Below are 121,896 nucleotides of genomic sequence, written 5' to 3'. Positions count from 1 at the left end.
TTTTTTTTGGGGGGGGGAGGGAGGGGTTATCCGTGGCACAGCACGGCAGCAGTTAATGCCCTGCCAGGGAGCAGGAACGCGGTGCTGGCTCTGGCACAAAGTGACCTGGGCTGACTATGTCCCCAAGAGCAGGAGGCGATGCAGGGGTTTGGCCAGGGCAGGGCGGCAGAGGGGCCGTCTGTCAGCCCTGCCCCCGAGGAGTGCGGGGAGGACAAAAGGCGACATTATTCGGTCCTGCAGGAGGGATGAATGGAGTATTGAGAAGCTCCACCTCAGGGAGGAGATTGATTTTCAGCCCCCAGCACCGAGCTTCTGTCTGCTTGTCCCCAGGTTTGGGCAGGAGGAGTGATGGAGCTGTGGGGACTCCATCCTGCACTTCCAGTCCTAACTCCATCCTGCACTTCCAGTCCTGACTCCATTCTGCACTTCCAGTCCTCCCTTACTGGTGTACACTGGTCCATCGTCCTCTCTTGATGGGGCAGGCAGCAAAACCAAAGGCTTGGCCTGGAGCCCACCCAACCTTGTGGTTGCACATGGGAGCTCTTCCTACCCTGTGCCTCAATGCCAGGAAATCGGGAGCAGCAAGAGGCTGGAGGAGGGATTTCCACAGGCAGGGTGGTTAATCACTATGGGTACACTTCCACATCCTTTCTCAAGTCTCTGCTCATCAGTAGATGCCTCCAGGAGCAGCAGTTTGGTGCCCATCATCCCTTCAGGAGATGCTGTGCCTGCTGGAGGGTCTGGTTGTAGGGCTGAGCCTCACAGCCTGGCTGTCGAGCTGCCATGTCAAAGCATCTTCATGGTGGCACCCCTAAACCAACACACTCCATGTCCCACTGCTGCTGTCCCCAGCTGCTGGGACCTCAGGGAGTTTAGCCTGGCTTCCCAGAGGAGTAACTGTGAGCAGGATCAGCCCCCACTGTGCTCCTCAAAGACCCCAGGTGAGAGCTCTGAGGCTCAGAGCTTCATGATCCTGCTGGGTCTGAGGTTCATCCCTCTGTCTGTACAGCCCCCTGAAGCTTTCCCTGCTTCCAGTTTTGTCTCCTGGGTGGGATGTGGCCCTGCAGCTTCACCTCACCACTCCAAAAAAATCTCCTGTCCTCAGTAAAACCAACCTGTGGTTCCTGACCTTGGCTCCTGCAGATGCAGAGGAGGGGCCTGTTGCAGGTCCTGCATGACCCTTGGTGGGAAAAAAGCTCTCGTGGGCATCACCACTAACCCTGCTGTCTGCATTTTTCAGGGAGAAAACCCTCTGGACACCCATCTGCAGAAGGACCAGGGCACAGCCATGAGACTTGGTCCTGGTCCAGCCCACCAGGATGGTGTAGGGAGGCTGAGCACCAGGCTGCTGCCTCTCTCCCTGCTGCCAGCTCTTCTCCTCCTCCTCCTCAGCCCCACTGGTGAGCTCCTGCATGGTGTGGTGGGACAAGGTAATTACCCACCCACGATCTCCCTCGTGGCCTCAGATTTGTGGGCAAGAGATTTTCTTCATGGAGTGCTCAGATCATGATGTCCCCAGTGGTGCTGGGTGCCCACAGGGGTGGAGGGAGCAAGTTGAGCTCTTCTCTCCTACCAGGACTTGGGTGTGAGCATAAAATCCTCAAATATTTTGATGGAAAAGGACCTTTTAAGGCCATCCAATCCAGCCATTAACTCAGCACTGTCAAGGTCACCATGGTGGCACTTCCTTGGTGTCATTACAGCCAGGGGTTGGTTCCCTCCAAGGCAAAGCCAGGCAGAAAGCAGCAATTAAAGTGCAATCAGACACTGGCATTTAATGAGTTTTTGCAGTTCCCATCCTCTCTGGGATGGAGCTTCCCCTCTGCCCCCCCCCAGAGCTGCTGGGTGGTTCCTGGTTCTCCTCATTAACAGGCAGAGCTAATGAAGGGCAGCTTGTCCTCCTGTTGGGTGGTTGTATTTATCCCTCTGCTTGGAGAGGGATGGGCTTTCCTCTTTTCTTTTGGCTTTGTGAATCTGGATCAGAGAGAGGTGGAAAGCTCCATCTCTCCTCTCAAAATCTCCCTCTTGTTCCTCCTTAACTAAGATAAACCAGGCATATTTTTTTTTCAGGTCTCTCTTGACTTTTCTAGAGGATGCTCCCAAATGAATATTTCAGAGCTTTGATTTGGACTTAAAGGGAGATGAATATTGAATATTTAACAATGCTCTTTTTTATCCACTGCTTTTTTTGGCACTGGAGTAGACCAGGTATTTAAAATCACTACAAACCCAGATCAAACTCTCTGCCTGAAGAGCCTCAAGTCCCCTCAGTTTTAGTGATGTCAATCACCCCCCTCCTGTCACCCAGCCCACAGGGCAGCAATGCCCTTCCCTGTCTTTCCTTTGGTGAGCTGCTGATGCTTGTTTCCCCCCTGTAGGGTGGCTGCACCCCCTCAATGGGTGCTTGATCCATGTGCATCAATACAGAGCTTGCAAAAACTGGATTTTTCTGGGGGAAAAACAAAAGCAAGAAAAAAAAATTAATTAAAATGCCAAGTGCAATGTCTGCCCCTGTGCTCAGCCCTGGTGAGGCCACAGCTCGAGTCCTGTGTCCAGTTCTGGGCCCCTCAGTTTAGGAAGGATATCGAGGTCCTGGAGCAGGTCCAAAGGAGGCAACCAGGCTGGTGAAGGGACTCGAGCACAGATCCTATGAGGAGAGGCTGAGGGAGCTGGGGGTGTTGAGGCTGGAGAAGAGGAGGCTCAGGGGAGACCTCATCACTCTCTCCAACTCCCTGAAAGGAGGTTGGAGCCAGGGGGGGGTTGGGCTCTTTTCCCAGGCAACTCTCAGCAAGACAAGAGGGCAGGGTCTCAAGTTGTGCCAGGGGAGGTTTAGGTTGGAGATGAGAAAGAATTTCTTTCTGGAGAGGGTGATCAGGCATTGGAATGGGCTGCCCAGGGAAGTAGTGGATTCTCCGTGTCTGGAGATATTTCCAAAGAGCCTGGATGTGGCACTGAGTGCCATGGGCTGGGAACTGCAGTGGGAGTGGATCAAGGGTTGGACTTGATGAGCTCTGAGGTCCCTTCCAACCCAGCCAGTTCTATGATTCTGTGATCTCCAGAGGTTTCCCATGCCAGGCAGTTTTCCTCATTTCCATCTCATACCTCAATTTTTCCATGGGTTAGGAGGAGGTGGGAGCTGCTTGGGACCCACAGCAAGCCAGGAAGGTCCCCAGGACCTGGCCATGGCCACCTGCAACCCTGCTACCACCATCCCTGCCATCATCCCTCTGCTCTCTGTGGGGATACTGGTGAGATCTGAGCCTTTTTCTTCTCCCTTGCAGGTGACACCTCTGAGCCTGCGCTGTCACCAGAGCACATCCCAGGTGGGGTTCTTCTCTTAAAGACACTTTTTTTCCTAGGAAGTTTTGTAGTTGAAAAATGTAAATTTTTTTTGTAGTTAAAAACAGGGTTTGGAGAATTTCAAAATGGTTTGGGAAAAAAAAAAAGTAGCAACAAAAAGCTGAACTTCTTTTACAGAAAGGAAACAGATTTTTTTGTTCCCATTCTGCTTATTATCCTGAGAGGGGAATTTTGCCACCTCCTGCTGAGTCCCTGTGCCATTTGTCACACCCCAGCAAATAATTCCCTTGATATGACAGGCCAAGGGCCCTCACATTCCTGCTCCTCACAGCCAGCAGCCTGGGAGAGCATCTCCATCCCAAAATCTCCCACCTGGAAACATCTCCAGACGCGTTCATGGACACTAGCATGAATTTCTTGTCCCCTGTGCCAGGTGTCTGCTTTCCTCTTCTTCAGCTGGCTTATTGCCCATCACTAGGAGGCAAGATGCTGCAAATAATTCCCTTGATGTGACAAGCCCTCACATTCCTGTTCCTCACAGCCAGCAGCCTGGGAGAGCATCTCCATCCCAAAAGCTCCCACCTGGAACCTATGCCAGGTTCTCTGGTGTCTGCTTTCCTCTTCTCTTGCTGGCTTATTGCCCACCATTAGGAGGCAAGATGCTGGGATACTGGTGCATCTCACTGGTGTGCTGGGATTTGTGTGAGCCTCTGCTTCCAGCAGGTGCCAAGAAGCCCATGGAGCGGGTTGGCACCAAGCCAGCTGTGCTGCCAAAGGTCACCATTGTCATTAAGGAGCAGACAGGGCTCACACCCGCTCAGTGTTTGCCACCTCTCCTGACTTGCTGCCTGCTGAGGGACCTCCCTGTCACCTTTCCAGAGCTCCGTCTCACCAATGGTCCCAGCCGCTGCCAGGGCCGAGTGGAAATCCTCTACAATGGCTCCTGGGGGACAGTCTGTGACGATGACTGGGACATCGTGGATGCCAACGTGGTGTGTCGCCAGCTGGGCTGTGGCCGTGCCATTGCCCTCCCAGCTGCCATGACCTTCGGCCAAGGGACTGGACCCATCTTCCTGGACAACGTGGATTGCAAAGGCTGGGAAGCAGCCTTGAGCGAGTGTTGGAGCCACGGCTGGGGCATCCACAACTGCTACCACTATGAGGATGTGGCTGTGGTGTGCCATGGTAAGGGAGGTTGGGGTCCTCGGGGGTGAGAGGAGCAGTGCTGCAAGCTCCAGAGCACAGAATGGTTTGGGTTGGAAGGGAAACTAAAGAGCATCTGGTCCCAAAACCTTTCATAGGCAGAGACACCTCCCACCCACCAGCCCAGGTTTCTCCAAGCCCCATCCAGCCTGGGCTGGGACACTGCCAGGGATGGAGCAGCCACAGCTTCTCTGGGTAACAGGGGGGCAAACAGGAGATCTTCTAGACAGCTCTTCCTCTTGTCTGTCCTCTGCCTGATTCTCTGAGTCCAGGGCCTCATCTCTGTTCTCTAAGGGCACCTGGGGAGATGGTGGGGGTTGGGAGGGGATTCTTTTGCCTCTCCGATGAGGGACCTGTTTCCATTCCCTCCCATCCACCTGGTTTGCTCCAACTGCCTGATGGCAGGAGGGGCAGGGCTTCACCATCTCCTTCTGGACTTCTTTTGGGTTAGAAAGGGGTTAGAAAGGGTGTGACTCCACCAGTCAATTTCCCTTTCACTATCCCTAACACTTCTTAGTCTCTCTACCTCCTCCTTGACCTCTGCCACCAGGCACAGCAAGTCCTTCCCCTGCTGGCATCGCACACAGACCCCCCTCACACCATCCTCTGGTGCTAACACCAGGCTCAGACACTCCACACAGCCAGAGGCCTGAGCAGCTACATGCCTCTTGCTGTCCCTCTTCAGGGGTTCCATCTGTGTGGACACACCCTGCGTCTCAACAGCAACAGGTTTTGCTTTTTTGGAGACCATTGCTCCTTCAAGAGAGCTGGGAGGTGGCTGTGCCCCTCCTGCTTGCCCTGCCTGCGCGAACTGCCTCGCCAGCTGCCGGGCCCCGATCCTGTTTGCCTGCGCCTGTTCACCTGTGCCTGTTCACTGCCATGGCCTGTTCCTGTCTGCCTGTTCCTCTTTGCCTGCTCCTGTTAACTGCGCCTGTTACTACCATGGCCTGTTCCTGTTTGCGTGTTCCTGTTTGCCTGTTCCTGTTTGCCTGTGCCTGTTTGCCTGTGCCTGTTGCCTGCGCCTGTTTGTTAACTGCGCCTGTTACTGCCATGCCCCGTTCCTGTTTGCCTGTTCCTGTTCGCCGCACTCCGGGTCCCTGATGCTCCTCACAGCCCTTTCTATCCCTCTGGGCAGTGCTGGTTGTGGTCCCCTTCTCACCTGATTCATTGGCCTCACCTGAGACCATCAGCAGAAGGTTGAAGGCTGAAGGAGGAGGTGTAGGGATGGGTCTGAGGGTGGAGGATGTCTTGCTGTGTGCCCTGATGGATTCCAGCTCTCCTCTTCCCTTTTCAGAGTTCTCTCCCACACAAGGCAGTGAAGGACCGACCAGCAGGACCCTCACGGCCTCGGTACAGGATGGGGAAAGTAAGCAGGGACCTTGCTGAGAGCTGATAGAGAATGGCATCTCCCCCACCCACCCTCCCACCCACCCTCTTTGAGACTCCACGATGCCCTGGCTCTGAGGCAGAGCCCCAGCATTGTGCCAAACCCATCCCAGAGGAGCACCAGAGCTCCCACTAAAGAATCTCAGACTGGTTAAAGCTCATCCAGTCCCAACCCCTGCCATGATCAGGGACACCTCCCACCAGCCCAAGTTGCTCCAAGCCCCATTCAACCTGGCCTGGAACACTTCCAGGGATGGAGCAGCCACAGCTTTTCTGGGCAACCTGGGTCTTGCCACCCTCACAGTGAAGAATTTCTTCCTTCTATCTGACCTAAATCTCCGCTCTGCCATTTTAAAGCCATCACCCCTTGTCTCATCACACCATGCCCTTAGATAAAGCCCATCCTCAGCTTTTCTGGAGCCCCATCAGGCACTGAAAGGTGCTCTAAGGTCACCCTGCAGCCTTCTCTTCTCCAGGCTGCAAAAAAACCCCAGAGCAGAGGGACTCCAACCCTTGGAACATCTTCATGGCCTCCTCTGCACTCACTCAGCTAGGCTGCCCTAAAGCTTCTCCCTTTCCCTGCAACTCCCCCCTCCAGTTTCTTTGCCATCACTGCCAGCTCCAGCCCTTCTCACCAGGTGCTGCCACCCCCCCAGGTGATGGCACCATCCGGCTGGTGAGTGGGGCAGACACCTGCCAGGGCCGGGTGGAAATCTTCTACCGTGGGAGCTGGGGCACAGTCTGTGATGATGATTGGGGGCTGAGTGATGCCAGCGTGGTGTGCAAGCAAGTGGGCTGTGGCCAGGCCCTGGACTACAAGAGCAATGCCTACTTTGGCTATGGCACGGGACGTATCCTCCTGGATAATGTCAACTGTGATGGCACTGAGCCTTTCCTCTCTGCCTGCTACAGCCTGGGCTGGGGAATCCATAACTGTGGCCACCACGAGGATGCTGGGGTCATCTGCACAGGTAAGATCATTCTCCTTCATCCTATTGCCCTGGAGAGAAAAAAAAACAACAAAAAAGCCTTCTCCAGCTTTCTTTTTATTATTTATGATGTTAATAATCCCCCCTGAATTCCCTCTCCGGGGTGGAGGAGCAGCAGCTCCAGCATGTGGGAAGCAGGGATGTGGAGGATGGATGGATGGATGGATGGATGGATGGATGTGGTCCAACTCCAACCCCATTGTCCTGGAGCATCCACTCTGGGTCTGCCTCCCACAGCCAGCAAGTTCAGAGCTTTGTAGCTTCTCCCTGCCTTTCACTTCTGTCCCTCTGTGTCACCACAGGGCTGGACACATCCACCAGCACGTCCTTCACCACCTCGGTGACCCTGGACTACCCAGAGACACTGACTGCCACGGCCACAGGTAGGAGGTCAGCAGCCACCTTGTGCCACAGCCAGGGTTGGGGGCTCACTGGGTGGGACTGTGCCTTCTGTGTCCTCCTGTGACCCCCTCGTGTCCCACTAGGTGAGCCTCGGGGTGTGACACTGCCCACGGCAGGAGGTTGCCAAGGGGCTACCCCAGGGCTAGAGGTCCCTGGCACCAGCTGGAGTGGGGGCAGGGGGTGCTGGAGCTGTTCCCCTCAATGCCCGTGTGTCCCCATGCTTGTCTCAGCAGTGACAGATGGTGGGGACCAGCCCTCCCAGGCCACCGAGGTGGTCACCACCACGCTCCTCACCATCGAGCAGGAAAGTAAGTGTGGGACCACTGCTAGGCCAGGGCAGAGCCCCCCAGTTCCATCCCCGTGTCCTTGGGGCTCCCCCCACATTCCCAGTGCTCACCCCACACCACTGGGAGGTTGCTCCATGTCCCCAGGATGTTCCTTACCTCCCTATGTCCCCAGGGTCCCCTTCTGTCCCCCCACAGTCCCAGGAGCTCCCTCCTTGTTCCCAAGGGCTCATCTCATGTCCCCAAGGCTCACCCCACGCTCCCTGGGGGTTGGTCCCATGTCCCCAGGGGTCACATAATTTCCCAGGGGCTCACCCCACATCCCCAGGCCTCACTCCATGTCCTCATGGCCTCACACAGCATTCCCAAGGCTCACCCCATGCCCTCAGGAGGTTGTTCCTATGTCCCCAGACGCAACACCCAACATCCCCAGGGATTACCCCTGTACCCTTAGGACTGACCCCATGTCCCCAGGGCATTGCTCCCACATCCCCAAGGCTCACCCCACATCCCCAGAGTCCAACCCCACATCCCCAGAGTCCAACCCCATGTCCCCAGGGCTCACCCCACATCCCCAGAGTCCAACCCCATATCCCCAGGGCTCACCCCACATCCCCAGGGTCCAACCCCACATCCTCAGGAGTCACCCCACATCCCCAGGGTCCAACCCCACATCTCCAGGGTCCAACCCAACATCCTCAGGAGTCACCCTATACCCCCAGGGTCCAACCCCACATCCCCAGGGTCCAACCCCACATCCCCAAGCCTCACCCATACCCCCAGAACATTGCTCCCACATCCCCAGGGCTCACCCCACACCCACCCACATCTCGGAAGGGTCAGCGGGGCCCATGGGACCCCCTTCCCCCCCGGTTTCCCCCCTCACTCCCCCCGCAGGTGCCGGTGTGCGTTTGGCGAACGGGAACGGGAGCTGCCGCGGGCGGGTTGAGGTTCGGCACGGCGGGCTCTGGGGCACCGTTTGCGACGACGATTGGGACTTCCTCGACGCCCAGGTGGTGTGTCGGCAGCTGGGCTGCGGCCAAGCCTTGGCTGCCACCGTCCTGGGATCCTTCGGCTACGGCAGCGGCCCCGTCCTGCTGGATAACGTGGGCTGCGGAGGGGGGGAGGCTCGGCTGGAAGATTGCTTCCACCTGGGCTGGGGACAGCACAACTGCGGCCACCACGAGGATGCCGGGGTCATCTGTCGAGGTGAGAAGGGGGGGTCAGCCCTCTGGATCCCACCCCAGGGTTTCCTTTTGCTTGCTGGGAGGGAAAAAGGGGGATGGAGGGGATTGTCTGACGCTCCCCAGGGCTCGTCTGCAGCCTGGGAATCTGTGGGATCTCAGGATCACGGAGTTGTTGAGGCTGGAAAAGATTTCTGAGACTGTCACCTACGGGTTGTGACCACATGGGCTGGAGCATGGCACTGAGTGCCTTGCCTCAAACACCTCCAGGGATGGTTGGTGACTCCACCACTTCCCTGGGCACTCCATCCCAATGCCTGATCACCCTCTCCATGAGGAAGTGCTTCCTGATATCCAACCTAAACCTAAGTCAGCCACTGGAATAGGTTGCCTAGGGAGGTTGTTGATGCCCCCTCCCTGGAAGTGTTCAAGACCAGGACCTCGTGCAACCTGGGCTGGTGGGAGGTGTCCCTGCTCATGCCAGGGGGTTGGATCTTGATGATCTTTAAGGTCCTTTCCAACCCAAACCATTTTATGATTTTATGATTCTATCCAACCCCTACCCATGAGCAAGGAGGGCCCCAAAATGGGATGGTGGGTGAATGCCAACTCCAAGGCCCTGGGGTTCCTCCTGCCCACAGGGGGACAGCAGTGATGGTCTGGTGGCCACGGTGATGGCCAGAGCATGGTTACCACCACTGGTCCCTGCTTGGGGCTTTCCTGGAAGCTGCACATCCCACCCCACACCCCCCTGAATCCAGCTCCTGGGGGGTTCTGACATGGTTCTGAAGGGCCCAGTGGTCCCCTGAGTCACTTTTCCCACCCCTTCCCCACTGCACCAGGCACTGAGGATGCTGAAGAGCATTTCCAAGAAGCCACTGCTAAAACCACCACGTCAGCCCTGACCCGACCCAAGGATGGTAGGTCTTGAGGTATCACTGGGGACAGTGCCAGCCAGCCCTGGGGACACTCTGCACTGGCACAGGGAGGAAATGCAGGCAGCTGGGACAGAGGCTTTGGCACTGCCAGAAGCTGGGGAAGCTCATGGGAGGGGGAAAAAGCTGTGCTGGTGGCACCATTAAACTGTGACCTCTCTTGGTATCCCCAAAGCTGGTCCAGGCAGAGTCGGAGATGGAACTGGAGTGAGGAGAGAGAGGAGAGGAGAGGAGAGGAGAGGAGAGGAGAGGAGAGGAGAGGAGAGGAGAGGAGAGGAGAGGAGAGGAGAGGAGAGGAGAGGAGAGGAGAGGAGAGGAGAGGAGAGGAGAGGAGAGGAGAGGAGAGGAGAGGAGAGGAGAGGAGAGGAGAGGAGAGGAGAGGAGAGGAGAGGAGGAGAGGAGAGGAGAGGAGAGGAGAGGAGAGGATGGATCTCAGTGGGGAGAGAAGGGGATGATCCTTGGTGTGCAGATGAGGTGCTGGACCAAAGGTGCTGAGCAGCAGTCATTGCTGAACAGCAGTCTGTCTTCAAGCTGAACATCTGCAATGCTTGGGGGGTCAGACCCAAGCTCAGACCCCAGCCCCTGGGTATCCCCTTGTGCTCCTGCCTGCACAGAGGCAGCAGTGGAGGTGGGGACACAGCAAGCATCTGCCAGACTGGGGAGAGCCCTGCAGCCACCAGGCCCTTTCTCCCCTTCACCCCAAAGGTTCTGGGGTGGCCAGGGGCTGCCTCACCCCATCCCCTCCACAGGGTCCCTGCGGCTGGTGAACGGCAGCCACCGGTGCGAGGGGCGGGTGGAGATTTTCTTCCTGTCCCAGTGGGGGACAGTGTGTGACGATGCCTGGGACCTGAGGGACGCCAAGGTGGTGTGCAGGCAGCTGGGCTGTGGGCACGCAGTGGCAGCCTGGGGGGAAGCACACTACGGCCAGGGGACAGGCTACATCTTCCTTGACAACCTCAAGTGCAAGGGCCATGAACCCTCGCTCCTGCGCTGCTCCCACATCCGCTGGGACGTCCACAACTGTGACCACTCCGAGGATGCTGGGGCCACCTGCCTCATCCTATGACCACTGGGACCCTCGCAGGTATGGGGGGAACGGGGGGATGAGGGAGGAGCTGGTGGGAATGCCTGTGGAGAGAGGCTGGGATGCTAACTCCCTGCCTCAGTTTCCCCATTCACCCTCCAGGGGTGCTGGCTGGGTCTCCCCGTGGGTGTTTGGGCTCTGAGGATGGGAAGAGCTCTGAAAATACTTGCTGAAGCCCCCCCCTCCACCCCCAAAATTGCCCCTTGGAAAAACAAAACCATTTCTAGTGTTGGTTTCAGCCATTTCATTGAAGAGGTGAGGAGCGAAAAATGGGTTTTCAGCTGTGAAAATGATGCCAGATTATACTCAGAAAATGTAAAAAGGGGCTGAAATCACCCCAGAATATTCCAGTGGTTCTGCAGTGAGTTGCTGCTGTTCTGCAATTTGCTTTGCAACCCTCGCCCCCCCAGCAATCCCAATATCAGAATTTTCTTCCCATTTTGGCAGAAGAAACACCAAGTCCTCACCCATCTCCATGCCTCAGGGATGCAGAGGTGTTGGAGCTCACACCACCTGCATCCCCATCCCACTCCATGGCTCCCAGTATTTCTTCCTCATGCTCATTTCTCCTCTTGTTCCTTTTGGGTTGGTGAAGAGCTCAGCCAAGATTTCCCTTTCCTTGGGGAAATCCCTGCCCAAAAATCCCTTGGGAAGAGAGGAAGGACCAAGCTCCCTACAGCTTCCTGTCCTCCACCCTCTGTAGTCCAGACCAGCTCTGGCTGCTCTTTCCCAGAAGCTCCATGATGCTCCAAGGTATCCGGGGCAGTCCCAGAGCTGGCAGACAGGGCAGGAGAAAATGGAAAACCATCCTAAATCCCAGCCCAGTGTGGTGCTGAACCCAGGATCCCAGTCCCTTACCAGTGCCATGCCTTTGTTGTCAGTGCTGTTTCCCTCCCAGCTCAGATGGAAGGACCCAACCTGCAGCACCCACCACCTTTGCCATCAACTATTTCTGATTCATGGGACACGGGGAAAAGGATCTTTGTGTCCCCAGGGAAGGGGGTGCAAGGGTGGGGAAGGGTTTGGTGCAGGGGGGCAGAGCCAGTCCTGGCTGCTGCCTCCTCCTCTCCCTCCTGTCTTTGTGCAATTCTTTTGTTGATAATAGATTGTGCATATTCCTGGGCTGTGTTGTATGTGTCCGTCCCACCCACCCCAACAACCCCTCCTCCTCCCCCCCATTTTTCTGATACGTGTTTGGGTTTGTTTTGTGAATAAATAAAAGCCCTTTGGAAGTGTGCTGAGAACTCACTTGCTCCCCTGCCACCCCCTGGAAGTTTGGGCAGGAGAAAACACTTAGGGAAGAGGTGAGGGCTCAGTTTTTGCTGCCAAAAATCAGGTCAAATCCCACAGCATCCCAGAATTGTTTGGGTTGGGAAAGCCCCTTTAAGATCGTTAAGTCCTTTCCCATCACTCCCACCCCCTTCCCTCTCTCTTCCTTCGATTCCCACCCAGTTGGGACCCAAGCCTGGACCCTTCCCCAGCCCAGCTCCGGGGGTGCAGCCCCAATCCCTGCCAGGTTTGGAAGGAGAAGGTTGGATCCAGCTCTGGGTTTGTTCCCGGTGGGATTTTGGCTGCGGGTTCGGCGCTGCTGTGCGGCTGCACCACGGGCTCTGCAGTGCTGACAGCAGCGATTCCCGGCTCTTCGCTAATTCCCGGCTCTTTGCTAATTCCAAAGGAGCAGATGGGAAGAGAAAGTGTCCTGCCTGCTGCTGCCTGCAAGGAGAGGCTGTGCCCAGGGGTTGGGGACAGAGAGAAAGTTGCCCAGTTTGGGGAGACTTCTCTGCACCCTGATGGCTGATGGTGGTGGCCCTGTGAGATGGCACGACCTGCCCTCTGTGGACATCAGGGATGTGTACCCAAGTAGCTCCCAGGATGTTGGGGGGGTCCCTTCAGGTGTCCTTGGCCTCATGCTCTGGCAGCCAGCTGACGTTTGACACCTCTCCCAGGGCTTTCCCTGCACTTTGCTCCCAGTCAGATTTCCACCAGTGGGGAAACTGAGGCACCTTCCAAGCAGGTCATGACAGACGTGGGCTCTGGAGGTCTTGGTGGGACCCTGGGAGAGGGCAAGGAGTCAGTGTGGGAATAAACCCTCTCCTTTCACTGGGGTCCCAAGTACTGTCTGCTTGGCTGCCTATCCCCTGCCTCCTTGCTTTTCCTGGAGCAGGGTATGGACACGGGGATGCTCTGGAGCAAGGTTTGAACACGGGGATGCTCTGGAGGAGTGTGTGAGCACAGGGATGCTCTGGAGCAGGGCATGGACACGGGGATGCTCTGGAGCAGGGTATGAACATGGGGATGCTCTGGAGCTGGGTGTGAGCACAGGGATGCTCTGGAGCAGGGCATGGACACGGGGATGCTCTGGAGCAGGGTATGAACATGGGGTTGCTCTGGAGCTGGGTGTGAGCACAGGGATGCTCTGGAGCAGGGCACCAGCAGGGGCATGCTGGTGGCACAGGATCATCTTGCTGTGGGAGCAGAGCCACGCTGTGGTGGTTGTGTGGGAGCTGGGAGAAGCCACGATGCCCACCCAGCTCTTCTCCTCCTCCCCACGTCAGCTGTTTTCTGTGTCAGAGCAGCTGCAGCTCCACGCTGGTCGATGTTATTGATTAGTTTCTCTCGCCACCCCTGGAGAGGGGATGGTGCTGGGGGCAGCAGGGGAGTGAGAATAAATATTTCAGCAGGCTCGGGCAAAAGCTGGAGTTATTTTGGGGCTGGGATTTATGGGCTATTAGGAATAAGGAATGAGTCTGTGCTGGGGAGAGGAGACCCATTAATCCAGGCTGAAGGAGCACAAACGAGCAAGGGGAAATGGAGGAGGCTTTAATTATTTCTCTGTGTTCCAGAATAATAAACCAGCTCCAGGGCCGAGCACTGGCACGGGGTTTGGGAGCTCTGCTGGGACGGACGGGAGAGGGGACAATCGCAGCTAAACCCCCCCAGCTAGGTGGGCAGTACTGGGAGGGCATGGGGGGTCCCATTCTAGGACCAGTATGGGACCAGTAGCAGCAGCATTTCTAGCTGGGAGGTTGCATGGAGGAGGTGCTGCTGGTGGGGGGAGGCTGCAGAGCGTGGGGATGGCTTGGAGGGGTGTGACTTGGGTGCCCCCGGTCCCAGGGGTGCCCTTCCCGGGCTGGCCACCCCTGCTTTGCCCCGTTAAGGCAATGCTGTCAGTGCCTGTAACCGGAGGAGCTGGGCACAGCACAGGGTGAGTCAATGCTGGAGGCAGCCCTGGCCCGGAGAGCATCCCTGGCTCTGCTGTGCTCAGCACCACCTGGGTGCCCTTGGTCTTCTGCTTCATTCCCAGTGCATCCCGGCTCTCCCCCGCTGCCTCTGCATTCCCCCTCTGCGTGCCTCAGTTTCCCCAGAAGAACGGGGAACAGCGGCCCCGCCTCACCCCTTGGCATCCCTCATCTCCCTTGGCATCCTTGGGGAGCTGCAGGGATCTTGACCCCTTTGGTTGGGAGCAGCAGGGTAAAGGTCTCCCCACGGGGGACAGATTTGCCCGCCGTGGGTCCGCCAGCCTCATTCCCCGTGGCTGGAGCTCTCAGGGATGCGGGCACCCGCATGTCAGGGATGAAGAACAGGGATTGCATCCTCCTCCCGGGGGGGGATGGATGTGAGGATCAGGCACCCCGGCAGCATCCCTGGGGCGCAGCACCCTGGAGAGCCTGTCCAGGGGTGCCAAGGTGACCCGGTGGGACCCCGGTGGGGTGGCGGGGAGGTTCGCTGCACCCCCACACCACACCCGCATCCTCCTCCTCCTCCTTCCCCGCTCCTTCCGCGGCTCCCGCTGACGTCACCCCGCAGCTATTTTGGGATCTGCAAAGTCACTGGCGCAATCAGTCCATCGGCAAAGGGAAAATGGGGTGCTGGGAGAGCCGGGGAAGGGGGGGGATGCACTCCCCATGGTCTCTGAACACCACCAGGTCCGTTCCACACCCCCACACACACACACTTCCACCCGGGGTGAACGGCCACGGTTGTGACCCCTCCCCATCCATCATCTCCTCCTCTCGCCCCTGGGGGGGGGGGGGGGGGTGTTTATTTATTTATTTATCTATCTAGATATTCGTTTTATATTTATAATTTTATTTCTTTCCCCTGGAGGAGCCCGCCCCTCGTGGGCTGGCGAAGGCTGGGGAAAAAAATAAAATTAATAATAATAATTAAAAAAAAAAAAGCTGCCACCGAGGCAGGAGAGCAATCAGCTGGCAACGATGCTTCCCGCGGTGATGGCACCGGAGAACCCGGCGGGCCAGGGGTGGGAATGGGGCTCTGGCTGTGCCTGGGTGCTCTCCCTCCAGCCCTGCCTTTGGTTTAATCCAGCTGCACATCAGGGTGCTGCTGGGTGCATGGCCCTGGCAGCCCCCCTGTCCCCCACCCTGGGGCTGGGGATGTGCCATGTGCTGCTGTCACAGCAGAGGGGTCCCTGTCCCCCCCAGAGGCAGACAGTGGGGACCCTGCAGGTGTCTTCATGCCTGGGGATGAGGGAACAGTCAGGGTGCTCAGTCAGGGTGCTCAGCCCTCCTCCTTTCTCTGTCCACTCTCCTCAAAAAGTCACCTGCAGGTCAGGTCTAGAGGGATCATGCACAGAAATGCTGTGAGAAGCAGATCCTGGCAGACTCCAAACACCCCAAAAGAGGGGTTCAGAGCATCCTTTAACAAATCCCAAGACTCTCCGGGCATCTCTCAGCCCCATCCCCCTGGAAAACTCCCAAATCCTTTCTCCCAGGTTGAAGCAAGAGTCGGTGCTCAGCTTCCAAATTCGGTCAGGAAGACCCAGGGGGCTGGATCCGACCCCTGCCAAGGGCCCCACAAAGATATTTGGGTGCAGGGGGCTGACACCCACAGTCCCCATCACTTGGAGCCCCACTTCAGCCCTGGGAGAGGGGTGGGGGGTCCCTGTCTGCCCCGGGGCTGGAGGAGCAGCCGGGGGTCCTGGGGTAGAGATAGAGGGGAGTGGGTGGGGAGGGGAGTCCAGGGGGTGATTTTGGGGTCACTTGGGATGTTGGGAGGGGAGCAGCAAAAGTGGGGAGCGTGTGTGTGTGTCCTGGGGCTGGGGAAAGGGGCTGGGAGGTGGGTGAGGCTGTGCTGAGTCACGCTGCAGAGCCAGCCAGAAGGACTGCAGCAAGCGGCTGCCTGCCACCCGCCTGCAATGGGGACGATGTGACAGCCCCGTCAGCAGTCTCCGGGCCCCCAGCTGCTCCTCAGGGTCGAGGCTGAGGATGGGGGTGGGGGGAGAGGGGTCCCGCTGCACCCCCAGGTTTCGGAGGCTTCTGGATCTTCTCCATTCCCGGCCCCTTCCCCTTTGGGACAGGTGGGGTGGCTTTGGGATGGGGTTTTTGGGGAGCCTGGTTAGGAAAGGGGGAGGACTGAGATGTCCTTGGAGGATGTGTCCCCAAGCTCGGTGCTTGGGGTGTCCCCCGGGTAGTTGTGAGCAGGGGTAGAGCAGGGCTGTGGGGCCAGCACAGACACAGAGAGAGGCACTTGCAGCTTTGTCCTTTGTCCCTGGCACTGCAGGGGGGGTTGGCAGGGACCCCTCAGCCCCCACCCAGTGCCACCAACCCAGGGCAGGGGGCTGAGCATCCAGCCCTCCCCTGGGTCCCCTGTCACCACATGGGAAAAAGGGCCGAGCCAGCTCCTTGCTGAAGAGGGAAACTGAGGCAGGAGTGGGTGTCAGGATTGTCCCCAGACCCTGCCACCTCTCTCACTCTGAACTCTTTCCTGCAGGATGCTGGTGACCACCCTGCCTGGTCTTGTCCCCCGGCACCACAGAGCTTGGAGCTGGTTCTGGAGGGCCCAAGAGGAGTCAGAGCTTTTTTTAGGTGCTCCACAAGCGCCGTCTGGGAGGTATTTATATCAGCTCCTTAAATAAGAGCTGCCACCTGAGCCCGACTCTCCTGCTTAATTATTAATGCCCTGTGGGGAGGTGGGCTGCCCTGGCCCCCCCCTTCCACACCCCACATCCCCCCAGCTCCCTGACAGCACCCTGGGGTGAGGGCTGATATCCCAGACCCCCCAGTACCCCTCCCAGTTTGCTCTGGGCACACAGGCTGGGTGGAAATATCTTCCCCAGGGCTGGGAGGCAAGCTGGGGGGGGGGATTTTTGGAGCTGCAGAGGATGCTGCAGGGTGGGCACTCCTGGAGTTTTCAGTGCCACGGAGCTTGTGTGGGAATTAAGGATAAAGGGAGAGGAGGGATGCTCTCCCATATTGGGCTTCCCAGGAAAAAAACACCTCTGGGGGGTACCCAAGGGGGTTTCCTGGGATGAATCAGGGAGAAGGAGGGGATTGTCCCCCTCTGCTCTGCTCTGGTGCTGGGGTCCCCAACATAAAAAGGACATGGGGCTGCTGGAGTGAGGCCAAAGGAGGCCAGGAAGATGTTCCCAGGGCTGGAGCAGCTCTGCCAGGAGCCAGGATGAGAGAGTTGGGGATGTGCAGCCTGGAAAAGAAAATGCTGCAATGGGGAGACCTTAGAGCACCTTCCAGTGCCTGGAGGGGCTGCAGAAAGCTGGGAGGGTTTTTGGAAAAGGGCCTGGAGGGATGGGATGAGAAAGAATGGCTTGAAAGTGGAAGAGGGGAGATTTAGGTCAGACATTAGGAAAAAATTCTTCCCTGTGAGAGTGGTGAGACCCTGGCCCAGGTTGCCCAGAGAAGCTGTGGCTGCCCCATCCCTGGCTGTATTCCATTCCCTGGAAGCCCCAGTTCCTGGCAGGGCTGATGTAGTGGCTGCAGCAGGATTTATTTGGGCTTGGAAAGTGCTTTGGAAGCCTGAGATAAAAGGCTGGAGCTGAATCCAAAGTACTGCAGCTCCACAGACAGGGAGAAGGGAGCTTCCTCCCCATAGCACTGGTGTGGGGTCTGGGGAGCTCATGGCCCTTCTGTCACCCAGCAAGGGGCTGAGCAGGGAAGGACACAAGGACACTGCTCTCCTGAAGGCAAGGAGACAAAAAACCCAGGGAATTCCTTAGCTTCTTCTTCACCAGCCCAACTCCAAAAGCTGGAAATGGCTCCCCTGGGCATGGCAACAGCATCCTCAGAGGTGGGGGGTAAGCACCCAGGGGGGCAGGATGAGCACCCAGGGCTGTGCAGGAGCCAGAGCAGCATCCCAGGGATGGCACCCTGGCACCTTCCCTAGGGAATGCCACCCCGTGTCCTCTGCCCTGGTGGGGCTTTGTCACCCTCCAGCTGAAATCACTGCTTGCTGTTGCTGTAGGGTGTTGGGGGGCACCCCTCTAAGGTGACCTCAGCATCCCAGAAAAGAAAAATCAAGGTGGGAAGGAAGGGGCACATGGAAGTTGTTCTCCTGCTGCAAGCAGGGGATGTGGATTCCTGGATCCTTTTGGGAGCTGTTGGCAGCTGACCCGAGCAAACCTCTGAGTCAAAGTGAATTTATTGCCTTCCCTGGTGGTGTCACAAGGCATTGAGGAGATGTCATGGGCAAGGCAAGAAAATGGGAAGGGAAGGACTCATCTTCCAAGCTGCAAGAAGGAACCAAGTGGCACATCTGAACACCTCAGAGTATTTTTAATACCGTAGGAGGAATCGGGGTTATTAAGGCTTTTCTGGGACATCTGCAGAACAGTTCCCCATCCCTTGGGGCTTTGCTATTTCCCAGCAAAGCAGCTGACTGGAGGCCTGCTGAGGGGGGTCTGTAGGTACCAGGTAGAGGGATGAGGTGACATTTAGTGACAAACAGCCAGCTAACACCTCCAGCTGCCTGGGCTGCCCACCAGAACCTTCTCACTTTGGCCATTCACCACTTAATTTTTCTCCCACCATTGCCCAGTCTGGGAAACAGAAGAATGAAGGGATGAGAGGGATGCTATTTATCCATCAGAGCCCAGAAAAGGGAGTTGGATACACTGCAGGGAAATATTACAGGCTGTTTGCTATTCCAGAGAATTTACAGCATGATGCATAGCATGTTCTGACTTGTGATGGGGAAGAAAATAATCTGTGTTGTGAAATGTATTTATCACTATGGTGCTTTGACTGGAATAAATCAGGATTTACTCACTCTGGGGTTGGTCACCATAAATCGGTGGAGCTCTGGTGATTCAAACATGCTGAGACCCACCTTATTTATATAAATGAATAAATAAGGGTCACAGGGTCTATCTGGAGAAGCAATCTTTTTTATTAGGCCAGCTGATATATCTGGAGAAACCAGACAAGCTTCTAGGCACACAGCTGCTTCTTCAGGTCCAGGCCTGTGGTCAATATCATCCATGGGAACCCAAGAGTTGTACCCAAGTGCTAATATTTTTTTTCCAAGGTCCAGGAACCATGATCCAACTCAAAAGTAGGAGCATCACTCAGAAGGGGATCCCATACTAGGATCCCATAGCCCAGCTTGCCTTGGGTGATGCCCAGTGGCAATTCTCCACATTATTTATAAGAAATAGCAGCAACCAATTTGGGACACACCACCTACTTTAATATCCTCTTGCATTCTGTGCTTTTTTTTTATTATTTTTTTGACTCAAATTCTCTCCCCAAAGCTGGCATCATGCAGAAAACAACGCAACAACCCCCAAGCTGAGCTCTCCAGAGTTGAGGGCCAGCCTCCTCGGGAGGATGAATGTGTCATTATCAGACCAGAGGAATAAACTGCCCTTGTCCAAGGGCTCTCCTCGGGTGAGCACTGGTGGTAAACAAAAGTTGGGCACAAAGGCTGTTGTCACCCCAAAACCACGGGGTGTGAAGCTGGGGATGAGAGCAAAGGGGGACAGCATTTGATTTTTATAGGGAGGATCTGGGTATATTTCTAGTTTCATTTATAAGCAGGAGTAATTTCTGCTCCTGGAAGCTGTAAACAAAGAACCACTCTGTGTGGAACAAATCCATTCAATACAATTCTCTGTTCTTTGTCAAGCAGTGCTAAAACCCCAACAAAGATGGAGACCTCACCCCCCCCCCCCCCCCCCCCCCCAAAAAAAAAAAAAAAAAAAAGGTGTTGCTTGCTCTCATCCAGCACTATCAGCAATTCCAAACCAATTTGTCCCCTCCCATGAGGGTGACACAAGCTTCCAACAGGCTGTGGCCATGGTATTGCCCTGTGGAAAGCCACACATCCCAGTGCCACCAAGGTGTCCTGGTGCTGCAGGAGAAAACCATGGTGGACAGTGACCAGCAACCAGGGTGGCCGTGTCCTCCCAAAGCCCCCTGTCCCCTGGGGACACTGAAGAGCTGTCAGTGGGATCTCTGGTGGCTCCTAATGGAGCTCTTCATGTGCAGTGTGGCTTTTAGGCCAGGTGTTACTGCTGAGAGACCCAAGCTGCCCACTCATAAATTATCCAGCGTGGCTCGTGGGTGGGGTTGGTGTGCTCTGGGGGTGGGTTGGGAGGATGAGGGGCAGAAGGGCAGAAGGGCTTGGTTGTTGTTTGAGCCGAGCTGAATCACAGATTGAAGAGGTGTTTGGGTTGGAAGAGGCCTTTCAGATCATTAGGTCCAACCATTAACCCAAGGCCACCACTGATCCGTGTCCTGCAGCATCACATCCACCCAGCTTTGGAATCCCTCCAGGGATGAGGACACCACCACTGCCCTGGACAGCCTGGGCCAGGCTCTGGCAACCCTTTCCATGAAGAAATGCTTCCCAATCTCCAATCTCAACCTCCCCTGCTACAACTTGAGGCCATTTTCTCACTCTCCATCATTTGTTACTGGGGAGACCAATCCCCCCCCCCCCAGCTCCCAGCTCCTTACAGGGAGTGGTAGAGAGGGAGTTCTCCCCTCAGCCTCTTTTTCTCCAGGCTGAACACCTCACCCACTCCTCCTAAATTCTCCACACCCTTCTCCTTGCGCTCCAGACCCTTCCCGATCTCCTTTGGACACCCTCCAACCCCTCTTGTCACCAGACGAGCCGCCCCCACACCCTGACCCAGCGCCATCACAGGGGGTTGCCTGTGGGCCGGGATTTGTGAGGGTGCTGAACAGGGGGGGCTGAGGGGGCTCCCCGCCGGCTGATCCCTTCCCGGGGGAGGGCACCCCCCGTGAATCAGCACGGGCAGGCGGCGGGACCCCGCGGGCGGGGAGAGGCGGGAAGGCGGCGGGCCCGGGATGGGGGGGGTTGAGGGGGAGCGGTGTGGCGCTGAAGCGCGGGGCACGATGGGAAATGTAGTCCTCAAGGAGAGGGTGGCTTAGACACTCTTTATAGACACCCTCCCCCTTGAGGACTACATCTCCCATCGTGCCCCGCGTCGGCGGGCGGAGGGGCGGGAGCGGGGCGGGCGCAAGGGGGGTTGTGGTGGCCCGCGGCGCGCGCACAGCAGCGGGTGCAGCCGCCGCCGCCGTTCGCCTCAGCCGCAGCAGCGCTCGGAGCCGCCGCCCGCCCGCTCGCCCTCCTCCTCCTTTTTTCTCCTTCTCCTCCCATCGCCGCCCTTCCTCCTCCTCCTCATCCTCCTCCCGCAGCCTCCTCGCCCTTCCCCCGGCCCTCGCGAAGATGGTGGACCGCGAGCAGCTGGTGCAGAAGGCCCGGCTGGCCGAGCAAGCTGAGCGATACGACGACATGGCGGCCGCCATGAAGAACGTGAGTCCCGTACCGTCTCCGCTGTCTTTTTTCCTCCACACATTTCCATCACACCAGGGGGACCGCGGCCCCGCTCCCTTTGCCCTTACCCTGCTTCTCCCCTCAGTAGCTGCGGGGGGCTCGGCCGGGACGGGGCCAGGCTGAGGAAGGCGAGGGGGAGGGGGGACCGGCCCCTCGTTTTTACCGCCCTGTTTGTGCGGCCCCGGTCCTTGTCCTGCCTCCTTCCTTCCCCTTGGGTCCCTCGCCCTTCGCCTTTCCCCACCTAGGGGGCACCCCCCTCTTTCCAGAACCCCATCCCTGTCCTAAAGCCCCCCACGCCCCTTCTCCCCTGTTTTGAAGCCCTCACACCCCCCCCTTCTCAGCCTTAGAGCCTCCCCCCTACCTCGCCTCATGCCTCCTAGAGCCCCCCACGCATCCTCTGCCCCGCACCTCCTCATCCCCTGCCCTCCAGCCCCCACCCTGCCCCACACATCACTCCCCAGCCCCATCTCTTCCTTCCCCTCACTCCAGGCCCCCCAGTCATGCCCTATCCTCACCGCCTCTCCCTGCCCCGGTGTGGGGGGCAGAGGAGCCATCCCAGGGGTGCGGTGCTCCCGACAGGGGGAGGGGGGGGGGGGGGTTTCACGCTGAGAAAGAGGGGGGGGGGATTGCGGGAAACCCATTGGGTGGGGGGCTGCATGGACATCTCACTGCTGAGATGAAATCCCCCCCTCCCATCTCTCCCGTGCATCCTTTCCCACGCGTGGTCGGGGAGGCTGGTGTGTGCTGGTGACCCCAAAGATCTAGAGCCCTTTGGCTGCCAAAGCTCATATTTTTACAGCACTTGGTTGGAGATTTATGAATTGAGTCATGTTGTATTCATTTCATGCTCTTAAAATAAAGACTCTGCATATAGCAGGCTGATCTGATTTGTGACACTGAACGCTCCCCTTCAATACTGACATTTTGACAATATAAGAAGGGGAAAAAAAAAACCGTATCTCTGATCTGATCTTGCAAACAAAGCAATCGTGGGAGGCAGGATCAAGTCATTCCAGAAGATTCTGCATTTGTCATATTGCAGAGAGGCTAGACTGGGTGGAGGGAGGGAGGGGGTGCTTTAAAGGGGAAAACTGTTCTTTATGTTTGTCTTCTTAGTCAGGTCTGAACCTTTGCGAGGAGCTGGGGTGGCCTCCCTGGCTGATGAAAAGTGAATGCTGATCTAGGAATGTCGCAGTCTGCCGTGGGTGCAGCTCTGTTTGCCCATATTGCACCATTTTGTCAATAACCTTGCATTTATCAAACAGACAAAACTGTCACAGCCCCAGAGAGCTGGGAGGGAGGAGATGTCTTATCAAGAAATGAAATACAGATAATCAGAACGAGATAATTATCATATTAAACCAACTGGGCTATTCCTCTGCTGCACTATGGCTTTTATATACCTTTTTTTTTTTTTTTTCCCTGATAACAACAGCTATTCATTTTCAAGCACAGCCTGCTGTGTGAGCAGATCCTACAGCTCATTTCCTACGGATAATACAGCCGCTGTGACAAAGCCAACAGGGATATGCCCGGGACACACAGCCGTGTTGCAGCATTCCTGCCAGGCACATTTCCTTAGCCTGCTTACCCGGGGTCTGTGTTTAAACCAAAGGTGTTGTTAGAGATTATATATGTGGTTTTGGTTTGTGGTTTGGGTTTTTTTGTTGTTGTTGTTGCCTTTTAGTCCTTTCTGGCCCTGGTGAAACAGTAACCCGGGCTAATGCCTCTTAACAGTTGCGGTGTAGTTTGGCCGTAAGAAAATGATTCCCAGCGGGGGTGCTGCTGCCTGCAGCGACGGCAAACAAAAGGCAGAGCTTTTGTTCTTCGTTTTCTGCACCACCCTGCCCAAAACTCCGGCGCGGTCGGTCCGGCAGTGATGGGCATGTCACGCTCGGTTCTCCCTGTCACCCTCCTCTGTGCCGCCCATCCCCCAGCTCCGGTTGTGCGGGAGGCTGATGACCTCGCACTCATTTCCGTAGCAACGCCTAGTGATGTCATACGCCATGGTCCAAGCTGCAATGCACCCAGGTGGTAGCAGAGAGCATGCAGGCTGCGTCTAGAGAAGGTGATGCAGAAGCATTCCCGTGGTCAAGCTCTGTTTTGTCTCCTGCCTTCCAAAGCTAGCTGGCCACTTGCTTCCTTAACACCGTGCTCAGAAATGCCAGGTGTTTTTCATAAAAAAGGTATTGAAGTGCATAAAAAGAGGTTTATTTTCCTGCAGCTTGATCTCACTTGAGGTTTTTTTTGGTGGTCACCTCATGGCTGGTGAGCTTCAACCTTGCCTCCTGGGGAGCCAGTGCTGAGCTGAGTGGTTTAAAATGGCCATGGTGTGCTGGGGCTCTTGCTGGCTGCTGGATCCCAAGTATTTCTTCCAAATAATTTTATATACACAGTTCTAGCTCTTTCCTCACAGCAGGTGCCAGCTGCCAGTGTCCCCGATGGGTACGTGCAGTTGCATTGCTGCTGCAGGAGCAGGACTGCTCCCTTGGCTCCCAAATGCAACTGGGGTGTCTTGGGAAGGCAGAACAGGTGGTTCCCTCACCTGCTGGAGGGAGCAGAAGGTGACAGAGCACCTGGGAAGGGTGGCACCCTTTAAGCCCAGAGTACAGCTGCGTGACCTTGGTCATGTCCCTTGTCATGTCAGCCCTGAAATGTGTTGGAGAGCAGGAGGGGTCTCCACTGGTTCCAAGCCCCTCTGGCCATCTCATAGGCATGGGCCTTGCCCCTCCTAGAAGCACTAGGAGTGTCCTCCCTAGCTCCTTGCTGTGCCTGAGGGTTTTTTGCTGCCTTTTTGGCTGGTTCAGCTCCACGAAGCTGTCCCACCCAGCACCAGGGCTGTGGATCGATAGCCATTAGGCAGGGAGCAGCCATGCTGGTGGAGGCTTTCTGGAGATGGAGCCCTGCCAAGCACCTGGTGGGTGCTGCCTGGGGAACAGAACACGTGTCTTCCCCTAGACCTTTATGGTGGGGGGATGCACAGGTGAACAAGCAAGCTGATTGCAATAAGGTTTCTAGGAAATAAATTATCTAAAAAAAGGTGGGGAAGCATTATTGCATTGCACCTCCATACTGTGTAGGTGTGGGGCTGTACAGCAGAGTCCTTGAGGCCACCTGAAAGTCCCCTGTGAGGGGAACACCTTACTGCTTGACTTTGGGCACCCAAGCCTGCAGCAGGGTTGGGGCTGTGCTGTACAGCAGGACCATCAGTTGAGGTGGGGGTGGAGGAGTGAACATTGGAGCTGCTGCAAAGCTCCAGTGCAGTAAATGCCCATTGTGGGTGGAGGAGGAGAACACGTGTGAGGCACTGCAGGTCTGCTCTGCCACGGGGTATATGGGCTTCTGCTGCATTGCTGGCCAGCCTGGTGGGCTGTCATCCTCAATGTCCCCTCACCAGATTAGCACAGGTAGCAGGGCTTGCCCTTGGGAAGGGAGGGAGTAACCCGCAAAATAAATCCCTCCCATCCAGGGTGTCCCAGGGGAGCAGAGCAAGGATGATTGTTTGCTTGCTGCTTCACAGCGTAGAGGAGACAAAAGGGTGAGGAGGAAAGTGTTCTCCTGGAGGAGTGCTGGGCAGGCCATCTGTGATGTTAAGAAGGGAGCAAAGAATGTGAGCTGGTGTAGTAGCACTTCCCAGGGGGGCTGGGAAGAGCTTTGGAGGAACCATTTCCAGTGGAGAGGATATGTTGGCATCTACTGACCACAGGCACTGCCAGGGCTGGTGCCTCCTGAGCCGCTACAGCGTGGTTGCTGCTGTGCTTCCTGACCTGCTCTTACACACAAAGGAGAGGTCACCTCACCCTTTGGCAGACCTGAGGGGTGTGGGGGGGTCTGAAACAGAGTGAGTCATGAGCAGGGAGCAGGGCTTCCTTCCTGGAGGTGCACGGGGTCAGGGCAGGGTGGCTGCTGTCACGAGCTCCTGTCCTGCCGTGCTTCCGACCTCGTAACGGTTCACAGCGTGGGTTGTCTGCAAAAATTCAGCCTCAGGATCTGGGCTGAGCCACACATCTGCACTTCAGCCACGGACAGGTAGCAACAGGCCTTCTGCAGCAGTACAATGGGCTCTGCACACATTAACTATATTAACTGGTGAAGCTGCAGCAGCTCAGGCTCTTAGAAATTCCCTTTTTAAGCTCCTTGTCTTTATCTGTGAGCTTCAAGAAAAGCCAGCGTCTTGTGAGACCATGCTGGGCTTCTTTCAGTTGGCCAAGTGTAACAGCTGGGTGTGGATTTGATTAGAAATAGCTCTTTTTGAACTCAATGGAAGTGATATTGAGGCAGTGATGGAGAATACAGCTGTTGAATCCTCTGGGGCAGATGGAAACAGCAAAGCTCTTGGGCAAAGGCTCTCCAGGAGCACTAAAATGTTATGGGCTTAACCAGCAGATCTTTTGGCTGGTGGCTAGCCCTGGAAGTGCAGAAAGGCTGGTGGGAGTTGTGTTGCTTTTTTCCTTTCCTTTGTTCTTGTGCTGCTTCTTGTGGTTAAAGATGGAGACTCCTACTGTGTATTTATTTATTTATTTGGCACACCAAATAAGCTTCATAATATGTATGAACAAGCCCTATCTGCCCAAGCTTTGTTCAGCAGCTGATCCCAAAACTGCTCTCTGGAACAGACTTTTTGGGTACTGGTGCTGTGAAGTCAGGCTTGCTGGAAGCTACAGCAACAGCCATTTTAGGGCAGCCACAGCAGTTCAGCTACAAAAGCATTTTCAGAATTGAAAACTCATGCATCTCTGGAGTGTATGCACTCTGTTCTTGGCTCATCTCATCTGAACTGGATGATCTGGTTGGGCATCTCTGGAGCAGTTTTGTGAGTGTGCTGGATGGGTGCTGAAGAGAGAAGTGAGGGCTGTCAGCTAACTGGTGTATCCCTCTGCTTCCTGCCCTTGGGTGACAGCTGGCATTCCCCATGGGCATTCTCTGGGATCTGGACTGTGGCCAGGGGAAATGGGGAACATGCTTCTTCCTTGCCTCTCTTGCTGATAGCAGGAAGATTTTCCATAATTTGAGGATCCCCTTCATCTTTCTTGTTCCTCTCTTCCATCCCTTCTGCACTGCTTGCTGGAGCACTTCACTTGGTTTTATTCTTGTGTGTGAACCAACTGTGCTAGAGCTGGTCAGGAGCCTGATCCACTTGGCTTTGTGAGCAGGAAATCAAAGTTTGATGTTTCACTGCATTCCTCTGAACTGGGGCATCACATCCTTGGTAGAAGCAAAGTTAGGGCTTAGTTGGAGAACATCATCAGTGTAGATGGGATGGTGCATACATGGAGGGAACTCCAGCTGGACCAACAAGCTGCTCATCTGCCTCCTGCTGAAATGGGAGGATGGGATGGATATGTGTGGGTGTTGTGGAACTGCAGCTATAGGCAGGGTGGGCACTGATGATGCAGATCTTCATGTCAGGAGGCATCACCTTTACCATTCTGATTGGTGCAGTTAGGAACTGATCTCCTACCAGCTGAGATGCTGAAGGATGCAAGAAGAAAAACGTCTCGGGGTGCAGCTGATGGAGCAGGGCCTGGGAGAGGAGAGTGGTAACCATGATCTACACCTGGAGAAGCCTCCATAGACAGGGACACATCTGGCAAGGTGTGATGGACAAACTCTACAACCAAGCTCTTCAGCTTCTATTCTGAGCAGCTTCATGCCAAGTAAACCATGTGCAAACAAATGCACAGAAAATTGTGTGATAGGGTACATCTTTAGGAAAAATAATCCAAGCTTTTGTGTGTCCTACTGCCAATGCTGGAGTCACCAACTGCTTCTTAGAAGCTTTGTCTGAGCTCAGGTGTGTCTCCCTCAGCAGAGGTGAGCAGAGTGTTGGGAGCACGTCCTGGCAGGGAGGAGCAAAAAGGATTCTTGGAGTGGTTTGGGCTGCTCTGTGTACCCCAGGCAGACACCAGGCTGGTCAGAGGCAGGTGCAGAGGAAGAGGGGGGTGGAAAGTGCTGACAGAATTGACTCCTGAGTGGTGATTGACAGTGGAACAGGAGTGCAGACTGGAATAACTGCAGTACAAAGCATGGTGGCAAGGGATTTGCCTGGCTTTCCTCCATTGATAATCTTCATAGGATCCACACATCATCTTCCTCTTCATGGCAGAGCTGTGATGAAGGCCTTTGGTTGCCTCTGGATTGCTGATGCACCCTTGATGCTCTGCAGCTTAAGGTAGCTTTTCCCAAAACTAATGCTGTTCCAAGTGTTTTTGTGCTAACTGGTTTGGAGCCATCTTACACATTCTTTCCTTTGTTGTCCAGGCCTTCCTTATTTCTTTCTGGGAGGCTCAAAGAAGGTAACTCACCTAAATTGTCATTGGCTGAAGTGTCCCTCTCTGCTCTTATATTCATGTGACTGCAGACAAATGGCAACCTAATGTCTGGAAAGCAGAAATTCCCTGAAAACTAGCAATTATTTAATTCATATGGTTCTGCCAGCAGTAGCTTGGAAGCCTGTTTTATCACCTGCTAAAAGGAAGGGGAAATACCTGTGAATTTGTACTGGTGAAAATATGGTGGGTTTGTTTTTTGACTTCTGAAACCTTCATCTTGACTCCAGGGTGCTCTTCAGATCCATGGCCCTGGCTGGTTTCATGCTGGTGGTACTCAGATGAAATGTTCTGGCTGTGGCTGCTGGCTGCCAGGCTCTGCCTCTGCTCCTGTCTGGAAACTCCCAGAAATTGTAAATTCTGGCAAAATGGAGCTGAACTGATGAGGCAGCAATCCTCTGGCTGCAGGAAACACTGGTGAGGCTGTCTCTGAAAAGCAATGCCCTTGTGTAGCTGGTGAAACAAAAGCCTTTGTCTGCCTAAGTACAAACTTCCCCCAGACCCAGGTTTTTCTGTGCTCAACCAGATTGAGTCACATCTCAGGAATGACCCAGCACATGCTCTGTTAGGTATTAAACAAACCTGGTTTTGGGTCCAAAACTAGTGATCTAGTGCCTAAGGGCAGTGCATTAGTTAATGGCAGTAGGAGAGTAACTAGAGAACATGTCACTGATGATGGCATGAGATTCCCTTAAAGTGATCCCCAGATTAAGGATTAGAGGATTTAATGTTTTGCTTCTATAAAGGAGATGTCAGAGTTGAGTCAGGCCATGAGTGTTAGAGGCAGCTGCTCTTGGACCAGTGCAAGGAACTCAAAAGCACAAAACATTCCTTAATTGTTTGCAAATTCCCTCTGATCTTACTGGATGGCTTGGCTCTGCTTCTGTACCAGGCAAAGCCACTTGGGGTGTCAGTCTGTGTCTGATTCCTCTCTAAGATGGTTTCAGCAAGGCTCTAGAAAAATACCAGCAAGAAGCCTCAGCTTCAGTGTTAATGAGGCTGCTGATGGACACGTTGTTTGGACAGTCCTGCTCTGCAGCACTGAGTTTATTAATAGTAGTTGGAGAAGCTGTTGCTGTGCTGTGTGCTAACAGATCCACTCAGGAGCTGCTGCAGGAGATCTCTGCCTGGATGCTGATGCTTAATATTCAGCAGTGAATGAGAATTTAGGGAAGATTAACAGCCTTTGATTTACACCCAGCTGAGGAAGGCATTGGAGCTTTGCCTGTTTATGCTGTTGGGCTTTGTTAGGTGGGATGAATATTTCATTACCTTGAAGTTGGGAGCTTGGCTTCTTGCATTTGCTGGTGTCAAGACATCAGTGCCTGAGGGGCTCTGTCATTTTTGATGAGCCAAGATGAAATCTCTGGGAGCAGTCCCTTGGGCTTCAAAAAGAGGGCTGGGAGGAGATAGCTGGAGCCAGGCAAGGGTAGTGAAATCTCCAGTCAGATCTAGAATGGCAAAGTGACCCTCCTCATCACTGAAAATTGGCTGCAGTGCTCCAGAAAGCTGCCAGAGTAAAAATTTGAGGTTCTGTTCTCTGAGTTCATTTAAGAAATCAAAGAAAATTGCTTTTGCTGGAGCTGTGTGAGACCAAACCTGAAGTCCCTGAAGCAGCAGGAGGGTAAGATACCTCTGGAGGGATAATCCCCTTACTCACTGCTCTGGAAATGAAACTTGAGATGGAGCTGGCATGCTGGAGTCCACCTGGGTATTCTGGAAAGTCTCTTCCTTCATCTAGTAAAACATTTTTCAGACACTGCTGGGCCTGCATTTCAGAAGACTTAGAGCAAAAATCTTGCCTTTTGTTGTTTCTTTTTCCAGACCCTCTCCTTGTTGTGTGCCAAGCAGACTTTCCCATTACATTTGGGGTAATGTGTCAAGCAGTTACAACCTTCACTCTAGCTGCAGGGACCAGCTCACATGGCTGCAGCTTTTCCCATTTCATCCTGCCAGGAGCAATGGCTCTTCCATGCAGGAGAAAACCATGCAAGGAGCCAGGAGTTGCCCAGCTCACCCTGCTCTGGCAAACCCAGGAGGAGGCTTTGCTCAGCAGCCAGAGCTTGCTCCCAGTCTGTGGCACATTGTCTCTCCTCTTCGCTCAGTGCAACTGAACTCAGGGTCAGGGGTGCAGCAGAACACTGTTGCTTTTTAAATCCCTTTGAATAAAATTTGCTTGTCTGGCACTTTTGTTGCCCTGGCTCATGTTGGCTTTGGTGCTTGAAGCTCCAGGGAGGATTTGATGATCAGGGTGCCTGGCATTGGGGCTGGAGGTGAGCAGGGAGGCACTAATGTCCCAGTCAGATTAGCACTCTCAGAAGCTGTGAGGTCAGTCTGTAAGCAGCTAATGCTCCCAGCAGCAATAAACACCCTCCTGTGAAATGCAGTTCCTTTATCTACCCTGTTTCTGTTTATGTGCTGGAGTCCTTGAAGTCTAGTTTGGTTTTATTTTGCCACAGATTGAAGAGGAAAACCAAACCAAACCAAAGAAATCAAGACTTCCCCTATGTTGCCCAAGTCTTAAGACTAGAAATGCCCAGTGGTCATCCCATGGATGGCTGCTTCAGCTATAAAAAGCCTGGCAGTGGGTGAACTTTTCTGAAGGAGAATAAATGAGAGGGGAAAAAGAAAACAAGAAGTCTTTAAACTTGTACAGAAATGCTGTGGAGGAAAAAGCTGCAGTTGCTCTTCAAGAGCTTTTCATCTTGCATCTGGAGAAGCTTAATGCAGCCCAGAAGAGCTTATAGAAATCACTGCCTTGTCATTGTCCTTTCAGATGGATCTGCTCTGAGTTCCAGAAACTTTCAGCATGCTCCAGGAGCACATCTGAGCTCCCATGGCAGTGCCACGTTGGCTCTGGTCTTCCCTGTGCTTTGCAGGAAGCTGGATCAGGCAAGGCTGGAGAGCTTCCCTGGCTGCTGGGCAATGGAGCAGGGTGGTGATCTTGGGCTGCTGCTGAGGAGGTTGCAGAAACATGAGAGTGGGCAGAGGATGCTTGCCAGCCTGCCATCTCTTGAGGAGGGAAGAGCTTGGCATCCCTTCTGTTGCTTTGCAGTGAGCAGGCAAAGGTGCTGGTATCCCATCTGGTGGAGATGGTGTGATGAGCCCTGAGTGACAGTCCTCTTAAATGCTGGGGCTGATGGGGTTCAACTTGCTGCTTTCTCCATCTGGTGGCAGGAAGGCACTAAACCAAGGGAGATTGATGCTTTTTCCCAAGAGGTTTTTAACAGATAGGAGGCAGCTGTGCCAGCAAGACAGCAGAACAAATTGTCCTACCCCCATTTTTCCTCTTGTTTACTAGCCTGTCTTTTGGTGAGGCTAATAAGGATCAAGGTGTTGATAAGAGAGACAAGAACAACTTGGGATTTAATTCCTGAATGGATCAGAAAGCAGATCCCAGCTGCAGGAGCAGCTCCCTGTGCAGTGTGAATTCAGGAATAGTTGGTAGCTCTGCACTGATGCTCTTGAAGAGCACACACCATGCTCATGCTGGGGTTGTTCCTTCCAGCTGGTTAGTGCCAAGCCTCTGGGTTGTTTGCAAGGTGTAGTAACGTGCCTGGAAACCACATCTGGAAGGCAGGCAGATATTCCCTGTGCCCACTTTATCTCCAAAGCTGCAGGAGAAGCTGGGGAGGCAAATCAATGGCAGCCAGCAGGAGGGACTGAGCCGTTAGACCAGAGCTGGGACTGCAGTGCCACAGATAAGGGCTGGGAGATGAAATGTTGTTACCAGATGCAGAAGAGGAACAGTTCTGTTGTCACTGCTTTTCTTCTCTCTGTTCCCTTATGACCTTTTACATGCAGGAATAATAGGAGTTGAAACTTGCTTTTCCTTTAGCTGAACTCCTAGACCCAGACCTCAACTGAAGTAGATTTGCATGCTTCAAGGACAGATCAGACCTGTGTTGTAGTGGGATGAAATTCTCTTTGGCTTGAGTTGTTGAGGAGGCCAAGGAAATAAATGAGCTCTTGGCTTTCACATCTCTCAGTCTGAAGACTTTGGGTGATTCAAAGTTGCCCTAAATAATAAAGGCTTCAGAGTGAGATGAAAACTGCTGTTAACTGTGGGAGCATGCAGGAATCCTGATTGGTGTCTGGAGTGCCCAGGGAGGCTCTGGGATGCAGTTGTGAGCAGTGAGGAGTCTGTGCAGCCACTGCTTCTTGATGCACTCTGAGCAGTTTGAGAGGTAATGGCAGAACCATCCCATGTGTGCTGCCAGCCCTGGCTGCTGAAAAACAGGAACCAGCACATGGTTATTCATACTGAAACAGTCAAAGGAGACAGCAGTGGGGAAGTTCTGCCCACAGCCTGCTTGTGCTTTTCTGCTCTTGTCTGAGATGAGAGGAAGGGCTTAACCTGCAGCCAAAAATCCCCCCTGGCCACCCTGACACAAGCAGAGGGGGTGAGCAAGGAGAGAAGTAGTTAGGTTGTGACTTCCACTTTGGAAGTATGCCATGGGGAGAAGGCTAGAGAGTACAGGAGGGAAAAAGCTTCTAAGCAATGAAACCCTGCAAAGGTTTTAGATTTAGGTTGAGTTTAGATTGAGGTTGTGTCAAAGTAGGACAGTGCTTAAGAACATCATCCTACCAAGTGCTGCAGTGGTGTCAGAGGACAGCTTGCTCTGGAGCACACAAGGAGAAGGTGTTCTTGACTGGAGTGTGTGACATTAAGTTGTGACTGCAATCAAGCCACAGGGATAATGGGGACAATTCAGGGTGGTTAGGGGCAGTCATTTCCTCAGAGCTTGATAGAGAGTGAGGAGGGGACAGAAAAACCAGGCAGTCCCTCAGGCATGTCCCTTCCAAAGCAACACTGAAGGTGCTTGCAGGAGGTGGTCCTTGAAGGGAGGTTGTGGGGTCCCCCCAGGAGACAGCAGCTGGAGGAAAGGCTTCACATTGCCATGAACATTCATCAGCTGCTTGAGCCTGAAGTGGCTGCATGTTGGTGGTTCCTCTTGGTGGTGGCTCCAGACCAAGTAAAAATTTCAGTGGTGGAACTGGGGGTCAGAACGTTTTTCAAAAGTACATTTGCCTGAAACAGAAAAGGGGACCTTCAGGCCAGACCTCAATATTCTTAACGAGCTGCAGATGAAGGAAAACAAGGCTTGGGGTTCTGCTGAGAGATAATGGGCTTCATTCCATGGTGCAGAGGCTGCAGATAGAACAGAGGACACACAAGTGCTGGGGATGAGATGGCTGCTGGGCATCCTGGTGCCAGGGGCACTCCAGTGATGTTCACAAGCTGTTCTCAGTGGACAATTTGAGGGTCTCAGGGTTGTCTCTCTCTCTTCAGGATAGCTTGGCTTCTTTGTAAATGTTTATTGTCTTCAGGGGGTTGGGATCTCTTCTAGGTGATCAAAAAAGCAGAAGTATGGATTGATCTGTCAGGTGTTGATGGTATTCCCCAGGGAGGAATCTCTGGGTCTGCCCAGCTTGTTCTGCTGATGCTTGAAGATAAGACATTAAAGCTAGATAGATAGGAGCCATAAATAAATGGCCACTTAGTTGAAAAAAAAAATAAAATTCCTGTGGAGGACCTCCAGTGCAGCTGCTGAAGGGTCCTCAGAAATGATTATTTCATGAGGTACTCAAATAGGATTGTTTCAGACCTGCTGAAGTGGAGGTTGAGAGTCCTGGAATAAGCCTCATAAGTAAACTAACCTGCTGCTGGCTGTCAGCAAACCTCCCCAGAAGGTCTCAACAAAGCCTGCTAATTAGGATGCTTCTGGAAAGAGGGTGCAGGAGAACCAACCCTTGGGTTTTTGGAGAGCACAAACCTTGATATTAGGGGCAGATAAAGGTTTATATGTTCCCTGGCTGCAGTGCAATCCTTGGGCATGCCTGGAGCCTGCCAGGTTTTGGGCAGAGTGCTGAGTCAGAGCTTGCAGCTGGAGCAGAGAAATCAGGAGAACCTTCTCCAAGATCCTGCTGCCTCTGCAGAGCTTTTTTGCAAGTCAGAGGGCTCAGATTTGTACAAACCTCCAGACCCTCAAGGTGCAGACATCCCAAACTTCCAGTAGTTTTTGTCCAACTGGAATTGTTGCCTTATTCCCCTGGCCTTGGGGCCCTGGAGTCTCAGTGGTGCAGACACTGCACCCTCAAAGGCTGCAGGAACTGGTAGGGCTGGAAGTTGGCAGTGTCCCCAAGCTCAGTGACAGAGCAGACCATGCCTTCAAGCCAGAGCCTGTCAGTGTGGAGGGCTCCCTGCCAAGCCTGCTGTAGACCTGCACTCCCTGCCTAAAGTGTCTTCTCTGCTTCTGCCCTTGGGCACAGCTCCTGCCCAGCATGGGGCCACCTGGAGTGTGCCAGGGACTCTGCCTCCTGGCAGGTGTCTGTGTCACATATGTGATGTGACACGGGGAGCACGTGGGGAGCTGCTCCTGCAGCTCAGACCACTGCTGCAGAGTGGCAGGGAAGTGAGAAGCACTGCAGCTGAGGTCTCCTGCTGCTCTGCATCAGTCAAGAGCCAGTCTTGTGGCTGTTTGGGGGGAGGAAGCAGAAATGAAGGTGGAAAAAAAGCCTTTTTTTTTTTTCTCTAGACTCTCATCTGTCACGTTTCCTGCTCTCTGAGGGTGTGGAGCTGCTCTTTGTGCTCAGCTCTTTATGCCACACGTGAGGCTTGACTCTATTTCAGCTGCATCCACCTCCTGGTCCTCTCCCTGGTTATCTGCAGGGACACCAGGGTGACACCAGCCCTGACAAGTTACTGAGATTTGCAGTGCAGGTTCTGCTTTTCTCTGCTGTCAAACCAGAGAAGTGAAACTCCAACTGATTGAGCTTCCCAGAGAGCAGGCAGACATCCAGCCAGGGGCTGGTGGCTTTATGTTTTCTGCAGAGTGCTCTTAATGCCAAATTGAGATTTTTCTTGGGATATTTGATGTCTTTAACTCCACAGAACAGTGCTGGGAATGGTGTCAACTGTTGTAATCCTCACAGGGTTGGTCTGTAGGTGAGGGTGCTGCCCTTAAGGGAGGAGAGACCCCTCCAAGGTCTGGGTTAAGAAAGGGGGGAGAGTTCTGGATGCTGGAAACAAACATTAGCAACAATTTTTTGGAAAGGGCTTGTAACATGACTGCTGCAGTCTGCTCCAGGCCTGCTGCAGGATATTGCCTTATTGATGTTTCATCTGAGATATTCAATTCCATGCTATAAATTGTTGGAGCTTGCTGTTTAGCCTCTGGCTTGATTGAACTGGCTTTCTGTTGGCATCCTGTGGTGTCAGGAAAAATCAGCATGGGGTTGGCTAGCAGGGGCTTGCAGTGGAGGCACAGACCTGCATCCACAAGGACAAGTTGCTGCAGAGCTTTCTGGGTGGTCTTCTGCTGGAGATGTGCACCCAGACAGCACTGGGGACAAAGGAGCATGATGGTGACTCTGTGCTGGAGTGCAGGGTGACAAAAGACATGTCCTTGCATTTTCTTCCTGCTGGGAATGCAAGTGCCAGCTGATTTGCATTTCTTTCAGCTCAGGTACAAACTGAAATGTGTATGGGACTGCAGCTTCTTCTCTCCCTGTCTCCATCTGTGTTGCATCTTTGCATTTTTCTGCATTGCTCAACCTTACTGGGAGCCCTGGTACTGCTAAGAAGCAGTTACATGGTGAACAAGGTTCCTTTTCTGCTTTGCTAAGTTCTCCTCAGCTCCCTGGAGGTTTCTGCTTTCTCCACAGGTGTACCTGCTGTCAGCAAGTTTGTTGAAAGGATTTTGACAGGCAACTTTCTTCCATAATCCTTAATAGCTTTGAATGTAAAATGTTTATGGCAAAGCTAATCCTACGAAACTCCCTGTAGTTTTAATAAATCTCTCCTCCAGACTCTTGTGGTGAGAGGAGGTAAAGCTGCCTCTTTCTGCAGTGATAAGGATCTGCAGGCTCAGCTCTGGGGAAGCTTTAGAATCACCTGCTCAGTCCACACTTAGAACTGGTGGAGCTGCTCAGAGAGTTTCTTGCTAAAAGCAACATCTCCTGTGGTTGTCAGTCCTCATAATCAGTGTCAGGAGAGCCACTTGGGGCCACTCTTGTAGTATGGCTGTCCATGGTGGGACATTCCATTTACAGCTGGAAGGTAAGAGAATAAATCAGGCTGGGATTTCTGGATGTTTCCAGCCTTTATTCCCTTAAAGCAGGGCAACATAGATGGGACAAGGCCTCCAGTTACCTGATCAAATTTTTGGTATCTCCAAGGATAGACAACCCAAAAGCTCTAGGGCAGGGGGAGACCTTTATTGTGCCCCAGTATCTTGCAAAGATGGCTTTAACCTCCCAGTATCTTCCATTTTTATTTGTGCAGGTGTCAGTCAGAGGGAAGAATGGATGGAGTAATCTCTAAGGTGCCAAGCTGTGAAAATACAGGCAGCTAGAGACCTCTGAACTTAAGGGAATGAGGCAGCATGGGAGCAGCACACAAAGGGCTTGCCAGGGGTATTTTAGCACGTTGCAGCTGAGCATGAGCCCTCTGTGGGAAGCAGCATTTCCCCCAAATCCCAGGATTCATCAGCTGCCATTAGTCTGGCTGGGAGAGGTGGGCCCTGGGGTGTGCTGCTGGCTCATTGCACACCCTGCTTGCTTGGGATGTGAAAACTGGGAGCTGCCTTGGCACACTGCCCCATGCACCTTGTCCTCTCTTGGTGGCAGCTGCTGATTGTCACTGTATGCTCAGCCCTCTGTAGCCTTTCCCTGGTCCCTCAGCCCCTTTTTACCCTGGACACAAAGGCAGCTGTGCCTGGTTTACACTGGAAGACCCTTTTCTGCCTGGAAGTGTGTGCTGCTTCCCTTGCCCAGCTGTAGAGCACCTCATGGGTCAGCACAGGGCCACACAGCAGCAGGGATGGGAGCGGAGGCTCCTCTTGCTGCCTCTGCCTCCAGGAAAGGAGTCAAGGGGGGGCTGGAGCAGAGCACCAGAGTTTTTGGGGCAGACATGAGCTGAACAGCTGGAAGGAGAGCTGCAGGCAGGAGTGGATGTTGCTGGAATGAGTCTGTCAATACGATAGGAGTGATGGGTGAGTCATTCCAGGCCACTCAAATGAGATCCTGGGCTGGACCATCCTATACCTTCCAGCATGAGCCCTTGGCCTCCTGATCCCCACCATAAATGTGGTTATCTAAGCCCAGAACAAACCTTGTCCTTGCAAACCCTTGTGCAAATGACTCAGTATTTGCAGAAGCTTTTCACGTCCAAACCATGACCTAATCCTGTGAAAAGTGACTGCTGAGAGGAGGCTCACAGGTTCCTGCTCTGCTGGCTGGTTTCCCGCGTGGCTGTACCCAGGGTGTGTGTGTTTGTGTGTGTGTGTGTGCAGCAGGGCAGTGAGCACTGGAGGAAGGGGACAGCAGCCTCAAAGTGCCACTTGACAGCTGTGACAACCCCAGAGTGTCTCTGCTGAACATCCTGAGCTGCTGCACCTTTGGAGATCCATACACAGGGCATGGAAACAAGGCAGGTGGGAGCCCTTCCTGAGCCCCTCATTGCCCCTGACTCAGTTGTCCAGATGCCTCACCATCACCAGAGCCTTCAGCTAACTGGTGATGGGGTTGTGGGAGCTGCAGTGGGATTCTGGCAGCATCCAGTGTGAGCTTTCCCAGGAAATGGAGCAGCTGAGGCTCTGTGCCTCGTCACCTCCATCCCTCTCTTGCAGGGCCAGGTAGAAGTGATGCTGTGCCATTGTGTACCATCCACAAAGAAAATCCTGTCTGGGAAGAGCACACTGACCATGTGAGCTTTTAGGTCCTTATCTCTGCAGATGCTTTAGGCAGCTGTAAATTTAACATCCAACCAACTCATCAGGCATCTCAGAAACGTGCCCCGTGCTCCTGGGAAACGGAAAAGATGAGCACCCTGTGGCTGTGGTGGTGTGAATCCACGTGGCTGCCTGGTAACCCTAGAACACCTCTTGCTTTGACTGTCCCTCATGCATCACAAACTCCAACAACATCATCATGAAGGGGGTCTCTTTATCCTAGAGGATTTTTCTCACTCTGAACCCCAACCAGTCCCTCAGCAAAGGAGCAGGACCACGGGCGAGGTCCTTCTTGGACGGAGGGATCCTGGTTGATGGAGCAGAACTTTGCGAGCCTTCTCCTGTGTCTGCCTGGAGATGAGCAGGAGCACCTGTGATGGGAACGTGAAGTGACTGTGGCTCATCCCAAATGTCTCTTTTTTTTTTTTTTTTCTTTTTCTCTCTCCCTCTCTCCATGCAGGTGACAGAGCTGAACGAGCCTCTGTCCAACGAAGAGCGGAACCTCCTGTCCGTCGCCTACAAGAACGTGGTGGGGGCGCGGCGCTCCTCCTGGCGAGTGATCAGCAGCATCGAGCAGAAAACCTCTGCTGATGGCAATGAGAAGAAGATTGAAATGGTCCGTGCCTACCGTGAGAAGATCGAGAAGGAGCTGGAAGCCGTTTGCCAGGATGTGCTGAGCCTGCTGGACAACTACCTGATCAAGAACTGCAGCGAGACGCAGTACGAGAGCAAAGTCTTCTACCTGAAGATGAAAGGGGACTATTACCGCTACCTGGCTGAAGTGGCCACGGGTGAGAAGAGAGCCACCGTGGTGGAGTCTTCAGAGAAAGCTTATAGTGAAGCCCACGAGATCAGCAAGGAGCACATGCAGCCTACCCACCCCATCAGGCTCGGGCTGGCCCTTAACTACTCCGTTTTCTACTACGAGATCCAGAACGCCCCCGAGCAGGCCTGTCACCTGGCCAAGACGGCTTTCGACGACGCCATCGCCGAGCTGGACACCCTCAACGAGGACTCCTACAAGGACTCCACTCTCATCATGCAGCTCCTCCGTGACAACCTAACGCTCTGGACGAGCGATCAGCAAGACGACGACGGCGGTGAAGGCAACAACTAAAAACAAACCCCCCCTCGGATGGACTGGCAGCCGCACGCTGATGCTAACTACTGCAGTCTTTTTTTTTTCCCACGAGTTGGGGTTTGGGGGGGGGGGTCAGGGGTGGGGGAGGGGAAATGGGGAGGGGTCACCTTCCCCCAGGGAGGCCCCCCACAACCTGTCTTTGATTGCCTCGTTGACATTTTTGCCAAAACACCACTAGTGGAAGTCAGGCTGGCTGTGCTGGTATGGAATAGCAGCCTCACTGGCATATGGACTGTTCTGTAGATTATTAATACAAGTGGAGCTGTCTTTAATTTAACTTTATCGCTAGAAATAAAAGGGTTTTAAGACGAATTTGCGTGGATGGAATGGCCCTCGTTTTTAAGGAAAGCAATGCAAAACAGAAAAAAAAGGAAAAAAAAAAAAAGAAAAAAAGAAAAAAAAAAAAAAAGGGAGTTCTGTGGTTCCAGTAAGGCTTTGTGTGTCTGTTCCCTCAGTCCAAGTGCTGTGTGTCCCTCACAACAGCACAGGGCACCTCTCTCTGCAGCGCTCTGCCCGCCAGGGCGTAGCTTCCAATCCCCCCAAATTGAGAAGGAATTAAAAAGGAAAACAATCTTAAAGAATTTGGGGCTTGCAAAGCCCCAGGATTTAGGCCATCCAATCTCTTGGGGTTTTGTTTTTTTTAGGTTTGGGGTTTTTTCTTTTTTGTTTTCTTTTTGTGAAGATCTTTCTTAGGGTCACTTACAGTATTAACACTAAATTGCAGTTTACAGTATTTCTACATTACAGCCATATGACATCAAGCCTTTGATTGTCTGTTTTTTCTTTTTCTTTTTTCTTTTTTTTGGTGTTTTTTTTTTTTTTTTTGGCTTGCCTTCCTGATCAGTCCTTGCCTGTGGACTGGCTTTAGCTATTCTGTGTGGCCCAAGGCAAGAAGACTGCCCGCCCAAAGAACATCAAAGCTGCTCTAGTTTTTTGGTCAACAGCTTAACAGGTGCTTGGCTAGCGGCTGTTTCAACTATTTTAAGTCCACAGCAAAAAGGTTTAAGAACTTAATTAGACAAGGGGGAAGTGTTTCGACTTCAAAATGCCACTGAAATAAATAATAATAATAATAATAAAAAAAAATTAAAAAAAAAAATTTAAAAAAAAAAAAAAAAAGAGCATTCAGGTCTGTATGTCATGTACTGTGTTTGGTATTTCAAAAGACCATCCTGATTTAAGGTGCCACAGCTGCTTCCTCAGGGATTGCACTGCCATTTCACTCTGCCTGACTTTCTCCCACTGTACCATGAGGTTTGTCAGCAGATCTCTGGCACCCGGGCTCCCTTGTTTGTCACCAGGGAAGCCAGGTGCCTTTTCCTTTCTCCTGGGGAAGCTTGTGGTGTAATGAGTGAACTTCAGGAGCTTAGAAACTAAGTTGGTAGAGAAATCCTCAAGGGAAGAGCTACAATCATAGACATTTTTTTTTTTTTTATCAACCATCAGGAGCCCAGGAACTTAGTTCTCTTCTTAGCAAAATCTTTCTGTCTGATCCAGCTGGGGGTGGGAGATGGGGCACCCGAGTTGCTTCACAGGTAATATTTACCCCGTTTTTGAGTAAACTTAGCTTTCTTTTTTTTTGGTTGGTTGGTTTTTTTCCCCCTTCTTTTTGCATCCTTGTTGGAAGTTCACTGCAGTTCTCTGGCTCGCGGGGTGCTCTGCCCGTGGGGCTTTTCCCCTCCAGGCTGCGGAGTTCAGGAGAACCCACCTTGTGCATTGCTCTTCAGTTTGGAAACCAGGCTTTCCCTCTTCCTTCCTCGTGCATTGCTTTTTATTTCAGTTTGGAAACCAGGCTTTTCCCTCTCCCTCCTGGAGCCAGCAGCCTCCCTGCACACCCAGAACCCCGCTGCACACCCAGAACCCCTCCTGCTGCCGCCTTTGCCTTGGGGAGACGCAGCTCCGCTTCCCACACCCACACCGAGCTGCACCCCGACTCCTCGGGGAGCCAGCAGAGCCCAGCTTGGTGTCCAGCCTCCAGGTATGGCCCTGACAACGTTGGCAAAGCTTTTTATTTTCCCCCTGGGATGATGATGCCTTGGCACCCGGAGCCATGCCCAGCCAGGTGTGCAGCAACCACAGTCCCGGTGCTGGTGGTGCCGGTGCCATGGACTGGAAAATTGCTTTAGGCTTCTTCCCTTTGATTGACCCTCGTGTCCCGTGAGCAGTGTTGTCCCAGCTGTACCATTTGGAAGTGATTTACTGGAATTACAAAACCAATCTTTTTTTTTTTTTCTTTCTTTCTTCCTTTTTTTTTTTTTTTTTTTTTTTTTGTCTTCGTTTCTTTTCAGCTTTTGCTCTGGCTGCTTTAGGAAACAATGCAGGAGAGATGGCACAAGAGGGCTAAAAACAGAGTGGGGGTCAGGGACTTGATTTTTAAGCAGCTTGAATGGTTTCTTTCATTTTTTTAAGAGATGCACTTGCCTATGATACTGTCTCTCCAGTGAAATGATTACTGCTCCATTACTCTATTGATACAATATTGTGCATGCTAGTGTCGTATTTCTATACAGTAGCTTGAGATTTATTAACTTATACTGTAGATGTTATGTATTCCTATGACAAAATAGTCTTCAAAAATTTTTTAAAGTTTTTAATTTATTTTTTTTTTTTCTTTTTTGGGGGTTCAAGTTTGCTCTACCAAATAGTGATCGTAACAAACTGATCTGTTAATGGATGTTGCTATAGTGACATGCAATTATATATGATTTTTTTTTTGTTTTGTTTTTAAAAAGAAAAAAAAAAAAAAAAAAAAAAAAAAAAAAGCAAAAGAAAACACCAGTGTTAGCTTAATCTTAATGTCTGGTGTTCGTCATGGTGAAATTATAACTATTACAGTGTAGGAGAACAATGACTGTGTTCTTTGAATGAGCCTTTGTTTGTGCTTTTTGTCATGTTATGCAGTGAACTATTTTTAAGGTCTAATCAGTGATTATTTTTCCAACTCCGTGTTTCTGTAAGGAATTATTTCACACACGGAACCATTCTTAGCAGTTTTTCCTCAGTGATGGAATATCATGAATGTGAGTCATTATGTAGCCGTCGTACATTGAGCAAATAAACTTACAGATCTGACGTCAGTGCTGCTTCAGTGTTATCACCTTGGCTCCAGTCAGGGGGGGCTGGGGGGGCTCCCCTTTATTGTTGGGCAGCCAAGCAGTCTTGTTTCTATTCCTTCTTCCAGCCCCAAATCCTGTGATCCTCACCCCCACCAAAGGGGAAGGTCCCTGGGCTGGGGTAGCCCTAGGGGTGGTCCCATGGGAGTACGGGGTGGGTGGGTGGGTGGGTGGGTGGGTGCCTCCTCTCCTGGTCTCCCTCCCCCCTCCCCTGATGGTTTTGGGTTTTCTTTTCACTCGAAGCTGCTGCCAGTGACTCACTCTGCAAGAATATTCCCCTCCCTTGGAAACCATAAACCCAACCCCTGCACCCTGCCAAGGGGGGTGTGGGGCAGACACCCCGGGAAAGGGGGTGGGAATGACCCCCCCAGGGGTTGCTCAGCACTCACACCCCAACCACAGCCTCCCTGCTAAGGCTTGGGTGATCCTTCAGGTGGCAAGAAGCCCCCCCCATGGGCTCAGCACCCTGTGGCACCCAAGCCCACCCACCCTGGCCTGGCCCCAGAGGAGGGGAAGGGGCTGGGGGTGTCCTTTGAGTTGGGGGGAGGGATTCTTCCTTTAGAGACCTCCTTGTGCTGATGAGTCTGCCCAGAAACCTCTGAGCTGCCCAGGGGGGGCACAGGGACCTCTTGTTCCCCCTCTCCCTGCTGCTGGACTGGATGGGTGGATGATGGAGGGGTGAGTGGATGGATGGATGGATGGATGGATGGATGGATGGATGGATGGATGGATGGATGGGTGGATGCCTTCCCAGGAATCCTAAGACCTCCCAAACTCACTGCATCACCCCCCCCCCCAGGTGCTGCAGGGCCAGGCTGGGGGGCTTGGTGTTATCCCCCCCCTCTGCCCCCAGACTGGGCTGCCAGCAGCTGCTGTTCACCATGGCAACCACCTCCATCCCTCTGGTTGCCGTGGCCACCCCCCCATCCCCAAAATGCCAGCACACAAGTGGGGGAGGTCCCAAGCATCCCCCCCCCCCCACTCCCCAGCAACAAACAACCCCAAGCATCATATCTGAAATCTGCCAAACTCATTGCAGGCTGCTGGTTTAGGGCAGAGAGTTGGGGCTCAGGAAAAGGGGTTCAGGGGGGCACCCAGAGCCTCTCCCCAGGCTGCCAAAGGGGCCTCACAGCTGTGGGATTCCTCCCCAGGTCACTGTCTGCCTCTGGGATGGCTCAGGGGGGATAGTGGGATTTGTTGGAGCGGGGACATTGCAGCCTCAGGCCCAGACTCAGCCATGTAGGGCCCGTCCTGCCCTGAGGGCACGGGGCCAGCTGGGGCCAAAAGGGGCCACCTGATGGGGACGGGGCCAGGGATGGGTGTTTGCTGACCAGAGCTTCTGCTTGTGAAGCCCCTGGTTGTCCTCAGGCTCCCCTGAAAACTGGTGAAGTGTGGAGGGGGTGAGTGCTTGTTTTTGACCCAGGATGGTGCCACTGGGGTGTTGAGACCCAAAATGTCCTGATCTGGGATGTGAACCCAGAGTTCTGGAGGTGCAGGGTGGTGAGACCCCAAGGAGTTGAGACATGGGATGTGGGAAACCCAGATTTTTTTGATATCAGGCACATCAGAATCCTAGGACGTGGGACATGTGGGATGTGGGTGACCTGGGATGTTGAAATCTGAGATGTAGGAGATCTGAGGTGTTGAGACTCCGAATTTTGGAGACCTGGGTTATTAGAGATCCAAGACGTGGAAAACTGGGATGTTGGAGACCTGAGAGTGTGGAAACCAGAGATTTTTGGAGACCTGAGATGTAAAGACACAGAGTGCTGGAGGCCAGGATGTGCAGGCTGGGCTGTGGGAAAACCTGGGATGTGGATACCCACAGCAGGGACACGGGATGTGAAACCCGGGGTGCTTGAGCCCAGGTTGTCAAGCAGGGCTTGGTGGCCACCCTGCTGACCAGCCTGGCCCTGAGTAGCCCCATCCCAGTGCTCTGGCCCTGCCCTGCTGGAGCAGGGAACTGGTGCCTGCGGTGCCCCAGTGCCACCAGGGCTCTGGGTGGGACAGACACAGGGGACAGGGACAGATTTCTTTCACCACTTTGTTTATTCCATCTGGAGTCTCTCGGTTCCTTCCCGTTGACTCAAGGCACTCGGTGACTGGGTGAGTACAAAATGGACAAATAAAAATGGGAGGGGGGGGTGAAGGGGTGGGTGGTGGGCATGAGGAACACGGGGGGGCAGTGGCAGCTTCTCCTCCTCCTCTTCTTCCTCACTGCCACCTACTTCTTGGCTGGCTCCTTGGGCTTGGCTCTCCACGGTGACAGGGATGGTGATTTCAGCAGACTGGATGGCTGGCTTGGGCAGGGGGGCTTCCACTGTCAGCATCCCATCAGGGGACAGCGAGGACCTTCACGGCCGTGGCTCTCCACACCAGGGGGAGGCTGTGGGGGGGGCAGGGGAGAGGGAAGGGGGCATCAGGGCTGCAGCACCCCACTCACCCACCCTGCACTCCACGGGTGCAATGCTGTGAGCGGATGCTCAGCCCCAACCCCAGTCACTCCCAGTTTGGGGTCAGCAGCACCTCCAGTTCACCCAGTGGGTGGCTGGTGGTCCCTGAAGACATCAAGGGGGGGCTGCCAGGGTCCCCATCTCCCCCTCCCCCCTGGTACTCACGTATATTTTCGGGTGAAGCAGCGGGAGATGAAGCCGTGTTCACCTGCTTCTCCTCGTGTTTCCCTGGAAGGGGAAAAAAAAAAAATACCCCAGGGTTTGGTTGGAAGGGGGGAGGTGGGGCTGCTGGGTGGGCAGGGAGCCTTGGGGGGGAGTCTCTGCCCCTGGGATAATCTCGCCCACGCTTCCCAGATCCTGGACCCAGATCCATGGTCCAGCCCTGGGAGGGGCTGATCCTGCCTCTCCTGCTTTCTTCACCCTCATTTCAACAACTGAGGGGGGGACTGGGGGCAGCAGGGGCCCCTCAGGGAACTTCCCCCCAAATTTAAGGGGAACAAAGTACCAGGAGCCAGTGGTGGCCAAGGATGGGGCCCCCTTGGCTCCCCAGCCCCCCAAGGGCTGCACTCCCACATCATGCTGCCTGGGGAATTGCCCCCAGCCCATGCAGACCCACCCTGGCTGGGTACAAGGCACATGCTGGCCCTGGGCCACCAGGTCTGGGCTTCATCACAGGGCTCTGCAGGGGAGCACAGGGGGCTGCAGGGGAGGTGACTCCCCAGTGTCACCCCGAGACTCCTCCGTGGCTCACAGACAGAGGGTCCCTCTCCATATCCTGCCTGGGAGAGCAGCGAGGGGTCAATAAGTGGAGCTGGGGGAGTCTGCACCCTCTGCAACTCCTGCAGTGTGAACACACCCCAAGAGGGAGCTTGTAGTGCTGGGCCTTCCTCTTTGTCTTGATTTTCCCCTTCTCTTTTACCTCTCCACCCTTTTCCTTTCCCTTTCCCTTCCCCTTCTTCCCCTTCCCTTTCCCTTTCCCTTTCCCTTCCCCTTTTTCCTCTCATGTCCCCTCCCTCTCCTTTTGCTTTTCCTTCCCTTCCCTCCCATCATTTATCCCCACTCTATACTTTTCCTTCCCAACTTTTTTTTTCCTTTTTTCTTTCATCCCACCAGCAAGCTCCAGGAGAAACCACCCCATCCATCCCAAGCACCCCGAAGGCAGCAAGTGAACCCTTTCCCTCCCCCAAAAAAAACAACCCAAAACCCCCAAACCAACCAACAAACCAACCCCATCCCCATCACCCACCGGTTATCTCCACGACATTATCCTTGGTCTTGACCACCAGCTCCTCGGGGGCGAAGTGGTTGACATCCAGGGTGACCTTCCAGCTGTCTGCCGTCTGCCGGATCTCGGAGATGCCGCCGCTCAGCTGCCGGCTCAGCGCTTGTCCGAAGGGAGACCCGGGAGGTGCGGGAATCAGGGCGCTTTCCCGAGGGAAAAGACGGAAATATCCCGGCCAGGCGCTCCCGCTGGGCCACTTGTACCAATCCTCGGGGATGTGGGGCATCCCGAAGGCTTGGTCGAAGAGGCGGCTGCCCATGGTACCAGTCCCGGAAAAGGCTCCCCAGCTGGGGCTGCGCAGGAAGGTGAAGGGGACGCGGCGCTCGGCCATGCTTGCACGGGGCTGCCGGAGGGGGTGTCCGGCAGACACTTATGAAGGGGGGGCCGTGGTTATTTTTAGCCGGGCAGCTCAGCTGGCTATTAATGGAAATTGCGGCAGGGCCCGGGGAAGGGACGAGAAACTTTCCCTTAGGAGGGGGGGGGGATAGGGAAGGGGGAGGGGGGTGTTGGAGCAGCCGCACGCAGCCGCGTTTGGGTTGATAGCACCCAACACTCCCCTTCCACCTTGATCCCCCCCCCTCCTCCTCCCTGCCTCGCCAGGGAAACGTCCGACTGCCTTTCACCGCGGGAAGTTTGCCTGGTTGGGAATGATGGATGGCGCTTGGAGCTGCTCCCGGCCTCACCCCGGCCTCAAGGCATTTTCTTGCCCGGAAAACCATCCCAGGGATGCGCGGTGGTGTGGGGAGGGGGCTGGGGCAGGGCCAGAACCTCACGGGGGAGGGGGATGAGTCAGTGGAGGAGCCCATGCGTGGCCCTGAGCCCACCCGCTGCGTCACCCACCAGACAGAAGGTTCTGGAGCCCCCACCACCCCCACTGTGGCCCTGAGGGTGGAGGAATCCCCAGCACCAAGATGGGGGAGGCTGCTCCAGTCCTCGGGGCTGGGGGTCTCTGGGGCCCACTGGGGCTCCCAGTAAGGGCTGGTGGGAATTGGTAGGGGCCAGTGAGTCTTACTGGGGGCCAGTGGGACCAGGAGGGTCTGATGAGGCTCAAGGGGGGGCAATGGGACCAGTAAGGATTGCTGGAGAGTGGTATGGGCTGATGGGTCTTCCTGAGGCCAGTGGGACAAATAGGGCTGGTGGGTCTTACTGGGGACCAGTGGGACCAGTAGGGATTGATGGGGGCTTGCAGGACCAAATGGGGTCCTGTGGGGCATTGACAGAGGGTGATGGGGCCTGGGGAGGTGTCTCTGGAGGGGGTCAGGGGGGCTGGAGGGGGCAGCCCCCTCTGGGGTTGGGGAGGGGTCTCCTTCCCTTTGCCCACACATCCACCGTAAGGGGAAGGGGGGGCGATGCTGCAGGAGGAGTTGATGGGGTGCCAGCACCTGCCTCAGCCCTTTGTCAGGGGGAAGGGGCTGAGCCCTGCGTGGCCGGGGGCGTGGGCTGCATCCTGCGGGGGCTGGAAGCCGGGGGGGAGGAGGGGGAGGGTGATGGAGGAGACCGGGGGCGAAGGTGCTGCAAAGACTGCGGAGGTGTGGGGGGTGGGAGGGAGTGGAGAAACGGGAGAGATGCGGGAGGGGTGGGGGGAAGGGTGGATGCAGGGAAATGGGGCGGAGGATGCGGGGAAAGGGGACGAAGGCAGGGAGGGGTGGGAGGGCTGCAGAGAAGGATGCAGGGAGGGATGGGAGGGCTGCAGGAAGAGGTGGGAGGGTGAGAGGATTGCGGGCAAAATGGGAGGACTGCAGGGAGCCGGGAAGGATGCGGGAGATCCCAGCCCCACCAAAGGGGCCTTCCCGGAGGGACCCCCTCCCCCTAGATGCTCCAGGGTGGGGTCAGATACCCAAGGGGTGCCCAGAGCTGCTCCGAACAGAGCCGGAGGGTGGGGCCTGGAGCCAGAGGGGCAGGGGGAGGAGGAGAAGGAGCAGGAAGCTGGGCAGGATCAAGGCTGCACGGAGAGAGAAGGTGAACCCTTTGTCTTTGTCCCCCCCCCCAAGAAGAAAAAGCTTCCGTGCCCGGCAGAGTCATTTACAATATATACTGTGTATTTTATTATAATTGAACCAGCTCACTGAATCTACAGCTGTACTCACAACCCAGAAAAAAAAAAAAAAAGGAAAAAAAGAAAAAAAAAAAAAAAAAGATTAAAATTAATAGACAAAAGGAAAAAAAAAAATAAAAGAGAGGCGCACGCGCGAGAGGGAAAAATACTGAAGTATTTCTACAGAGTGTTTGTTCCAGTTTGCTCCCTCCGCGGCAGGAGACAGAGGACTTGTAAAAGAGGAAGACTGGAATTTTTCCCTGATGTGCTGGCTTCGTCCGCGCCGGCGCTGCAGTCGGGGGCTGGGGATTTCGGGGCATTTTCAGGAGCTGCAGCACTCGGGGGGAAAGGGGGGGGGGGTAGTTTGTGGTGAAATACCCCCAACAGTGGCTTGAATTTGGATTGTTTCCAGGGGCACGCCCCTCCCCCAGCAGGGTTTTAGGGCTCCCAAAGGTGGTCTGAGCTTCCCCTGGGAGGATTGGGGAGGGGGGGAAAGGGGCCGGGGCTGCTGTGGCTGGAGAAGGGTGGGATGGGTTTTAGAGCTCATGGCTCAGGGGTTTTGTAGGGATGCTGGGGGTACTCCTGCCCTTTATCTCCCCCAGGCTCGGGGGCACAGAACCCTTCATCTCCTCCTCTTGCCATGGTCACATCCAGAGCTGCCTCTCCCACCCCACCCCCCCCTAAGGGAGGGTAAATGGGGACGACCTGAGCCACTGAGAAGCATGGGGTGCACGTCCCCCTCCTTACCGTGTTTATCACCATTTCTAACCTCTCCAACTTCTCTGGGCACCCATGGAGAGCCAGGGGCTGGCACCTGGCACATCTCAAGCTCCTGGAGATGTTTCCCCAAGTCTGGTGGATGCTCAGCCAGGACTGAGCCCTGTCCTGAACTCAGGAGACAACCCCAAAACGCCCTTCCTGGGACCTCCAGTTCATCAAGCCACCAGCTAAAGAGGCCATCTCACTACCAGGATTCCCCCCCCCCCCCCCCGATCCCAGCTGGCTGGAACCAGCATCAGGCTGGCCTGCCAAAGCCTGGCTTTTCACCCAGGGGGCAAAGGGTTATCCCCAGCAGCTGCTCTCCCACCCAGGGAGGTTCATCCCCACCATCCTCCTCCTCCAGCCAGCTGGAAAACACGGGGCCCGAGTGGATTAAACACCAACAGCCCCGAGGCCAGAACCGTCCTGGTGCCTGGGGTGGGCTTTTGGTTTTTGGGTTTGTTGTTTTTTTTTTTTTTTTCAGGAAAATCAGCAAAGTCCTGCACAAAGCTGGGCCCCTCCTGCCTTTCTTCATCTAGGTCCCAGGGCAGGAGGTGGCAGGGGGCTACAAGCCCAAAGGTGGGGTACAGCCTGCTGAAGCTGGAGAAAGTGGCTCTGGGGGGGTAGAAAATCCCCAGCTCAGTCCTTGTCCTTGCAGCATCCCTCCTCCTGGGGGGTGTCAGGTGGGTCCTCCCCAAAGTTGGGTGAGATGGAAGGGTGCAGGATCAAGCAGGGCTAACCTGCAGGGGTGATCATCCCCTCCCACCCCCCACCAGACTCCTGGCTCAGGGACTTTTGGGGTGCTGCTGGGTGATGGGTTTTGTTCATCCATGGCTCGGTGCGTGCTTGGGCTGGGAGTGGCCCAAAAATGGTTCAAAGTGCCCCAGGACACCATGGGGACAAGGTGACCCCTCTGCCAAGGCTCACTTCTGGCTGGCATCACACCCTCCACCCCCTTCTCCCCCCCAAAGATACACTTGTGCTAAAAAAGTCAATCAACCCCCAAAAAATCCCGGGTGGGGGGCCCTGGGCTGCCCCCACCCATCCCAAGGTCTCTGCTGAGCAATTTGTTCCCTCGCTCTGTGCTCTCCCCACCCCATCCCTTGCAGAAATAAGAAAATCCTCCCTCCCCACCCCATCCTGACCCCCAAAAACACCCCGGGGGGGTGGGGTGGGGAGAGTAGGGTGTGTGTGTGTGTGTATCACCCCCTCCTTGGGCAACGCAAAGCCCCTTTGGAGCTTTTAGCCCCCCATTTCCCCCCCCACTGCCAGGTCCATCCTTTAGCAGCCTCCGGTTCTTTTCCACCTCCTCGGTGATCTCCTTTTCCCCTCCCCCCCGGGATACAGGTGGGCATGAAGGGGGGGGGGAGGCTGTGTCTTTGGGGGGGGGTGGCTCAGAAGCCGGCGCTCTCGGAGCTGCTGCGGCTGTTGTAGCTCGGGCTGCGGCTGGGGCTGCGGGAGCGGCTCGGGGGGCTGCGAGTCCGGCTGCGGGAGCGGCTGCTGCTGTAACTGTCGTAGCTGCGGCTGCGGCTGCGGCTGTAGGAGTAGGTGCTCAGCGAGCTGAGGAGGAGGGGCTGGGGCGGTAGTAAGGGATGGGACGCTTGCGAGCGCTGGAAATGGAAAAGGGAAACTGAGTCACCAACCCGCCGCCAAGCTCGGAGTAAGGGAGACGGGCACCGGCTCCCCAAAGTGGTTTGAGCATCCCCGCGGGGAGGTGCTGAGAAGCCCGCAGGGGGTGTCTGAGCATCCTGCAGGGTGCTCTCAGCATCCCCCCAGGGGTTCTGAGCATCCCGTAGGGTGACCAGGCTCAGCCCCACTGCATGATATCCGGATGGGGCCGCCCGGCATCATCCCTCCCCACCTCCATCCCTTTCCTCCTCCCCACATCCCCGCCTCCCCCCTCCCCTTCCCCACCCGGGGTGTTAGTCCTGGATTAGGCAGCGGCGAGGGCAGAAAGTGAGCAGGTTAATGTGGCTTTTGTGTTTCCCAGACACCAAAGAGTGAAAGCTGCTGAAAAAGAGACGTTAGGGATTAGCAGGAGGCGAGCTGCGGCCCGCCGGCGCCTGAGGATGTGGGGAGCAGGGGAGGAGCAGGGATCGGGGGGGCGGGGGGCAGAGATGTCTGGAGCCGGTGCAGGAGCCGGCCCCTTGGCCCCTTCTCCCAGCCCGGTGTTAGTGGGACCGGAGAGAGCCCCAGGCCCAGCCCGGAGGGGGTTGGGTACTTGAGGGCATCCTGAGGGGTGAGGATACAAAGAGAGGTCTGGGAGGAAGAGGAGGAGGAGGAGGAGGAGGAAGGGGGGAGGTTACCCTGGGAGCCAGGCTGGCGGCGGTGCTCTCCGAGAGGGACCTTGGGATGAAATGGAAAAGGAGAAGTTGGCATCACTGAGGCAGGACCACATGGTGATGGACCCCCGGGGTGGTGAGGGGTGACAGGGACAGGGCAGGGAGGGCAAGGAAAGGCCCCTGAGGCTTCTGACTGGGCTACCGGGCTTGCCCGGGGCAGGCTGGGATGTGTCCTGGGTGCCTCTTCCTCACAGCATCCTCCAAAAGCTTTGAGCCTCCCAGAAACAGCTCAGCTGCTCTTCACCTACCAGCACAGCTGGGGCTGCTGTCCCCATCCATCCCAGGACTGGGTGACAGGGCTGGGGGGGGGGGACATTCTCTGCAGGGACCATGGGTTGTGTCCTCCACCCAGGCCCTACCACCTTTCCTGGGGACATCCTGGCAACATCCATCTCGAGGACAGAACGGGAGAGATGTCACCAGGGTGGGAAACCATTCTCTAGACTGGGAGACCTTCCTGTGGGCTGGAAAAACTTCCTGTGGGCTGGAAAACCTTCCTCTGGGCTGGGAGACCATTCTCTGGGCTGGAAAACCTTTCATTGGGCTCGCAGTATCTTTCCCAGCCCAAGCTCTTCACAGAGCATCCATGGGGATGGACGCAGGGGGCTCTCACCCACCAGGGAGCTCTGTCCTCCCTCCTTTCAGTTTCGGTCCAGCCCAGTTGCCATGATTCTCCTCCCACTGCGAGCCAGAGCTGTTTGCTGACAGCCCAGCCCCTCCACCCCGAGCTCCCAGCGATAGCAGGAGAGACAAATAGGTCAGGAACGAGGTAATCTCAGCTCGCCGGCGGTGCCGCCGCCAGCCCTGCATGCTAACGAGGTGCTATATATGCACACAGCGTTTCGGCTGCCTCTCAATATTCCCTGCCTTCCAGCCCAGGATCCTGAGGCAAGAGGATCTCAAGGAGGAGAAAACAGCTTTTGGAGGGCAGGGGAGAGGCGCTGGCAGCCCCGCACGGCTTGCTGGAATATGCACAGGGGGGATTGAACTGAATTCCTCTTTTCGTGCCTCGAAATGGGAAGAGATGAGGAGGCTGGAGGCAGTTTGGTTATCCGTTTGTCTGGGCCAGCTGATTTACCCAGCTGATCATCCTTAGGGTTATCTACCCAGCCATAGGGCTGCTCATCTGTTTATCCATCCATCCATCCATCCATCCATCCATCCATCCATCCATCCACTCACCCAATTATCCATTCATCCACCCATCCAATAACAACCCACCCACCCACTCGTCCTGTAGGGCTGGCCGTGTCCATGGCAGAGGCTTTTCCACACGCCGTGACCCACCTGGTGATCCTCCTGGGCTCCATGAAGCTGGGGGAATCACGTCTCCTCTTCCTGATGGGGGAATAGCTCCGGGAGCGGCGCCGGGCACGGGCGGGATCGGGCTCCCCGTGGCGTGTTCTGGGCTCACTGTCTTTCTCTCTGCACCCCGAGGAGAAGGAGAAACAGCATCAGGATGAGGCACAGCAGCCCCCCGTGGGGTGACACCCCCCGACCCACCCACCCAGGGTTGGTGCTGCCAGTGCCACCGGGGGCAGCAGTGATCCCTGAGTCCTGGGGCAGCCGGGACCACCCTGAGCTGCAGGCACCCTCCGAGCCCATTCCCGGTGCCCCAACCCCGCCGTGCTGAAGGCTCTGACCTGCTGGCGGGTTTTTTGGGTGAGGGAGAGCGGGACCGGCTGCGTCCTGCTCTCTTCTCCCGGGAGCGGGAGCGGGACTTGGAAAGGGAACCGCTGGAGCTCCAGGAGGTGCTGCGCTGGCCGGGGCTGGGCGAGGGGCTCTTCCTGCGCTCCGAGGCGTGCCGGGAGTGCTTGGCCGATGATTCCGAGCTGCTATTGGGCCGGCCCCGGTGGTGCCTCTCCTTCACCCTGCGAGGACAAAATCCAGCGCCTGTCACATCTTGTGTCACCGTGGGTGGCTGGGTGCTGTCCACACCGGGGCTCACAACTCCGGGTTCTCAGGGGGGAAAGTATCTGCACCCACATGACCCCAGTTTTTGGCTGCCTCCATCCCCGGTGGTAAAGCCCCTGCACCCCGTGGGGTGCTGCAATCCAGCACTGCCCTGCACACTGGGATAATCCCTTGTGGGGATGGCCCTTCCCACAGCACGCTGGCACTGACCTGCTGGGGCTTTTCCCTATTCCCAGCCCCATCCCCACTCCTGATCCCCTCATCATTGCCATTCCCATCCCCAAACCCTTTCCCATCCCTACCCCCATCCTTGTCCCCATCTCTGTCCCTGTTCCCATCCTCATCATCCCCATCATCCCCATCCCAATTTTCCATCCCTAAGTTCATCCCCGTCCTTGTTTCTGTCCCCTTTCCCAGCCCCATCTCTGTCTCCATCCCCACCCCTGGTCCCCTCATCATTGCTATTCCCATCCCCAAACCCTTTCCCATCCCCAAACCCCATCCTTGTTCCCATCTGTCCCTGTTCCTATCCCCATCTCCACCATCTCCATCATTCCCATCCCAATTTCCAACCCTATATTCATCCCTCTCCTTGTTTCTGTCCCCTTTCCCAGCCCCATCCCTGTCTCCACCTCCACCCCTGATCCATCATCACTATTCCCATCCCCATCTCCAAACCTTTTCCCATCCCTACCCCCATATCCTTTTCCCCATCCCCATCATCCCATCCCAATTTCCATCCTACATTCACCCCTCTCCTTGTTTCTATCCCTTTTCCCAGCCCCAGCCCTGTCTCCATCCCCATCCCCACCCTCCCCCTCAGCTCCCCATGCCATACTCTGATGGAACAGAGCTGCCCACACCTGGCTGCACCCCAAATCCCAAAGACCACCCCTCCCCAAACCCAGCTTTGCTAGCACCCCACGTGTCCCCAAGGTCCCCCCGTGTCCCCAGCACCCCCCGTGTCCCCAGCACCCCCTTACTTCTTGCCGTGGGCGCCGTGGTTCCTATCGGGGCCGGGCGGTGGGTGATGGGAGCCCCCTGAGCCCTCCTCCGAATCACTGCTGTAGCCGGGGGGGCTGAGGGGAGTGGCGGGGGTCTCCCGGGGGGCCGAGGGTCTCCCCTTGCTCTGGCCTCGGTGGCGGGGGGCCGGCGAGACGCTGCGGGAGCGATGCCGGTGGCCGTGCTTGGCCCGGTCCGGCGTGGGCGAGCGGGGGCTGCGGGCACCGTGTCGGCCCCCCCGGGGACGGGGGGAGGAAGGGTCCGTCCTGGAGTGAGCCCGCGGAGAAGGGGACGCCGAGGCTGGCCTCTGGCAAGGGAGGGGGGGGAGAGAGAAAGAGAAAAAGAGGGGAAAAAGTGGAGAAGATTGGGGAGGGAAGGGGGGTGGGAAAGAAAGGAGAAAAGGGGACGTTAACGGGGGGGGGCAGGGGGCCGGCGGCGCGGTTCACAACGTCAACGCACATCGCATAAGGCAGGCTACACAGAGGCTACCCTGCACCTTCCTCTCGCCCTCAACAACGTGGGTCATGCAAACCTCCGCATGCAAAACGCCAAAATTAATTAAAATTAAGTTTTTTAAAAAAAAACGCAAAAAAATCAAAACAAACCGAAACAAAATTAAAAAAAAACAAAACCAAAAGAAACAAATAAAAGCAAAACAAAACAAAGGAAGGGATGGGAGCGAAAAAAAAAAAAAAGAAAAAGAAAAGAAAAAAAATCCAAGAAACTCCCAAGTCGTCGGAGAGGGAGAGCTTGAAGGGAAAGAAACACACACACCCCCATTAAAAAAACAAAACAAAACAAAAACCAACACACCTCGAGCGGGGATAAAGCAAACTGCGGCCCCAACCCTACCCTGACCGAGGGAGGGGAAGGGAAAAGAGGAGAAAACCCAAACAAAGGCAGAAAAATGAGGGGGGAAAGATGGGAAGTGGGGGAGAGAAAATCAGACGTAGCCGAGGGGAAGGGGTCGAACCAAAGAGGGGTGGGGGTGAGGGGGGTCTGCTCACACAGAGGCATGCACAGAGAGAGAGATATATATGTCGAGGGCTATATGTCGAGGGCTGTGCTGTGTTCAGAGGCAGAACAGCTTTCGGCTTCAAACAAACGAAGAAACGAGGAGGAGGGCAGAGGGTGACAATGGAGGGCAAGGCAGGGAGGTGGGGCTGGGGCGAGAAAGCCAAAAGAAACCAAAATTAAAAATAAATAAATAAATAAAAAATAAAAAAAAAAAAAAAGAAAGAAACCCCATCCAAATAAATAATAAAAATTAAAAGAAAAATAAAGCAAAACTCCACAAATGTCCTCGTTACTGAGATAAACGAATGGCTCTGAGCTCTTCCTGGGACACGCATTGAGCTGTTAGCTGTGACTCTGCAGGAACTGCTAAGTCCTCATCAGCACTCAACACAGACTTTGCTTTCTGCTTCTTTTTTTTTTTTTTTTTAATTTTTTTTTCCATTATATGCTTTTTTTTTTTTTTTAAGTCCCTCTTGGTTAACATCCACTTACCAAAAAGTGGCATTCCTCCTTTAGTAGGTAAGGTATGAAGAGAAGGGAAAAGCGGGGCAATATAAGTGCATCATTAGATTCACAAAAATGCAAGAGAGAAAGAAAGAGCGAGAGAAGGAGGAGAGACAGAGACAGAGCCAGAAAGAGGAGAAATAAAACAAACCACTCACTTCTCCTACCGAAAGAGGGGAGGGGGAAGGGAAAACCCTGGACCAAGGCCCTGTGCTGGGCTCTTGAGGGTTTTGCCCTGCCCTAGGGTTCCAGCACGCAGTGGTTCCCAAATATCTGAGCTCCTCAGAGCTGCCTTGGGGTTTCCCCCATCCTTGCCAACATCATAAAGAGGGATGGAAACAGCTCCTGCACCACCAGCCACCACCAAGCTGGCCAAGCCCAGCTCAGGGGGCTTTGGGGGTCTCCTTTGCCCAGTCACAGCCCTGCCCCAGGTTTCTGAGCATCCCTGGAGGGGGAAATCCAGCTGAGGGATCTAACGGGGACCAGGGGGATCAAGGTGACCCCAATCCCCACCAGCTACTCAACCCCAAACACACCCAGCTGGTCAGTCCCTGAGGATGAGGTTCTCTCTGCCAACTCCTAAATGCCACTCTTCTCCCCACAAAAAGCAGGGGAGGACTCAGGGTGGGAGCCTGGGGACATCACCAAGATGGTGCCAAAGGGACTCAAGGCCATCACAACCCCAAGCACCCCAAGGCAGAGGGGGGAATGTCCCACAAGCTGCTCTCCACCCCATGGGTGGCATGTCCCCTGTCACCTCCTTGTCCCCATGGATCAGCCAACCCCTCCAGATGCAGACCTGACCTAATGTTTTTTTTTTAACAATCTGTTTGTGTTCCAATGGCTTCCAGCAACAGGGGGGTGGCACTGACCAGCCCTGCCCTGAGTGTCCTACAAGTCCTGGGGGACACAGGCCCCTGCAAGTGGGGATCAGCTGAGTCTGTGCCCAGCCCTGCATCCAGGCAGGGAAAAACAATCAGAGATGAAGAAGAAGAAGAAGAGGAAGAAGAAGAGGAGAGAAAGAGGGGGGGTTCCTCTTTCCTAAGGTGGCATTTTGGGCACACCACGAGGTTCCCACCCAAACCCTGGGTTGCAGGGCAGAGGGTTCTCCTGCCTAGACCTGTGGGAAGGCACCAAAAGCAGAAGCATCCCAAATAAATCCTCATCAGCAAAGGTTCAGCCCTGAAAGGCAAAACACACACTGGGGGCTTGAGGGGGTGGCCAGGAGTGGGACCTTGTCCCCTGCCCCTGGGGACTGTCATGCCCCAGACCTGCCTCTCTCCACAGAGAAAGGTTTCAACCTTTCCCCATTGCAGCTCTCCCCTGGATTGTGGTTTTTTGTGTGTTTTTGGGGTTTTTTTATGTCCACTGTGTTGCAAGCAAGGGCCAAACCCATGCATCTCCCCATCCATCCACCCCAAACCCCCCTGTGCCCAGGCCCTGCCCTTATTTCTCACTAATGACATTGGCCTCTGTCACCCAGCCCCTAACTGGGGACTGAAAGGGAACAGCCCTACTTGGCCCCTGGATGGAAACAAACAGAAATTTGGAGGGCTGAAAGACACAGAAATGCATTCTACCAACGGCATGAGGAGATGGGGAAGAGAAAAAGGAGGGGAAGAAAGAAATAAATATTTACGTGGACAGGGCAAAAAAAAAAAAAAATTATATAAATAAAGAACAGAAGAAAAGAGCATGGCTTTGCAGCTAACTGGGGAAAACCATCCAAATTAAAGAAAAAAAAAATCATATATAGCCACCAAAAAGAGACAAAACAAAAGAGAGACAGAGAAGGAGAGCGAGAAAGAAAGAGAAAGTCAGAAAGAAAGAAAATAACATTAAATCAAGCTACGGTGCTTTTCAACAGGCTCATCTGCAGAAGTGAACGTGCAGAGGTGGACAAAATACCTACCTTTGCATTTGGCAGTGACAGGAATGCGATAATAAAAAAAAGAAAACAATAATCTCCACATTTGGAGGGCAGAATGGGAAAAAGACAAGGACTCTTTAGTACGGCGATCCAGACCCCTCGGCTAAGCCCGTTTTGCTCTTAGAATTTTTAGGATTTAATATTTTGAACCTGGTCTCATGAGTCAGGTGTGGTTTGGGGGGTTTTGGGTTGGTTTTGATTTTTTTTTTTCTCTCTCTTTTTTTTTTTTTTTTTTTTTTAATGGGAAGGCTGTGGCCACCAAGCAGGGAGGTGGCAGGGGCAAGGGGAGGTTGGTTTGCTGTTGTTGGGGGTGGGGATTGGAACCCAGCTGAGTTTAGGATCTTAAAAAGTGGCTATTTACCATGAGAAAGTCCCAGATAACATGCAGGGAAGGTGACAGATGAAGATGGGACACGGAGATGGGTGTTGGGCTGTGCTGGCCCAAAGAAAACCAGAGACAAAGAGGGGCCAGAGGGTGTGTGTGGGCAAGGAGGAGGAGGAGAGACCTGGGAAGAAGGAGGGATGGATGGAGATGGGACCAGGGATTTAAAAGGGAAGGTAACACTCTGCAGCACCCTGGGGTACCCCAGCAGTTCTGGGGGTGCTGGGGGGGCATGGGCTGAGTCTCTTCTGGGGGTTCTGGAGGAGGTGGGAGGGGGCAGCTGGGTGCCGAGGATGCTCAGAGCATCCTACCAGGAGGAGGGATGCAGGATGGGTGGCTTGGGTGGGGGTGGATAACCCAGCACCCAACAGCCTCATCCTGCCCCTGAGGAGGAAGAGCAACCCCAGGGCAGCAGGGTCTGGCCACCAGCTGAGGCTATGGGCCAGTAGCCAACTGGAGGAGGGAATTTGCTCCATGCTATTGAAGAAAGCCCCCTCCCTTTGAGGTGCAGAGCTGCCTGGTTCTCTTCCCTTTTAAATTCCTCATTCAAAATATAGAAAAATGGGAATACAATGTTCAGAGAGGCCGTAAATATTTAGAAAACACATCTGCTTTTTTTCTTTTTCTTGTTTTTTTTTTTTTTCTTCTCCACATCAACACACACAAAAGCAAAAAATTCTAGAACAACACGACGACGACAGGGGGGGAAAAATAAGAGAGAAATATATATTGTTTGCATTTCTGTACATAACAAGGGAAAAGAAAAGAAATCATGAGGAAGGAAACTAAAACAAAAGGAGGGGGGGAAAAAAAAAAGCACGTTTCATTGCCCTTCCCTCCCCCTTGTCCCTGCTTCTGCTGAGCAAGAAATGGAAGTGTATATTACCGTTTGGGTTTTTTTCAAATGGGAGGCTAAAGAAAAACACAGATGGGATTAAAAAGAAAAAAATAATAAGAAAAAAATAGAAACCAGAGAGAGAAAGAAGAGAGAAAGAAGAGAGAGAGAGAGAGAGAGAGAGAAAGAAAGAAAGAAAGAGAGAGGAAGTTGTTGGAGAAAAGTCCCGCTAGTGCCGGGGAGCTGTGGGAGCTCAGCGGCCTGGGTGATGCTGGGGGTGGTGGGCAGGGGGGAGCAGAGCAAGGTGGGTGCCTGGGTGGGTGCTGGGCACCCCAACCCCCCCACACCCCAGCTGAAACGACAGGAAAGAAGAAAGCAGAGAGGTGCCCCAAGAGGCAGGCAGGGTGCTGGGTGCTGCTGGGGGGGTGGTGGGGATGGGGAGGGTGATGGTGATGTGAGGAGAGGGTGGGGGGCTCTTGGCCCCCCCATTCCTGGGGTGTCCCCAGCCCCTCAGGTGCTGGGGTGGCAGTGATGGGTCCCTGTAATACCTTGGCCATGGGATTAAAGTCTTCTGGGGTTGTGTGGCCCTTATCACTGGGGTCTCTCCAGTGCTGCCTTTGTTCAGTGCCCGGCTAGCCACAGCGGGCTCCTTACTGGTCAAACTGGGGCTAGCTCCCTAGTCTTCACTCAGTGTGGCAGCAGCCCCTCAAGCTTCAGTGGGATCCCCAGGGTGCTGAGGCAGAGCTGGGGACACCCAGCTCCAATGTGACCTGCTGCAGAGACCCTGAGCTCCTAAAAGCTGAGCACCCAGCATCAAATCCCTCCAAACCCCAGCCTGGTCTAATCTCAGTCCCCAGACTGGTACAAACTGGGTATTGAGGTCCTGAGCACCTTTGTTCTGGGCAGGACTGGGGCTTAGGGGAGAGAATTTTGAGTTGTACTCATTTCTTGCCTGTTTGGGCTCAATCCTGGGAGCTGCTGAGCCTGGCAGTGACCCTGCCTTCCTGAGCCCTTGTCCTTGGGTGGGAGGGTGACATCTGCAGAGTGATGCGTGGCTTTGGGAGGGGGTGTGACCTGCTGGCTGCCCCAATCCTGTCCCTGAGCTGATGGGCTTGGCTCCTCTCGGGAGCATCCAGCCGAAGGGAGCAGAGGTGCATCCTGGACCCCACATCCCCCTCCTCCTTTTGAGTGGGTGAGGGAGGAGCCGAGCCAGAGGTGAAAGAGGGGACAAGGACAGGCGGGGGGTGGGGTGGGTGGGATGGGGGAGGTCCTGCAGAGGAGGAGGAAGGGGAGGGAAGCGAAGGGTGATCCAAGAAAAGCCTACGTACATCCGCGGGTTCCGGCAGGGGGGCCCCGTGGCTGTGGCGACCGTTCTGGGCGCTGCCCTTGTGCCCGTTGCGGGGCGGAGAGGAGGAGCGGCGGGGCGAGGGGGAGGAGGGGCTGCGGCTGGAGCGGGCGCTGCTGCCCTTGGGGGGGTCCTGCCGGCGCTTGGGGCTAGGCCTGCTGCTCAGCCAGAGGGAGAAAGGGGAGGGGAAAGCCAGGGTTGGTGCACGCTCTGTGTGAAAAGCTGAAATCCCACTCGGGAACCGCGGTCCCGAGGACCCCAGGGAGGTTGCGGCACCCCCACTGCTCCCCTCCATCCCCCCCTGAGGGGCTGCATCATGGGGACACCTCTGTCACCCTGTCCTCCATCCCCAAAGGTCCATACCATGGAGACACCTCTGCCACTCACCTTTTTACACCCCATCCTCATATATCCTCGTCCTAGGGACACCTCTGCCACCCACCTCTATACCCTCTCTCCTCAAGTATCCCCATCCTAGGGACACCATTGTCACCCATCTCTTTACCCCCCAACCTCAAATATCCTCACCCTAGGGACACCTCAATACCTTCCCTCCTCAAGTATCCCTATCCTAGGGACACCTCTGTCACCCATCTCCCTGCCCTCCATCCCCAAAGGTCCCCACCGTGGAGACACCTCTGCTACTCACCTCTATACCTTCCCTCCTTAAGTATTCCCATCCTAGGGACACCTCTGTCACCCATCTCCCTGCCCTCCATCCCCAAAGGTCCATACCATGGAGACACCTCTGTCACTCACCTCTTTACCCCCCATCCTCAAATATCCCCATCCTAGGGACACCTCTGTCACCCACCTCTTCACCCTCTATCCCCAAAGGTCCCCACCGTGGAGACACCTCTGCTACTCACCTCTATACCCCCCCTCCTTAAGTATTCCCATCCTAGGGACACCTCTGTCACCCATCTTCCTGTCCTCCATCCCCAAAGGTCCCCATTACAGGGACACCTCTGCCACCCACCTCTATATCCCCCCTCCTTAAGTATCCCTATCCTAGGGACACCTCTGCCACCCACCTCTTTATCCTCAAACCCCAAGGGTCCCCACCACAGGGACACCTCTGCCACCCACCTCTACACCCTCCCTCCTTCAGTAGGTGTCCTATCCTAGGGACACCTCTGTCACCCACCTCTTTGTCTTCCAACCCCAAGGGTCCCCACCACAGGGACACCTCTGTCACCCACCCTGTCACCCTCCATCCCCAAATGTCCATGGAGACACCTCTGCCACTCACCTCCCTGCCTTCCAACCTCAATTTTCCCCATCATAGGTTCACCTCTGCCCCACCCCAACCTCCCTGCCTGCTACCCCACAAGGGTCCCCAAATCACGGGTGGGTGTGTCCCGGGTTGTCCCTACCTGCCGGGGGATTTGGAGCCGCTGTCGGAGGAGGAGAGGGAGGCGCTGTGGGAGCTGCAGGAGCTGCGCCGGTGCGAGCGCCAGACCGGGGATTCGCTGCGGGACCTGCGGAGAGGATGGCCGGGGGGGCCAGGGACAGGCTGAGCCACCATGGGGGGACAGGCAGAGGGCCCCCCTCCCCGCCATCCCAACCCCTCACCTCTTGCGCTCTTTGTTTTTCTCTTTCCGTTTGTTCTTGGGACTTCGGGACCTGTGGGAAGAGCCCAAAACTGCAGACACAGGAGGAGGGGCGGCATCCCCCGGGAGGCTTTCCCGCCCGTCCCTCCTCACCCTCTCCCATCCCTCCCCACCCTCTCCCATCCCTCCCCACCCTCTCTCTCCCATCCCTTCCCCCCTTCCCAGAGCCACCCAGGCTGCGGGAGGATTGATGGGAAGGACCTGCGCTTCCCTGAGCTTCAAAAGGCAGTGGGGGAGCCCAAATGCTTTTGGGGGGATCGTGGGGACCCCATGTGCCAGGCAGAAGGGGGTGGCAGTGAGAAGGGGGTATGGCTCTGCTTGGGCTTGGGGCTGTTGTCACTTCCCCACTTGCCTTGCCCCACGTCAGACCCCTCTTCTGCTCACCTAGGCACCCTTTGCCTGTTTTTGACTTCTTTCACCCTAAAATAGCAGCGATGGCAGAGGGCACCCAGAGTGCAGAGCAACAGCCAGTGTTTGTCCTGGCCACAGCTGCTTGGTGTCACCCCTTCACCCCTGGGGGACACTGAGGGCCATATGGGACCCCATGGTCACCCAGAGTAGCCCAGTGCCACCTCAAAAGATGGGGACAGAGCAGAGCCTGGGTATAGGGGACAGTCATGGGGTGAGGGACAGACAGACAGCAGGTGGTGGCCACTGGTCTGGCCCTACAGGCAGAGGGGATGGGGACAGGGGGTCCTTAATGGGGAAGGGGCTGGCAGCCAGTGGTGGTGGCAGTGGGGGTGGTGCCAGCAGCTGCCACTCTCACCTGTGTCTTCTCTTCTTTCGTGATCCTGACTCAGACCTGAGGGATGAAGAGGAGGCAGAGATGAAGGAGATTGTGCCAGGCTGGCCCTGGCGGGGCCAGGCAGCCCCAGGGGGTGGGGAAAAGGGCAGGGAGGTGGCTCTAAGTTGGGCTGATGGATGGGGCAGGTGACAGTGATCAAGAATCACCAGCATCCAGCCCTGTCCATGCCTCCATATCACCTCAGCCTAAGGGCCTGGGCAGCCACCACCCATCCCTACTATCCCCAACCATCCCCAGTGTCCTCCAGCCAGCCCCCCTGTCCCCAGCCTGATGCAGTGTCCACCCTACCTGTCACGTCTGTGTTTCTTTCCAGTCTTCTTTTTCTTCTCCTTGCGGATGGGTGACGAGCTGTCGCAGCTGGAGGTGGGGAAGGGGCAGAAAGTGGGTCCCCTTGAGCAGGGAGCAAGGGACTCCCAATCCCCATCACCCCAGGAGATCCCCACCCAGCTGCCCTCCAGCATCTTGCTTCTCCAGAATCCCATAGAAGTTTTTTTGGGGGGAGGATGGGGGCTTCATGCAGAAGGGCTCTGGCTGCTTTTGGTGCTGGAGCCCTTGAACCCTGCTGTGTCCCATTGCCACCTCGTGGGCTCCACAGCTTCCAGCAGGAGATAGGGTGCTGAGTTCCCACTGGGATTTCAGAGGGGGACAAGGGGGGGGTGGAAGCCAGCTGGGTGGCCTTGCATGCCTGGTGTGGCCCTCCCAGCTCCCCCCAGCCCGGCGGGCACTCACCTGCGCTCTGAGCCAGGTTTCCTCTTTTTGCTGCCATGAGGAGGGCAGAAAAGAAAGGGACATTAGGGACATCATCCTGCCAGGAAGCCAGTGCTAACTGGGGAAGGGACCAGTGGCTCCTTCAGGGAGCCAAGTCCTGCTCAGTGCTGGTCCCCCCAGTGCCTGTTGCACCATCGCTGCACACAGGTGCATTGCACCTCTTGAGGGTGCAAGGTTGGGGGTGCATTGCCCCCCACAAAACGGGGGGAACTGCCCCACTGGAACCTGGGGAAGAGCTGATCTAGGGGGAGAGCTGCCCTCTGGGAAGAGGGGACAGCCCAGGGACAGCTGGGGACTCACCGGCTCCGGCGGTGACCCGATTTCTTTTTCTTTTTCTTCTTGGGTGGGGGAGAGGTGGAGCTGCTCGAGCGCCTTTTCAACCTGAAGGAGAAAGCAGACAGGGTTGGGGGGGGCTGCAGGGACATCCCCAGGACCTCTGCGTGCCCCGAAGGGGATCCCAAAACCCGGGTGGGGTCGGACCTGTACTCGCGGTGGCCGCTGTCCTGGCGGTAGCACTCGGCCGAGCAGTCGCACTGCAGCAGGCAGCCCTCCCCGTACTCAGGGTACTCCACCTCGTACTCCTCCTCCTCCTCCTCCCTGTCTGCCCCGTGGTGGTTTTCTATCACACTGCCGAGAGAGGAAGCACAGGATTCATTCCCACCCCATCTCCCACCCCAGCAGCTGGGGGGGAAGCCTGGGGGACAGGCCAGGTGCAGCTGGGGGGGGACACGTCCCCTCTGCCACAGAATCCCCAGGTTGGGGGATGTGTGTGACCCCTTGAGATCCTGCAAAACACAACGGTGAGGGGTGTTCTGGGGGTTTTCCCAAGCTCCTGTCCCCCCCCCAAAGTCCCTACCAGGCTGCCACAAGGACACTGTGGGGCTTGGTCCACCACCTCCCCTCAGGGTGCAGCCTCAGCATCACTGGAGACCCTTCTGGTGTTGCCCAAGTGCCAGGGCTGAGCAGGGGGCTGGGATCAGCCTGGGGCAGGTGTCAGGGCTGGATTAAGGTAAGAGGAGCTGCAGGAATCTTCAGGGATCCAGGAGATGCTCACCAGGAGGAGCTGTCTGGGATGAGGCCAGTGCCCCAGAGCTGCAGGCAGGTGACGGGGGATGTCCCCTCCAGGCCAGGTGAGACCAGGTGGGAGGACATCCTGCCTGGAGCCATCAGGGTCTCCTCTCCCTCCTGAGTGACTTTGTCAGCATTCCTTTTTCCCGTTGCCATGGAAACCAACAGGAGGTTGCCATTGACTACCGGAGCTGCTGGCAGAGACCTGACAGCTGGATCAGGCTGGCAGGAGGGACCCAGGGGACCCTGCCACCCTTCACCTCCCCAGTCCTCCTTTGCCATTGGGATCACCAGCATCCAACCCCACTGGGAGCCTCTCATTTGCTCTTGAGGGATGTTGGACATCTCACCCCAGGAGGAACATGGAGAAAACCAATGGATGAGGCTGTGCCTGGACAGTGCCCACTGTCCCATCAAGATGATTGGCACATTTGCCCTTGGAATGACAGAATCTTTCTGGTCGGAAAAGACCTTTAAGATCATCAAATCCAACCATAACCTAATTTTACCAACCATTAATCTATCTCTACCCAGACCAGTGTTTAAACCCTGTCCCTCAGCACCACATCTAAACATCCTCTGAACACCTCCAGGGATGGCAATTCCACCACCTCCCTGGGCACCTCATTCCAGTGTTTAATTACCCTTCCAGTGAAAAACTTTCTTCTAACCTCCAATCTAAACCTCCCCTGGGGCAATTTGAGGCCATTGCAGGTCCTGCTGCTTGCTTTTTAGCAGAGAGAAATGACCAACCCCTCCTCTCTCCAACCTCCCTTCAGGCACTTGGAAAGAACTCCAGGGAGTTTTAGAGAGAAAAAACCCAAAGTGGGCTCCTCATTCTTCCCAACCCAGGGGTGTTGATGGAAAAGCTCAGTCCCTGTGGTGCTGGTCCCTTAGCAGCCCCACCAGCACCTCCAGGAAACCCAGGGATGTCCCAAGCCTGGACAGCAGATCTGAGAGTGGCACTATTGGCACCCCAGCCACTGGCAGGCCCTGGGCTCTTTCACCCAGTTAAAACCAGTATGGACTAAAGCTCCAAGTGAGGCATCCTCCTCCTGACCACAGATGCTCAAGTGGGTCTCAGCCTCCCTTCTGGGCCCAGTGGGCCTTCTCCAAGTGAATCCCAAGGGCAGGAATGAGCCCTTCAACCACCCACTCAGCTGGGGGAAAGGGGAGAAAAAGAGAAAAACAAGCCAGGATCATTCCCTGCTGGACTCTTTGCTCCATGAGTGGGCAGAGCTCCACTCCAGAGCTGGCTGCCAGCATCTCCTCCATCACCTGGGCTCACCTCAGCCTCCTGCTGCCCCTGTTATCTCTCCCCACCCAGCACATGCTCCTGTTTTTTTTTTTTTTTAAATCCCACCAGCCTGCCCATCAAACAGTTATTCCTTGGGGACCAGTGTGCATGCAGAGAGATGGGAGCTGGGAGAGGGCAGAGAGCAAAGCAGGGACTCAGGTGGACATGGCTCTGCTCCGTGCCTCAGTTTCCCCTGGGGAGTTTTGCAGCTTTTACATCTGCTCTGGTTCAGCCTCAGAGCCCTGGCAGCCACAGCCCAAGCTGTAAAAGTCCAAGGAGATCCTGGAGCAGGCCCAGCCCACAAGATGGTTTGCTGACTCCTCTTCCAGCCACAGCAAGGACTGAGGTTCTTTAAATAAAGTTTATTTAACTCCCTTGCCCAGCCTCCCCAACCAGTGTGAGCCTTCTACACTCAGGATATCTTTTGGCAGGGACTTCAGCAACTCAAGTCTCCACTTTCTTTGGATCCAGCTCCCACCAGCCTCTTCCAAGCACCTCTCAAGCTTTGCTCTCTTCTGAGCAATCCTTTGCTCTGAGACTGCTCCTTCCAGCTCAGCACTATTATTTATAGCCCCTGGGCTAATCTTTAATGATTACCCTTCATCTGCAAAAGCAAGCCTGCAGAGGTGGCAGCTCTGGATGTCTGGTAACCTCCTGGCACCTTCAGCTTCCTTCTGTGCTCATTAAAGCTCCAGCCCTAACGAGCTTGCCCAAGAAGATGCCCTGGAGATGCCTCATGGCCCTGCAGGCAAAGGCCACTTGTTAACACCTCCGACTCAGGGCTTGGTGACCTGGGCAGCTTGGTTTCCCCTGTGCTTTAGTTTTTTTCCTGCCTGAAGGAGGACTCTGGATGTTTTGTGCTGCCCTAGAGCCATGTGGCCCATTCAGGACTGGGCATAACCAAGGTGTTTCCCTCCCTGGCTGAAAGAAGGTTCAACCCCCAAGCGTGCCATGGCTTCTCTGCCTCCCCCCTTGCCCTGATTTCCTGCCCCTAATGAAGCATTAATATTCAGTGAATCTGCAGCAGCTATTCCTGTCCCCAGTGACCTGGTTTCCAGGCTGATGGATGGTGAGTGCTGGGCTGGCCAAGCTGCCTGTGCCATGAGGCATCACGTAGATAAATCAGCACTGAGCTGGGGCAGACCCTCAGAGGCCAGGGACAGCCCTGTATGGGGACAGGAGGAGCAAGTGACACATCCCCAGCAGGAGCTGAGCTGCTTTGGACACCCAGCCTCAGCCCTAAGTCCCCCAGAGGGCCCCAAGGGGTGATTACAAAAGCACAGGGCAGGATTTCCTTGGAGAAGCTGCTTCCCTGGGGCTCCTCGAGGTCACTCCAGCCTGATGGAGACACCAGATCTGTGTTTACCCAGGTGAGGAGCAGGCTCCAGCCCTGCCTACCCAGCCTGGACCCCTGGCAACAGGAATTATTACTTTTATTAATGGTTATTATTACTAATATCAATATTTCTAGGGTTCTAGAGCAGCAGCCAGCCTGCCAAACCATCACGGGGGAGGTGAGTGAGGTTCACACCCTGAGACAGGAGTTAAAGGGCAGGATTGAAGATGGTGCCCTCAGCTGGCCAGAGGCAGAAGCTGTGATTTCAGCCCTGGGCAGAGCCACAAAGCTGACCTGAGGGGACAGGGACAGGCAGAGCTGAGGTGAATCCACAGCTGGATCTCTGCCACTGGCTGGTGAGGTGACCTCTCCACCTCTCCAGAAGCCTCAGAAAGGCCAACCCTGCCTCTAAGCAACCAACCAACCATCAAATCAACCAACCATGCAACCAGCCAAGCAATGATCCATCCATGCATCTCTTCATCCATCCCTCTAGACCCTCTCCATGCCCATTCTTCCATACAACCATCCCTATATCCACCCTCTCCTTATCAACCCACTCCCCCACCACTTCCCAGAGGCCCCCTGGGACGTGTCCTCTCTGGGATGGGAGGTGGGCACAGGCCACGTGGAGAGGCTGATTTGGAGGTGCCTCACTTACATCTGGCGCCCATGCTGGTCCTCCCTGGTGAGCACCCCTTCCTTCTCCATCAGCATCTGACGGAAGGTCCCCACTTTCTGCCGGATCTCCTCTTCGGAGTACCTGGATGGGTAAAAGGACATGGGCAGGGCTGTCATGGGCTAACCAGGGACCTCTCGAGGAGCTCCATACTTTCCAGAGCCACATGTGACCCCTAGGGACCTGAGAGAAGAGGTGGCATGGTGAGAAAGCAGCCTGGAGGAGAGCAGGTCCCTCTGCTTGGTCCTCACCACCAGACTCCGTGCCCTCCTCCTTCCTCCACGCCCCTCCCAGCAGATGTAAAGACATCAGGAAAAGGTAAAAAGAAGAAGATGTCCAGGAGGCTGCCATTCCCCATCCCTGCCCAAGTGCCAGCATTTGGTGGGGATTGCTCCTGGTGTCTCTGTCCCATCATGAGCCTTTGTCACTTGTCCCCATGCTGTACTGGCAGCAGAGCCAGCTCTGTGCTGATGCTGACTCAGGGCTCTGCAGGGTTATTAACCAGAGACACTAATCACTTTGTCCCTGGCACTGGAGAACAGCTGCAGCAACCATGGCACTCCAGACATCCTCAGGGAGGGACAGGTGACAGCCCTGGGTGATCAGTCCTGTGCTGCACCCAAGCATCCCCAGGACAAAAGGAGAGGGACCCCATGTCCCCCTGGGAAGGAAGGGAGGGATCCTCACTGTCACATCCCACCAGCATCTCCACTAATGAGCCCAGAAATCTGGGTGTCACCTGACTTCAGGCTGCCACCTCAACAGAGTTCATCCTGGGTGATGACCCTTCCAGCACCCTGGGTGCCCCAGGGTGCCCTTGGGTGCCCCGGGTGATGAGGGGCGCCCAGCAGCACCCTCCCCTCCCTGTGATGCCCGTGAAAGGGAATTAATATTAATGAGCTCATTAGCACTGGAAGCCTCACATTAATCCCCCAGCCAGCCAGGACAACTGAGCAGGAGGAGGGCAGCACTCCCAAATTCTGCTGTACCCCCCATGGTGGGTTCAGCCCAGGCCACCCCCCAGGCAGCAGGAGCAGAGGGATGTCTGCCCCAGGAGATGAGCATTTGCTGCAGTGTCTTACAAACGTGACTGATGTTCTCAGAGAGGGGACAGGAGGCCAAACAGGAGGTGACAGATGGGCCACTGCAGGCTGGGCCATCAGCAAACCTGCAGGGAGCAAGGCCAAGGTGAGGGACACCCCCCCCTCCTCCTGCAACCCTGTGACTGAGACAGGAGCATCCCACCAGCCCCTTCCCTCCTGGCCCTGCTTCTAACCCCCCTTTGGAGGGATTTGGGGTTTGCATTTCACACACAGAATGGGTTTGGGAAAGAAAGAAAGGCAGAAAAACTGCTGACATTTCTTTTCTAGAGAAGCAATTCATCCTGCAGGCAGGGAACAGAACAGCACAGGCAGCCTGGAGAGAGCGGATACAGCGTGGGCAGGAGGAAGCATCCATGTTTAGGGAAACAAGGGACCACTTAAACCCCCCCTAAAACCTCCTCTGCTCTCACCCCCCCCACCCCATGGCCCTGCCCTGGGCTCTATAACTCCCCTGAGGCCACGGCCAGGATGCAAAAGCAGAAAGCTGAGGGCTTGCAAAGCTCTTCCCTCCTTTCCCCCCTGCAGAGCCCTGCTCAGGGAGGGGGGAGGATTAACCAGGTTGACCAAGATGATTCCTGTAATTATATTATCATTTCAGTGTATCACATCCTCATTGTTATTAATAGCCTTAATAACAGCAGAGGCAATTACAGCAATAACAACAACACTGACTGCTCTATTGCTATTACCCATGGCAGGAATGTTACTACTAGTAGTAAGATCCCTCGTAGGGTGCAGGAACCCCACAGGAAGCTCCCCAAGGCCCCAGGTCAGCCTTATTTATTTCCATAATGACAAATTAGGCACAATCATTATTCCAGTCTGTGTGAGAGAATTTAATTCTAGGTCAGGTTCCTGCTCTTAATGACAGCCTTGGCAAAGCCTTCCCTCAATCCATTTGCCTTCTCCCTGACTGATCCCAGCCCCCCACGTGTGCCAAAGAATTTCCTCCATCCCATGGGCTGTCAGGAGGCTCAGGGGGAGCAGGAATTGTGGGGTAACCCAGCCACAGGTCCACAGGGATGGGGGTGACCCCCCTGCCCACCACGGGGAGCAGCTCCTGGGGTATGGCAGGATGAAGGGGATCTGCTCATCCCAAAACTGGGAGGGGGGGGGAGGGGGGAATGAGGCAGGAAAACTGAAGCACTAAACCAGCTTTGCTTGGTTCTAACCCTCAGCTCTGCATGAGAGACAAGAGATGGATCATCTCCCACCTCACTGAGGGTGTGCATGGCCATGGGTATCTTGGATTCTTCTCCTCCTTGCCTCAGTTTCCCTGGCACCACAGATTTCCAAGTGGGGGGGCCAGAGGAAGCCACCAAAATGTGTGTGGATGAACTCCTAGCTCTGCACTTCTTGGAGGCATTGAGTTTCACAGATCAACCCAACAGTTTGGGTTCTGCTTCACCCCAAACTGGATTTACTTCAACATCTGCCACATCGAGGTGCATTGACAGAGAGGAATCATAGCATCACAGAATATTTTGGCTTGGAAGGAACCTTTAAAGATCATCTAATCATCTCTAAAGGCAGGCTCAACTTCCACCAGACCAGGATTCTCAAAGCCCCATCCACCCCAGCCTTGAAAAAAGTAAAAGGAGGAGAAGATGCTGCTGGTCACAAGGATCCAAAGCCACAAGATCCACCTCCAGCCCATCCCCAACCCCCAAGCACTCACCCCTGCTCCTCCATCATCTCCTGCAGCTCCATGCACTTCAGCTCCACCCTCCTCTTGCGTTCATGGTCCAGGATTTCCCTGTGAGCCTTCTTCACCAGGCTGGGCTCCACCATCCTCACCTCCTCCTCCCCCTTGTGCCATGTCCCCGAGGCACTGGGCTGGGAGAAGCCATTGGAGGCTTCCTGGGGTGAGGGCACATCAGCCCCATTGTTGTAGAGAGCCATGGTGGGGTGGGCTGGGTGACCTCAGCACCACTGGAACCTCCTGGAGGGGAGAGAAAGAACCAGGGGTCAGTCCCTGCCATGGGGTCCCTCTGCCTCAGTGACAGCGAGGGGACCCCAGCAGGACAGGAAAGCAAAATTCAGCTCAAAAAGAGGAGTGAGCTCACAGGTTGATGGGATGGCAACTGAGAGAGAGCTGGGTCTTCTGCCAGTGCCCTTACTGTCCCTTGCCTGTTTTCCCCCCTCTGGCTGGCTCATGGGAAAGGGAGAAGGATGCAGCCTTGTACCAGGGGATGGGGCACCTGGAGCCCTATGGTGGCAGCAGGATGGGCAGGCAGGGGCCCTTTGGCACTGGTCTGGCACCCTCTGGCACTGGTCTGGTGCCTTGTGGTACTGGTCTGACACCCTCTGGCACTGGTCTGGTGCCCTGTGGTACTGGTCTGGCACCCTCTGGCACTGGTGTCTCCAAGGGGAGGTGAAGCTCCCCACTGCCTGATGCCCCTCAGCCTTCTCCCTGCTCTTCCCCCTTCCCATGTCCCTTCCTTCCTTCCTCCACCAGCAGAGCCAACATCTCCTCACTTGGCTCCAAAACCAACCCCTGAAGGAAAACTGAGGAACTGCTGAGCTGAGGCTCCAGCTGCTGCTCCCTGAACCTCCAGGAGAAGTCGTTCCCAAATCTCCTGGATCAACCAGACAGACACAACCCCACCCCAACCAACCCAGGCCTTGCTTAAGCACCCATTCCTCAGTCTCCCTGTCCTGGCATGACTATCCCAAAGCATCAGCCCTCTCCCTGGATATCCTCAGGCTTCACCTGCAGCTCCCACAAATCTTTCTCCTGCCAAATCCTACAGAAAGAGGAATGCTCAGGGGCAAAGGCAGAGAACCCTTCCTTGCTCTCCGAGGTGGTTTTGGGCTCAGAGACACCATTTTCCTCAGCTGACACTTCCCTGGGGTGTTTTCTTTGTAGGAATCCTGCCCAAGAGGCTTTTCCATGCTGCCTGCACCTTGGGCTCTGGCAGGGAGCAGCTTTCCTCATGGGAGAAGCACCCAAACCCTGCCTGCTCTGCTTGGGGTGTCCCCCACAGCACCCAAGGCTCCCACCGTGTTATTCCAGGTGGTTCAGAGCTTTTTTCATGGCCATGCCAGGCAGGATAGAGCTAAGGTGGGAACACAGATCACCCACAAAAGACCTGGAGGACATTTCTCCACTGTTTGAGCAGAGAAAAACCCTCAAAGCCCTCCCTGGGGGTCCCAGCCCAGCACAAAGGCATCTCCTACCCACCCCATGGCATTCCCAAGGGCCATCCCTGGATTTCCCCCTGCTCCAAGCATTCATTTCTCTCCTGATGAGCCTGCCCAGGAGGACAGCAGCTGACTGCTTAATTACAGACATTTTTTTTCCCTTTTTTCCCCCTATTATTACCATGCAGAGAGGAGCCAGCAGCTTTAATTTCCAGAGAGGCAGAGAGGAGCAGGCAGCAGGAGATGCTCCCAGAGGATGTGTGGCTCCCTTGGAGCAACCAGAGGATCCCTGGGTCCCCCCCTCGCCTGCAGCAGGCAGGGCAGCACCCACATTTTGGGCCCCTTGACACCCTCACCCAGGGGGCAACCCTGGTCCCAGCTCCACCACCATATCCCAGGGTGAGAGATGAGAGAGATGCTGCAGTTAAAATTAAAAAAAAAAAACCTGGCTTGGAGGAGAGGCTCCTGTTCCTTTTCTTCCCATCAGGGCATGAAGCAAAAAAAAAATGGGAAAGAAACTGGGAATAAGAGAAATTCCCCCAGTGGGAAACCTTCACCCATTGAGGGGCTTGGGGAAGGAGAGGGGGAAGGAGAGGATGCTTTCCAACACAGTCTCTCCTTGTTTTCCCAAGTGGGAAGGAATCTTATCCTGAGCCTGGCAGAGGGAAAATTCATTGCTGGGAAACCTGGAGAGTGTCCCAAGGAGCCTGGGAGAGCAGCTGGACAGGAAAGGGCTGGGAGGTGAGTGGGGGAGGCACAGAAATCCTGCTGGGAAATGTTCCCCTTCTCCATCAAATGGACGTGGTTGGAGACACCCCCCTTGCAGAGGGGTGGAAGGGATGGAAAAAGTGCTGTGTGTCCCTCTGTACCCTCAGCCACCTCCCCTCAACCCCAGCACGGGCAGGAAAACAATGGAAAAGGAAAAAGAATCCTGCAAACCTTCTGCAGCCAGAGAGAGCAAAGCCCTGGGTGGGAAATGGAGCTCGTGCTACACCTCTGGTGACAACAGGGACAAAATGTGATGGCAGAAACAGCCCCTGTCCCCCTCTGCATCCTCCCTGTCCCCCTCTGCACCCTCCTTGTCCCCCTCTGCACCCCCCCTGTCCCCCTCTGCATCCTCCCTGTCCCCCTCTGCACCCTCCTGTCCCCCTCTGCACCCCCCCTGTCCCCCTCTGCATCCTCCCTGTCCCCCCTGTCACCCCCCTGTCCCCTCTGCACCCTTCCTGTCCCCCTCTGCACCCTCCCTGTCCCCCTCTGCACCCCCCCTGTCCCCCTCTGCATCCTCCCTGTCCCCCTCTGCATCCTCCCTGTCCCCCCCTGCACCCCCCCTGTCCCCCTCTGCACCCTCCCTGTCCCCCTCTGCACCCTCCCTGTCCCCCTCTGCATCCTCCCCTCTGGGCTGGGGTCTGTCCCTGCCTGGATGCTCTCCCAGCATCTCCCCCTCAGCAAGAAAAGGTGCCCCACCATCTTTCCCCCCCCCCTTTCCCCCTCCCCACCCCTGCCTGGGTGCTAATTAAAGCTGCCTCAATTAATTCTCAGCCACCTCCAGCTGCACCAGCCAAGGCTCCCCAGGCCACTCCTGCACTGAGTGTGCCAGAGCTCAGCCCCAACAAGCCCAGGACAACCCCACAGGGGAAATGGGGTGACCCCCAGGGTGTCCCCATCACCTCCTGAAATCAGAGCCCTGTCTGGGGACAGCCCCAGCCCCAGCCCAAGGGGGGTGATGGGGAGAGAGGGTTTGTTTTTTTTCTTTGTTTGTTTTAATCCCCAGCACAAAAAATGCCAGAAGAGCCTCCTGGGTCCTTTAAACCCAGGATTACAAGGAGGAACCATCCAGGGTTGGTGCTGTTCATTGGGCCGACCTTCTGGGGAGCTGCTTTCCACCAGCCCCTGAGTGCCAAAAACCCATGAGTCAGACCAAAAAAAAACCCAAAAAAAACCCAACAAAATTGGCTTTAAAAGTGCAGCCAGTGCTGCCTCCCAGCCCTGAGCCAGCAGGGATCCTGCCCAGGGGAAGGGGGCAGCAGGAAGGGGTTGGATACCCCCAGCCCAACCCCTCCAGCTGGATTTTCCCTCCCCCAAACCCAGAGCATCCTTTGCTGTCCGACCAAAATTTGACTTAATTAAGTAATTAATTAAAAAATAGATGGGCACTGGGGGGTGAGCTCGTGCATACCTATGTCTGTGAATATAAATATATAGATTTCATTTTTTTTTAATAGATAAGCAGGCTGGTGGAGAAGCTAAACAGTTGCTAAGCAACCGGGCTCCTTCCCAGCTTGGGGATGTAGGGATGGGGGAGCTGGGAAGGGGGGGATTGGTTGTGTGTGTGTGTCCCCCATTATTAGGGGCATGGGGGGGATCCCCCAGCTCCCCTGGGAGATGCTCTGGATGGAGAGTGAGGAGCTGGGCTTGGCTCCTGTCCCTGTCCCTGTCCCCTGGTTCCGGGATCAAACCCCCCCCCCTCTCCCCAACCTGATCCCCCCGCTTTAGGCTGGAGGGGGGGGAGGCTGAGCAAGCCCTGATCCCAGCTGAGTCTGGGGGAGAGCTGAGGGAAGGAGGAGGGGTGGTGACACCATGATGGTGGCCACACAACCCCAGGAGACCCCTGCAGTGATCTCATTCCCGAGCCAGGGATGAGGGAAAGGAGGAGGAAGACATCCAAGGGACAAACCCCCCCCTCCCATTCCCCCCCCTGCTCTGAGCAGAGGCAGCAGGTCCAGGGGATGGGATCCTACACCCCCCAACCCCTTGAGGCCACCGTGGCCACCAGCAGCTCCTTGCTGGTAGCCAAGGGAGCTGCAGGCAGCCAGGGGAGCCTGGAGGTTCCTAAATAAAAGGGGGGGGAGCAGCCACCCCCCAGGTTCTGCATCCTGGGCAAGGAGGAGGGACAGAGAGCTCTGCAGCCCAGCACCACTTCAGGGGGGGGGAAATAATAAAAATAATATATTTAATTATTATTATTATTATTATTTTTTAAGCAATTTTGGGGCACAGGGAGAAGGAGAGGGGGTGGCTCTCACAGCAGGGTCACCTTCCCTGACAGGGACACAATCCCAGGGGCTGATTGCTGCAGGTATGAGGAGGAAGGGAAGGGGGAATGGGGGGGTTTGCAGAGGGAACATCCGTCCGGGGACATCCATCCATCCCCCCCCTCACTCCCCCCTCCCCGAGCTGGCTGGGCGGTTGTGTAACGGGAGGAGCTATTCCCGGGTTTCAGCACATTATATAAACCCCGGGCCACCTGGCTGGGAAAAACGGGAGTTGGGAGACAGGAGGAAAAGCTTTTTGGGATGGGGGGGTGACCCCTGAGCCGGCAAAGCCTCAGCTGCTGGGGGGATCTGCACCCCACAGGTCCCCCCTTCCTGCATGGGGACGGGGGCTGGGGACCCCCTCGGCTCCCTCCTCCTGCAGCCACAGGGAATTGCTGCCATGCATCCCTCCCCCAATCCCTGGAAGTGAGGCAAGAGAACCTTTTCCTGGAGGGAAACCCCCCCATTTCTGGGGTACAGCCCCAGCCCCATCACTGAGGACCAGAGATTCCCCTAAAAAGTGCCCAGCAAAAGGGCTGCACGTGCTGGCAGGGTGATCCCTGGGAAGGAGGAAGGCAGAGGGATGGATGCAGGGGTGGCATCAAATGATGTCACCCTGGCAGAGGGGGACAGGGTGAGGATGTTGTGTGCTTGTAGCTAAGAACCACAAGCTCCCCAAATCCATCCCCCCCTAAACAGGGTGTCCTCGTATTCCTGCTGGAGACAAACCCAGAGTGTGGAGAGCAGCTGGGTCACAAGTTCCTGCACTCTCTGAGGTGCTCCTCAGCGTTTCCCATCAACCCAAGACACCCCCAAATCTTGGCAACCCCCGAGCAACACCCCCTGTGATTGCAGGAGCACAGGAGAACCAAGGAACACCCAGAATCTAAGATCTCTGCTCCCAAAGGGATGAATGAACCCACAGCCCCAAAAACTCTCCCTGCCTGACCCCCGGCACAGCCCGGCCATCCCTCTGGGATAAACCTCACAAATTTGGGAAGGAGAAGCCCAAAACTCCCAACAGATCAGCTCAGGCTCCCCCACCTGCCACCTTTTGCCCCTCTCCTTCACCTGCAGGGGCTGGAATCTCACCAGCCAAGCCAGGTGAGATTGGCTGGTCCTGGAAAGCAGCTCCAGGACCCCCTCCGCACCCCGGGGGACAGACAGAGGGGCTTTGGGACCCCCACTTCAGCTTTATCTCCAACCCCCCTCACCCCCCCCCGAGGTGTTAGCACCCACTGGGTGCTCATGCCCAGCCTGCCCTTACTGGTTCTGTACTGGGAGCCAAAAACCCCTCTGCGGGGGGGTGGGGGGGTCACTTGCTGCCCCTGTCCCACCCTGTCCCACCGGTGCAGAGGACGCGGGCACCCCCTGGGGACCCCCCCCCCCTCATAGCAGGGAGCACCCAACACAGCCCTACCCCCCCACGGACCCCCTGAACCCCAAAACCATCTCCCCTCCAGGCTCATCACCCCATTTCCCCTTTCTCCCCTTCTCAGAGCCCCAAAACTCGGGCTCACCCCCCACCTCCCCGGGGGTCCCCAACCCCCCCAGCACCCACTCACCCTTTGGGGACCCCAATTCCCCCCCCCAGGAGCGGCGTAGCGCCCCCCCTGCCCCCCCCCATCTCTTTGGGGAGCTCAACATCCTCCCCAGTCCCTATCCCCGGGGTCCCCAACCCCGTCCCCAGGCTCCGCAGCCCCCTCACCCTCAGCCCCCCCGTTCCCCCCCGTTCCCCCCCTCCCTCCGCCGGCCCGGCAGCCAGGACCAGGCCCGACCGCGCCTCACCTCGCCCCGCTGGGCCCGGCCCGCCTCGGAACCGCTGCTACCGGTTTCTTCCCGCTCCGTTCCGTTTCGTCCGGTCCCGTTCGGTTCCCTCCGGGCCTTCCACCTCCCCTTCGCTCCGGTCCGGTTCGGTCCGGTCCGGTCCGACCCCTCCCGCCGCGGCTCCGGCTCCCGGCGCGGTGCTCACGGCCCCTCCTGAAGTGCTGGACAGCTCCGAGACACAGAGCCGCGCGCCGACACAGCGCGCCGACAACGCACAGCGACCCCTGCCGGCCGGAGGGCGGCACTGCACCCCGCTGGGCCCAAAGAGACCCCGAACCACAGGGACCCCCCAGAACCACGGGGACCCCGAACCACAGGGACCCCCCAGAACCATGGGGACCCCGAAACACAGGGACCCCCCCCCAAGAAGCACAGAGACACTGAACCACAGGGACCCTGAGCCACAGGGCCCTCCCGAACCACAGGGACCCCCCCAGAACCACAGGGACCCCCCCAAGAAGCACAGAGACACTGAACCACGGGGACCCAGAACCACAGGGACCCTGAGCCACAGGGACCCCCCCCCCCAGAACGACGGGGACCCAGAACCAGAGGGACCCCCCCAGAACCAATGGGACCCTGAACCACAGCCCCCCCCCCCAACCACAGGGACCCCGAGCCACAGGGACCCCCCCGAGCCACAGGGACCCCAAACCCTAGACCTCAAAACCCCAGAGACCCCCCCTGAGTTACAGAGCCCCTCCCAAACCCCAGATCCCCCCTTCCCCCGCCCCCCTCCACCTCCCCTGGGCCAAAATATCTGCTTGGGGGAGAGCAGGCAGATGGATGCCCCGGGGGATGGGACCCAGAAGGGAAGAGGAGTGACCCCCACCCTGGGGTGGCCTGGGGACATGGGGAGAGCAGATCCATCTGTTTGTCACCTGGCACAGACCCCCTGCAGCCCCCCAGGAGGTGTGGGGTGACCACGTCCTGCTCTGGCAGGACTGATGCAGACCCTACAGACTGCTGCTCCCCGCCTCCAGCACAGCCTGTCCCCTCTGTCCCCCCTGTTCCCCTTATTCCACCTCCCAGGAGCTGGGAGAGGATCCTTTGGGATGGGAGAAGGGCTGAGCAGAGGCTGCAGCCTCTCCAGGGTGTTTTTGTAGGACCAGCCCTACCCCAACTCCAGCCAAGCAGTGGGGCTGGGTGTGGGGTCTCCCCTGGAGCTCCTGCCTTTGTCCCTGCCATTTGTCCCTCCCCCCAGGTGACAGCAGATGCCACCTCCTCAGAAGTGACCTGTGAGGTTGGGACCTCTCCAGGTTTAATTCTGGAGGGAGAAACCAATCCCTGATGGGGGAAATCCAGCATCCCAGTGGCCATCCTTTGCACCATCCCTTCTCTCCCCAGCATCTGCAGCACTGAATAATGCATCAGGCCCTGGGAAACAAAGAGGATGGGGGGAGGATGTGGTCCCAGCAGCAAAACCAGCATGGGGAGACTCTGGAGTTGGGGGGACCCCAGCCCCACAGGGCTCCTTGGGCTCAGCTGGGTGCTGCCTGGAGCCAGGGCTTTGGGAAAGAGCCTGGGAGAGGGTGGCATTGGCACCCAGGGCAAAGCAGAGCCCAGGAGCATGCCTGGAATGGGGTGGGGAAAAGGCAATGGTCACCTGGGTGAGAATAAAATGGAGAGGAGCAGCAAGAAAAGGCTGGAAGGGAGGGAGAGAGAGAGAGAGAGAGAGAGGCAGGGGGGCAGCTGGGAGAGCAGCGTGAGGGGATGATGGAGTGGAGAACAAAAGGGGGGAGATGGAAGGAGCAGGGCTGGTAATTGGCAAGGACCAGGCAGAGGCTGGGGGGGGAGAGGTGGAAAATAATCACTTGAAAGCAAGAAACCAAGGATTCTTAAGGAAAAAAAAGATAAATAATTAAAGAAGATGAAAGGAGGCAGGCAGCAGAATTGCAAGGATCCACCCTGAGGTTCCACATGGCCAGCAGCCACCTCCTGATGCAGGGGACAGGGCAGGAGGAGCAGCATCACCCCCCTGCACAGCCCTGCCTGGGAGCAGGGAGGAGAGGAACACCAGCAAACAAAGCAAGTGCAGGCAGGGGAGGGGGGTGGGAGGGCTGTCATCCCACCAGGGCCTTGGATGGGATGGAGATGGGGAATCTGAGCAGCCCAGGGTGAGCTCCAGCCATTGGCTCATGGTCCAAGAGGCTCCCGCTGGTTTGGGCTCAACCCCAAGGCTACACAGCCCAGCTCAGGGGAAGGGGGGGGTGGTGCTGGGTCTTCTCCTGGGCTTCCCTGAGCCTTCAGCAGGGATTTTTCTTACCTGGGGGTTTCTCCAGCCACTTCTTTGAAGAGCATTCTACACCCAAGTCCTGGCCCCCACTTCTCTAAGCTCTGGCACTTGCTTCTTTCCTTTGGCACCTCCTAACTCAGAGCAGAAGGTGGTGTGGGAGCCACCAGACCCTTCCAGGGCCTCAGAGCAATTGTTCCTCACCAGAACCAGCCTTTGCTTTTTTACAAACCAGTTTTTGCTTTTTCACAAGCCCCTTGCAGAGCATCCCCCAGGGCAGGAGAAGCAGAGACCCTGAGCTCCCAGCTGCATCTTTCCCTCTAACCAGCACCCACAACCCTTTCCAGGCCACCACCCCAGGGTCCCCAGGGACCCCCTGCAGGCAGCAGGTGCCAGGGCCAGGCAGAGCTCAGCTCAGGCACAGGGTTTTCTCCCTCTCTCTCTCCTACCAGGCAGTCAAATCCCCACCCCAGCAGGGCTCCCTGCATATTAATTGCACTTCGTTATCCAGCCATCTGTTCCCTCAGCCAGGGAAAGAGCAATCCCTTTGGTCTCCTTCATTAACAGGTTTCCCTGTCAATGCAAACAAACCCTCCCACCCCAGCACCCAGCTCGGAGGCACCCCCAAAGGCAAATGAGAGCTCCTGGGTATTGGAGATCAGCAAGAGCAGCAATGGCAAAGGTGAGGATTGAACAGTGCCTGTGGCCAGGGGGGAGAGCAGAGACCTCTGCACAGCCAGCAGCACGGATCAGATGGATCCTGGTCCTCCTGATCTCATCTCATCCCCTCCTCATCACCCTGTGAGGAAGCTGAGCCAGCTGCAGGGGGGACCTCCTGCCCTTGCTGCCTGACACACCTCAGTGTTTACCTCCCCTCCCACCTCCTTTCCCGAGGACAAAAAAAAAATAAATAAAGCCAGCAAAGATCTCACACCACTGCTGAGCAAAGCATGGAGCCTCCCAGCCACTCAAAGCCTGCCCTGAACCAGCAGCCCCAGTGATGGGAGCCCGAGCAGCAGTGGCAGGGGGACACCAACATCTTTGTCAGGCACCTCCAGCCACTCTGGTTTGCCAGAGCCAGGAAAGGCTGCACCCAAGTGTCTTCCTGTTGTTTCCCTTCTCCTTAAATATCACCAAAATGCCAGACCCTTCCAACCCTAACCCATGATTCTATGACACGATGTCCCCAGGCTCAGCCACACCTCGTGTCCCAGCCCTACCACAGCTGAGCTGCTGCCACCTCCTGGAGACCCCTGGGCTGAGATGGGGCTCAGGGGGGAGGTGGATCTCAGGAATGAGAGCCCCGTGGGTGCCAGCCTGCACCCTGCTCCTGTTGTTATCGCACCCCAAGCCCCCCCGGGACACCAAGGTTAATCCGAATCAAAGCCCTGAGCCATAACATTCACCCTTTGCTTTTCTCCTGCACTTCACCCTCTCATCCCAGCAGACAGGGGGGGCAGGAGTGGGACCCAGGGAGCTGCTTTGGGCCACCTGGAGGATCTCAGTTTATTACTCTTAAAACTCATCTCCTCTGCACCTCTGACATCTGGGCTCAAAGGGGGAAAGAGCTGGGCTGAGCTGGCAGCAGCTCATGATGCCATGATGGAAGATGTCAGTTCAAGCCCATAAAGACACAAAAGTCTGCTCAGTAAAGAGGATAAAGAGGGTAAAATCCCAGAGCTCTGAGCAGGACAGGGGTTTTGCCTTCTCCAGCCCTGGTTACTTACCTCCACAGGAGGGAAACACCAGAGGCTGTGGCACTGGAGTGAGTGTGGCAACTCCAGCAGCTCCAGGACAGAGGATGAAGGTTGTTTGAAAAACCAACACCCAGGGCAAAACACCAGTTTATTCCAGTACACTCTGCTGATCCCTAAGGAGGGTGCACCCTGCTTTGTTTGCCCCTCTGGGGAATATGTTCAGAGAGATGAGAAGGGATGGGATGTCCCACACTCTGCATCTTTGGTCTCCATAGGTATCAAGTTCTCCAGCACAGCAACACCTGGCAGGCAGACAGCACTTCGGATCAAGGGGAGAACAACACCTACACAGGTCCAACCCTCACCTCCAGCCAAGGACCTCGTGCTCTCTGCCATTTCACTTCCCTCCCTTCCCAGCTCAGGGAACAGCTGCAACTCCACAGAGTTTGGATTTGTGTGGGGTTGGGGGAACAAACCCAAACCCCAAAGAGTGCAGGAAGGGAACAGTGTTGTTACCAACAAGGGGATTTGAAGGAGACACTGAAGAATCTGTGCTAAGAAACAATCTTCCTCCACCTCAGCTCCACTTACCCATCCCATCCCTGAGTCCCTGCTGGGATAAGTGAAGCTTTCTGCTTGTCCATGCAATTCCCTCAGATTTCACCGGATTTGGACTGCTGACACAAGAAAAAGATCCAATAACCTAAGCCACAGTGAGCTACAAGTTCTTAAAAAAAAAAATAAACTCTCAGAAATCTGCTGTATTTAAACCAGAACACCGGGGGTTATTTCCCTCAGGAATACAATCCAGGCTTTCCCTGCTGCCTTCCTGCCAGAGTCCTCCTGGGAACAGCCCGGGGGTGCAGACCATGAGCTCTGGCACCTGGATACACACATCCTGTTCCTAAATAACCTGGGTACAACATTGCTGTGGGAGCCTTTCCACCAGGGAGCTGCTCTGTGATGGAGTCTGCCCCAGGCTGCCCAGGCACTGTGTGAACACAACATCCAAGGCACAGTCACTCCTGTGTCCTCCAGCTCCAACACCCTCCCTGCACTGCTCCAACATGATCCTTAATTCTGCAATTCTATTAATACCACCCAGTAATTACTTTGTTCCAAGCCTGCTGAGTAATGACTCCCAACACTTCTATTTCATTACTGTTCCTGTAAAAGAAACCAAGCTTGAATACACTGGAGTTGTGCAGAGTGACAAGAGCTGTGTCTGCTGTCCTCTCTGCTGACACCTTCCAGAGGGCAGGGACAGAGACAACTGCTTCATTCTCAAGGCATTTTCAGTGCCACAATTGTGTGATCTGATTAAACAAAAATAAAAACAGCTCACAAGAGCATTAGAACACACACAGGGAGGGAAAACAGGCAGTGACCAAACAGCATCTACTGCCATTTCCTCAAGAGAAGCTCCTACCCCAGGTTCTCTCACTCAAACCAACACTCAGCTCAGCTCTCTAGAGGTGCTGGGCTTTGGCATTTCCTTCATCTAATCCCAATAAGGTTTTGTTCTATTTAAAATTCAATCTACATGGATTAAAGCAATTCAAAGCAAGAGGGTAAGCAGCCCACAGAGCAGAGGAAGAGTGAATTAATAGCTTCCTTCATTAAAGCTCACCTTCAAAGAAGGCAGCAACAGAATCTGTCATCACCATTTTCTTGCAGACATTTTTATACCCACAAGAGGCTGAACGTAAAAGTAATGTATGGAGATGCTAAATCAAGGCTTTTCTTCCTAACCAGAAATAAGTCACTCAGCATTTTAATTATTTCCTTAGAGCACCACTGATGTTCCAACCACTGATGCTCTTTACTCTTTCCAAATCAAACTGCAGAAGAGATTAAGGCAACACAGAGAAACAAGAGGTAACACCACCTCCTGAAAAAAAAAACCTCTCTTAGAACACTTCACTCAGTTACCCCTTCCACGAGCTTCCTCACCCCATCTTCATCTTATTTCTCACCCCTGGTTTCCCAGCTCCTGTGCTGAACAAGCAGCCTGAGCCAAACCCCAAGCAGCAGCAGCAAGAGCTGGGAGTAATCTGTTCACCTGCTTTAAAAGGTCACTTCAGCCCCACAAAAACTGAGTCATTTTTGCAAGCCCTTCAACAGAGAAGCACATGAGGCCAGTCCCAGATGGCTGAAAAAATGAGGCCACTTTATTGATGATTAGACTCTGCACTGGCAACAATCATTAAGCTAATACAGACAGACTTCAATCAGAGCCTGAGCTCTGAATCAGAAGTCATAAAGTGACATGATGCCTTAATAAATTAAGGAAGTTGTTAATTCCTCTCCATCATCAACTCTTCACTTGAAGTTCTTTGCAAAATCTTCTCCTTTCTTAATAGAAGACTTCAGCTCAGACATGGCCTCAGAAACCATCTTCTGTTCAAAGGGGGTGATCTTGCCAATACCCAGGTTCTTCTCAATGCCTTTTTTCTGAGGGAAAGAGGATTTTAAAGATTAACCATTCATCAGCTGACCCAGAGAATAACTTAACAGCTCTGATTAAGTCTTATCCAGCTGAGATGGAGACCCAGCCTGGGACCCTTGCCACCACTGGTTTGACAACCCTGTGCTTCCTAGAAAGGCTCTGAAGCCTCTTAATTATCTGCAGCAACTTCTACAGATTTCAGACTTCTCATCCACTGCTCACATTGAGGTGCAAAACTTGAAGCTGTCCCCTTGGACCTTCGTGCCTCCTCCTCTCTTCAAACCCCCTGTTTGGCAAGAGAACTTTTCTCCTCTCTGCTGTATGTCCTTCACTTGCCACTGGATTGCAACCTGCACCTGCTTCAGAGCTGCATTCTGAAGAGATTCTGTGTCTACATCCAAACCCTTCCCCCTTAATACCCCTCTGCTCCCCTTCCCACAGCAGCCACTCCCAAGAGCAGCTCTCAGCTTCCTTTGCATCCCAGCAGCCACATCAGGGCTGCAGCCATCCTTGTCACTCCAGCCACAGGGCAAAGGTGACAAAAGGAGCACTCCTTTCAGAGTTCAACAGAGGTCCTGAAAACAATCTGTTCTTCCTAATCCATGCTGTAGCTTCCTGTGTGCCTCCATTTCTGAGGGATTTACTTTGCAGCAGATCAAGCTGAGGAGACAGGATTGCTGACTCTGGTTAATCACATAAAGCCCTCTGTAAACAGGCACCAACTGTGGCTAACGTGACCTCTGCAGACAAGTTTCAGATCTCTGGCAGATCAGCAACCCACCCTTCAAGAGCAGACAAAAGCAGCAGGATGAGGTATGTGCCTGAGTACCCTCAATGTCCAAGAACTCTTCAAGGCAGGCTCAGCTCTTGCCTTAGCATTAGACTAAACTGAAACCACCAACTAAAACCCCAAGACTGAAGCAGCAGCTGCAATTTGGAAGCCCCATCACTTCCAGTACATACTCCCAGCAGCAGAGGGGTAGAGAAGTAGGGGCTCTCTGTCTCATCGGATCGCACGAAGGCACATTCCACCACTCCCTGCTTTCCATTCATTGCATCCACCAGGGAGAACACAAACCGGGCACCAGCGTAGGCCATGGACAAGGTGGCAGATCCTGGAAAAGCCAAATCCCTTTTAGAACAGAAAACACTGCCATTTGAGACTTCTTTTAGCACCAAGGGCTTCCAAGCTATGCTTCCAGAGCTGCGGTGTTACTGATCAAGCTTGCAAAAAGCATCAGCTTCGGGTCTGCTGCCAGCTCTTAATTGACCAGATTTATAGAAAGAATCAACTGAAATTGACAGAGCAGATTAATTTTCAAGCCATACCCAGTGGCTATGTTAATGTTCAGTCTTACCTACATATTGAGCTGCTTCTAGTAGCAGAGTTCAGGCAGTCACTGAGAGGGCAGAGCAGTTAGATCTGCAACCAGCAGCTCGTGATTCTGCACCGCAGTTGTAAATGAGATTAAAGGGAGGAGGAGTGCAGCTGGGCAGCCAGCAGTGACTCCAGCTGCACCCAAGAACCAACCTGCTCCTGCTTTAGCTTGGACAACTTCAGTGCCAGCTTCCTGAATCCTTGCTGTAAGCTTTTCCAGCTGATCCTGAGGAAACTCCACTTTTGGTGTGCACTAGATTGGGGAAAAAAAAAAAAGTTATCATCAAATGAAGGTCCCTCCAGATTCAGCACATGAGATTTTTGGCTCACTGCAGTTATCACAAAAAGATCTCAAAATGGAAAATGAGTTACCTCAGCTCACAGACTGTGTGACAGAACCAGCTGCAAGTGTTCACCAGGGCTGCTGGTTCCTGCATGGACACACCACAGCTTGGCAGCAAAACCAGGGCTTGCCATGGTTACTGGCCACTGGGTGGTTTTCTGCATCTGAGGGACAGGGATGCATCCAAGCATGGAGCAGGCATTAGGAGTTTCCAAAAAAATCACCTTGTAAGTATCTGGGTCACTGTGGCATTATGGAAGTCAAGAGCCTTATGAAGGATCCAGTCTGGCAGCAGTATTTAGGAAGTTACAGGACCTTCAGATACAGCCACACAAGTCAGCTGATCCATCCTGAGGGTCTCCCCCAAGCACCTTCTCACCATTCAGCTGTTCCTAAGCCTTTGCTCTTATTCCTTAAGCCCACCCTATGTGAAGGATATTTTATTCCCTGCTTACAGCAAAGCTTTTTCCCTTTTCTTGCAGATTGCCATGTCCTAGCCACTTCCTCACAGAGCTGCAGCCTGCACTTCCTTCTGGCTTAGATACCAGAGGAACAATCATTTCTGAGCAGGCCTCCCCTTCCTGCCTGGTGAGGCAGTGTTTCCAGTCCCTCACAGCAAAACCAATTTCATTTCCCTGCTGAAGCAAGGGAAAAATAATAAAATGCCACAAAAAATAAACCCCAAAACAGTGCCAAAGCATCTTAGACTAGATCTTAGGAAGAAGCTCTTTAGTACAAAGGTGGTAAAACTCAAACAGATTGAATCATAGAACTGGCTGGGTTGGAAGGGACCTCAGAGATCATCAAGTCCAACCCTTGATCCACTCCCCCCCTGGTTCCCAGCCCATGGCACTCAGTGCCACATCCAGGCTCTTTGGAAATATCTCCAGACACGGAGAATCCACTACTTCCCTGGGCAGCCCATTCCAATGTCTGATCACCCTCTCCAGAAAGAAATTCTTTCTAATCTCCAACCTAAACCTCCCCTGGCACAACTTGAGACCCTGCCCTCTTGTCTTGCTGAGAGTTGCCTGGGAAAAGAGCCCAACCCCCCCCTGGCTCCAACCTCCTTTCAGGGAGATGGAGAGAGTGATGAGGTCTCCCCTGAGCCGCCTCTTCTCCAGCCTCAACACCCCCAGCTCCCTCAGCCTCTCCTCATAGGGTCTGTGCTCAAGTCCCTTCACCAGCCCAGTTGCCTCCTTTGGACCTGCTCCAGGACCTCGATATCCTTCCTAAACTGAGGGGCCCAGAACTGGACACAGGACTCGAGGTGTGGCCTCACCAGTGCTGAGTACAGGGGCAGGAGGTATGGGTGCCCAGGGAAGGTGTGGATGCCCCTTCCCTGGAAGTGTTCAAGGCCAGGTTGGATGAGAACCTGGTCTGGTGGGAAGTGTCCCTGCCCATGGCGGGGAGCTTGGAATAAGTGATCTCCAAGGTCCCTTCCAACCTAAGCCATTCTGGGATCTCAACATCCCCACTCCATACCCAAGCTCCTTCAGTTTGGAACTTTTTAAACCATCCAGAGGAGTTCAGATTTAGCTCACTGCTTTCCACTATCAGGTGCCTCATCTCAGGATGGAAGCAGGGAAGCTGTTGGCTCTGCTGCACCTTTCCATGTCACACACCCTGACAAGGACACTTCAGATCAGCTCTAATGCCTTGATGAGTGTGATGCCCCCCAGGGCAGGGATGCTGACATACCTGAGAGATCAGAGGGATGATGGTCTTCCCAGCATGGCCACCAATGACTGGAACACTTACTTTGGCTGGATCTAAGCCCTAAAGAGGAACATTGCACCTTTCAGCTTCTGCAGCACAGGGACAAGAAACTATTTAAACCCCCCCATTTTCATCCCAGAACTTTTGGGCACATCCCTGACTCAGTGCTGCACAGGGCAGGAGTCTCAGAGGCAGCAAAACACCAGTTCCACACAAGTAACTCTGATAACTTTAGACAGCTCCAGGGTATTGTTTAAGCAGATAATAGCAGCACAAGTACAAACTCCACAGGGGCTATTAAAACCAGGAGCCTGTTACTCCTCCTGGCACTTTGCAGAATATCCTGTAACATGCAGCACACTCTGACTTGCAAACACAAACTCAACCCTCTCCTCTGGTTGCACCAGCAGGGTTGAAAACACCAAGAGAATTAAGGTGAACAGGCAGCTCACTGAGAGGCAGCAGCTATGAAAAGGAAAGGTCAAAGCCTCTTGAACCACATTTTGCAAGAAACCCTATCCCCAGGCTCCTCTGGAGAATGAAAACAGAGGATCACTGCTTCCACCTCTAGCTCCACAGAAACCCGAGCTCTTTTGGCTCTCTGCACTGATTTCAAAAGCATTTTTCCTAGAGCTAATGACCAAAAGCTCCCCACATCCCTCCCCCCAGCATCTCTTCCTGTGACCTGCCTTTAGTTCAGCCACAAAAGTGTTTGCTCTGACAATGTCCAACGTTGTAACACCAAAGATCCTGTTGGGATCATACACACCCTGCTTCTTGAAGACTTCTGAAGTTATTGGGATGGTTGAATTTACCTGTAAGCAAGAACAGACATTAATTAAAACCAGTGTCATTAATTAAGCCAATGTATGAAGAGGCCAGCAAGCAACTTGATGTAAACTTCCAACTTAAACTGTAGCAAATTATTTTAATTCCTAAATTGAAAAGCAATTTAGAGTCAAGCTGGAATTAAGATCTTCTATTTTAAATAATTTGTTCATTCCTGTCACAAAGGCTCCTCCCTTACTGAGCTGATGGAATTCCAGCTAAGACACAGGCATGTATTAAAAGCACAGTCATGCAGATATTAAGATATTAAGCTCTTTTATATCCAGACTTCCTCTGATTTAAATATAGCCAAGGAAAATAGGTCAGTAGAGCCAGGATTTCACCTATTTTCTGCAAATAAACAGCAGAGCTTAAAAATTCTGGTCAAAGAAAATAGGAAGTTGGATTACTCCAGTATTCCTCTGGATTTTTTTCTCTGTATTTTCAAGGTCTCCAGAGCAGACTTACCGGGTTAGAAATAATACAGATCATGGCTTTGGGGCAGTGCTTTGCACAGGCAGTTGTCAAAGTAGCAACAATGCTGGCATTGGTGTTGAAAAGGTCATCACGGGTCATACCTAAAACACAGCCAGGACAGGATTTTAAGTCTCCCATCATCTGCTCATTCATGGCCAAGCAACTCAACTAAAAACAAATATTCTGCTCTGGAGAAACCCCAGCTTCTGGTTTCATTATCAAGAGAAAACTCTTCAGCCCCAGTAAAGAGCTGACTCCAAAAATAGCTCCTCTGAGTAACAGATTGCTGCCCCTCAGACAGATCAGCCCTTTCAGGAGTGCCCAGTGTCAGGACATGTTTCACAGAGGAGTGTGAAGTGACCACACTGACTCACACCACCCTAACTCCTCAGGTGAGCTCTCCTCCCCCTCTGCAGTCACCTCCACAGCTGCAGCTTGAATGCCACCTGCCCTGTGCAAAATCTGGCTACTTGCCCAAGTGCCACTTCATTTCTGGTAGCAGCAACTACTTTAACTGTGAAAAATGAAGCTTGTGGAAGGGCTTTTAAGTCTTGAATTGTTATATTCACAATAGAATGATGAAAACCAGAGCAGAAATGAAGAAAGTCAGAGACATTCTAGGAAGACTGAGCAGAATTCATTCAGAGGTGCCCTGAGAAGTTATCAAACAATTAATGCAAAACAAAGGGATTATTTCTACTCTGATGAGAAATGAAATGAAGAACCAGTATTTTTAACAAAGTATTGCTCTGGGCAAGAACTACCAAAGGGGATTCAGGGTCACTTGGGTAAAAAGTCTTTGCAGCTCACCCCTGCCCAGGAAATGCAGCAAGAAATTCTGCCCATTCCATGAGGGACAAGATGAGACAGAGGGGAAATGAGTTCTGGGGCCCTCAGTTTAGGAAGGATAACGAGGTCCTGGAGCAGGTCCAAAGGAGGCAACTGGGCTGGTGAAGGGACTCGAGCACAGATCCTATGAGGAGAGGCTGAGGGAGCTGGGGGTGTTCAGGCTGGAGAAGAGGAGGCTCAGGGGAGACCTCATCACTCTCTACAACTCCCTGAAAGGAGGTTGGAGCCAGGGGGGGGTTGGGCTCTTTTCCCAGGCAACTCTCAGCAAGACAAGAGGGCAGGGTCTCAAGTTGTGCCAGGGGAGGTTTAGGTTGGAGATGAGAAAGAATTTCTTTCTGGAGAGGGTGATCAGGCATTGGAATGGGCTGCCCAGGGAAGTAGTGGATTCTCCGTGTCTGGAGACTTCCAAAGAGCCTGGATGTGGCACTGAGTGCCATGGGCTGGGAACCACAGGGGGAGTGGATCAAGGGTTGGACTTGATGATCTCTGAGGTCCCTTCCAACCCAGCCAGTTCTATGATTCTATGAATGAGGGCTGAATAATTAACAGACCATTTACATCCCAAGGCAGCACTCTGAAGCACCAGACCCAGCTCTACTTGATTAAGAGCCTTGTGGAAAAAAAGGAGCCCTGGAAAAAAAAAAGCCCTGGAGCTTTTTAACAGAGAACATACCTGGTTTTCTAGGGACTCCTGCAGGAATAACAACAACATCACAGCCTTTCAGACACTCTGGCAACTGCTCAGGTCCCATGAAGCCTGGAATGGAAGACACTCAGGCATTAGGTTTCTGCCCATTATTAAAATCTGACACTACAAAATTAAACCCTGAGGTGCTCAATTCCTTTTTTAATTTAGCCTTCAGTTCAGGATTAGGCTGCAATGCAAAGAAATACAATTGTGGATGGACCCTGTTTGATTATTTAAAACTTAGAGTATGAGATTAGTGGGAATCTCACACTAATCTGTCTCAAAACCCCTCAGTTCCTCTTGCTATGTGTATTTACCCCCCAAAATCCCCAGCTGGGCACTACAGTCAGAGCCCTTAAAGAGCAGGAGATAGTCAGGCTCAAGTGACAAGTAACCTCTTGGTGATCTCCAGACAAAATGAAGATCAGCAGATTAGGTTTTGATTTCCTCAGAACTTGACAGCTGTCCCTTCAGAAAAGCAGAATTCACCAAGACACTCAGGGAGTGCTCAGTCTATTTCTAGTCAAACTTTTAAATTCAATGCTCAGGTTGTTTTGATCTTTTTCTCAAGATTATTTTACCAAACTTTTCATGGTAGTTGTTACCAATTCCCTTTCAAACAGTGCAACCACAGACCCTTCTCATCCCCATAGATACCAATCAAATCAGCTACACGTTCATTAGTCGTGCACCACTTGAGAAAAAGCCAAATCAGACTGAAAGTGAAGATCCCCCATCCCAAGCAACGAGCATCTCCAAGTGTCACAGCCAGCCCTGAGGTCCCCTTGGGATCAGGGCTGCTTTCCAGGGGCTGGCAGTACCTTTCACATTGGCTCGTGTCTCGATGTGGCTGAGGTCAGCTGCCACGCCTGGAGTGTGAGCGATATCGTAGAGGCTGAGCTTGCTCACCAGAGGGCTGTTCTTCAGGAGAAGGGAGAGGGGCTGCCCAATGCCTCCTGAGGCCCCCAGCACTGCCACCTTGGCATGGTTCTGAGGGGAGAAACAAGACAGCAAACACACGGTAGAGACACTGCGGTGGTTTTGGTGCTGGTGACCTTGGGGCTCTCCCCGTGTTTGCTTTGCAATTTTTCTCAATTTCTTTATCAAGAAAATCTACAAATTTGGTTGTCTGAGTCCACAGGAAGCTATCATCATGACAGCTTCCCCAAAATCCTTAAGGTTTGTTGGGAGGACAAGTTAGAGGAAAGTTCTTTTGCCACTCAGGCTGCAAAGGGAAGCGTGGCTATTTAAAAAGCAAATCCCAAAGGATCATCTTGCTCCTGATGGAAATGGCTGCCTGAGACTAATCCCTGTCACCCTGGGGACCTAGAACTGACTTCAGGCAAAAGATAGGCTGCAGGTTTGTTCTGCTTTTCATTGGCAATACAAAAAATATACAATTTCCCACTTGGCAAATTAATTCAGAGAATGGGATAAAATAAAACCAAAAGCCACTGGACAAAAAGGAAGAAAATGTGGATGCCTGAAAGAAATCCCTGCAGCTGAAATCCCTGTCTGAATGAAATCCCTGCAGCTGCCTCAGGACTGAGGGCAAAGAACATCAAGAACAACCTCCAGCTTTCCTCAGGTGTGGCTGAGAAACAAGGAAAAGCAACTACGTGCTCTGGTGAACCCATTTTGCTCTAACATCTGAAGCTATTTCTCTCCAAAGTGTCTGCACTCCTCTTTGTGGAGAAAATGTCACCAGATGAAAGAAAAGCTCATTTAGGAGTCCTGAACAATCTTAAAATGCAGCATCTGCCAAAGGGATGGAGCAGCAGAGATGTGACATGGTTAATACAATGCCTGCTGATAAGGACATTCTCTGTCACACTGTCTTACCAGACAGAGCCCTGCATGAACAGCCTAATTGTTGTGCTGTGACAAGAAATAATTTACCCAGAAGCTCAATCAGCCTAAGATCAGCTCAGTTCTCCTCCTGCAACAAATCTAATTCAGCCCAAACCTCTCCAAGGGGAAGCAAAGTCTAGCACTAGTCACTGCTATGCCCCATATTTATGGCTGAGCTGATACCACGGGGTCAGAATCTCCCTGCTAACAAACTTAATTCCTGGGAAAACAATTACACACAGAGCACATCTTTGATTTTGATATATGGCACCAGGAATTGTTTCTGTTCAGCTCGGGCTCTATCGACCCACCAGGCAGCAGCAGTCCCCTCCTGGCAGCAAGAGCCATGCACAGGAAGGATTAATGCCAAACCACCAAGAAATACACTTTCAAATACACTCTGAAAGCAAGGGCACGTTTTGGCAGAAGAAGGAAGCAAAACTCAGTGTCCACTCCACACCAAGAAGAAGGGAAATCCACCTCCGACTCACTCAGCTCACTCCTGTCCTGAGAAGGGCTCTGGGCTAAGAGCCACGAAGCGACTTTCACCTATTTTATTTTATTTTATTTTATTTTATTATTGTATTTCCGGGCAGACACACAGCACCACCCCAGAACAGAGCACCCCAGGAGCTGTGCTCCTCACAGCACCCACCCCAACACCCCGGGTCACTGGGCCTGCAGGCACCACAGCCCCTTTCCCACATCCCCAGGAGAGCCCAAATTCCAGGGGAGGGGACCCGCTTGTTCCTCAGCACCCTCACACAGCCCAAGGCCGCCGGGGAGGCCCCGATCCCCCCTTAAAGAATCCCAGGAACCGGTGAGGCCTCGTTCTCCCCTCAGAGAGTCCCAGGAACTGGGGAGCCCCCGCTTCCCCCTCAGAGAGTCCCATGAACCGGGGAGGCCCCGCTCTCTCCTCAGAGAGTCCCAGGAACCGGGGAGGCCCCGCTCTCCCCTCAGAGAGTCCCAGGAACTGGTGAGGCCCCGCTCTCCCCTCAGAGAATCCCATGAACCGGCGAGGCCCCGCTCTCCCCTCAGAGAGTCCCAGGAACTGGTGAGGCCCCGCTCTCCCCTCAGAGAGTCCCAGGCCGCCGGAAGGCCCCGCTCCGCCCTTACAGCGAAGAGCCTGGGCTCGACCCGGTGGCCGCAGGAGTGGGTTCGGCAGTGTTTCGGGCAGCGGGTCGTACCTGTGCGGTGGTGGCCAGGCCCCGGCGGAGGGCAGCGGCGGGAGGGGCGATGCGGGACAGCATGGCGCGGCGGTGACTCCAACGACCTCCACGGAACGGCGGCTGCGCTACCGCTCCCCGCCTACCGCCCTCTTCTCGCGAGATTTCACCCCTCCCGCCCAGCCCCGCCGCGGCCAATCTCGCGAGATCTGTCTCTTTGCCCCGCCCCTAGCGACCGCCGCCAGCCCTAGCAACCCGGCCCCGCTCCGCTGTTGCCACGGCAACGGGAGGGGTGTAGCGCGGGGCGGGCGGGTTGTAGCGATAATCGGCGACAATCGCCCGGCTGAGGGTTAGGGCGGGATGGCGGGCGTGGTGTACTGCGGTCCTCATTGCCTCTACAACATCCTCCAGCAGCAGCGGCGGGTCCCCCGGGTGGCAGAGCCCGGATACCTGTGCCTGCTGGGTGAGGCCCCGCTGCTGAGACCCAGGCCGGCCCCTGAGGGACGGGTGTGGGGACAGGACTTGGTGTAACTGCCGGCTGAGGAGTTGTTTTGGTTTGGTGTGCGCATCCTGGTTTGTATCAGCAATGGTGTGGCCAGCTGGAGCAGGGCAGGCGGTGTCACCCTGAGCTGGGCACTGAGGAGGCCACAGCTTGAATCCTGGGGTCGGCTTTGGGCCCCTCGGGACAAGGAGGATATTGAGGGGTTGGAGAGTGTCCAGGGAAGGGCAAGGGAGCTGGGGAAGGGTCCTGGAGCACAAGTTCTATGAACTACGGCTCAGGGACCCTTGAGGCTGAGGGGAGAGCTGCTCACTCTCTGCAGCTGCCTGGAAGGAGGTCGGGGGGGGTCAGTCTCTTGTCCCCAGTAACAAGTGATAGACCAAGAGGAAAATGGCTTCAAGTTGTGCCCGGGGAGGTTTAGGTTGGAGACTGGGAACAATTTCTTCAGGGAAAGGGTTGTCAGGCCCAGGCCTGGCTGCCCAGGGCAGTGGTGGAGCCCCCATCCTGGGTGGGGTTTCACAGCCCTGGAGGTGTGGTTCTCAGGGACATGGGTCAGTGGTGGCCTTGGCAGTGCTGGGGGAATGGTTGGACTCTGAAAGGTTTTTTCCAACCAAAATGATATGATATAATATGATATATGTGACATGACACAACTCTTCAAATCATAGAATCATAGAACTGGCTGGGTTGGAAGGGACCTCAGAGCTCATCAAGTCCAACCCTTGATCCACTCCCACTGCAGTTCCCAGCCCATGGCACTCAGTGCCACATCCAGGCTCTTTGGAAATATCTCCAGACACGGAGAATCCACTACTTCCCTGGGCAGCCCATTCCAATGCCTGATCACCCTCTCCAGAAAGAAATTCTTTCTAATCTCCAACCTAAACCTCCCCTGGCACAACTTGAGACCCTGCCCTCTTGTCTTGCTGAGAGTTGCCTGGGAAAAGAGCCCAACCCCCCCTGGCTCCAACCTCCTTTCAGGGAGTTGTAGAGAGTGATGAGGTCTCCCCTGAGCCTCCTCTTCTCCAGCCTCAACACCCCCAGCTCCCTCAGCCTCTCCTCACAGGATCTGTGCTCGAGTCCCTTCACCAGCCCAGTTGCCTCCTTTGGACCTGCTCCAGGACCTCGATATCCTTCCTAAACTGAGGGGCCCAGAACTGGACACAGGACTCAAGCTGTGGCCTCACCAGTGCTGAGCACAGGGGCAGAATCCCTTCCCTGGACCTGCTGGCCACGCTGTTCCTGATCCAGGCCAGGATGCCATTGGCCTTCTTGGCTACCTGGGCACACTGCTGGCTCCTGTTCAGCTTCCTCTTCTCTTCTCTTCTCTTCTCTTCTCTTCTCTTCTCTTCTCTTCTCTTCTCTTCTCTTCTCTTCTCTTCTCTTCTCTTCTCTTCTCTTCTCTTCTCTTCTCTTCTCTCTCTTCTCTAACATCCCATTTCAGGTGCCATGACCCAGCACTGCTCCAGCTTTCATCTCATCCACCTCTTCCTACACCAGTGTTCATTATACCCACATTGGAAAGTCTCTCATTTCCTAAGAAAACAAATGCCATCCTCTGGTTGAATCCTCTGAATCCCCACTGGATTTATGAACAGGATTCTGCCTTAAAAGCATCATCCAAGCCAATTGCTCTATCTTGGTTGTTTTGTTTTTTTTTTTATTTCCAGATGCCCGTACTAGGGATGAATATGATGAGAGCCACATCGTTACAGCACGCAGGATTGAACAGGTGAGGGGGGGAATCCCGTTTGTCTGAATCATCCCTGGATTTACCAATTAGCAGGAAGACAAAAATCGGTTTAAAACCCAAGGGAATCGTCCCAACCTCTCCTCTGCCTGTTCCATCCACCTCCCCTTGCTGCCACTGGGGGGTGTATTCTGTCCCACAGAGGTGGCTCCGGGAGGATTGGCTCGGTGGGAGCTGTGGATCAGCAAAAACATTGCACAAGAAGGACTGTGCTGCAGCCTTGTCTCGGGAAGGACAGAGCTGGCGTCTGTACCCCTGGGGCTGATGAAACAACCGGGTGTAGTTTGCGTCATTTCAGAGTTCTAACCGGGTCTTTTCAGAGTCAAGTTCAGACGTAGCCCCAAACCTGTCCTGTAGCTCTAGAGGCAGCAAAGTTGGAAGGTGTCAGGAGTGTTGGTGACACAAATGTCCTGATGGAATTCCTCTCTGCTTTTGGTAGAGTCCTACGGGGGAGTACCTGGTACCAGATTCTGAGGAGCTGGGCTATGTCAGGTACTGTGTGGTGTATGACTGCCAGACCAGCTCCTTGGATTGCTGTGACTGTGAGGAAGAGGAGAATGAGAAAGGTACCTGTCACCCATGCCACTCAAGACCTCACTGGAGGATAAATATCCTTCCCATTCCTCACTGAATGTTGTGAGCTGATGGGAAGAGAATATGAGCAAAGTTACCCAGCTGGACTGGAGAAACTCAGACCTGGGCTTGGCCTCTGGTTTTTCGTTGTATTGCACATGTTCTTAGGCTTCAAAAATCTAGATTTGGTTTCAAAGCTTGCTGGCAGGTCTGGTTTCCTACCTGTTGATTGATCCACTGATCATTCTGGTCTGAAGTTCCTTGTGTGAGGAATGGCTTTTTCCTTTTTCCTTTCCTGTCCCTTTCCCTTTCCCTTTCCCTTTCCCTTTCCCTTTCCCTTTCCCTTTCCTTTCCTTTCCTTTCCTATCCTCCCCTCCTCTCCCCTCCTCTCCTCTCCTCTCCTCTCCTCTCCTCTCCTCTCCTCTCCTCTCCTCTCCTCTCCTCTCCTCTCCTCTCCTCTCCTCTCCTCTCCTCTCCTCTCCTCTCCTCTCCTCTCCTTTTCCTTTCCTTCCCTACCCTTCCCTTTCCCCTTCCCCTTCCCCCCTCCCCCCTTTCCCCTTCCCCTCCCCCTTCCCCCCCCCCTTCCCTCCCCCTTTCCCTCCCCCTTCTCCTTCCCTTCCCTTCCCTTCCCTTCCCTTCCCTTCCCTTCCCTTCCCTTCCCTTTCCCTTTCCCTTTCCCTTTCCCTTTCCCCTTCCCTTCCCTTCTCTTTTTTCCCCCTAAATCTCACTGAGATTGGCTCATCCAACAACTGCCTTTTGGGGGGGGGGCAGTGACTGAAAGCACTGACTCACATTCCATATGTTCTCAGAGTGAGCACTTCCTTCTTTGAGGGTTATAAAAGGCTCTCCCACATTGCCATATTTCAAACCCCTAAAGTTTAATGGGGGTGTTGATTTGATGGAGCTCACTGAGAAATGTGAAGAGCTGGAAACTGTTCCATGTAATTGTTCAGTCCTCCTTGAACCACGGAGATGTTTGGCTTTCTCACATCTCTTGGCAAGGAGCTGGGTGCAGAACCACATCTCTGTTTGTTTGCTCCTGCTGGCTTTAAAAAGGCTCCTACAGCTTCAGCAGAAATTTACCTCATCCCTGGGAGTGTGAGGGGAATGAACATTCCATGAATAATGTAATGGGGAATGATCCATTTACATTAATAATCCTTCCCTATTAAAGGAACTTATTACAAGCGTTTCCCAGATAATGAAGAGGGGAAAAAAACCCAAACAACTTTATCTAGACCTACAGAAGCAACCAGGAGAGGGATAAAAGATGAGGACAAGAGGTGAAAAGCAACTTGTCCTGTTCCTGACCTGCAGCAGCAGTTGCAGAACAAGCTGTGGCTTTCAGCAAGGCTTTCAGCAGCTTTGAGCTGAAATGAAAAGGTGTTTGCTGGTGGTGTCAGCTCTAACCCCCAGTGCTGGGGAAGGACTCTGAGCCTGCCCTGTAAATGGCTTTTTCATCTCTTTAGATGCTGAGGAAGGAATTGCTGTCCAACATGCCCAAAACTTGGAGCAGTTCACCCGTCATCCTGTGCTTGTCCTGAGTGGAGGATACAGCCTTTTTTCAGCCTATTATAATTTTCTGAGGACTCAGAAGATATTGTGGATGCCTCAGGTGAGATGACACCAGTTTGCAAGTAGAAGGGATGAATATATTCAGCTGCCTGTGGCTGATGAATTCAGGTTAAATGGTGGTGTACACCTGATATCAGAGTAATTTCAAACAAAAGAATTAAGTGTAATTTGAGTTCCTGTGCTTGTCTTGAGCCTCACCATTCATTCCTTTACAGCCACACTTGGCTTTTTTTTATCCTCTATTATGTGAAAGAAAGCTCCTGAAAACAAATGGGGAAGGTTTTTCTGATAACCCTGAAACTGGCCTACTGGAGAATACAGATAACTAAGCAAACAGCAGCAAATGATGAAAAGAAGCAAGTTCCTCTCTGGCACGTGGCTGTCTGGGATGTTACACAGCCTAGCACTGTGCTCCATGCCTATGGAGTTTTCCATCAGGAAGGATCACAAGCCAAACATTGCTGCATTGCAAAGGCCAATTCCCTGCAACAGTGGTGTCCTAGTTGTTTGGTTTCACCCACAAACAGAGATCTGCTGAGCTTGGGAGAAACCATTACCCCTTCTTCACACCTGGGCCAGGGCCTGAGGCAGGGCAGGTTGAGAGGGCACTGCACAAAATCTCATTGCAACTTTTCTTCTGTTTTCTTGTTCCCATTCCCATGAAGCAGCCTGTGACACACTGCTCAACTGCTACAGCATAGGAGAGAAAATCAAAATCCTTGGTGCTTCTCTGTGAAGGGCAGCACATTGATGGACTTCCCCACCAGATGCAGCTGGGCACAGGGCACCTCTTCCTTTCAGCTCTTTTCTGTGATGCTTTAAATTGTCAGGCTGCTGCTTTGTTCTGCTGTAGCATCAGCCAAGTAGCAGTGAGGGATGCAGAGGCACAGTCAGCTCCTTGGGTATTTTGACTCTCCAGGCACCAGAGGCAGCTGCAGACTCACCTTGTGCCCCCCTGGGGCAGCTGCATCTCTGCAGGTGACAGATGGTGTCATGGAGCTCTTCCCTCTCTAAACTAGGCTATGATTTCTCTCCATCAGGAACTAGACAACTTCCAGCTATACCCTGTGGAAATAATACCTCTGAAGTTATATATGGGCAATTTCAAGCAGGCCTGTGACCAGCAAATCCAGAAAGATTTGAAGATCAAAGCACAAGTCAACATCTCAGAGCAGCCCACCACCCTGTAAGTTAAACTGTTGGAAGTGCTGTCCCATGTCTGTGCCTGTGGGACAGCAAGGTGGCACAGAGCTTATTCCCTGAGGGAATTGTTCACTGCAGCCTCAAGTGCTATTTCATGCTCATTTTTCTGACTCCAGAGTCAGCACAGCAGCAATGCAGTCCTGCAGCCCTTGGCTGTGAGGTGGGTGGGTTGGATGAGAAGATTTGGAGCCCTTGGTGTTTTGAGTCTGTCACCATCCTTTGGGGAGAACCTCTATTTCTGAATAGATTTCAGAGCAAAATCTTACAAGCACAGCAGGGTAGGAGCTAAATCACTGATGCTTCATGCTATTGGTAACCTACATCTGTCCATAACCACTCAGCTCAGCCTGGAGGCCCTGCTGGAAATGTCATTTCACAGTGACAAAGCCACTCAAGATTTCTCAAGATAGAGATAGAAAGAAAATAAGTCACCAAACCAATGTTCCAGCAGACACTTCTCATGCCTTTGGCTCCAGACTTAACTATTCCAAGGTCTCTACACCATAGGAAGCCTTCCCATGCCTTCTCCATGATAGGATTTCACACTGAAGAACTTCCTCAACTATGTTTTGCTCCATTTGGTCTCTGAGTTGAGTTCTCAGAGCTTGTGGAGGGAGGAGGATGCTGTCACAGGCAACCTCAGGAAGTGACCTGGGAGGCTGTGTTCACAAACCTGCTAATGTGCACACTCTGAAGGCCTCTTGTTTCAGTTCATCTGTTGGCATCTCCTTCTCAGATACAGGAAGCTGTAGGTTAAGACATTGCTGCTGATACCAGGTGGGATGGAAAATCAGTAATTAAACTGGTTCTGTCTTACAAGCACCTCAGTGTCTCTACCATAACAAATGCCCTATCATAATGTTAATGGTTATGATGATGATGAAAACCCCACACGTGTAACAGCAAACATAATTATCAGCTTGCCTCCAGCAAACACATTTTTTGGAAGCTGCTGCTCTGGCCCATCTCATTTTTACCATGTTCTTTTCCCAGGATTACAGAAGAAGGCAAATATCTCCATGTACCTGTCCCAGACTCACTGGAAACTGATCTTTTTTCTTCCTTTCCCACCATTTGTCATTTCATAGGTGAGTTGTTCCTGATCTGTAATTCCTGAGATCTTGCTCACTCTGGGATATTAGTTGGGAGTGACTGCAGTTCACACCAATAGGAGCCTGAAACAGGAGGGTCGTAATCTCTGGAGATCAGCACACTCCCAAACAAGCCCACACCCTATTGGATACCAGAGCTGCCTCAGTAACCATCCTGATGGACAGAGGAGATTTGACAGAGCATCTGACTCTGATGCTCCTACACAGTCTCTGAAAGAATCCCTCCCTCTCTGATAACAGTGAGCTCTCCACTAGATCTGAGGAGGTTTTGCTGTAGGATGTCTACCAGGGCTTCAGAGGAGCCCTCCTATTATTTTGTTCCTAAATACAGCCCTTTGACTCTCACCAGCCCAGATCTTCATCCATCAGAGTTTTCTTTGAACCAGAGTGTGACATGCACTGGAGAATTTACTACAAGCCTCTGCTAATCTTTGTGGTTTGCAGTGCAGACCCCCCTGTAGAGCTGAGGGAGACTTTCAGGTTGGACAACACAAACCTTCAGCCTTCAGCTGATTACATCAGAGAGGGCAAGAGAAAACATACTCTGCAGCTCAGTGTCTGCAGCAGCACAGCTCCTGCAGCTCCATCCTGTGATGGCATCCAACCAAGTCTTTATCTTTTATCACACCAAAGGCCCTGCTGAGCTGGGTATTGTACAGACCCAAAAGCACAAGACCACCCCATCTCCATGGAGCTTATAATCCATGTACAAAATAAGAAATCACAACTGAACACAAAGAAACAAGAGAAAAAAAATCAGAGGAAATAATATAAACCCAAATATCAAACCCCACTTGCTTGCCTTTCATTTGCCCCAGGTTTTTCCCCACCTTTATTTCAGAAGAAAGGATCTTCTTACATCAGGGTGTGGAGGTTTCCAAAACAAACTCTAATGGGCTATTAGCTGTAGCTCATGTGGAAAAGTAGACTGTTTACTTGACAGTCTCACTATTTGCTTGACCATCCAGAGTAAGTTATTTAAACTGAAATGGTTCTGGGTGAACACCAGGCTGAAGCTCAGGGAAGCACTGATACCCTCATGCCAGTGTGTATTGGAGTGAGGCCATTGCTATTCAGGTCTTAGAACAAAATAAGTAACTCAGAATAACTCAGAAAACTCTGGTTTAGAGAAGAAAACACCAAACCCCACAGCACCTCCACAGCAGGAAAAGTCTTTGCCCAGTGAAAACTAAAGATCAGTCCACAAACTTGTCATGTTGTCAGCTTGGGAGAGGGAGGGAAAGAATTCAAAGGTTATTCATTATATATGCAACCTTTCAGACATATTTAGCAAAGTTGGTGTGGCTGGGAACAAGTGGCAGTGTCCTCTTCAAGACAGATGGGCTTGGCTTGTGCAGAAAATGAGTTTGCTGATCTAAGCAATTGCCACAAAAAAGCACCCAGCATAAAAACACCATCAAATCAGCACCCCAGCTGCCATGTACTTCCTGCTGGGCATCCCAGGAAGGGTCAGGGATTTGAAGTCCAAGTCTCCTCCAGTGTGAGAGCCAATTCCTCCCACTTTAAGGAAACCAGCTTGTGTTCAGCAGGAATTTCAATGCCTTTAAACCCTTCTGGCAGGTGTCTCAGTAGCTGGTGTGATGCTGTCCACTGCTGACTGGTGACATTAAGTCCTCTGGTGTGCAGGTGACACTGTCTTGAAGCACTGACTGGTCATTGTCATTTAGTTCTGGCCTTCAGAGCCACTTTTTAACTCAGTGGATTTTGAGGTGAAGAGAACCAGGAGCTGGCAGTGCCCATCTGCTGCTGCCAGGGTTCCTGAGGGTTCCTGTCACTGCTCTCCTGACAGCTGTCACTGGATTTGAGTTTGACTGTACAACTGGAAGCTTCATTTCCCAGCTCACTAATTACTGCTTGGCATTTCTTTACCCAGACACTCAGCTGGATGATGGAGTGGTGCTGGTGTTCTCCAGCCTGGGGATAAGCAGGAGCAGCACTGTAACCATGGCCTATCTCATGCATTCCAAGCAGTTTTCCCTGAAGGTACATCCCTGGCGTGTTGCCCACAGATCCTGCCTGGCTCTGCAGTTAATTTCTGTTTCTGAAGTCTCCTTACTGTGGTAATGAGAAAGATATTATCTGGGCTTTGATGCAGGCTATCCACCTGATAATGCACCAGATTACATTGTATGAGATTCTATCTTCTTTATATCATTAAGAAGGTGCCTTTTGGGTGATTTTGAATCCTTCCCCCTGGCACCTGTGCTGTTCCTATAGTTCCCTCTTTAACTGCAGGGCTGTAGGAATAAAGCAGTGGCTGCAGACCTTAGCATTTGGACCCAAGAAAGAGAGTATCTGGGAGCCACTGGAGTTAATCCCATCCCTTAATACTCTGGGGTTACAGGGAAATTCAGAACCCAGTGCTTGCAGGGCTCTGATTTACCACTGAGCTCAGCATCACTGCCTGCTTCCAAAATTCTATTTTATTTCTCCCTTCCCTCTGATAGTACTGTAGGGAAACCTGGAACAGGCTAGTCCTAGCCCAGGAGGGATGTACAGATTAGATGGCCAGCACATACTGTTCCATAGCTCTGATTAATTTAAGAAAACTAATTAAGGATGGCTGAGACTGCCCTGGCTGTGCAATAGCCTGGCAGCCTCTCCCCAGGTGTTGTCCCCTTGCACACAGCTGGTTCCCAGGGGAGCTGTGAAAGGCATCTCTTTAAAAATCCTGCCCTTGTTGGGCAACTGTTTCCTCCTCTTGGAGCTTGAACACATTGATCCAAGCTTCCCTGGGGCCTGTATCTAATCATTTAATTGATTTTGTGCAAACATTTGCAACAGAAGAGGAAATCTCCTCCCATCCTTGTGTGCCAAAGGGGAATTTGGGGTGGAGTGAGTGTGCCAGCAGGGCTGCAGACACCACCTGGGCTCTGCTGCTAATGCTGAGTGCAATGGTTCCTGCACCCCAACAACCCTTCCCTTCCACACCAGGCTCCTGGGGGTCCAAAAGTCAAAGGCTGATGCTTGCAGTTTCTCTCAGTTGGTATCAAGAGGTTGGCCCCAGTGTTTTAAGAAGTACCCAAAGGAAAGGGGAAAGGAAAAGGGGAAAAGAAAATGGAAAAAGAAAGGAAAAGGGGAAAGGAAAAGGGGAAAGGAAAAGGGGAAAGGAAAAGGGGAAAGGGAAAGGGGAAAGGGAAAGGGGAAAGGGAAAGGGGAAAGGGGAAAGGGGAAAGGGAAAGGGGAAGGGGAAGGGGAAGGAAAGGAAAGGAAAGGGAAAGGAAAGGAAAGGAAAGGAAAGGAAAGGAAAGGGGAAAGGAAAGGGGAAAGGAAAGGAAAAAAGAAGTAAATGTTGAGAGGGCAGTGGTGTGCTGCAAGTGGCCACTGCTGGCTTGGCAAAGCTCCCCCAGGGATTAGCTTGGCAGATGAGTTTGTTTCTTGCAGAGGACAGCAGTGCAACTGATTCCCATGTGATCCTCCACCCAGTCTAGGCACTGATCCTTGAAAGCTTTGAAAGATGCCAATATTGCAACAGAAAGGCAGATTTGGGGTGTGAGACCCCTTGTCCTCTCCATGTGTCAGCAGATCTGTTGAGTTCAGGGGAACCAGAGCCATCCCCAGCATGGGCCTGGGGGAGTAAATATTGGAACATTGGCCTCAGGGCCTGCAGAATCACTGAGATTAGAAAAAACAAACCAATGGAGCCCTATCTTCTAACCTTTGGTTTTGTTACACTTATGCAATCCTCCCAGGGTGGGGGGCAGCCTGTTTTGAAAGCAGGAAGATGGGGAAACTGGGGAAACTGGGGAAAGCCAAGGATGCAGCTGGAGTAAAGCAGAGGGGGTCTGCCCTATATGTAGCAGAGTTCCTAGGTGATAACCTGGAACTAGAATATAATGAAGATGGGTGTAATTAACAGAGTGGAATAATTGGAGTGTCATAGCTGCTCTGCCACATCAGGTCACAGCAGTCCAGAGACATGACAGCCTTTGTTGCTTACCTGTGACCAGCTGATACTTCACCACTTTGCTTATCATCCATGGAAGAAAGCAGCATTTTAGGGGGAAAATCCAGGACTGCTCCATCAGTGTAAAAGGTGGCCAGATCCCCTCCAGGCAGTGAAAGCAGCCAGGGCTGTCCTCATACCCAGGAAAGCAGAGTATGAATGTGACAACCTCCTCTGGGATGGCCATTTGGATCCAGACTGGCCTTGCTTTAGTAGCCAAAGACTTTTCTGCAGGTTCTTGCTGGCCAACACAGGGAGTAAATACAAAGCTGGGTCATCTACAAGTGTAGCTGCCTCTCCTATAGATCTGAGATTCCCTTTCTGTTCATATTCCCAACACTTCTTTGCTTTCCCTCTGTTTGCAGAAAGCTTGGAACTACGTTCTGAAGTGCAAAACGAACATGAGGCCACATCGGGGCTTTGTAAAACAGCTCTCAGACTGGGAGACCAAAATCCATGGCACCACCATCACAGACATCTCAGAACCACATTACTGACAGGCAGCAAAGAGATCTCCCAGCAGGGAAAGGCACCTCCAGCTCCATACCACCACGATGGTGAAAAGTCACTGGCCTCTGTTTGAAAGATGTCTTAATGTAATGAAAAGGCTCCATTTTTAGCTCCAGATTATTTGGGATCAAGTTTTGGACCCACTTGGGGAACTCACTGTGCTGTAGAAGGTGGTTTTGGGACAGCAAGTCCTGCAGGATGTGGTCCTAAGCAGATTATAACAACACTGGCAAGCACACTCCTTGTCCCAGGTATGGAAAATTCTGGGTTATCTCTGAAAATGTTTGTCAATCCATAGCCCAGGATGGTGAATTTAGAGCTAACTACACCCATGGTTGGCCTGGAGAGGTGATGAGTTTCTCTATTTCAAAAGTTCTGCTCTGTGTGTGCCTCTCAGAAAGGTACAGACAAGAACACAGACTGTCACAAAAACAACCAGAGGGTTGGAGTGTCCACCCAGATCCCCTTCTTGTACAGCACACACTGACCTCTTGACACTGCTGGTAATTCTGAACCCCCAACCTTGGTCTGAGGAAGCTGATCTCAGTGCTGTCCTCTCTCTTACTCTAAATTCTTCACAGACACCATAAAATAAAACATTGCAGAGAACTCTCTTGGAATTTCCTTGCACTTTGTGCTGAGGATTTACCAGGCATTTTCAGTTTTTATCTTCGTAAGTCAAATAAGTGTGTTCAGGGATGGAGCTCGGCAGCCTTTACTCTTATGTTGGTGAGTTAAATCATTGAGTTATCAAATCTCTTTGGTTAGAACAGACCTTTAAGATCATTGAGTCCACCTGTTAACCCAGCACTTTAAGTAAGCATTGTTCCCAATATCCAATCTAAACTTCCAAGGCAAAACTTGAGGCCATTTACACTTGTTACTTGGGAGAACTGTCCCCCAGCTTGCTCCCAGGGGAGCCCTAGAGAGCAGGAATGTCTCCTGGAATAGCCCAGGTTGCTCCAAGCCCCATCCAACCTGCCCTTCCACACTTCTAGCCATGGAGCAGCCACAGCTTCTCTGGACGATCCATGCCAGGGTCTCACCACCCTCAGCGTGAAGAATTTCCTCCTAATGTCTGACCCAAACCTCCCCTCTGCCAATTCAAACCCATTCAAACCCGTCCCGTCCCTCCACGCCTTTATCCCCAGCCCTTCCCCAGCTTCCCCGCAGCCCTTCCAGACACTGCAAGGTGCTTTCGGGTCTCCCAATAGCTGCGGATTCCAAGGAAAACCCGATCCAATTTATCCCCGCCCCTCGGCCCTGTCTCCTCCCTCCGGGGCGTGCCCGGAAGGGGGGTGGCCCGGGCGGTCTCAGCCCCTCGCCGCGGGCCGGCACCGCCGCCGCCATCGCCGCCATGGCCCGGGGCCCCTCTGCCGCCGAGTGCCTGCGGGAATGGGAGGAGCTGCAGGACGGATACCAGCGCATCCAGGTACCCCCCGGGACACGCACATCGCGGGGATCCTCACCCACAACCCACACCCGAGGCCGCCGTGGTGTCAGTGCCCGGGAGCTCCCGGGGAAGGGGGGGTGGAATCGTTACCTTCCGCGGGGCAGCGGTTGGGCAGCTCCGGGGCAGCGGTACCGGAGGCTCCGCCGGCAGCGTCCCCATGAGGGGTAAGGGTTGGGGGGCTCCCTGACGGCGTTTTTCCCAGTGTCCCCCAGCCCTCTGTCGCGACTTAGAGTCGAGCGGTGGGAAGGGCAGGGGGTACCGGGCACCCCGAGAAGCCTCGTCGGGACAAGGGGGTTCGGCGTGCGCGGGTGGTCACGGAGGGAACGCGGAGTCGCGACATATCGGGGTTTGGAAGGGCTGGGAGAGGTTGCTTGGCCTGGCACGGCCGGGAGCGGGGCACTCAGATGCTGTTTCGCACTCCTGATCGCTCCTCTCAGCCCCGCTCCAACCAGCGGGCCAGGAACCCACCCCTGGCACGGCCGGACACCCTGTCCCACCGGCCTCGACCCCGGGCACCGTCCCTGGGTCGCCCCAGCACCCACCGGGGCGATGTGCCAGGAAGGTGACTTGTATCGGGAGACGTTTCCACCTGCTTTGTGTAATCCGCAGGGCGCTGGCTGCTGGGGAAGGAGTGGGCAGGGTTCAGCTCAGCCAGGGGTCACCCAAGGAAAAGGTTGGCCAACCCTCTGCTGCCACAGCTCGGATCCAGCGGCTGCACCGCTTCCCTTTCACCCTCTTTCCCCTCCGGGAACGGGGGCAAAGCGGATGTTGTTGTGGTCACGGTGTAAACGTGCCCAGATCTGGAGCAAGAAACCAACCTCCTCTTGCTCCACCGGGGCTGCCCGGACATCTCGGGTTGCCCGCTTTGAACCCCGCACACTGCCGACCCTTTCCTTTGGAAAGCTTCCTCTGGGATGGGCTCCTGAGCCAGGCTGTCTCTCAGCGTGCTGCTGGGGTGCTGGCACTGCTAAAGGAAATGTCCCCAGTGCCACCCGCTTGCTGATGACTCCAGAGCTGAAGGAGGTGACTCCAGAGGGGAGCAGGAAAAGCTTGATGGCTGAGCAGGGAGAGATCAGGGACATAAATCAGTGGTGTGGGTGCTGAGGCTATCTGGGATCTGTTCCCACCCTGTCACTGCTTGTCACCAGAGGGAAAAGGAGTCGTTGCCCTCCTCTGCATCTTGGTTTCACCTTTCTCCTTTGAGAACTGCCTCACAATCTGCTGAGCAAGTGCTCTGTGAGAGCTGCAGAGGCTAAAATGTGTGTGCACCAAGGTCTGGTCCAAGGGTGATTCTGAGCAGCATTCCCCAATTCCCTGTTGGAGGTAGCATTCAGGATGCCCCTGCCTGATGTGGGGCTGTTTTCCAGCTGACCTGGACGAGGAGCATTGATCCAACCATGCTCTCTCCTCTCCTGTCTCAATATAGTGGGAGAACAGTGTCCAGCTGCACCCAGGTATGGTTGAGTTCTGAGGAGCTGGGCACTGGCCATGGCCCTGCTGCAAGTCCATCCCCTTGGTCCAGCTCGTTGACCAGATCATTCCAGCTTCCCTGGGGCTGCTCAGGAGGGAGCCCCAGAGCCACAAGTCAGGGCAGTGGCAGCTGCAGCACAAACCTCCTGGTAGAGAGAAAGACTCCCACCCCATCCCAGCAGCCATAGCCTGGGTGGCTATGGCCCTCAATTGTAGCTCTGTTCCCCAGCAGCAGTTTTTTCTGGAGCCTTTCCCATTCCCTGTGCTGCAGTCAGTGGTTTCCCAGTGCTGGGAGCATCCCTGGTGTGAGCCCATGTTGCCAGCAGGACTTTCCCAGCCCACAGTGCAAGCTGTGCTGGCCACTGGCCACATGCAAGGGCAGGACCAGGCTGTGCCATGGGAAGATGCCAGCACCTCTAGATAGCTCCCTTGGGATTGGGGGTGGACATTCCCAACAGCTGCCAGGCTGTTCCCAAACACACCTGGCCTTCTGCCTGGGCTTTCCAACCACCTCTTGTCTTACCCAGGGGAAGTTCAAGACAATCTGTAAGGGATGCACCCACCAACAGCTGTCCCTGCAGAGAGCCCAGGGACAGCTGTGCAGGAGGCTGTAATACATCCCAGTCTCTCCTTCCCAGGATAACCACAAGCTGTACAAGCAGAAACTAGAGGAGCTGACCAAGCTCCAGGACAGCATCTCCAGCTCTATCTCACGGCAGAAGAAGAGGCTGAAGGAGCTTTCCCTGTCCCTCAAAAAGTGAGTTGGTGCCCTGTGGTGGTGCAGGAAGGGGAGAACTGCAAGGATGGGGCTTTGAAATCACCTCACAGCTACAGTACAAATGTTACTGCAGCCTCAAAGTACTGGAGAGCTTGAGACTCACCCAGGCAGATCCTCTTCAGCTTCCCTTTCCTCTGCTCTGGTTTGTGCCTTGTTTGCAGCTCAGAGCTTGCCAGGGCCTTGCAGGTAATGTGACCTGTCCTCCTCCTCCTGCACAAAGCTCTCCAGCCTTCTTCCTCAAGGTCAAGCAGACCCGTCTGGTCTCACCTTGCTCTCATTTGTGCTTCCTTTTCTTGAGCAACATCTCAGCCTGACAAGGGGAGGCCTCACCCTGCAGAGGAGTCATGGATTTGCCTCCCATCCATCTTCCTTGTCCTTGGGGTGTCCTTGTCCAAGACAGTCTTGTATCAAGTGCTGATTGTGCTCCAGAGGCTCATCCTGACACCAATTCTTGTGTTTCCTCCCCAGATGCAAAGCCCACATGAGCCCCGAGCAGGAACCCTCCGTCCAAGAGACCCAGAGCTTAATAAAAGAGAGGCAGAACGTTTTCTTTGAGATGGAAGCCTATCTGCCAAAGAAGAATGGGTAAGAGGAGCCTTCCCCTCTGGGAGGAACACCTTCTCCTACCCTGTGTCCCTCCAAACCTGCTGTCACCCTACTCCTGGGGCTGTCACAGCCGTGTTGCCCCACTCAGGCTCCCCAGAGGACCCCTGGGCAGGAGCCAGGCTGAGCCTCTGCTGCTTGTGGCCTTCACCTGCCCTTGAATGGTGGCCACCTGCCAGGGGAGCCCCAGCAAAGCCCTTGGTGGGAGGTGGGGTGTGTGCTTGGCCACTGTCCCCCTGCCCTTGGGACATGCCGGAGGGTTCGTGCCAGTCCCACCCCCTGGCAGCTCCGAGTGGAGAACAGCTGGGAGCTCCTTCCCAGTGCTGGTGGGGGCAGGAAAGAATCCTGGAATCTTTCAGGTTGGAAAAGACCCTTGGGGATCATTGAGTCCAACCATTATTCCTGCTCTAAAAAGTTCTCCCCTAAACCAGACCCCCCAGCCCCTGAGGTGGGAGGGGGTGGCTGTGTCTTGGGGCAGCTCTCCAGGCAGGTGTCTGTCCTAACACCTCTGCTCTCTCCACAGGTTGTACCTGAGTCTGGTGCTTGGGAATGTGAACGTCACACTGCTCAGCAAGCAGGCCAAGTATGACCCTCCTGCCACCACTGCCACCTGGCCCGGGGTCCCCTGGGCACCAGGGAACAGCAGCTGAGTGGCCACATGTGCAGACACAGGGCTGGCCTGGCCCATATGGTGCTGGTTCCCCTCCTGGGCTGTCCCCTCTTTTTCCCAGAGCCAGTCCTTGAGTCCCTGTTACCTTCCTGTCACCCAGCTGGGATGGACTGGTGGCTCTGACCAGTGGGATGGGATCTACCACCCAAGCCTTCTCCTGGTTTTCCCTGCTTTAGAGACTGCCAGGAGAGACAGACTGGGACAGCCACCAGTTTTAGCTCACTGGAGTCCCCCATGCTGGGACACTCATCCCAGAGGTGCCCAACCAGCAGCCTGTGTCCCCTTCCCTCAGCTCCTCAGGACACTCCCCTCAGACAGCTGCACAGACCCCAGTCTGCCCACTGTCCCCACTGGTTTGGGACTCAAAGGTGTCTCACCTGTGTGAAAGAAGCCCTGGTGTGCTCTTCTCTCAGAAATACCTGGGGAATTAGGTTTTTCCCAATGGAATTATCCAGCCAGGTGGGATGGGAGGACAGAGACTTCCAGCAGCCACCTGGCTCTGAGCCTGTCCTTGTGCATCCATCCTGCAGGTTTGCATATAAAGATGAGTATGAGAAGTTCAAGCTCTACCTCACCATCATCTTACTCATTGTCTCCTCCACCTGTCGGTTCCTCCTCAACTCCAGGTGAGTCTGGCTTGAATTTTGGGCACAGATCTTCTCCCAGGGCCCCTTGGGGACTTCATCTCCTGCCCTGAAAGGTCCAGAGCTGAACAGGAGATCCTGATGAAGCCACTGCCCTGGGGGTGGGATGACTTGTGGGTGTTGTGGCCACGAGGGATGGTGGAGAAGCAGATGTCCCTGTCCCGAGGGAGGGTGGCATCCTGCACCTATGGTCTGTGCACCCAACACTCCTGCCTTTACACCCTGCTTTGTTTGACACCAGGGTGACAGATGCTGTCTTTAACTTCCTCCTGGTGTGGTACTACTGCACCCTCACCATCCGGGAGAGCATCTTGATCAACAATGGATCCAAGTGAGTCCCTGGGAATGCTTGGGAAGTGGTCATGTGTAGCCAGTTGCTCCATCCCTGCCGGGCTGGGGCATTGGGACCCATGGTGTAGCTCCTCAGCTCCTTCCTACTTGGGGTGTGGAGCAAACCCTGGTAGGGAGCTGGAGGAGCAGGGCAGGAGGAACTCCCTTGTGGAGGTGGTGTGGGAAGGTGGAGCAGCTGATGGAAGGGCTCCTGGTGCCACCTGGACTGGAGGTGCTGTTGGGTCCTGCTCTGGGCAGGACCATTTCACAACCAGCCCTGGGAGCTGGAGGGCAGCAGGTGCTGGGCTGGGTCCACTCTCCTGCTGCCTCTTTGGGTCTTGATTTGTGCTTGAGCCTTGACTCCCCTTCTCTGTTTCTGCCTTCCAGAATCAAAGGCTGGTGGGTTTTCCATCACTACGTCTCCACCTTCCTCTCAGGTGTCATGCTGACATGGTGAGTCTGTGTTCCCTGGGGGTGCTTGGGCTGTTGCCAGCTCAGATGGAGAGCCCTGACCCATGGCAGCATCCTGCTGTGGGGATGTTGTCGTCCAATTGTCAACTCCACACGTTCCTCACCAGGCCCAAGCAGCCATCAGCACCTCTGTGTGGCAGGCAGGGCTGTCACAAGTTGTCATTGCACAGTGCCTGGGTGCCCCCCAGGAGGAGCTGGGGGGCAGGCAGGGCTGGCTGCTTCTCCTCTCCACCACGCATCCCACAGCCAGCACCCTCTCTCCACAGGCCAGATGGGCTCATGTACCAGATGTTCAGGAACCAGTTCCTCTCCTTCTCCATGTACCAGAGTAAGTGCTGCCAGCAAAGAGGGCTGGGACCACCCCTGCTCTCAGCTGCTGAGCATCCTCCCTGCCCCTGGGACACGGGGGGATGCAGCTCGTGGCCCCTCAGGGGTTTTCCCCTCCATCTTGCCCTCCAGCACCCTGGCAATGGGACCATCAGGTCATGGCAGAGCTGGGGTGGTGTCTGGGCACCCAAAGACACCCCTGGTCTCCTTGCAGGCTTCGTGCAGTTCCTGCAGTACTACTACCAGAGTGGGTGCCTGTACCGGCTGCGGGCGCTGGGCGAGAGGCACACCATGGACCTGACTGTGGGTAAGTGGGATCCTCACTGCTTGGCCCACTCCCACTGTACCCCTTCTTGCCACGAGTCCTGTGGCTGCTGGTTGCCCCTCTCCCAGCACCAGAGCTTCTGTTAAAGGTGGGGGTTGGGGTTTTTCAAGGTCACTTTGGCCGTAGCTCATCAGTAGCAGAAAAGCTACAAATAAACCCAAGGCTCGGAGCAGTGTCCCACGGGATGGGTGCCCCCCTCCTCTTGGTCTCCTGGGGCTGTCAGCCCAGGGCTGGCTCTGGGATGGAGGGTGGCAGCTGATGTGGTTTCTGGCATCCACACTTCCCCCATGAAGCTGAAAACCTCCCCTCCACCACCCCCTGTACTTGCAAGCTGCCACCTCCCTGGCCCTGGTGACACCAAGAGCTTGGGCTAAGGGACAGAAGCTGTGGATGAGGACAGCTCTACCAGAGCAGCTTGCTCCAGAGGCCCATGTTGGGTCAGCACTAGGGTTCCCCTCCACAGTCCTCCCAGGGAGCCCAAGTCCCAGGGCAAGGCTGCACTAGCCTGGCAGGACCTCAGCCTGACCCAGGATGGCCACTGAACCTCCGTGCCCACCCCCTCAGGAACTGGTCCCCCAGCAGGGCATGTTCTGAGGTCCCCATGCACCCCTTTGTCCTTTGCAGAGGGTTTCCAGTCCTGGATGTGGAGAGGCCTCACCTTCCTGCTTCCCTTTCTCTTCTTTGGGCAGGTGAGTGTGCACTGGGTCCTTGTGGAGATCCACAAGAGGTCAAGCCTCAGGGGGGAGCAGATGGTGCCACAGGCATCCTGGATGTCCCACAGGTCTCCAGAGGCTGCTGCAGTCATGCAGTTGAGATGTCAGGACAGGGAAATGCATTCAACAAATGCTGGGCCTTTTCTTTTCCTCCAAAGCACCCACCCCCTCCCCAGCTCTGCAAGTGAGAGGGGGAGGACCTGGGGTAGATCTTCCAAGTGCTCATGTGGGGTGCAGAATACAGACAAGGGGCTGGCTCTGAGAGCCCTCCCCAAAACCTTCTGAGCTTCAGCTCTTAAGCTGCTGCTACAGGTCCAGTTCTTCCTTAGTCAGATGAATCCAAAGCAGGAGGCTGGGCTGAAGCTTCTTCCTGGCTCTTGGGCTCCAGAAGGTGATAAAGAAAGGGGAGATGGCCCAGTTGGGGTCCTCTGGCCCCAAGGATGGACAGAGTTCTGCTGTGTGCTGGCCTCACATAAGGTCTGCCTGGGGTTTGTGCTCAGAAAGAGCAACTGGATCAGCATGGGGTCAAACCTTTGAAAGCAGAACCCCCTCCCTAAGCCCCCTCTCTCCTGCAGTTCTGGCAGCTCTACAATGCCATCACCCTCTTCCGCATGATCCAGCACCCAGAATGCAAGGAGTGGCAGGTAAGGGGGTCCTGGGAGCTGTCCTGGGGAGGGGGATGCTCCAGGCAGGTCCCTCCTCTTGACTCTCACACTTCCTGCAGGTCCTCATGTGTGGCCTCCCCTTCTCCATCCTCTTCCTGGGGAACTTCTTCACCACTCTCCGGGTCGTCCACCAGAAGTTTCAGCACAAGAACCAAGACACAAAGCAGAACTGAAGGGGGGCAGTGTGGGCACCAGGACTGCTTCTCCCCACCTGCTCCAATCTCCCATTCCCCTCTCCTCCACGCCGTCCAGACTCGGGTGTCTCACCCCATCATCCCTTGGAAGCCCAGGTTTGGGGACAGAGCTCAGGGCCTGCTGAAGAATAGACTGTGTCTCTCCATGGGGTGCTGAGCCCACTCTGGGGTGCAGGCAGGAGCACCCTGCAGCTCCTCTCCTGGCTGCCTTCCTCCTCCAGGAGAGCTGGGTGCCTGGGACAGCTGCTCCCTTCCCTTCACCCTGGAGACATCCACTGGGATGGTTCCCCAGCCCTGCCAGCATTCTCCATCCTGGATGCCCACCTTGCATCAACTCCCTCAGGACAAAAGGCAGGGTCCAGGGCTGATGGTTGCCTCTTGGGCAGTCAAGGATCTCCCCTTCTCTCCCCAGGGCACCCCTGGGTGCTGAAGGCAGAGGTAAACAGGGTCCCAACATCACATCAGCTGCTCCCTTCGCTTTCCAGGGCAGCTGGAGGCCAAGCACCCATCATGGTTTCCAGCATGTGTTGTACCTGGTTCCTCCTTTGCCTTCAAGCTGTGGCCCTGGAGGGTTGGGAGCACCAGGAACCTGAGCCAGATGTCACCTTGGAGCTGTGCAAACAGCACCCTGGGCTGGCTTCTGGAGGATGCACACACACAAATAAAGGGAAGGTGCTGCCTCAGGGTGCTGGGGAGCTCTCTGAACATCTGGCCCACTCCATGGTTTTGGGCTGACTGGAAGTGGTCCATGCTGTGCCAGGGGGAGAGAATTTAAAAAAAAAAAAAACAACCCAGACCAGCTGCCCCCAGAGGGTGTGGGGTAGGAGGGCAGCACTGCAACCTGCCTGCTCCCTCCTGTGGTCCCCCCTGGGCTGGGAGCAGAGCTCTGGCTGCCCGAAGCAGGACTGCAGTGTCCCTGGGGCAGAGGAGCTCTGTACTAACCCCCTGGGAACTCAGGAAGTGTTTGGAACCAGCACAGTTGTGCTTCAGTCCAGAGCCAACCCCCTGCTGCCATCCTGGGCACCCCAGGGTGGAGGCTGCCCCCAGCACCCAGTTCAGCCTAAACCTGGAGCTGCCACTTGCTCCCCAGGTTTCCTCCCAGTTGGCAGCCATTGCTCCAGCTTCCCCCTTCCCAAGCAGAGGGAGGGTAAGGAAGCAAACCACAGAAACAGTATTTTTATTCCAAGGGCAAATGTATTTAAATAATTTACAGTCGTTGGACAGCCTGAAAGGTTGGTTGGTTTTTTTTTGTTTGGTTGGTTGTTTGTTTTTTTTTTGCCATAATTAAAATCACAAAGATGTTAAAATAAAAACAGTATTCCAAAAAAAATGAAACAAAACAATTGACAGTACACACAGCATGAGGGAGGGGCTGGGCACAGGGGAGCTGCCAGCTGCAGAACCCAGGGAATGAGCAGAGCCCTGGTGGACTCAGACCTCTCCAGAAGTCTGGATTTCAGAGGGCAGAGGAGATGGAGAGGGGTGTCTGTAGGACCCTGGTGGCACGGGGCAGCTCTGTGCTGCCAGCCAGCCCCACATCTTTAGTCTGGAGATGGGCAAAGGGGGCAGGAGGGAGGTGAGGGCAGATGGCAGCTCCGTGCCATGGCCTCGCACCAAACTCACAGTCTGCCATCCCCAGCATTCCCAGCCCAGCAGGCAGACTGGGGTGATCTCCAGGCCCAGGGAATAAGGCAACACCTTGTGGTCAGGGAAAGGGACCCCAGGGCACCATCAGTCCCTCCTGCCCTCCATCAGCTGTGTCCCTTCCCCTCAAGGCAAATGCTGGTGCCACGAGCTTCTGGGGTGCCAGAAGCACCACAGCCTGAGCTACCCCCCTGCCCCTCTCAACCCCTTCCACCTCCTATGGCACAGAACCTGTCCTAGGGGGGTGCTGAGGCCCAGGAGGGGTTGGGAGTGACACTGGGGTAGCTGGGAGCTGGGGACAATGCTGTCACCCATAGTAGCAGTGGGCCAGCAGGCACTTCCCACCTCCCACAAGCCCACACCTGGGTTACCCATCCTCTCCCTGGCCCCACAGCCCCACTCTTAGCTCCAGACATCCAAAGAATACCGGCCCTTTGTCATCAGTTTCTTTACATAGTCCGTGGCCTGGGCCTGGCTCATGTTCCCAAACTCGGACACGATCTCATAGAAGGTGTTCTGCACATCCCGAGCCATGTTCCGGGCATCCCTGGAAATAAAGGGAGTGTCAGGAGGGTGGTGATACAGCAGAGCAGCTCTGGTCACCTCCTAACACCCCAACATCAACGTGCTCACCCCAGCCCATCTGCCTGACCTCCCCTGGAACAAGGGCAGAGGGACCTTCCCAGGGTTTGTAACACACAAGTGGGTAAACTGAGGCACTCGTTTCCCTGAGAACAGGAATGTTTTCCCAGAGTCCCTTCCTTGTCACCACACACTTACCCACACACGTAGATATGAGCATTCCCTTCATTAATCAGCTTCCAGATGTGTTCCTTGTTCTTCTTCAGTAAGTGCTGAACATAAACCTGGCAGGAAAAAAGGGAAGGATGAGCAGAGAAGGGCAGAGCTTCATGGCACAGGCCCTGGGGAGGGAGGAGAAGCCAAGAAAATGCTCCTGGCTGCAGGAGACAGTGGTGGAATTAGGTGCTCCTATGACCTCCATAGCCCTTCCCCAGCCTGGGGAGTCTCCAGCCCTCAGGATCTTTTCCAGGATCCCCCAATAGCTGGGAGCAATGCTGGGCACGAAGAGCAAGCAGCTTTTCTTCTCCCCATAGCTGTGAGCAATACAGGGCAGGAAGAGCAAACAGCTAAAGTGGTACCTTCTCAGCCTGGTCCCTGGAGAAGGCAACATTGAGCTGGGTGAGGATGCCCTCTTGGTGGAAGTGGGCCAGCTCCTCCCGGTACAGGTAGTCCTCACGCTGGTGGCGGCAGCCGTAGTAAAGCACTGTCTCACCCACCTCTTTGCCTGCAGAGCCACACAGCACCCATCACCTAGTGCCCTGCAGCCCCCCACCCTCCCCTCCTCACTCCCCCTTATGCAGCCAGCCCAGGGGTGCAAGGGCTGTGGCACTGCTGCTCTTTAGGAGGAGCTCAAAATTCTCATTTCAACAAATGACGCCAAGTGACTTGGCTGTGACACAGTGGCAGAGGGCAGAGAGATGGCTCAGGGCTCTCTGCACCCCCAAACATCCTCTGTGGCCAAGAGAAGAGGACAAAGCATCCTCATGCTGGACAAAAGCACCCAACTGCTGTTAGCCTAGGAGCTGCTGAGATGTTTTGACTGGTGATGGGTCTGAGCCTTCACATCCCACTGCCCTCCTGAGCCACCTGCACTGGTCTGGAGAGGTCACAGTGCAAACTGTTGCCATTCACAATAAGTCTCCCCCCAACCCTGATGGAGTAGCAGTATTAAACACCAGCCAGGCAGCCTGGCAGAAAAGTCTTGTGGTGTTGTTTTTTTTTTTAAAATTAATTGGAAACAGAAGTGCTGAGGCACTAACAGGCTGACTCCTGTTCTTACCTCTGCTGTCAGAGCAATTCCAAAGAATGTTTATCAATATGGTGATAGAGGCTTTATATACATAAATATACCACCTCAGCAACCTGAATGCAAGCACTGACACAGAACATCATCCTGCAGCAGCTCAGGACCCCCCAGGGAAGCTCCTGAGCTCTCACCTTGCTGCTTCAGCCAGGCCCTCTCCTGGATGAAGCCGATGAAGGGGGCTATGCCAGTGCCAGGTCCAATCATGATGACAGGAGTGCTGGGTTTGAAGGGCAGACGGAACTGGGACTTCCTGACGTACATGGGCACCATGGAGCTCCTGCCATTCTCATCAGGAACCTTGTTCTTCAGCCAGTTGGTGGCCACCCCTTTGTTCAGCCGTCCCGTCTTGGTCTCATACTCCACTGTCACAGCACAGATGTGGATGGCGTTGGGGTGAACCTGCAGGGAATGGGGATGTCAGCACCAGTGTCCTGGTTTGGGCCCGGGTAAAGGTAATTTTCTGTCTTGTACTTTTGCTTTTTTTCTTAGTAAGTAGCTGCACTTGCTGAAATTAATAGCAAGTTTCTCAGTGTCTGCTTCTATGACTGGTAACTGGAGACTGGTGTGCAGAGCCAAGGACACTGCTCAGCTCTGAGGAACATTTTGCCCTCCAGAAGGAGAAAAGAAGTAAAAAGGTCCCAGCTGCAGCCTTCCCCTAGGAAGGAATGGACAAGATAGAAGCCAAAATTGACCACAGAGTATTCCATCCCACACACATCATACTGAGTATAAATTTGAGGGATCACGAGGATCAAGCCCCTTCCTGCTTCTCTTTCTCCCCTGTCCCTGTTTGCTTCAGCATCCCGGGAGGATTCCATCCATTCCTCTGCCTGTGGTCCTGATCCATCCCAGCCCATATCTGTGTGTTCCTGCCTCCAGCTCCCAACTGCTGCTGACTCCAGGATTCCAGCCTGGACTTTCCCAGGGCTGCCCTGCAGCCTCAGTGGTGACGTGAGAGTTATTGGGGGAAAGTGGGGTGGAACGTGGTATCAATTTTCTATGTCCAAATTCCCCATCCCAGACAGGGAACGGAGGCACCCTGGAGCTGCAGCTGGGTCTCCCAACAGCCAGGTTTCCTGCTGGAAGCAAGCTCACCTTGGAGGAGGAGGCGATGGAATAGTACCGAGCCTGCAGGCGGGGCAGGAGCTCACACAAGTGGTCGATGGGAGGACGCAGGGAGGGCATATCCTGCAGGATGGCCAGGATGTTCCTCCTGGCTTCCACCACCCAGCTGTGGTACAGAGCCTGTGGGCAAGGAGGGCACATCAGTGACAATTCCCCTACACAGTGGGAAACCCTGAGGATTTCCCGATTTTGGACGGCAAACCGCCTGAATAGTTTAGGGATATGATAGTGTCCCCTCAGTGCCCTGCACACGGTGCCCTAAAGCTTTGGATCACTTCTTGGGGATCCCCCAGCACCTGGGATAAGCCAGCAGGTTTGCAGGGAAGGGCAGAGCTCCCACCTTTCCCTCTGCAGCAGAGGATGCCATCCTGCGCAGGCGCTCCTGCTCCCCGGTGTCACTGGCGTACTGGGCCAGCTCATAGAGGACGTTGGTGCGGGGTGGGTTGGTGATGTCCAGGTAGTATGTCAGGGCTGTACGGTAGGATGTGGGACAGGGGAAGGGATGTTTCTTATTGGATTCCTCTGGAAGAGATAAGAAGAGAAAAGAAAAAACATTAAACATCGGCGCTGGTGTGTTAAGAGATTTCACGGCAGCAGCTCTGTGCAGGGTGTGAGATGGAGGAGGGGAAACAGTTTCAGAGATGCAAGAGCAGCTCCAGGGCTGAATCAGCCCCAATCCCACATTGAAGTAGCTCCAGGTCCTTCTCCCAGTAGCCCGTGCTGTGTTTCACAGATGCTGCCCGACAGCTTATTAGGAAAAAAGTTATTTAATAAACTACCCAGCGAGATATCCATGCACAGAGGCACCCAGCAACTCCCAGGCCAAGCAGGAGTTCTGTTCTCCATGGTTAATTTGGCCTCATGCACTTAGACCTACTTCAGATCTGGCCTCAGAAGTGTTCATCTCCTTCAGCCAAGGGCTTTCGTGCCCACAGCCCCCTTGGGAAAGGCAAGTGCCAGCAGGCAAGGCTGAAGTCATTCAGCTCAGCAAATTAAGAGGTCCCCAAAGGACAGGAATGACAGTGTGAAGCCAGACAACGTGGGACACCCCACAGAGGGCTGCAGGCTCCAGCAGTGCATTAAAGCCACTTGCTTCCTTGAAACCAGGAGCTCTCCTGGGCTTTTGAGCCAGCACCACACCCCCTGCCCCAGGTCAGGCTGCACTGCTCAGCAGTAAGCAGACAAGCAGCCACTCCTCCTCCTGCCAGGGACCAGCTGTGCTGGGAACACTGCCCAAAAAAAGCTCTTTGCATCAGCACAAGTGCTCCCTCTTGGCAGCTGAGTCCCCAAGCCCATGCATCCCTCAAGGATTGAATAACAGCATCTCAGACATCTTGAGCTCAGTGGCTGCTGTGGCAAAGGGATGCTCCAGTGATCTGATGCTGGGGAAAAAGGAGTTGGATAATCTGGCTTTGATTGGGCATCTCACAACTGACCCACTTCAGCTGGCTCTCAGCAAGTGGGCTCTGTGCCACTGCTGCTCAAATGGCACCACATTTGGAGAGGCCACAAGACATCTGTGTGCCTGGAGGTGCCCTATGGGACCTGAAGGTGATCTGGCTGCTGCTCTGGTGGGAAGGACAGAGGCCACAGCTGAAGGAGAACTGCTGACACTCAAGAGGTGATCCATACTCACCGTCCAAATTGTTTAGGGACATGATGGTGTCCAGATCCGTGCCCAGGATCTCACCAATCTGATTCACCAGAGAGGAGTCATTGGCTGGGTACACTGCCACATGGTCCCCAGACTCATACCTGGCAGGAAGAGAGCAGATGAAACAACAGCATCACTTCTCATCCACCCCAAGCCTGAGACCCTGAGACCCGAGCTGCTACACTGAGCCTGCACAAGAGTAGTAGCAGTGCACTACAAGCAGTAGTAGCAGAAAGGACTGATGTGAGATAATGGTTTTAACAAGCAATTTTTTTTCCAGGTGACCTCCAAGATAAACAGAAATCTTGCCAGAGACTTCCAGCAAGGCCAGGTCAGCTCCCTGACAGGCAAGGAGCTAAGCTTCCCAAGTGCTGGATGCTGCCATCCCCATTGTTTGCTTCTGATGCAGACTGCTCCTGCCTGCCAAAAATAGAAGCCCAGTCTCCCAGTCTACCTGATTTTGGAATTGGAAATATCCAGTGCCAGGTGCATCAGGTGTCTCTCTCCACCCTCATTCAGCTTACGGTTCTCTGTAACCTTGGCCAGGAAAGGGTTCTTGGCATCAAATGGCCTGGAAGGAAAGAAAAGGGTTATTCTCCTGCAGGCTCATGGCGCTCCAGACATGTTCCCTCTACCTTCAGAGCAGGATTTGAGCACAGGGCTGTCCTGGGTTATCATAGAATCATAGAATTGGCTGGGTTGGAAGGGATCGCAGAGATCATCGGGTCCAACCCTTTTACCACCGTTGCGGTTGCTAGACCATGGCACTGAGTGCCACATCCAGTCTCTTTTTAAGTATCTCCAGACACGGAGAATCCACTACTTCCCTGGGCAGCCCATTCCAATGCTGGATCACTCTCTCCGTAAAGAAATTCTTTCTAATATCTAACCTAAATTTCCCCTGGCACAACTTAAGACCCTGCCCTCTTGTCTTGTTGAAAGTCGTCTGGCAAAAGAGACCAACGTCCACCCGGTTACACCCTCCTTTCAGGTAGTTGTAGACAGCGATGAGGTCTCCCCTGAGCCTCCTCTTCTCCAGGCTGAACAGCCCCAGCTCTCTCAGCCTCTCCTCATAGGGTCTGTGCTCGAGTCCCTTCACCAGCCCAGTTGCCTCCTTTGGACCTGCTCCAGGACCTCGATATCCTTCCTGAACTGGAGGGCCCAGAACTGGACACAGTATTCGAGGTGTGGCCTCACCAGGGCTGAGTATAGGGGCAGAATCACTTCCTTGGACCTGCTGGCCACACTGTTCTGGATACAGGCCAGGATGCCATTGGCTTTCTTGGCCACCTGGGCACACTGCTGGCTCATGTTCAGCTTATATTTCAAAGCAGACCACAGCAGAAATTGAATGATGTTCCTGCTGCTGCCCACAGTGGCACAGAACACAGATCATTTTCCTCCTCAGAACAGCCCCAACACTCCACAGCTTCTGCTCCGCTGAGAACAAGTGATGCAGAAATGGACTGGAGGGAATGTCACATCTCAAAGAGGTAGTTCAGGTTGGGAATAATTTATAGAGCTCATCTCCTCAAAGTAAAGCTGCAACCAGCCATCAGGCAATAGCTACCCAGGGCAAAGAAAGTCTCTGAGTGACCTCCAGACCATTTTGCATTTGGCTGCAAATATTCCAGCCAAACAGTGCTCGTGAACACTGCCAACTTCTCCAAAACTAATGATTCCTTAACTGGGGAATCCCTGAGAGTCCCAGTGGAGATTTGTCTCTCTTGGGCAGGGATTTTCTACTGCAGTGCAGAAATGACACTGCCTGCAGAGGATGTGTTGTCAGAAACATCAGGGATGCCCTGGCTGCAGCTCTGGCACTTACGGCTTCTGGTTCTCGTAGCTCTTGAGGCGACCCATCTCACCAGTGTAGACTTTGTTCATGTTCAGATCTGTGTGCACCACCAGTTCATACTGGCGGATGCTGGAGGAGGAAGAGGGAAAAGAAAGAGGAAAAAAAAATCAACCTGGAAATCACAAGTTGGAACCATCATCTGGATTTGCTGCAGTTCAAACAGCCACCGCTTCCACCCCCCTCACCTCTCTTGATATATTAGGAAAAGACAGACCACACAGAAAGCTGTTTCCAAGAAGAAACAGCTTCACTGGGAGCATCACAACCCAGCAAAGCCACCCACAAAGCAACCAACCCCATCACATCACCCATTCAGAACAAAAATCCAGAGCCGGGCTCAAGCTCACACCAGTACAAACAGCCTCACTCACTGCTCCACTTCACACGTGTCCTCTGGTGTCTGGGAGGGGAGGAAGGAGGCAGGAAAAGGGCTAGCAGCTCAGGGCTGAGGACACAGCCACCAGCCAAAGGTGACCAATCTCTCAGGCAGCCAGAAGAACCTGCACCCAGACCCACCTGGACTCTTCTCCTGTGGCCTCCACCCCAAAGTGCTCACACACTGCTGGCCAGAACTGTTCTCTCCAGGTGATGAAGTCTTCTTCCAGGCTAGCCAGGACAAAAGAGAGATTCAATAGCCCTGCCCAAGGGGGAGCTAAGGGGCATTCCCAGAGAAGTCATGTGAGATCCCTGTGGACTTCTTTCTCCATCATGGCAAAAGGCATTTGCCCTTGAACACAATGAGTTTTCTACCTCCCACGAGCCCAAGGGTCACCAGGAAAGCATTTTCAGAACAGTGAAGTGACTGAGAGGGAGATGTTGCTCTGCCAGCCATCCCTAAGGAGCTGCAGCAGGCAAAGGCACAGGAGGCTGCAAAGCCTCCCTCAGTATACAGCTATGGTCATCTAAACCATGGGATTTCCCACTAGGATCCCTTAGGATGCTCTAAGTGCACAGGAGAGAACAGACACACATCAGAGACACATCAGCTCCCACAACTACCCCATGGACTTTACTTCTGTCTTAGTAGTGGAGCCAACCCCCTGTCAAGGTCCCTTCCACAGTTTTTTTACTCAGGGCTGACCAGCCCTACAAGCCAAGCTACTCACTTGCCATCATCATCCCCCAGCCCAAGTTCAAAGATGCGTTGGGCTCCAAGCTCCTCCAGTCTCTTGTCCACATACTTTCCCATGGCATTGAAGTGTTCATAAGTCTTGTTTCCCAGCCCAAAAACCTGGAAGGTAACACTGGTAAGTGTGGAGGAACAAAGAGTGGATTCTTCCCAATCAGCAACCAGAAGCACCCGGCAAAAGATGTTGAAGAAAAAGCACGGAAAACAAGACAGCAAGACCTCTCCCAGCTCCCAGTCAGTTAATTTATGGACCTCCTGAATAAGGATCTACCACAAGAGGATACAAATCCAAGAGCTGCCTGCACCATACCCTCAAGGGATCAGTGAGAGCTTGGACTGCTTGGAGACCAACTGCTGTCCCTTGCCTCTCACAAACCACTCAGCAAATGTTTGCTTGCTGCTTGCTTTATACAGAGCAGCTTAACATCTCCAGCAGTGAATTTTCTCATTTGCAATTATTATGCTGCCTCCAGAATTTGGCTGAGGTTTAGGTGAGGCAGCTGTATCTCAGCCAATTATTCAGCTCAGCACAGAGAGCGAGCTACACGCTCCTCCGAGTGATTTAATTTGTGGGAGAAGATCTGGCCCAGGGCTACTCAATTAGCTTCTGAACAGCAGCAGCAACCTGTAACTCATTTACAGACCTTGTATTCGTGCCTGCCGGGCTGTTTGTGGTAAGACATTACCAGCAACCCCTTCTGATTTAGGGAGTGGAGAGAATACTCTGACATCCACATTTAAAGCCCCCAGATACGTGTCTGCAAGTGCTCTCAAAGCTTGTAGAGGAAGACAATAAGGACCACATCAAGCAGGGACCACGTTGTGCCTTTACCCAAGGCATGTGCAGGGCTCCCAACTTTCCTGCCCAAATGTAGCATAAACTGGAACTGAGCCACTTACTGCAAACCGGAGACCTGAGAGATCAGCATCAGCCTCCTGCAGCCAGTCGTAGAAGTCCTGGGCATTGTCTGTGGGATC

General features: G+C 54.3%; 8 protein-coding genes across 11 annotated transcripts in view; 4 read left to right on the top strand and 4 right to left on the bottom strand.

Annotated features, from left to right (window-relative positions):
- Positions 1-3,959: 3,959 nt before the first annotated feature.
- SSC4D (scavenger receptor cysteine rich family member with 4 domains) lies at positions 3,960-10,749 on the top strand. Its single transcript, XM_030462679.1, has 9 exons — positions 3,960-4,485; positions 5,798-5,853; positions 6,509-6,860; positions 7,181-7,261; positions 7,514-7,588; positions 8,462-8,773; positions 9,540-9,548; positions 9,609-9,668; positions 10,433-10,749. The coding sequence occupies exons 1-9, from the start codon at positions 3,960-3,962 to the stop codon at positions 10,747-10,749; spliced, it is 1,788 nt and encodes a 595-aa protein (XP_030318539.1).
- Positions 10,750-20,989: 10,240 nt separating this feature from the next.
- Positions 20,990-41,602, top strand: YWHAG (tyrosine 3-monooxygenase/tryptophan 5-monooxygenase activation protein gamma). The gene is made up of 2 exons (XM_030462705.1): positions 20,990-21,300; positions 37,845-41,602. The coding sequence occupies exons 1-2, from the start codon at positions 21,214-21,216 to the stop codon at positions 38,499-38,501; spliced, it is 744 nt and encodes a 247-aa protein (XP_030318565.1). The 5' UTR covers positions 20,990-21,213; the 3' UTR covers positions 38,502-41,602.
- A 2,066-nt stretch (positions 41,603-43,668) lies between these two features.
- HSPB1 (heat shock protein family B (small) member 1) lies at positions 43,669-45,866 on the bottom strand. Its single transcript, XM_030462375.1, is given in 5 exon segments — positions 43,669-43,992; positions 43,994-44,024; positions 44,257-44,299; positions 44,302-44,319; positions 45,338-45,866. Coding segments are annotated over 5 exon segments (765 nt in total). The 5' UTR covers positions 45,705-45,866; the 3' UTR covers positions 43,669-43,686.
- Positions 45,867-49,561: 3,695 nt separating this feature from the next.
- Positions 49,562-70,009, bottom strand: SRRM3 (serine/arginine repetitive matrix 3). Its single transcript, XM_030462490.1, is given in 15 exon segments — positions 49,562-49,731; positions 49,734-49,777; positions 51,797-51,934; positions 52,153-52,380; positions 53,407-53,732; positions 59,422-59,593; positions 60,815-60,919; positions 61,014-61,064; positions 61,818-61,853; positions 62,145-62,213; positions 62,586-62,615; positions 62,925-63,005; positions 63,105-63,251; positions 66,987-67,088; positions 69,786-70,009. Coding segments are annotated over 15 exon segments (1,923 nt in total).
- A 12,173-nt stretch (positions 70,010-82,182) lies between these two features.
- MDH2 (malate dehydrogenase 2) lies at positions 82,183-91,936 on the bottom strand. Its single transcript, XM_030462213.1, has 9 exons — positions 91,810-91,936; positions 89,593-89,761; positions 88,757-88,840; positions 87,226-87,335; positions 86,619-86,744; positions 85,912-85,989; positions 84,021-84,120; positions 83,453-83,604; positions 82,183-82,494 (listed from the first exon to the last, which is right to left on the bottom strand). The coding sequence occupies exons 1-9, from the start codon at positions 91,870-91,872 to the stop codon at positions 82,363-82,365; spliced, it is 1,014 nt and encodes a 337-aa protein (XP_030318073.1). The 5' UTR covers positions 91,873-91,936; the 3' UTR covers positions 82,183-82,362.
- Positions 91,937-92,148: 212 nt separating this feature from the next.
- On the top strand, positions 92,149-103,570 carry STYXL1 (serine/threonine/tyrosine interacting like 1). The gene is made up of 8 exons (XM_030462215.1): positions 92,149-92,251; positions 93,958-94,019; positions 94,477-94,603; positions 96,080-96,225; positions 97,226-97,371; positions 98,382-98,476; positions 100,395-100,504; positions 102,833-103,570. The coding sequence occupies exons 1-8, from the start codon at positions 92,149-92,151 to the stop codon at positions 102,962-102,964; spliced, it is 921 nt and encodes a 306-aa protein (XP_030318075.1). The 3' UTR covers positions 102,965-103,570.
- Positions 103,571-104,278: 708 nt separating this feature from the next.
- On the top strand, positions 104,279-112,392 carry TMEM120A (transmembrane protein 120A). Its single transcript, XM_030462212.1, has 12 exons — positions 104,279-104,409; positions 106,539-106,657; positions 107,147-107,263; positions 107,805-107,864; positions 108,482-108,577; positions 108,837-108,926; positions 109,313-109,378; positions 109,663-109,724; positions 109,938-110,030; positions 110,673-110,737; positions 111,337-111,405; positions 111,486-112,392. Exons 1-12 carry the CDS (start codon positions 104,335-104,337, stop codon positions 111,597-111,599), a joined length of 1,026 nt encoding a protein of 341 aa, XP_030318072.1. The 5' UTR covers positions 104,279-104,334; the 3' UTR covers positions 111,600-112,392.
- A 495-nt stretch (positions 112,393-112,887) lies between these two features.
- LOC103529631 (NADPH--cytochrome P450 reductase) overlaps positions 112,888-121,896 on the bottom strand; it is a 29,439-nt gene continuing 20,430 nt past the window's right edge. For all 4 annotated transcript variants that reach the window (XM_030462211.1, XM_030462209.1, XM_030462210.1 and 1 more), the window contains 12 exons: positions 121,819-121,896; positions 120,896-121,020; positions 120,306-120,395; positions 119,760-119,858; positions 118,386-118,502; positions 117,914-118,032; positions 116,618-116,799; positions 116,248-116,397; positions 115,284-115,551; positions 114,425-114,570; positions 114,045-114,130; positions 112,888-113,811 (listed from right to left, as the gene is read on the bottom strand). The exon at positions 121,819-121,896 is cut by the window's right edge and continues 72 nt beyond it. In XM_030462211.1, the coding sequence (XP_030318071.1) occupies positions 113,667-113,811; positions 114,045-114,130; positions 114,425-114,570; positions 115,284-115,551; positions 116,248-116,397; positions 116,618-116,799; positions 117,914-118,032; positions 118,386-118,502; positions 119,760-119,858; positions 120,306-120,395; positions 120,896-121,020; positions 121,819-121,896 (1,605 nt within the window). In that variant the 3' untranslated portion in view covers positions 112,888-113,666. The remainder of the gene's footprint in view (positions 113,812-114,044; positions 114,131-114,424; positions 114,571-115,283; positions 115,552-116,247; positions 116,398-116,617; positions 116,800-117,913; positions 118,033-118,385; positions 118,503-119,759; positions 119,859-120,305; positions 120,396-120,895; positions 121,021-121,818) is intronic.

Source organism: Calypte anna, chromosome 19 (assembly GCF_003957555.1).
Source record: "Calypte anna isolate BGI_N300 chromosome 19, bCalAnn1_v1.p, whole genome shotgun sequence".
In the NCBI taxonomy this organism is placed as follows: Eukaryota; Metazoa; Chordata; class Aves; order Apodiformes; family Trochilidae; genus Calypte; species Calypte anna.
Note: the sequence above shows the minus strand (reverse complement) of the source record. Positions and strands in the feature narration are given on the sequence as shown.

Bases quoted from the DNA above. Each gene is read 5' to 3' on its own strand.
- SSC4D (XM_030462679.1), top strand. From the start codon at position 3,960: ATGCTGGGATACTGGTGCATCTCACTGGTGTGCTGGGATTTGTGTGAG. The intron at 5,854-6,508 runs GTACAGGATGGG...CATCACTGCCAG, and splicing joins GCAGGACCCTCACGGCCTCG to CTCCAGCCCTTCTCACCAGG. The intron at 7,589-8,461 runs GTAAGTGTGGGA...CTCCCCCCGCAG, and splicing joins CCTCACCATCGAGCAGGAAA to GTGCCGGTGTGCGTTTGGCG.
- YWHAG (XM_030462705.1), top strand. From the start codon at position 21,214: ATGGTGGACCGCGAGCAGCTGGTGCAGAAGGCCCGGCTGGCCGAGCAA. The intron at 21,301-37,844 runs GTGAGTCCCGTA...CTCTCCATGCAG, and splicing joins TGGCGGCCGCCATGAAGAAC to GTGACAGAGCTGAACGAGCC.
- MDH2 (XM_030462213.1), bottom strand. From the start codon at position 91,872: ATGCTGTCCCGCATCGCCCCTCCCGCCGCTGCCCTCCGCCGGGGCCTG. The intron at 87,336-88,756 runs GTATGTTCTCTG...GCTGTGTTTTAG, and splicing joins AGGAGTCCCTAGAAAACCAG to GTATGACCCGTGATGACCTT. The intron at 84,121-85,911 runs GTATGTCAGCAT...TCCCCAATCTAG, and splicing joins TCATCCCTCTGATCTCTCAG to TGCACACCAAAAGTGGAGTT.
- STYXL1 (XM_030462215.1), top strand. From the start codon at position 92,149: ATGGCGGGCGTGGTGTACTGCGGTCCTCATTGCCTCTACAACATCCTC. The intron at 94,020-94,476 runs GTGAGGGGGGGA...TGCTTTTGGTAG, and splicing joins CAGCACGCAGGATTGAACAG to AGTCCTACGGGGGAGTACCT. The intron at 96,226-97,225 runs GTGAGATGACAC...TCTCTCCATCAG, and splicing joins AGATATTGTGGATGCCTCAG to GAACTAGACAACTTCCAGCT.
- TMEM120A (XM_030462212.1), top strand. From the start codon at position 104,335: ATGGCCCGGGGCCCCTCTGCCGCCGAGTGCCTGCGGGAATGGGAGGAG. The intron at 106,658-107,146 runs GTGAGTTGGTGC...TTTCCTCCCCAG, and splicing joins CTTTCCCTGTCCCTCAAAAA to ATGCAAAGCCCACATGAGCC. The intron at 108,578-108,836 runs GTGAGTCTGGCT...GTTTGACACCAG, and splicing joins CGGTTCCTCCTCAACTCCAG to GGTGACAGATGCTGTCTTTA.